Raw genomic sequence first — 127,118 nt, forward strand, 5'->3', positions numbered from 1 at the left:
GAGAGGTATTTATGTATTGTTTTTTTATTTTAGTGCATTGTCTCCCCCTACTGCTCCTGAGTGTAATTCACTTTAACTGTTCCATTTAAATGCCAGTCCCAGTTTAGCTCTTCCTCATAACTGCAATTGTGCGTTTTTTTTAAAAGCTGAAGATTTTACTAAACCGACAAATTACATTTTTTTAACATTATTTTATGTCTTTACACACTCTGCATAGTTTTATTTATCATTTCATCAAAAAGTAATACTAGCAGCAACGCAACAGTGACCCTATGATGTGGGATGTAATGTGCCTACTAACCACAAAAAGAACTCAGTAGTGTTAAAATCAAGTTTTATCATAAAATAAATAATCAACTCAAAGCTAAACCTCAAAAGCCAGGCTTCCCGTTTGTGGCTTCTTACTAGACAGATTATCAAGAAATTAATAGGTAAAAATTGCTGCAAAAATTAACAGTTCAGATTCAGTCTAAAGCACAGATATTTGATAACTTGTTAACCTCATACCGGTTGAGCAGGTAGGCAGAGGTGGAACGATGTCTGTGGTTTGGGTATGTTTTAAGGTAAATCAGGATTATAACCTAAAGCTGATTGCAGGCTCTGTTAGACTAAAGACATATTTGCTAACAGTCATTCTCTTATTCCTAGGATTAATTTAAACATGTTTCATATTTACAACTGAAATCAGCGACGACTGAGGGTTATCTAAATTAACTAGAACTTTACCCGACGTTTGCTTTTTTCTTAGTTATTTTACCACCATATTCCTGTGTAGACTCTACAGTTTGTTTTGTCCAGGATCTCAGCCAAAGTTAATGCTTTTCCTTTTTTCTTTTTAGTTTTTTAATATCAGTGAAAGTTGTTCACCTTTTAAACGCTGGTCAATGCCTTATCTGTTTTAGGAAAAGAACATGCAATAATTTTTGTTCTTGCAAGATTTGTGGATTTGTTTACCTCAAAACATTCAATCATTGTGTGTGTGCTGTTTCCAGATGTCAGTTTATCAGAGGCTAGAAATCTGTGAGAATCTGGTGGAAAAAGTGTTTAAGTGTGAACTATCCAATCTTTAAAAGTCGTAGGTAGTTTCAGATGTGTCCTCACTACTGTTTGGTCCACTTGTGTCTGCCAGTGTCTCTCACCAGCCTAACTGTGCAGTGGATTCGTGAGGAATTTAATGTCCAGCAAGTCCTACTACAAGCACAACATAAAGTAAAAAGTAGTAACAAGAAATTCCTACATTTTACTAATTTACTAATCAAGCACAAATAATCGTTCCCAAAACAGTAATTAATCTCTTATTGGTTAGAAGGACAAACCTCTTTTAGAAATAAATATCCCTGCAGTGGTGCCAGTGTGTTCACAGTACTCTCTAGCTCCTCACTAGCACAGTACTCACAGCACCTCTTCTTTTCCTTTCGGCTGCTCCCTTTCAGGGGTCGCCACAGCGAATCATGTGCCTCCATCTAACTCTGTCCTCTGCATCCTCTTCACTCACACCAACTAACTTCATGTCCTCCCTCACTAAATCCATAAATCTCCTCTTTGGTCTTCCTCTAGACCTCCTGCCTGGCAGCTCCAACCTCAGCATCCTTCTACCGATATATTCACAGTTTCTCCTCTGAACATGTCCAAACCACCTCAATCTGGCCTCTCTGACTTTATCTCCAAAACATCTAACATGAGCTGTCCCTCTGATGTACTCATTCCTGATCCTGTCCATCCTCGTCACTCCCAAAGAGAACCTCAACATCTTAAGCTCTGCAACCTCCAGCTCTGCCTCCTGTCTTTTCTTCAGTGCAACAGTCTCTAAGCCGAACAACATTGCTGGTCTCACCACCGTCTTGAACACCTTTCCTTTCATTCTCGCTGATACTCTTTTATCACACAACACACCTGACACTTTTCTCCACCCGTTCCAACCTGCCTGCACTCGCCTCTTCACCTCTTTTCCACACTCACCGTTGCTCTGAACCGTTGACCCTAAATACTTAAAGTCCTGCACCTTCTTCACCTCTGCTCCCTGTAACCTCACCGTTCCACCTGGGTCCCTCTCATTCACACACATGTATTCTGTCTTGCTGCGGCTAAGCTTCATTCCTCTGTTTTCCAGAGCAGACCTCCACTTCTCTAGATTTTCCTCCACCTGCTCCCTGCTCTCACTACAAATAACAATGTCATCTGCAAACATCATAGTCCAGGGAGATTCTTGTCTAACCTCATCTGTCAGTCTGTCCATCACCAGAGCAAACAAGAAGGGGCTCAAAGCCGATCCTTGATGCAGACCCACCTCCACCTTGAACTCCTCTGTCACACCTACAGCACACCTCACCACTGTCTTACAGCTCTCATACATGTCCTGCACCACTCTAACATACTTCTCTGCCACTCCAGACGTCCTCATACAATACCACAGCTCCTCTCTCGGCACCCTGTCATACGCTTTTTCTAAATCTACGAAGACACAATGCAACTCCCTATGACCCTCTCTGTACTTCTCCATCAGCGTCCTCAAAGCAAATACTGCATCTGTTGTACTCTTTCTAGGCATGAAACCATATTGCTGCTCACAAATGTTCACCTCTGCCCTTAGCCGAGCTTCCACTACTCTTTCCCACAACTTCATTGTGTGACTCATCAGCTTTATTCCTCTGTAGTTGCCACAGCTCTGCGCATCTCCCTTGTTCTTAAAAATTGGTACCAGTACACTTTTCCTCCAGTCCTCTGGCATCCTCTCACTCTCCAAGATCTTGTTAAACAAACTAGTCAAAAACTCTACTGCCACCTCTCCTAGACACTTCCATACCTCCACAGGTATGTCATCAGGACCAACTGCCTTTCCACTCTTCATCCTCTTCAATGTCCTCCTCACTTCACTCTTACTAATCTTTGCTACTTCCTGCTTCACAACAGTCACCTCTTCTACTCTTCGTTCCCTTTCATTTTCCTCGTTCATCAACTCTTCAAAGTACTCCTTCCATCTTCCCATCACACTACTGGCACCTGTCAATACATTTCCATCCTTATCTTTAATCACCCTAACCTGCTGCACATCCTTTCCATCTCTATCTCTTTGTCTGGCCAACCTGTACAAATCCACCTCTCCCTCTTTAGTGTCCAACCTAGCATACAAGTCCTCATATGCTCTTTGTTTGGCCTTTGCCACCTCTATCTTCACCTTACGCTGTATCTCCCTGTACTCCTGTCTACTCTCTTCAGTCCTCTCAGTGTCCCACTTCTTCTTAGCTAACGTCTTTCTCTGTATACACTCCTGAACTGCCTCGTTCCACCACCAAGTCTCCTTGTCCGCTTTCCTCTTTCCAGATGACACACCGAGTACCCTCCTACCTGTCTCCCTGATCAAATTAGCTGTAGTAGTCCAGTCATCTGGAAGCACCTCCAAACCACCCAGAGTCTGTCTCAGCTCCTCCCTGAAAACTAAACGACATTCTTCCTTTTTCAACTTCCACCACTTCGTCCTCTGCTCTGGCTTAGTCCTCCTTATCTTCCTCACCACCAGCATCATTTTGCACACCACCATCCTGTGTTGTCTGGCTACACTCTCCCCTACCAATGCTTTACAGTCACTGATCTCTTTCAGATTACAACGTCTACATAAGATGTAGTCTACCTGAGTGCTTCTCCCTCCGCTCTTGTACGTCACCCTATGTTCCTGCCTCTTCTGAAAGAAAGTGTTTACTACAGCCATTTCCATTCTCTTTGCAAAGTCAACCACCATCTGACCTTCTGCGTTCCTGTCCTGAACACCAAACCTGCCCATAACAGTCTCATCACCTCTGTTCCCTTCACCTACATGCCCATTGAAATCTGCACCAATGACAACTCTCTCACCTCTGGGGATGCTCTGCATCACTTCATCTAACTCACTCCAGAATTTCTCCTTCTCTTCTAACTCACATCCTACCTGTGGGGCATAACCACTCACAACATTGAACATCACCCCTTCAACTTCCAGCTTCAGGCTCATCAACCTGTCTGATACTCTTTTCACCTCTAGAACATTCCTCACAAAATCCTCTTTCAATATAACTCCTACTCCATTTCTCTTCCTATCTGACCCATGGTAAAACAACTTGAACCCTGCTCCTAAGCTTCTAGCCTTGCTACCTTTCCACCTGGTCTCCTGGACACACAGTATGTCCACCTTCCTTCTCTGCATCATGTCGATCAACTCCCTAGCCTTCCCTGTCATAGTACCAACATTCAAAGTCCCTACTGTCAGTCCTACATTCTTAGCTTTCCTCTTCTCTCTCTGCCTACGAACACACCTTCCTCCTCTTCTTCTTCGTCTTCGACCAACAGTAGTCCAATTTCCACCGGTACCCTGTAGGTCAACAGCACCGGTGGCGGTCGTTGTTAACCCGGGCCCCGACCGATCCGGTATGGAAGCCTTTGTCACGATTCGCATGTTTGATTTGGCATGTGTTTTACGTCGGATGCCCTTCCTGCCACAACCCTCTGCATTTATCCAGACTTGGGACTGGCACAAGAAGACACTGGCTTGTGCCCCCTTGCGGTTGCATTACTCACAGCACCTCTCTACATTAAAATATATTTTGTGAAAATGTTACATACATTTTTTTTTTTTTTTTACCGGGAAATATGAAAGAATGATGAATCAGTAAAGGTGCTCACTAATAAACATGTTTGCCTACAGAGAATAAAACCATTGAAATCAGATAATCTCTTCTTGTTTTTTCCTAGGATTATTCTGCAATTGAAGGTACATTATTATTCTTTATTTATTCAGTACTTATTCAGTACCTTCAGCAAAATCTGATAATGAAAATATAGTATTGAAACTCCCAGTTACTAGACTGTGTCTATTTAAATGAGCCCTGAAATACAGTAGAGGGATAAGCCTGTTTGTTTTGCAGCAGCTGTGTGGCAGCTGCTCTTCAAACAGAAACACACATCCTAAGCCCTTAACTCTACATTACAGGATACACATGCAAACACACAAGTGTATCTAATGTCCTGTAGATAAACAGTCAATGTAAAGTGTCTTTTTTTTAAATGTTTGTAGCTGTGCCTTTGTTTAATGAACATGTGCACACATGTACACAGAGACTATATGCAGTCACTCACCACAGCTTTGTAGGTACTCAAAGGGCAGTCAGTCTGTCTGAGGCAGAATAAAGCTTTTAGGCCTGTGCCATTAGCTGCCTTTTAGTGACCGAAGGGGTTTTCATCTACTTACTCATGTGTATTTTCATTCTCCATCTCCTACATAAACAAGGACTCCCCCAGAAAGCTTGTTGCATCAAGGGTCAGGGTGACACATGTTTTAGGGTAATTAATACAGATCAAGGAAGAGTATAGTTCCTTGAATAATAATGTATTTAAAGCTGTTTAATGCATTATACTTCAGTACTAATAACTAAATGAATAACTCATAACGTTGTATCATTGTTTTATTTTTTTCAACAGCCAATTGCAGCAACAAAAAAAAAAAAATACATTAGCTATTTTCAAAAGACACACTAACATGTTGACCACTTCACTAACTAAACCACAAATCTGACAGCAGTTTTTTTTGTCATGGTTTTGTTTTGATTGTAAAATATGCACAATGAGCACTGTCATTTGAAATTATAGAAGATGGACAGCCATTCAATTAATTTATCACACAAACTGTGTTTCTCATCTTGTTAAAGTTAAATAACACTTTGGGAATATTGACCTTTACATATCTACTAATCAAACATAACCATTTTACCTGACTATATAACATATACAGAGAGTGTTTCATAACACAGTGTTGTAATACAGAGCCCTACATTTTAGGTTTGAATCCCAGACAAAGAGCTAGCTCATTTTTCTGGATTTTTCCATCCTTGTTGACGTCACAGTGGCGCAGTAGAACAGCTCGCAGTTTGTCCAGTTCGGGACCTGTAATACTGGGCTGGGGAGGAGAGATAAGAGAGAAGGAGTTTGCGAGATATTTTACATTATGCTGGCATTTATATGACACACAACATACTCTGTTAACCATGTCAAAGCAGCAAATAGTGGTAGGCATTCATGATTATATCATGATCTGAAAGTTACTGTCCATCTCAGATTTAAAAAAAAAAAAAAAACTTCCCAATGTAGATCTGCTGTGTGTGTGTTTGTGATATAATATGTGTACATATAATATTTCATGAATTTATTTTTTGTTGTAGAAGAGGTGATTCCAATGTTTTGGGAACCTCATTCATTTTAAATAGGGTTGCCAAAACATAACCACCTCTTATTATAATGCACTACATGATAATGATAACATGATAATGTTAAGCACATTTAAAGTGAATTGAAATCTAAATTAATCTTAAAGTGAATATTTGGTTTGTCAAATTATTAAAACTGCTGCTTGTCGTATTTTAATTGTTTTCCTGGGCAGGAGAGTTTCCCAAAGAAAAACACTTGGATTGATGGGGATGGCCTCTGTTATATATTATTTTACTGTTATATATATTTTATGCAATTGCAAACACTCCTTTTGTCATCAAAAGGCTTGGTTATTACACAGTACAGCAGCAAAGACTCTTACTCTGACCAGCCCCATCATGTCTTTGACAAAGCCATCCACTTCGGGACCCTCCAGCGCTCCTGTCTTACTCTAAAAAAGAAAAAAGAAAAAAAAAATAGAAAAAAACAAAAGGTCAAGCCAAATATAAAAGAAAGACAGAAATTGCTAATTTCCTCTCAGAATTTACATCCCACTCACATAATTCCAATAGCTTTTATTACCTAGCTTTCCTTAGTGTCTTTTGAGTGCCTATATGGTAAATGGTGGCTTACAGTATATAGCACTTTTATCCATGTGCTTCACAATGTTGCTTATCATTCATTTTCATTCTCATTCACACCCACATTCACACACCTATGGCGGTGCTCACCTGACCCACCGGGAACAACCCCTAGCCAGGAGGGATCGGGTATCGAACCACTAACCCTGTGGGCCGTGGACGACTGCCTTACCAACTGGCAGCCTTATAGGCTTTTTGTTTATAAACACTGACAGGTGACTGAACAAATATGTAAGACTCTATGTAAAAAAAGATATACAGCTGATATTTAAAGGTGCTGTTGATGTACAGTATTCTGTAGTAGTTCAGTGTATAATGGGAATAGATGAGCATGTTGAGCTTTGGGTGATGGTGACAGCCGTTAAAGAAGTCTAAAAGTTTTTGAGGTCTATTTTGGAAGTGTATTAGGGAGTATCTTTACAGCTGTTCTGTATAGCATTAGAATGTGCTTCACATTTAGGTCACAGTGTCTGACTGGCTGTCTTTTTGGCTGCTCACATTAGAATTTACAGTATGTGAAATATCAACGTGATGTATATGTCACTGTTTTACTAAGAACTCTAAATCATTGCCTAAATGCAGTTTTCTATTGGGCTAATTAAATCTCCTCCCATAATATTAAGTCTTCCCATAATAAAAAATCTCCTCCCATAATATTAATCTGTAAATCCTATTTTCACTCATAATATATCATATTGGAGTATGCTGCTAACTTAAAACCTAAATAGCATATGTTATATTTAAGTGCTTTAAATTATTGACTGTGTTTTACTGTAACGCTCTGTCAATCCAGGATATGTGGGATCTGACAGAGTGATAAAAATTTTAAATAGTGCTTAGTCACCAAGCATGTTAAAAGTGGAACTGGCATAAGTGACCACAGAACATTTCACTAAGCTCCTGAACATTTCAAATAAGTGCAGGCAAATAGCTTGTAGACCACAATAATTTTCTGTGGTCATAAAAATGATGGCACAGAATAGAAGGAGAATTCTTGAACTGTGTTGTGAAGAATTCTGACGTGATGATTTGACTTTATGGTTGTTTAATTTCCATATGTTACATTCCAATTAATATACCTCATTGGATTCACTGTTGCCACTGTTCTTCCAGTTGCCAGTCTTCTTTGTTTTCAAATTATGAATGGATTATGATTATTATTATTTTTTTAAATCTGGAATATTAAATGTTTATTGACAGTAATACAGTCTTCCTTGAAAAGGTCTAGTTTTCAGGTCTACGGTATAGTACAAAGAATTACTCCGGTTACTCTGGGATTTTTAATAAACAAAAAGAAAAGAATACAATGTGATTTACCACATGGAAACTTCAGTAATATCCACAAGCAGTAATACTTGTATTAAATCTGGCTACTTGGCAGCTTTGTTGGCAGCAGAAAGTGCTTATAGGTTTCATTTTTAGATGGGTATATTGAGGATGTGCATGTTTCTGTAGGCTGTTCTCTATCACAACAAAGAAAACTGAGAATTTAAACCTGCACTCTTTTGGTCACAAGCTTGCTTTGTCTAAATTTTTAGATATATTTCCTTTCCTAAACAAAACTACCTACAGACCACATTCTCACATACATTCCTGCAGGACACGTCATGCCAATAACGAGTTTAGATAAAATTAAATTATAAAGTAATAGTTCTCTTACTCCCAGCACATTATTTTACTTACCACATCATAATGGGTAAATATTTTCTCAAAATCTCTCTTCCTCTCCTCTTTACTGCAGGCCTAGTAAAAAGAAGAGATTACAAGAAAATTTGATAAACATATTCAAACTGAATTTATAAAATTGTGAAAACATGATTAAGCTTGTGATTTCATGTGACAAAATGTTATAACCAATACACTTACATCCATCTGGAACTGGAGCAGGAAATTCTCATCCAAAGCTAAGATTCTGATTAAGAAAGAAACATAGTTTACTACAAGTATTTGATTTAAGAGATAAAAAAAATTAAAATGAAAAAAGAGATAAAAAAATATTCTTATATCTAATAAGACTTTTTAAACAAAGCTCTAATTCTACAAACATGTTTTATGACCATTTCTTTTAAATATTGTAAAAAAAAAAGAACCGTTTGTGGGTTGTTATTACTATCAAAACATTGTTTTAGTCATAGCCTAGGAATGGGGTTCTACTGTAATATCAAGAAGGGGATGGAGTGTTGTACAATAACATAGCAGTGTGGAAGTCCTCATTCAGTCATTGCTTATTGGCCTTCTAAGCTGGTTAAGTAGTTTCTGTTATCATCATGCAGCTAGCTCCATCCACTTACACCGACAACGATGTTAGTATTTAGATAACATCCCCAAAAATACTTATGGCATTCACGAATGATAACGTGTGATGCTATAGACATTCACACACTACATAGATTTTATTGCTTTTTGAGAAGTACCTGGCCAAGTCGTTTAAATCCAAACGACCATCCTTGTTTTTGTCGAAGATTTTCATCTGCAAGTAAGAGGAGCTACTGAGAAGCATGAAAATGTGACTGTTCTGTAGCTTTTTGTCTCCTGACACCACCCATACACCTCTTGCATGATTATGTGCATATTTTGGTTTTACCTACTGTAAGTTTTACTATTTTTGTGTGCATTTGAATTGAGTTTTCACCATTGTGTCAGTATACTCTTCCAATTTCTCAGATGACACTTCCTTTTGGTGCTGCTTGAACAGGTCTTTCAGAAAGGCCTGAAAGACAAAAGTCAATCACATAATCAGGAGGAAAATACAGCAGCGCATTGAATTCACAAAAATAAATAATTAAATTATCCTCATCTCATAGTTAAATAGAAAAATAACTCTTAAATACGAGATCCGTACTTCTGTAAGTCATAGTTAAGAGATAAAGTTTCTCTCTCTTTTTTTTCTTTGGTGAATGCAATACAGCATCATTGTTATATTTAAAAATAAGTGGATTGGACAATAAAATTAAAAATTGTCCATATCATTAAATGCCTTAACAATGTTGTCAAATGAAACTCTCTCTAGTATTTCTCCTCCAAACCATGCATGACATTATTTAAGTCTCGTCAGAAACTGAAAATGGACAAACATCTCATCATGTAAAAGAACTGAACATACTGGCAGAAGGTTACTTCTTCTCTGCCACTACCACAACTCACGTTGAACAGAAGGGATGTGGTGTGAGAGCGTGTATATTTTGATTGTGCTGACAACCTCACCTTGAGCTCCTGTGCGGATATGTAGCCACTGCAGTCAACATCATACTTTCTCCATATCTACAGTGGGTAGGAGAGGCAGATTATTTTGTGGCTATTGATTTTAAATTAGTTGGAATACAGCTGACTTTTTAAGTGGCAGTCAGACAATTCAGATTATAACTACTGGTCATTCTCTTGTTATAGTGATATTTAGTTGTTAACATACTAGACTTAACAAAGTTACGTTAGATCAGTAGTTGCAAAACTGCAGAGATCGATTTCAACTTAAGCTCTCTGGATAAATATATTTTCATTTTATTGCATTTACATTTAGGCATTTGGAAGATGCTTTTATCAAAAGTTACATACAAATGAGGTACAAAGGAAGCTAAGACAAAGCTGTTGGCCTGCTTTTTAGAAGAAAATATTTGTCTTGTAGCTTACTCACTAGCAATTTTCTTATCAGTAATTCAGTCTTAATATTTCTAATTTCCATTCCCAATTAAACAACTATTAAAAATTGTTAACCTGTCATGTATGGAGATTTTAAATTTAAAGTCCTGGAAAATTATTCTGTCTGGTTTTGATATACAATGACAATCCCGAGTTAACTGTGAACACTGCAATACAAACGGGAAGCCACTGGTTTTGTTTCTTTAAGTGCAGCTGTATCAGTTATTTCGAGACATATTGTGATCAGTGATCTTACCTTCATGAAATCAACACTGTTGTCCAAAGGAGCTTCTCTGCGAAAAATTAACAGGAAGTTCTCATCTTCAGGAAGGATCATATTGGCCAACTGAAAAACAACACAGAGGGCAGAGCAGAGAGCAGCTATTAGATCATAATATTCTATGAGGCCCCTCATAGTATATTAGTGACAAATCAAGTTTGCATCAGTTATACAAACTCCAGACCAGCTCAGTCTAATTGCGTCTAGCATCACAACCTTGATCAGATCAGATAAATGACTGTGATCTGAAACAATTCTGGTTTTCATCTTGCCTATATGGCAGACTAGTGAAATGTGTCTAAAACTTGGAAAACAACCTAATTTTAGGAACACTGCTTTTTAACTTGTTTATGTTTATGTTTATGACGTTATGGAATTTTAAAGCTTGTGCTTAAGTCAGGACTTGGGAAGCAGAAGGCAACCAGAAGGAGAGAACACTTTACATCTATTTTACAGTCCTTACACTGGTTGCCTGTCAGTTTCCATATTGATTTTAAAATTCTTTAACTTGTTTCTAAAGCAATTCATGGTCTTGCACCAGCCTTCTTGTCTAAAACCAGTTGCCATCATATTTGTTTTTGCAGAAGAATGTTCAGGAAGTAGCGTTCCTGCAGGATTTGCTTAACTGCAATGAGGTATTTACTGTACATCAGCTCATTCAACACTTAAGTGCTTTTAACGGTACTCTTGGTATTGGTGAGTGGTCAAATTTAAGTACTTGTACTTTTACTATGTCTGGGGGGAAAAACTAGGATTGCGAAATCCTTACTTTTAGTGTTTATGCTTCAAGCAGTTGGAACAGTCTGCCTGAGGATCTCAGCACAACAGAAAGTCTTGATGTTTTTAAAAGCAAACTTAAAACTTACCTTTTTAGTCTGGATTTTGGTTTAAATATGTGTGTGCTATAATAATAGACATAACAATGTCCTGCCCAATAATCACTTACGTGCAAAATGTAGCTTTATTTCAAAGGACCTGTAGGTTTTTAGATGCTAAAAACTAGTCGTGGGTTAAGTTTCTTTGAAACACAAAGTTACTCAAATTAAAACTGATGCACCTAAATGTCTTATCCATTATTGGAATCAATTTAAATGCGCTGAAGAAGCAGAGACTCAAAAACAAATACTGTAAATACTTAAAGTCTGGATGTTAATTAAGGTCTAGATGGCTAAACATCTGCAAACCTACATGGCTGGTCACTGGTATTTTATTGTCATTTGTTTGAACTGTCCTGACACCAGCTCATCTTGGCTCCTTTCCCTTTCATATTGCTCCATTCTCCTTTGCTGTTCTTTAACAATATCAGCACTCTATTGCTCCATTCTCCTTTGCTGTTCTTTAACAATATCAGCACTCTATTAACATATTGAACTGTTCTTGATCATCAGTCTTATTATAATACAAGATTATACTGCAACCATTTGAATTAAAAGCACCATCCACTAAAGTGTCCTTGTGCCTTTGCCATTTGGTCTTTGGACATTTTCAAAGGGCACAAAAGCCACTTGACCTGTTAGTCATAAACTAAGTACAACACATGCATAGTACAGGCAATTGTAAGTAGGTTACAAATTGCATTTCTTGTCTGAAGTGAGCACAATGTCTTAACAGATCAGGCATGATACTAAACTAGAGGAACCCTATGTGCAATAATCACACAGGAAGTTGTGGTTTTTAGACAGACTAGCTATCTTTTTTACTCATGCTCTTCATTTAGCAGAAGCAGCGGTCTACGAGGTAATCGTATTAGAAGATAATCTGGTGAAAGAGAGCCGAGAAGAGACATATTTGGCATTTACACAGTCACAATTCATTTTAAAATAGATTGGGCTCTCTAAAGGTGGCAGCCTTACTTGATCTTTTGTTTTTTCCTTTCCATGTTACAGTCTAACTTGCAGTTGCATACAGCAATGCAGCCAAGCCAATGTAGTGTTGCATGAGATATCTTGCCATTCAAAGTTGCTTTTGGTTCATGTCCCTAGCAAAGAGATGTCTCTGGATTGTCTCAATGTTTTGATCTATTTCTTTCTTTTTTTTTTTTTTTTGTTGCCTCTCAGTGTTTTTAAATGGTAAATGTATATAGGACTTTTATCCAAAGCGCTTTACAATGTTGAGTCCCATTTGCCCATTCACACACACCGTTGGTGGTGGCTGTCATGCAAGACCATGCAATGACCCACCGGGAGCATATTGAGATTCAGCGGAGGACACTTTGACAAAGCAATGACCCTGTGGTCCGTGGATGACTGCCTTACCAACTAGCCACCCCAATGTGTTGCTGGCATCAAATTGTGTATGTTTGATCAAAGCACTGACCCTGTGGTCCGTGGATGACTGCCTTGCCAACTAACCCACCCCAATGTGTTGCTGGCATCAAATTCAAAATTAGTTCCTTTTTTTTATAACAACTTCTCCTTTGATGTTTACTTTTAACTATTTACAAAAACGTATACAGTGCCTGAAAGTTTATGGAAGTGGGGTTTCATATATTGTATATAAAATGCATATACAGCAGACTCTTCTTAAATTAATTTATTTGAGTGTTGCTGTCCTCTGGCTGCCACTTTGCTACAGGAAGATGGCTTATTGTAAACCCCTAGCAAAACCTGAAATAATTTTTTGTTCTTCTTGAATACAGTAGAAGCATTGTCATGAAAAAACAAAAGTTGAAGAGTGCAGTGGAAAAAGTGGAAGCAGCATTTTTATTAAAAAGCTGATCTGATCCCCACAGATGCTTGCTTATTCTTTCTCTCCCTCTTTCCCTCTTCACACGCACCTACTCATGTACAACAGATGTTGTTGTGAATGCTATCATCCTGGATCATCATACCATCATGGAGATCAACCCCTTAAAGTTATTAGAACGCATGTGAGGAGCCTTGCTGTTTAAGGACAGCTAAATTAAGGTTGGAATACAGCTAGTGTGTACGTAGCTGCTATTCATCTACAGGTAAATATATATATCATCATTAACTATGATGCAGAAAGCTTCTTCCATAGTGCAGATAAATATTAAAAAAATATGTTTCCAAGTCTCAAAAGGGCTCATCCAGAGGAGACAACTGTCTGGTTAGTAACAAATGAAAACACATATCTAAAAAGCTAGTCAGTCCCACCAGTTTGACTGGGCTTACAACTGATATTACAGTTATACTGAGAAACCAGTAAAAAAGGTTTACATTGTGTAGATTGACAGAAAGAGAGCTAAGCATTGGTGTGAATTAATATTTCATAATAAAATCTCTGGTATATGAAGGAAAATGCATAGAAAAGCACTTTAGAACATAATTATACTGATTAATAGTAGATGATGGAATGAGTGCATCTTAGTCATGTGTTTTTTTTCTTTTGATCAGCACAAAACAAGAGAACACAAACATACATGTAAAAAGACAAAATATGTAAATATCATGTATCATACCCTACATTAGTAGAACTAAAGCAGTGATTTCAAATGCAGAAATTGTATTATACCTCTTGAATCTGTAGTTTCCCATCAGCAGTGACATCATAAGCGGACATAAATCTCTGCTTCAGTTTGTGAACTCTTTCTTCAGTCACCTTCTCCTGTAGAGACACAATAGATCAAATGCAGCCTTTTTGTTGCCCCAAATCCATCATTAGAAATCCACTTTGCACAAACTGAACTGATGCAATTTAGCTTTTCAGAAAGTAACATTTTGACATAAATAAAACTTTATATTTTGTTGAATATCCCTTGTTTTCAATAACTGCAAAGCGGTGTCTTATTGACACCACCAAATTGTTTTCTTCTTTTGATGTGGTTTTCCAGGCTAAATGTACACAATGTACACTAAATCATTTCAGAAAATAGCATTAATTAGCCATTTTAATAGTTTGTATAGTATATTGTAAATGGCATTAAACATATTGTATAACACCAGTTTGTTTAAATCAAACATTTAATGTACTTGAAGATTTTAGAAAAAGCTGTTATTGAAAGACAAATAATTCACTTGTTGAGTCACAGTTATTTTAGGAAATGTCACCATGGATACTTACTTGATATCCCACTTTCTCCACTCAAGGCCTAGTTTCATGATAATCAGAGGCTAAATGTGCATGAAGTGTGTTTATGTAGCTCCATCTACATGTCACTCATCAATTTGTAAATATGGTGCTTTACAGACATGTGCATCAGCTGTCACTGAGGAAACATTGAGAGCTTTTTAATGGTATTGTTTTTTCCGCATTTATCTATAGTTTGTTTATGACTTACCTATGTTTGACTGCAAATGCCTCAGTGTAAAGTATAAACCTAATCTGTTGTGTAACTTGGTAGCCTAATCTACATTACTGTTTTATAGATAATGAAGAAGCAGGAACTACTTTTGATCTTGATACATAATGCATGTAAGGATGCAGAGAACAGATTACCAGATTATAACCAAACATACATTTTGAAAAAGGAATACAGAATACATTTTGTCGCATGCACATCTGAATCAGTTTCTTCATTGTAAAGCAAGTTTTTTTCCAAACCAGAGCTCAAACAAATAAAAATAACTTTTGCTAAGGATTTCCAGCTGTTAGTTATTTTAAAATAGCAGATTATCTTCAGTCACTCTACTGTAACTATAGAAACCTGTCAGTCTAAAGTCTGAATCATAATTTTTTGTGCTGCAGAGTACACAGTCTGCAGACTTTAAGGTGCCAGATCATTGCTCATTACAGGCAAGTATTGGTCTTTGCATCACCTTTCTATTAGGCACTTGTGGCACTAGCAATTTCCTGTTGCTTATCAACAGTTTTAAAAAAAACATGTATTAAATTTGGACATCATGAACACTTATGAATATCATTCAAAGAACATGTTGTTTAGTCACTACTTAAGTTATATATCTTCTAGGTTTGGCTGATAGCTTCAACTTTGAGTGTCAAATGACAGTTGATAGACCTAGATAGTAATTAAAATTTTACTAGTTCCTGCAGGAAGGAAGCATCTGAGAAAATAGAACAATAGTATGTTAATGTTACTAAATTATACTGTATGCTGAATAGAAAAAGAAGTACTGTGGAGTGTTTGTAGCTGCATAGAAATACATCATACAGTACTTATCCTGGGGACATTTATTGGAAAACAAATATCAGAGATTAAGTAACATGTGGCCAGTGGTCTGTTTGTTTAAGTACAACCCCATTAGTATCCAAGGAAGTAGAAACTCACTCACTCACTCACTCACTCAAACATACACACACACACACACACACACACACACACACACACACACACACACACACACACACACACACACACACAATGCCTACACATTTAGTTTTCCATCATAAGTGGTCAGGGAGAGGGTTCAAATTTTATCTGGCATAACAGCATTATACATTGTTCATTAGCATGCAAACACACACACACACACTTTTTGTTTTCCCCAAAATCAGTTTTTAACCAAATCAAGGCTTCTCCTTCGACCGTGACCAGAGCTCTTTAATTGTGTTTAACAGCCTTACAGTCACCCCACCCATCCAGATAACTTTGTAGAGTTCAGCTGGACACACAGCAGAGATCCAGAACCATTTGTTCTCCCTAAAAGCTAATTCTAGCTTTATTTTCAGACAAATTGTACCACAAAAACATCATTGTAAGCATAACAACCGTAATATATAGGAAACTGTAATAGTAGTGGCACATTTGTTAGAAAAAAATGTTTTACTTGTAGGAGAAAAGTAATTAAAACATGTATACTAAGCTTTATACAGTTCGGACAGCAGTTTTAATTTGAGTAATTTAATTTGCGATAGAAGGAGCAGGGTTTTCATTTGTCCAGGAAAATCCTTGACTTGTGAATTCCTGCTAAACAACAGAAGAAAGACAGAGAAACCCTTAAAACAAAAATGAGCTAAAGGTAGCTGCCTTTAAACCAAGAAAGATACTAAACATCTAATGATGTTAAACACTTCTGGCTGCCTTTTTCCCTCCCACAATATATTATATATTATAATTTTGGTTGATTTTGCTATGCATATCTGGTCATTTACTTGTCACCCACTGGGTGCTTTGATTCCCCACACTTCTCTGTCTATATATATGTATATATATGTGTGTGTGTGTGTGTGTGTGTGTGTGTGTGTATGTGTATGTGTGTGTATATATACACACACACACACACACACACACATAAAAATCTGTTCGAAAACCTACAGTCTATATTATAGTATATAGTGCTATATTATATAGTGCAGAACTTAACTAACAAATATGTTGTTGTGGAAAGACTAATTAACTTAAGATTTCTTATGGTAGTCTTACTGATGTGTGGTATTAGGATCGACAAAGTATCGTATACATTTACTGTTATCAGATGGAAATGATGTTGCAATCTCTGGCTTTGTGCCCAGGCAGACACAGTTGACAAGCACTGCGAACGGGTGTCAAAATTTTCTTAAAAAGCTATGGATAAATTAATCCAAGCATATTACAGTAACATACCTGTGAGCCCAGTGTCTTCATCATGTGGCGGAAAAAGTCATCAAGCTCTTTCCCCTCGATATAGCCATTATCTGTCTCAATACATGAAACATGTCATGGTGTTGTAAATCCAGCGGTGCAAGTTTGGATTTTCTTCAAAATTCTGATATGGCAATTCATTGCTTTTAGTTAAAAATATTAAACAATATACAGATATAGCAATTTCTCCCTACAATCAATTTTTACAAATGTCATCAGTAATAAGAATTATTCTACGTTCCATTTACAGTAAATTAAGTTCTGTACCTACTTGATATACATTGGGTATGTTTATATAGAAAAAAAACGTGAACATACTATTATCTGCTCTTACCATCTGCATCAAAATGTTGCCAGATTTCCAGGAAACCAGCTGCATCCAGGTTGTCAAAAGAAAAATCCATTATTCTAGAAAAGCAGTCAGTTGCCAACCTTTACACGTAAATACAGTGCCAACTGAGTTGAAACTGTTTAGTAGTCTGCTTGCTTGACATATGTTCTTTCTGACTTAGCAAAAAACAAAACCACACCTCCTGTGTGTGTGAGTGTGTGTGTGTGTGTGAGAGAGAGAGAGAGAGGGAGAGACACGCATCCGCCTAGCCACATATTTGCCATCTGGTGGCTGTATTGATAAACTGTAAACAGATTTTCAACAAATGTTATAAGAAAAGAGACTATGCAAACATTAAAGACAGTAAAATTATTTTAATCAGTATTAATATTGGCATGAATAAACATTCAACACCACCACAAAGACTTAGTGAAAACATAGATCCTGGGAACAATGGAACAGGAAATGTATAAAGACTGATAAATTGAGGGAACATGTCATTTGTTTTTAAATTTTCCAGCTCTAGGAAAAAAATTGTTTTGCATCTCTTTTCTAAATTATGGTGAAACTAACATTAAATAGATTAAATGAAATCTATCCATACATACCAAGATTTTATTTCTACATTCATGAACAAAATGTACAAGTGAGGAAAAGCAATGAAGTTCAAGACATCACTGGTCACATTTTTATTTCAAATAAGTTAAAAAAAAATCCCCTAGTATAGTAGTGTACTTGGTACGAAAAACAATGTAGCATTTACTGTGTTCACGTGTGTGACTGTACCACAGTGTGTATTTTACATGTGCAGTTATCACACGCATATACCTACATGTATGAAAGCACATATACATACATACAGTACAACTCACAGCCACATCATGCAGTCATACACACATTTTTATGTTCTCCACTCCATGCACCAAAAAATGTTGCGAATGCTAATTTGTGAACAGGAAATTATTGTCAGCCTTTTACATAACTTAACAGAAACCCAGGCAGCTGCTTCTGAAATCCCACACAGGAAGCAAAACAAAAAAATATTGATTACTTCCTTCTATGAGAAAATACTTAATTATAAAGAGCGAAGAGAATACAGCACAGACGCACATTTGCTTTAAACATATTGGAACATAATGGTATTTTCTTTCAGTGTCCTGGAACTGAACATTAAACTGTTACTAACATCAGGTACAAATTAACTATATACAGAGACAAGAGTGTTATTTTCACGCTGTGATTAGTGACAAAGAAGAAGAACCTAATCATAACCTTATACAAGACATTGATAGACACCATAGGAAAAGGTGCATTACTAAGACCTTTGGCCTGACTTGAATTTCACTGTTGTACCCCTTACACAATGATTGTAAAGAACTGAGGTTCACTTCACTGGGTGTGTAGCGCATCTGCCATTCATCTTGACCCACAACTAAACAGTAACAAGAAGAAGTGGTAGTAGTGTGTAGAAATGTGGCAATAATAATTACACTGGAGTCATTTGGAGATCTGTAGAATATGCTCTTTATACTTTTCAGTTTTTCCTAAATTGAATATGAAGTATTATTTAAACTGCCAGATTGTATATCAAAGGAGAATCCATACATTTTTAAAAAAGTAAGTTTCCATGATACTTCTAGTTGTAGACTGTGTAGCAGTAAGAAAAGTGCACCATCCTGAGACTTGTCTTATTGTCATTGTTAAAACTTCAGACCCAGAATAGGATATAGTCAAAATACAGCTAACCTCATTAATCTTCTCTTTAGGCACTGCAGGGCAGTGGGTTTATGATGGCAAGAGTTTGAAGAAACGTCTTAGCTTGCACATAAAAAGTGAAATTGAGCTAAATTTGAAAATCCTGAAGGAAAGAAATCTCTAGAAAATGCCAAGGAAGCAAGTGTTGTTGGTGAAGGCTGGAATGTCCTCATTGTCCTGCTTTTACATAAACACCACGCTAAAGTTACTGTAAAAGTGTTATTTAAATACTGACACAAATTTCCTTCTCCTTTGTTACCTACAAGCAGATTCTTTTGCCATTAGTTTTTTTGAGTAAGTTCTTTGCTTCTATGTGATGATCAGCACCTCAGGTGTTCAGAGTATGAGTAACTGTGACAAACACTTCCACAAATCTTTAGTGCCCACTGGTTTCATTTGATCTAAGGAATACCAGTAACAAATAATGCTATTTAAAATGTGGTTTAGGTTATTTTTGCCAAAATAACCTTGGAGAAATGCAAGCCAAAATGTTTAAGATGGCACTCTGTATTGCACTTCAATGACAAACACAATATATTCCACATTAACGTTAAATAAAAAAAGAAAAAAAAAGACACTTACATATAAAAATAAGTATAAACACTATTTCTTCCACAGTGTTTAGTGTTAACAGTGCTGAAGCCTTATTGATTAGTTACTGAAGTTAAAGTTTACTACAGTCCTTTCAATGCACTCCAACTCTCCCACAGCTGGGATATTTGATATAGTCTTATAGCTGTGTTTTAGTCCTTCAGTGAAGAGTCCATTTAATTTCCTCTGATTACCTCACAGGTTAACTGTAAGGCAAGCTACATCAAATGTGTATTTCTGATTTATGCTTGTGCTGAGATTTTCAGCTGAACCTGTATTGTCCTGTAAAAAAACAAAACAAACAACAACAAAAAAAACTATTTGCATAATGGTTTTAGTCACATCTAAAGGCTGGGGATAATCTCATACTAAAAACAACATCTAGACAGATTTATATAAATACAACAAAGGAAAAAAATGCCACTCAGTCTTAAGTTGGGAGTTAAAGTACAGTACAGCGGTAGTGGTATTGTTGCTGTATAGCCTGTTTTAGATAAGAACTCTGGACAATGTCAGGAGAACTCAGCCTGGATAGTGCCAGGAGTTGCTTTTCACACATGTAATATACGGCGGGAGATAGTCCGAGTGAAAAACGTCCTCATGTATGAAACACGAGGAGCTGTGCATCTAATTTAAAAAAGCTCTGTAAATCAACTACAACGGCATTTGATTGATACAAACGTCATCAACGCTCGCTTTGAATTCTTCCATGTCCATGTCGGGAGTGCTTCACTCGCACATTTGCATTCACACATGCGTCCCCTCCGGACAAAGTCAGGTGAAATTCAGAATTCCGGGTCTGAAAGCGGCTTATGTTTGGTCACTGGGAGACAAGATTTTTATTTTTATTTTTTCAGTAGTTTGCCATATCATACTCAAAATTTAAAGTGTCATTAACCATTGTCTGCGTAAGCTTGATCATCTCCAATCGTGAAATGTTGATTCATGTGAAGACAAGATTTTCACCTGACAGCAGAGTAGGTTGATACCAGATCTGGAGGAAAGGCTGTGTGATAGAAGGAAGCTCTTAGGAGGTTTAGCACAGTTTGGTTTAAGAGGAGACATCATGTGACCAAAAAAACAAATACATTTAGGAGATTCTCCTGTAGTATGTATGATCAACTTGATCATAGACAAACTGAACTGGAAACTGTGCATTACCTGATACTGCAGCTGCATATTTTCTAAAACAAGATTTATGTATTGAAGTCGGAGATGACATAAAAACATTTTAGTTAAATTTTCTGAAGAAATTGTAAGGCTCATATTAAAATAAAATCTTTTTCTGCCTCCTCTCCAGAGTCTGAAGACTTTTTGCCCATTGCCTTGTCCAGGTTTGGAGATTGATCCTTTGTCTTGAAGAGGCCGTGATCCTCAGAGTTGGTGCGAAGGGGACTGGGTCGCTGGGAGTCTGATGCTGCCCTCACTGACAACAGAGAAATTAGCTTAAAATGACAGTGACAGTATAGGGAAGAAAATATACCTGATATAGACAGCAATCACAGGAAACTATTGTTTTATAACAAATTAATAGATTTCATATTTATAAAACAAGAAGCTTTCAATCCGTAATGTGCACAGTAATAAATGTAAACTCAAACAGGAGAAGCTAAAGAGCAGTTTACTGAGAATATGAGGTATTATGAAATTCTTGGCTTTGACGATTAGAATCGACAATGTTTAGGATTTACACTCCAAAAGGTATAGATACTACTAAAAAGGGATTCGGCTCCTAACAGTTTTGAGTCAGAACAATAATCTATCATCAACATCTGTAAAGGGATATAAACATTGCCTTGCATATACTGCTACCTCATGGCTCTTTCGTTATTCTTAAAAACACATTGGCACAGAAGATGTGTGGTAAATTAGAATGAATGTACTCAGTAGACAGACTATTATAAATGGCTTACACGATCAGTCAGTTAGTAGGTTATTGAACTGTTAGTTCTGTAGTATAGATAAAAAAACAAAATGCTAGTAAATAATGACTTGACAGCCGAGTCTTGGTCATTACATTGGTTTTATCTCCCACACTGTGCCATTATTTTTGTCAGGGCACAAAATGCTTGAATTTTCCAATTATTTACCTTGAAGAGTACAGCAACCTATTTTGTCTGAGACATTCTTAAAACCTTTGTTTCTGTTGCTTCATATTTTACTTGGGTTTAGATAAAACTGTTTTTAATTCTACTATCCAGTTCTCCTTAACCCACAGTCTCTCATAGAACTATTTTTGGACCTACCTTCCTGAGTGGTTTTGTTAACAGAGCCTCCTGACTGCAAACTGGTCTGGCCTTCCTTGTCTTTCTCTGACAGTGCCCTCTTCAGTGTGGGAGGTAGATGTGTGACCTTAGGGGAGCCACTGCTGGTAGAATCTGGGCTCTCTTCTATTTGAAAGTGTAACAAGAAAATGCACTTGAGCAAACTGTGATAAGATCACTCTGGTATGGCATTTACTTTCAAATCCAGAGCTAATAATAATAATCTTTTTTTTATGTATTAGGCTTTGTCTATAGCACCTTTCAGGTACATGCATCTCAAAGGGGTGTTAATCAATAACAATGTGTACTAAAGCAATAAAAAAACAAAACAAAAAAAACAAAACAATAAAAACCTATGTTACCTATGCTCCTGTTGCTACTGGTGGTCCTCGGCTTCTGGGGGATGCTTGGTCGGGCAGCCAGGGCAGGCTTTGCTCCTTGCGGCACTGGTGGTTTGGGACTTCCTGGTCCTCCAGGGGAACTTGAGGAAGATGTAGCTCTGAGACGAGGAACTCGTTCAGGTTTGGTCTTTTCTGGTGAACCAGGTTCAGGTTTATTAACTGATCCAGTGGGTGACCGACCTTCTGGAATTGTGGACTGAGGCTTGGCTGCTGAAAAAAAAAACAAAAGTAATATTATAGATGGATGGATGGATGGATAGATGGATAGATGCATAATAAATCAATAAATGAAACAATGAATGAAAAGAAAACAGCCAAAGCATAACCCGAATGTTAATCCAAACAATTGAAACAGATTGTTCAGCTGAAAGAGTGCTCATTTTTATTTTAAATTGCTTCTTTGTTGAACTGCAAAGAAAAAAAAAAAATCAAGGGAAACAGCTCACCCGTTGCATTGCTGTCAGGCCTGTCGGGGCTGGAAGACTGAAAGGAAAACAAGGACAGAATGGATCACTACATAAACAATGACATGTTCACGCATGTAAGAATTCATCCTTGCTTGGAGATGTAAAACCTTGTATTAAAAAATACCCTTTTTGTACCCTCTTTTATACTGGTAAATTTTACACACTGCATTATTAAATTTTATATACGGTGTCATGTAGCCTTTGTTAAAGTAGTGATCAGAGAAGTCCAAATGTAACATCAACCAATACAGTATAGTCATTGGCCACATTATTTGATACACTTTTACAATCTAATGAAATGTAATACAGCAGCTCTGCCATGAATTGCAGTGCATTATACACTGAGGTTGTTCTAAAGCTTAGGCCACCCTATTTAAAATGAATAAGGGGGCCAAAACTTTAGAACCACCTCTACTACCCACTATGACCTTAATAATAAACAGAGACTAGAATTATCACCTTTCTGACAGTTTTGACCTAAAAACTGACAAATTATGACATGGTTAAAGTAGAATACATAGCAGAGCTGCTGTAATGGATTGCATTTGATTGTACAGCTGTACCTAATAAAGTAGCCAGTGAGTGTATATTACATTCACACTGGACTTCTGTAATCAGAAGGGGGCGCCTTTGCTCACACAAGCTTTGTGTTAACAGCCTTTTAAATGGTGCTTTGTTTTACCTGCGGGTGAGCGAGTCAGAAAAAACATATGGCAGGAGAAGCTATGGTGCTTCTGATAAAAGGTCAGAAAATAAATCCAATGAATCCAATAAATCCAATGCATATAAATCCAATATGCACAAAAGCACTCATTCACTTTAGTGACAAGTTAGAGATGTGATATACATCTACTGAACACACACACCCACTCCTATATTGAATATTGATGCAGAAAAGGACAGTACACAAAATGTTATTGCCTTTATTAAAACTTGTGATGTGGGTTTGGGATGGGATTCTTTTTTATATGCTATGTAGGAACTGCGAGCACTTAGAGTTGAAGGCATATTGGTGAATTTGAGAATTTAAAGTACATGAAATCTTCCCTAATACATTTATGTCCTGATATGAATAGCTAGAGAATTTGAGAATATGTTTATATGTCAATATGATGGTTGGCACAATAGCCAGGCTGAAGACACAATTCTAAACAGTGTTTTTTCTTTTTTATGTATTCTCCCTGTCAGAAGCCTCAGTTTGTCAACCAAAACAGTGGAGACTCTTCCTTTTTCCCCAAAACAAGTTTCATGTGTCCCTATTTAAATAAGCCTATTGCTACATAATTTACTCATTTCGTTTTCATATTACTAAAACAATAAGTAAAAATCATAACGTAGGCAATTTCAGTTTTTTTTACCAGGAAAAGGTCTTCAGTGCCTTTTCGACCACATGTGACAATCAATGCTGGTGGTTTTGCATGTTTGTAAACATGTTTGAATGGCATTTGTTTATTGGATATAAATCCTGGAATTTATTTAGCGTATTTGTCTATGCCATTGAGCTCCATGGTTGTCCAAAAACATAAAAACACATCAGTAATCCACATAGTTCTTGATTAAGAAACATAATGATGGCAAGACATGATTAGATGTTGGTTTCAGTCCTTGTGTGGGATGGAGAACAAGTGGAAATTAACCGGCCTTATCATCTAAGCCTAATTAAATGTATTAAATTTTGTTAATTTGGCATCATCAGCATCATCACATTTGCCTTGCAGTTTGAAATGTTGCTAACTCATTTTCCCCCTGTTTGCTTTAACCTGTAACCCCAATGTTTTGTGTGTTTCCTGTTTCCTCCTCATCTTACCTTGTGTGCTCTCCTCTCCTGCTTGGCCTTCATCTCTGCCAGGAGGCCGCTGCCCATCATTTGCACCCCTGGATAACGCCTGCCTCCCTGAGGACTGCCTCTGCCATCTGAGCCCTCCCAGGGCTCATCTATAGAGTCTGGTGTCCTCAACTCTTCTGACCTGTCTGAGCTGCTGCTGTAGTCTGTGGCCTGTGAGCGACTCGAGGTGTCTCTGCATTGAGGACAGAAAATCTGTCAGATGGAGTAGAATCGTACTTGGTAATTGACCAACTTGGTGAGTAAAATATTCTGTTTTTGTTCATCTATACCTGGACTTTGGCTCAGGTGCAGGGCTCTTTATTGCCATCTTTGGTGAAGAGGGCTCCTCAAGGATGGTGGAAACGGGCGCAGAGCTTATTGGGGCAGATGAACCTGAGGGTGGAGCAGTTCCCTGGTTTTTCTCAGATTTGTCCAATTTATCAGACTTTGAGGATCGTTTAATGAGGTTGAGGAATCCTCCTTTACTTTTTTTCTTCTCTCCATCCTGAGATTCTGAACTCTTTAAGGAACGTCTGAGTGGTGGAGGACAGAAACAAAAGAGTTTAATGTAAATAAAACTCAAGATGTGAACACATTAGGAACTATATATTATGTCTCTAATACGGCTGGATATAGGCACTGATCTCTCGATTTAATTTTTGATTCAAAAAGTCCAACAGCAATTAATTTTGACTGATTATATTTTAATTAATGCAGTATTGATATTTATCTGATTTAAGTGCTTCTCAAAAACTAGAAATGTTAGTGAATAAATCTATAGACTAGTAAGACTCTTCAACATAAAACTGTTACATGACAGACTAATCTGAACATGTTATGCTTACAAACCTGGGGAACAAGGATTTGCCCAAGTTAGTGCGGAAATCACTGAAATAGTGCGTTACTATGTTTTTGGTCCTACACATGGAAAACAGCTGAGCAGGAATAATGAAAACACTTATGTGATTTAAATGCTGTCCCACACACAGACTGTCAACAGCAGATAAGTCACGACAGGTCTGTAAACTGCTACCACCAATCACGTCACTGTTTACAGAACTGTCCTGACTCAAAATGGCAATTATAGCCAGCTCACATCTATGTTAATTTCACCTCAAAAATGGTTTTGTGGACTTTGTAATAGCTTGTTTCTCACAAAATCATAATTTTACACACTGTGCAGCCCTAACGGAACTGCATATAAGATGCAACAACTGTATGCACATAATAATCACATTCAACATGTTGCTACTGAGAACAGACACAGCAAAGGTTAATCTCTGGATTTTATGACAGTCCTTACTTGGACCCCATCTTGGTGACTTTTTTAGAGAAGAACTCATCTACGCCTTCATCTACTCTTCCCATGAGTCCATTTTGCTCCCCATCCTGAGATGGAGTAGAATTAATTTGCTGAAAGAAAAAGATGAAAACATCTGGTAACATGTTTGGACCATCTCTTAAAAATGTTTTCAAAACTGTCTTAAAGCTTTACTCACAGGGACTTTGGTGGAATGGGTTTTTTTGTTTCTCCGGGGTCGTAGTTTGGTAAAGTGCTGCAGCTTTTTTTCTTCCTCAGATGGCAGCTCCACCATTGCTCCTGACGGTTGCTCCAGTTTTGGCAAGACCTGAGACGGCGTAGGTGGAGTTTGAGATGTGTCCTCCACGTGTATAGGCACATCCTCCAGGGCCTTATCCAGGTCAAACTCCATCTCTGAATTTTTTTTGTGTCAGATGTACTTTGAATATTCAACTATACTAATCTACTAGTTATAATTATTATTGATTTAAGTAAAAAAACAATACAAAATGATAAATAACTACCCAAACCCATTTTAACCTTTTTAATAGTATGAAGCTGAAAGGCAACAGCTCAATTTCACATAATGTAACCAACAACAACAAAAAAGAATATGCTTACCAAAGGCACGCGACACTGGTCGAAGCATTCTGCTGTGGATGCTTTTCCTCTTGGATTTAGGAGTCATCTGAAGAGAGCAACAACTTATCAGGCAACTGTTAATTACTATGGGCATTTATAGCAATGATTCTCCATGTAAACACATGAATTAAAAAAAAAAAGTAAGCAGTCCTGTTAGTCATAGCATCAATATTTAGAATATTGGAAAAATAGAAAAAAAAAATAGTTTTTTTCAGCCATTTACATTTAAAAATATGGAGGTTTTTTGCTGAGGCATTATAAAATGTGGTCCGGTGCATCCAGTTCACTTTAATTAGGTTTAAGCTGTGTGTAGAACTGATTAAAGTCATTAAAAAAAAATCTTCTAATTTTTAGGGGTTGACTGACCTCATTATTTGTTAAATGTAAGAATATCAGAGTAACCAGAACACTTCATAGAGCTCACCATCCAGCCAAACTGAACCAGACAACTAAACATACAAGAAGGGCCTTGGCCAGGAAGCTGACCAAGAACCTAACAGTAACACTTCAGAAGTGGTTCTGCATACATTGGAGAACCTGCCCAGAAGGACAGCCTGTTCAGGAACACTCAGACATGTAATGTAGGGTGGCTAAATGGAACCCACTGCAGAGTAAAAGGAAAGAGGCTTTTAAGGAAAACATGCTCTAGTGCCTGTGCTGAGACTGTGATGATGGTTAATCTTTCAGTGTGACAATGATTCAAAGTAAACACCCAAGGCCACTCTGGAGTCTGGACAAGTCTGTAACTGTCCTTGACTAGTCCAAGCTACTCTTAGACTACGCTACAGAACATCTGTACAGAGACCAAGAGATGGCCGTTCACAGAAACATCCTAAGTAATCAATGAAGCCTGAGAAGATTTGTCAGGCATAATGGGGACTGGCCAAAGTTAGTTAATGGTTTCAAAATCCTTTCATTTATGAAAGTTAAGTTTAATAAAGTTTAATACATTTGCATAAAAAATTGGAAACCTTGTTTTCATGCTATAATTAGTGGCTAGAGTATATAAGCATTGACAAACAAGGAAAATTATATAAAATTAAAAGAATAAAAATTGAAGTTTGATGCCAATAAAATGTGAGCTGTCTCTAGGGCACTGCAAATTCCTCTCCATACATTGTTATATAGTAAACACATTAGCACCCTAATAAAATACTTGTTGAATATTACAGTTTACAGTGAACCACATAGGGTGGTGGCACACATTTACAAGGTGATGATGACAAAAATAGTGGAGGAAAGCAATGCAGAGTGGCTTGATGCATTGGGCAAATAAAGACATTTACCAGCATTCACCAGTGTAAAGTATAATTTGGAGTGGCTGAGGGAGTGACTAATGCACCCTTAGGTATACTGTAATTTTGACCAAATTCTGGATGTTTTCTGCACTACAAAAAAAAGCTACACTACAGCAGGTGAAAAGGCACAAAATAAAAAGAGTGAGAAAAAAATAAGAAGAAAACTGTAGAAGGATAGTCCAGTACTTACACTGGTGCAGCACAGAGTCTCCATGGAGCAAAGGTAGAAAGAGAAGTTGGAAAAGAGGTAAAGATTGAAGAGAGAGAAGGTTGACAAAACAGTAAGGCCGAAGACAAAAAAGGGGGGAAAAAAAAGGACGGCCAAGAACAAAGGGGACAAAAGATGAGACCTGGGAACTGCAGGTGTGTAAGACCCCAAGTAAACAGATGGGACAGATGGGAAATGTATGCAGTTTGCTGCCAGCTGCAATCTGTTCAGTCACATGATTAAACATGGTATTTCTTTTCTGTGGTGATACACCTAATTACATTTTTGTTCATCAAACAAGAGGCTTGGTTTATGAACACAAAAAACCTCTTCAGAACCTGCCTAGTAAAGACTAGTAAAATTCATAGTTAATACTTTGACCTCACTAGTCACTAGTCACTAGTCACCAACCCAAACTTACCATGCATGTCTCTAGATCCTCCAGCCTTTCTGCCTCCAGGATCTCCGCAGATGCACGTTTAGGAATCTTCTCCTCTGGGACATCCAGATCCAGTGACTCCTGCTGCACCAAGGGTCGACCACGACGTACCAGATGGTCTGCCTGTAAGAGGATGAGTAATGAGAGGTGATGTGTTTTATTTTTTCTTTCTCATACCTTTGATTGTTGAGAATTCAATCAGTTCTGTCTAGGTCAATTCTGTGGTTTGTGTGTAAATAAATCAGAATAAAAATATGATAATTATGCCACAAATGTCTATTATTATTATTTTCAGTGAAATTGCATGTTGCTGAAAATAAGCTTAGCAGCCATGAAGGAAAGTCTTACCAGAGTGTGTTGTGAAGTGGAAAGAGCTTCCAAAATCTCATCAACAATGCGATCAGACAAAAAGGATGCTAGACTCAGCTTCACCTCACTGACATAGGAAAAAGAGTTATGGTCAGCAATTGTCTCTACTGACACCTAATATTTAATGTTCATATAATGCAACGTACAGACACACACCTAATTTTGTTGATTATATCCACCCCAGACTGCTCTAGTAGGGTTTTAGTGACAAAGCTCTTGGGCACAATCATTTTGGCTGAGCTGGCCTTTATCAGCTCTGTGCGAAGATTGCTCCTCTTCATCACATGGGGGCACAGAGACTCTGCTGTATCCATCATAGACTCCAACAGAGTCTGAAAGGAAAGCAAAGAGTAGGAGACTAACCTGAATTTCAAAAGAACACCCACAAAACACGCATATGAAATGTACTGTTTAGATTCAGAAATGTTATAAAACATAAAATATAGTTGTTACATTTTTTATGTAACTTTGTGTGATATTTTTACCTTGAAATCCAAGGTTTATCTGCTTAACTTTTATTTCTATGGTCACAAATAAATCATGACTTGCAATAACATTTGAAATCTTACCTGTAGTTGTTGTTCCATGACAGTTATCACTTCCCCTGCCATAGACTCCAGTTTCTCCTGGATTGGTCCTACTGACAAGCTGTTCACCTCCTCTCTGGAAGCTGATCCAAGGTGGTAGAGGTTAGGAAGCAGCTAAGGAGGACAAGGAGACAATCATAATCAATGGTATAAAAAACAAAATAACAAAAAATAGGCAATGTAATGATTGAATGAGGTTGAGATTTAACAAAAAAAAAAAAACACATTGTAACAGTACATTCAGGAAGTTTTCAGACCCCCTTCACTTTTTTAATTTTATGTTGCAGCTTGATACTATATTTATTTAAATTCTTTCTGTAAATTCTCTGTAAATTTAGTAATAAGAAAAAAACTATTAGCACATCTTGGTTTCTTGTTCCTCACAGTCTGAGAGTCCTTTAGAGGCTTTCATGTGCTCCAAATCCGCTTTCATGTGTTTGGGTTGAGGAGAGGCTTCCGTCTAGCCCAGATTGGTGGAAGGCTGCAGAGATAGGCGTGCTTCTTGAACTTCGTCCAATTTCTAATCTCTTTGCAATAATCCTGTCCTGAGCTCTGCAGGCAGTTCCTTTGACCTCATGGCTTTTTGCTCCGATTCATGATGCACTCTCAGCTGTGAGGCCTTCTATAGAGAAATCAGGTCCAATCAATTTAATTTTACCACAGGTGGACTCCAGTCAAGGTGTAAAAACATCTCAGCAATGGTCAAGAGAGGTTAGAGGCATCTGAGCAAAACCTCAAGTATTGAAACGCTGTAGCTCAGTTAGTAAGATTTCCACTGTCAGTGTCCTTGGGTAAGACGCTGAACCCCAAAGCTGTTCCTTGTGGGTCAGGTGAGCACCTTGCATGGCAGCCACACACCATCGGAGTGTGAGTGTGTGTAAATGCAATATTGTAATATTGTAAATCGCTTTGGATAAAAGCGCTATATAAGTGGCCATTTACCATTGTTGCAAAGGGTCTGAATACTATTTCAGTTTTTCCATTTTAATTAATTTACTGAAATTACATGCTAAATTTCTGCTTTTATAGGGATATGCATTTAGATTAAAGAGGAAAAAAATAATTTACATAATTGTTATATTAGGCTGCAACATAACAAAACTGAAAAAAAGGAAGGCGTTCTGGAAACTTTTTGAATGCACTGTGTATATACGGATGCATTATCTTATGTGTCTCCGCACTGTTTTAGAGTTCCTGGCATCTCTGAGGAGGTTCTCTGCTGACTTGACATCCTCTGAGATGGCATCTTTCTCAGAGTTCCTCAGGGAGTTTAGGTGGTCCTGCACCTTCACACAGATTCTGTCAATCATCTGTAAGACGAAAATAAGACAAAGATCTGTAAATGTCTTCAGTAGTCAGTCTTCAGTTTGGAGGTTTTCTTGACTAAAGTTGTTATTAAATATACTAAATATTCTACAAGTGTGAAAGCATGTTTACAAAGAATTTTACTCTGTGTTAATGTCTCTAGCTAAATTTGGTTCACAAACCTTTCTGAGCATTTAAACTCAAATCTAATAAATGTTGCTTTTGTCTGTGTTTATGTACACACCTGCTGTGTGGTTGTGGTAACAATCCCCTGCTGAAGCCGATAGGCCTGCTCCTGTAGGTATTTTCTGGTCTCGTGGTTTCTGTACAGATAATTCTCAATCTGGGGGGAAGCACAAAGCTAAAGTTATCATAAAAAAGTATAATGAAAATGATTTTAAAGTTGTGGCCACTGATAAGGAGTATAGTATGTTTTAAACACAGTAACGCTGTCATAGATAAATTGAGGCTGGACGAGTCAATAGGAACTGTCACATACCTTTAGTAAAGCATCCTCTGTTTTCTCAGGATTGGCCTTCAGAGCCTGGGAGGCATCGATGATGGGGATGGGCATGAAACGAATGGTGAAATTTCTAATGGACAAATAAAGAGGACATTATTCTAAAGGCTGTGTAGGTAGTTCAAAATCTGTTTCATCTGTTAAGTATAGGTAATTTGTTTTATTTTTTAGAAAATGCCTTTAATCAACCCAAGATTGCTCTTTGTGTATAAATGTCTATAGGTGTAAGCGTGTAGTGACAAGCCTGAAACTGTATTGGATGAGGCCCAACCACTCAGCTGCTCTTACGCTGGTCTGTTAGACCTGAACTAACACCATTAGAGAAGGTACTGATCTTAAAAACCACACATTTTTTATGAAGCAGTCTGTGCTCTACCCTTATCTTTTGAACTGATCCGCTGTAGACATGACCACATCTTTCAAACTATCACTCACGTAATTATCTTTAAACAACAGTTCTTTGAATTTAGTCTAAAGTGCATTATATTAAGAGGTGGTACTAATGTTTTGTCCCATTTATTTATAATAACAAACATGTATGTTGTTAAAATGTATAAATCAAAAAAATCTAAATTTGGATCAATATCTAAATTCTGACAGGAAACATATGAGGCATGAAGAAATTGACTCAAGGTAACCAAAGTGCCAACATACAGAGATCAGATCATGGTACTGCTGAATAGAACACAGATCAGGAGCAAGAAAAACGAAAATTGTTATTTCAATAATGCAACAGAGACTCAGATGATACACAGAAAGGTGTGCTGCTGGGAGAATATGGGCGAGACAGAAGAGACAGGAGTGTGTACAGATGTGTTCCAGGTGTAATAAAATATAGATATGTGAATATTGAACATTCAGGTACACAGACAGAAGATACTGTAGACAAGAATTGGATTTATTAAGTGATTATTTAATTTTTTTTTTTAAATTTCTTCTTGCTGGTGTCGGTTTTCTGTTGTATACCTTGTGTTTGTCACTTTTTTCCCTATCAGCCTTCCTTCCCCTTCTAAACACACCTCAGCCTTTCCACCTGCTCAGCACTAAGCAGGAAGACATGGGTGCAACTGCCCCAATTAGGAATTAGAAGGGTTCTAACCTTTCAGTATCAGCAGAACTAAACTCCACAACCAGATAATCATTTACAAACACACACACACTTAAAACTTTATGGACAATGCTACTTACTTCTCCAGAGCAGCTGCCACATCTTGAAGGCCCTGAGGGCTGGTGTTGTTCTTATCCCAGATCACAGTCCTGCACAGAAAGCCCCAATGTACCACAAGCACACAAGTAATTCATTACCCAAACAGGGCATTTACAACTCTGAAACTGCAATTAACACAACCAGATGCCATTATGGATATGTTTATCCCCTTTCAACAAGACTTTTACAGAATCTAAAATCATTTTACTAAGGTTTTCAAAATAGTTGTTAAAAATTGCTTTTGAATAGGTTCAAAACTATATAGGGCCAAATGGCAATGGCATTAACTTTAAGCTACATGTAAATGAAGAAAAACTTGTTACCACACAATAAGGCGTTTTAACCATGCGCTGTAACCACACTATAATTGTCTGAAAGGTGCTATATAAATATAGTTCTTTTCCCTCGCAGGAGTTAGCTGCAGCCACAGGATACACTGTAAAGTATCAAGACTCGATAAAAGAGACTTTAAAAGTTATAACAAGTCCAAACTCAAAATCCAAGCCCTTCACCTGAGTTTGGAGTTGATCTGCAGAGCTTTGGCCAGCATCTTGGCTCCCATGTCCCCCATTGCATTGCCACTGATGTCGAGCCTGGTTAGTGAGGAATTGCTGCCGAGGGCGTTCAAAACGATGGTCAGATCACTCTTTAGTCTGGAGTCTGCTAGTGATAGGGAGGTGAGGGGCTGGGGAGGGATGGATCAAGGATAGGTTGAGGTAATATAAATTTACACTGTAAAAACAAAGTGTGAATCATATCTGGTGTATCTGTGTTATAAGGAAAGTGAGACAGTCTGTGTAACCCCATCCTACAGCCATCAAACAGAATATGAACTGATAAGCTGCCCATGTGTTTATTCAGCTTGAGCACCGCCAGTAAACCATTGAAAAGGAGCTCTGAAGGCCTTTATTGTATATCACTGCCAACCTTAACCAAAGTGTAATTTATGTCACAGAGTGCTGTGTTCCTTTAGCCAGCTTGTTTACCTGTTAATCTCCTTTAATTTATCCTTAGACAGGGATGTTTGGTCTCCTTATATGTTCTATTTATTTGCTTAATGATGATGTTTCTTTCACTCACCTTAGTGGTGATTACTTTTATGGCTTACAGTCACTTTCCAACTGTCTAAAGCTTTTTAAATGTACTGTATGATAGACTTTTATTTCTATTACAAAGACAAAAAGCACCTTCTATGATATATTTTTGGCAAGAGGATAGTAGCAGCAATTATAAAACTGTTCTATCAGAAGATCAAATCAACTTGCAAGACTCTTCTCTTAAATGTCAGCGATATCGTGTTTCAATACTCCATGGGGCAAAATAAAACATTCAGCACTGGATAAAGTGCATTTCTTTGTGATTATGAGGGCTTGCAAATCTCCCACAGTGTTCGTATGTTCAGTAGATTAAATGTGCTCTACGATGCATTTACACAGCACGAGACTGCTGTAATCTGCTTCCAATAGGCCAGTCATTTTCATTCACCTGGTTGAGCCACACCATTTTTTGAGGGGATATTACAGCATTGACCAAGAGGTATCAGCTTAGTCTCTTAAGGCCTTAGAGCTTAAAAAAGAAAAACTCATTGTGCAAATTGTGCACTGCAATACTGCTTTAGTGTATTTCTTTAATGAAGCTTAGTATTTTATAGGCAGATTAAAGTGGCAAGAAATGTGTGTTTAGTGAATGCATTAAAGTTAAGCATCTACATGGTTGTCAAGGCAGAAAATTAAGTTTTTACGTGTCATTTGAGGATGGAGAGAGAATTATTTACTGCCAACATGCGCTCCTGTGGAGCCCAGACAGATATTAAACATGCAAATTTAAATAGGTACACGCTCCTGCACCAGTAGCCACAACTGCTTTTTCTTTCTCCAGTGCTGTAAAATATCAAACTGGATCCACATCACTGTTTTCTCTGGTAGACAAAATCTTGGAATGATATGTTCACTTGCATAGAAAACAACTAATGATGACATCTGGTTGTAGCACTAAATGTAGAAGGAGCCCAGGTCTTCCAAGTCCTATTTCTCCTTATGGGTAAAGCAGATGACTTTGAGCAGTGACCAAAGATAATAATTTTCAGCCCTTATTGATCACAAAAGAAGTCTCTTATTAACCTATGCCAAATAAGAGGCACCATACCAAATTACCCATTTGGTCATCAAAATGATTAACCGTGCTTAATATTGGGATAAGACTCATTTTTTCCTAAGTGTGTTCAGCAATAGATTATCCTATTTCTACACTACAGTCCATAGAGTTATACTTATTGATTATTCTTTTTCAAAAACTAAAGAATTGTTATTAACATTGGCCTTCAGAAGATCCTCCCACTTTTAAAGCTATTAAATGAATTAAAAGGCATCTAAATTTGATTTAACAAAAAGTGAGGATCCAAAGATTAAAATCATCTTTCCACATGTAACACAGTTACCTCTAACCCTGCACTGCAGGGGTTAGAGGTTAGCTGTAGAGCAGCCGGTGGATGTTCATGATTGGCTTCACCTGGGTCGATGCTTGTTGATTTGAGCCTTTGGCCACTGTTTGGAGGACATTATGTCACCAACAAGCTACAGTCCTCCACAAAACAAAGAGACAGAAAAGCAAGTTAAAAACTCACCGACTCCTCTTCCTGTATCATATGGACCAGACTGTCCAACACTGGAGCAAGGTTTCTAAAAGGCAAAAAAAAGAAGACAAACAGGAACATTTCATGAGTGTGTGGAGTATAGAAAAATGTATTATACAGTTACTACATTAATATTTTCAGATTTTCTGTGAGCTTCCCTCTCAAATACAAAACTCTGTACACTTCTGGTCAGTCTAACACTTTTAATAGGTATGGAGGGTCATGTAGCATTTCTATAACTAAGTCTGGTTTCTTTGATGCAAGTATCAGAAGTAAGAATCTGTTCTTCCGTGACAGATATGTAGTGCTACGTTATAACGAAACCCAGACCAGGTCTTAGCAGTAGCATTCCTATTATTGCTTAATGCTGTGCATGTCAGGTGTGAGGTGCACACCATCCTCTGGCTCGGTCTTACTTGGATTTGATACTGGTGAAGTTCTTGCCCAGGGAAAGGTGTCTAATGGACCGGTTCTTGGCTAACCAAACCAGCAGAGTAGACAGGTCAGAGTCCAGGCCTGAGGAAAAAGTATGGAAATTGCATTATATGTAATAACAGAGGAAGGCTGACTGATATCTACTAATGTTGATTTAGATCCTTTTTACTTCACCGGGGGTTGAAAAGTAAACAATTTGGCCCTGGAAGCTGCTGCCTCACCGTTGTCAGATATGTCGAGGCTGGAGATGTTGGGAATCTCAGCAATGCAACCTTCAAGGATCTGAGAACCTCCAGACCGCAGCTGTAGGGACAGGGGAACATCTTTTTAACACAGCGATACAAAGATATGTACAAAGCATATGGTATATACGAGACTTTGCAAAACAACCTCCCCTTGTCCGACCCACTATAACCACTGTAAAACTGTGATTCCTCAACTACTGGCTGATACTGCGTTCAAGCATCTACTATGTATGAATCTGTCTACACCTCTAAAGACCATAGAGCAGGTAGTATCAGACTAGAAGATGCAGATAATTAAAACATTAAACCAGACTAACAAAATGAATAAGACATCGGCATTTTATGTGATCAACTTGTCCTGGTAATTCAAAATTACACATAATGTCAAATACCAGAAGAACTGCATTTGGATGTGGCTTCTAGTTTAAATCATTTCATGTCATGTGAAATGTTGATAAATGGAAAATAAAAGCCGAGAACAATATGATTAGAAAAGTAAGAATCTGGTAAAACAGACGTGCAAATAAAAATGAGATGTTGATTATTAGGAATGAGCACGTTGCTACTTACACAATGGCCAAGCTTACAGAGGCGTTAGGGGGAGAGAACAGCATGTCAGAGCCAAGCCAACAATTACAGAATACAAAACACACAGATGCTTAATGATCATTCTGCAAACACACTCATCGCAGACACACACATTCAAAAGGGAGTTACACACAGTTCTTATTTTGTGCACTGTCAACCTACTCGAAGTACAGTTCTAGACTGCCTCCACCAAATGGTTCATTAAGGCTTCGAAAAAGAAAAGAATGAATCATTTTCCATTACAGCTTCAGCTTAGAAAGATTTCTATGGGGATCTGGAATTGGATTTCCTGTGTAATTTGCATTCATGCATTATCTTTAGAAGTCCCATTGAATATGCAGCAAGCTGTCTTTATCTGTTGAAAAAAGGGAGGAGATGCTGTGTAAATGTGTGTGTATGTGGGTGAGAGTTGTGATGAAACAATTAAGATGGGGAAACTGAACACCCAGTCAACCCCCCTCCCTCCCTTCCGTCAGCTTCACCCCCTTCGCCCACGCCTATCCTTTGCCAGCTATTCCATTATACAGCCACTTAGTCGTCCACTGGCCTGTCAAAGGGTTTGGAGTGGATCCTAAAAAGCTGATTTCACTGGATGAGTATTACATTAAAACTATTAAAAGCCACACTCAAACTCAACCTGATAAAAGGCAATTACTGTGTACATACTACTAATGCTCGAAACTGTAAAAATAAAGGCATCCTTTGCATTTTTTCAAGGGATGAAACTTATTGCCAATGTATCTAGTATTTTAGTGTTTTAGTAAATATTCACATGTTTCAAGAATCACTGTATATGCAGTAAGGAAATGAACATGTAGTTTAAATAATACAATTGGGATGTGTATATACTGAAAATTAACACCTTAATTTAAAATAACTTATGTGCAGTGCATCTCTGTAGGTCTTACCTCACAGCAACTGAGGTCTAACGACACGTCCTTCACATTCAGGTTACTGGCCAGGCCAAGCAGAAGCGCTCTGAAACAATAGCATTAAATTCAGTTTAAATCTAAAAATGTTGATGAAATATAACCCTGACCTTTAAAAACTAAATGTTAGTAACCCATGACTTGTTTTTGTGAGTCTGGATTTCCCTGGACGGGCACCTTTTTCTTTGCTTCACTTTGTTGTGTTTAACTTTTTACCTGAGGATACTTTTCCCCCCATGTTTAAATATCCCAACTCAATCTCCCAGTTGCAGCTGTTCGCTAATGTTACCCCTCACTGTGATATAAGCTGACAGTTTTTATTTTTACCTGAAAGTCCAAAAATGTACAGCTTTAAATGCATATATAAAGGAAAAAAGTATGAAGTCACAGAATGCAGGAGAGAAGGAGCTGGTCCTTAGACACATTCAGTGTGAATGACTCACTTGAGGGCCTCTGGTGGCAGCTTGGTTCCTGACATGTTAATGGAGCTGAGAGACATGGCACTGCTGAAGAAGTGCTTGAATGATGGTGTCACATCTTTGCCTTTCCTACAGAAACAGAGGAGAAAATCAAATAATGCCACATCAGTGACAGTAATATTTAAGATCACCAACACACAGTTTCTAAAATTTTGACCCAGTACTATAAAATGTGAAAGCCCCCTGTAGCTGGCCTGAGATTGAGGCCAACTTTAAGGTTTTAGACTTTTACCAGGTCCTAAAAGCCAGTAACCCACTTTGCCTACAGTTTAAGAGACACCAACAAACAAAGGATACCAAAGGAATTTTGAAACAACAGAAACACTGTAAGGCCCAGATACATGTAAACAGTAACCTTGTCTCCCACCTCTGCTGCTATCTGTACACTCATTTGGTCACCACCTACATAATATTCTACCCCCATCCCAAATCCATTTCCCCTATTCCCTTGATGAAGTCCTCAACTCCCTGGGGAGACACTGGAGAGAGAGATAAGAAAGGGAGGAAAAGCCCACCCCTCACCCATCTGTTTCACAGATCATCAATCTGTTTAAAACAAATGAGAGGCCCAGAACATTAGAACCACCTCTTCATGTCATGCACTCCAGTACAATTCCACTACCCACTATGACCCATAATAAACACAGGTGACTTATCACCTTTCTGAGAGTTTCAACTCAATCTGGAACTTGTGGCAGAGCTGCTATATTGGGTTGAATTAGATTGTACAGCTGTACCTAATGTAGTTTTTACTGAGTGTTCACACCCACACTCCTCAACGTGTGTTACTGTAACAACTCCTGGCTAATCCCAGCCTATTTAAACAGTTGCAATGTTCTGTCTTTGTCTTTTGTTACACTATTTGACGTTTACACTGATGATCCTCTGTTGTACCCTTAAATGCAGCATGTACACTACAGTACTTCCAGTGTTTCTGCATTTGGACAACATGGAATCTTACCTGTGGGGGAAGGTACTCTTTGACACGTTGAGAACAGAGAGGTGTTGGACTGAGCCTCTCAGAAGAGCAGAGCAAACCTGGAGTACACACAGCATGTTGGCTTCTATTAAGTTTTGGAATTTAAGTTTAAAAACAAACAGCCACAAAAAACATTTAGGATTTGTGACCACTAAACACTTTGCACTTTTCAACCCTGTTGTAGGTGTATTTATATTTGTATGTGTATTTATAGTTGCCTGTACGTGACGGAACATGATTTAGGAGCTAATCAATATCTTCAGCAAAAGCATGAAAGCTGGCAACATCTCAGACTAATCAATAAAGTGTATTTGGCTTCAGGATCCACATCAATATATCACATACAGCATTCAAAGCTCTACACAAGCAGCAGACAGCTACACAGATTGACTAAGTGTATACATTGGATTACAATCCTGTATAATGAGGAGCAACTCTAAATTATTTTAGAGTTGCAGATTTTATTTATATTAAACTCATTCAGTACCTTTTGATTTGAACAAGTTTTATTTCAATGTGGCTCCTGACTTACCTGGTCCAATGAGCAGTCAGTGTTGGAGAGGTCAAGGGTTGCCAGGCTGTTGTGTTGACCAAGGAAGTGATAGAAATGCTATAAACAAAGCATAAAACAAAATACAGTAGATGGTATTAAAATGTGAGACAGGATATTGTAAATGTAGATTCGACCAATCATCAGCAGATGTTAAACTAATGCGGTGATGACCAGTGGAAAGTGACTTAGACTCCAGTAGGTCAAGATTTTAAAATCTTTGGTTACATTTTCTCATTTCTTTGTTTGTTTTAACTATTATACAGTTTATTTTTCATAATACTTTTTCTGCTCGCCTTCTCGCCTTCTTACTGTGACATTTCATGTCACATCGTTGTTGGATACTAAAAAAAAGTACAGCATCATTAAATTTTGTCTTCTGCTCTTCAGACCAAATGCTTAGTTTTGAAACTAAAATCAAAATTGTCACTATTAAAAATTCTGTTTGCTGAAAGTCCCTCTCTATTCATATTTTAAATGGGCTCATTTCTGCATCTAATTGAATTTTGCTCTGTACATACTATATGCATTAAGACTTGTCCAGTTACAAATACAGTAAATCAGTCTTGTCTGTTAAATGAATTCCAATGTGCAGCCACACAGCAGAGTGTATCATGTCTGTATCTTTCCTTTGAACAGATGTCAAACCTCCAAGCATCAATACTCTCCAGCAGAGTGACATGCCAACTGATTTACAAGCGCCTGAAACTGCAGCGCCGAACTGTTTCAGTCAATTAAGTGCTATTGATACCAGCTTAAAAACAGATTAGATACTGTGTGTATTTGTGTGTGTTTACCTGCATGTCATCTCCTCGGAGGATATTCCCTGAGAGGTCCAGATGGACGAGGCTGCTGGGGATGGATGGGTTGGCACTCAGTGACTGGCAAAGGCTGTTCACCCCTAAAACACACACACACACACGCACATGAAATTCTGTTGTTGTTCTGTGATATTGAGACACTAAACATGAAACTGCTGACCTGTCTATCACATGGCTGACACACAAAAAAAGGCACTGTTATAAAGTCCTCACTCTGCCTGCCAGTGAATCAAGGCATGATACACACAACTATACAGATGAGAAGATATGACAGAGAATATGATAAAGGGGAATGAAGTGACAAACAGGAAATTCAAGAGACCAAAATACAGATCTGCTAAATTTTGAGCAGCATCGACAAAATCAATGAAGGAAAAAAAGCCTCAAGCCTCTCCGTTTTCCATGAGCAGTGAGGGCTTTTGGGTGTTTGGATTATAGATTCGGCCTTTAGCTAGATGAGCAGGCCTCAGTTTAGGCAGCAGTCTTCTCACTAACCCTACACTCTTTATTCATCGCCTGAGAGCAGAGCTTATTTACAATGGGTCCCTAGAGATGATGACAGGTGTCATAGCTTTAACTTTGGATGAAAACCAAGAAGAAATCTACCCCAAAGTAACTGTTGACACCAGCTATATTTATTTAAAAATTATGCAGAGAATAACTTTATAGAACTACACAATCAGACTTATAACTACTTTTCATTAAAGGCCATAACTGTTATTTTTTCATAATGAAGAGAAGTTATGGCTTTAGTGACTGAAGGAAGGTGATCTGGAGAGGAGCATTCATGCCAATTAAATCGAGCATGGATTGTGCGCAGACTGTCATGGTAATCTCACGTATCACAAACACATATTTGTCATTTCTTCCTTCTGTAAATCAGTGTTAACAGTGGCCATGGAAGATGTGAAATGCATGAGATAATTAAAGAGCACTGACATTAAAGCCAACATATAAAGCAATACTTGAAACCAACCCTCTCTATTTCATAACTGTGAATGTTTCCACTATACTTCAACTCATTTTAGCATCTTCAGTTTATGTACATAAAAGTGCCAGGGATACAATACTGTACAGTACATACCTTTGGGTGATAGTGAGGTTTTGGAGAAGTTTAAATGCTTAAGCCCCATATTGAGTTTGGCAAACTGAGCACCCAGGGAGGAGACACCTGCAGCAAAAACCAAAGGAAACAAAACAGCATTTGTTCTTTTGAGTTCTCTTTTGCGAGGCTGATTTGGAGTTGCTCACTCATACACAGACTTTGCATATTTTACACCTTTAGTCAAAATTTTACAGGCGCAGCATCAGAACAGCCATCATAAAAGTTCCTTCTTTATGCTACATTTAAAGAGACTGGCTACAGAGTGGCTCAACACTGACAATCCCTGCAGAAAAAATGACAACAGACACACTACAGGCAATTCTGAGAAGGAAACAAAAGTGTAGCAGAACTTAAAGAGACACTCTTAAATGTTGTAATAATTGAATCAGTCCGAACAACTAGTAAACATGAAAAAGCCTAATTTTACATAACAGCATCAACAACTCATTTATAAATGTTTACCAAAGTAAACTTACCTAGAGCCTAAATGTCAATTAAAGTACTTACTGTCAAACCTGGCCCTTAGTACTTGCTACTGTAGTTTTTAAATAAGAGGACATCCAACAACTTCTCATGGTACATGAGAAGGCATTATGAATAATTGATAAGCCCCTGAAATCTGTAGAGCGTTTACATTAGCTGCCTAATATTTAGTTAAATGCCAAATAATTACTAGTTAAATGCATTATTGGGACTGTTACTGAGAGGCCTCAGGATAGAGGCCTTTGAGTCTCAGTCCCATTGACTAAACCCACCTGAGCTACAGTAGGCACTCAGCAGTGGTCATTCCTGGTTTGCATGGAAAACGAGAACCAGTGGTTTAATCTACACTGCCTGGCCATAAACGTCATCACTTATATTATCACTTATTTATAAGTAAATCTGACCCTGGATTTTTAATGCAGTGATACTTATGTTTCAGCTAGCAATAATTCTTTCAACCTTCTCTGATGCAATAAGTCCTTATGGCATAGGCATATTTTAAGATGGCAATGCCACGATTCATCAGGGTCAAATTGTAAAGAGTGGTTCAGGGAGCATGAGACATAAATTAACATCAACTAAATTAACATGGACTGGCCACCTAAATCCTGACAAGGATCTTTGGTATCTCCTGGAGAAGAATATGTAGTAATTTAACTTCCTTATCATTAGTACAAGATCTTAGTGAAAATTTAATGCAACTCTAGATGGAAACAAATGTTGGGACATTGCATAAGCTCACTGGAACAACACCTCAGGGACTGTGTGGGGTAATCAAGCCTAAAGGTCGTCCAACTAAATATCAAATGTGTGGCATTGTGTGGAAGTGTACATATATCATAGAAGATATTATATACACATTGAAAATGAAAAAAAAAAAAATCGATTCATTAGGAGAGTTACCTATTAAACTTGATTTGTCTCTTGTTCACATTATTAGTAACCAATCAAATGTTGCCTGATATTGGGACAGTTTTATTTAGATTGTAAAATATTTACAGTGCTGTACCTAGTGGGAAGCTGTGAAGAAAATATGATATGAATACAAAATAGAATAGAAAACACGTTTAGAATAGGGAATTGTGGACGGAGTGTATTAAGGTAGATTAGAGCAGATATCGTACCTCTGTCCTCCAGTGGGTTGTTGGCAAGATTAATGGTGGTGAGTCCTGAGCTGGGGTTGTGGGCCAGGGCTGCAGCTAGCTTCTGGGCAAAATCACTGCGGAGTGTGAAAGAGTGTATCCATTATGTGTGGATGACCAATGTACTGTTTAGATTCAACCAATCAAAAGGCTTTACTGACATGAATATCTCGCCGACCTGGCTGTACCCAAAGGCAGGTCTGAACAGCAACATTATCATAAAAATGGTAGAAATTTTACAATCCCTTCAGGAAGCTGTGGACCATTTTTTAAGGAAACCTAAAATGTCAGATTTTCCAACACTTTTTCTTAAATTAAAAAAAAAAAAAAGGCACATTTTGCAGTGTTTTTCTGATGTGTTATGGGGGATCCGTTAAATAATTATTGCAATTGAAACTTCCTATAGAGACTGAATTTAATAACTGAGGAATCACTTTCTTTTAGATAAATGAAGCACTGCACTAAATGACAAGACTGATGCCAGAAGAGTGAAATGGAACAATTTCTATCACAAAGATGAAAATAGCAGAAATCCAGCAAATATTAATATGCACTTTTTAAATATATCCACTGTATAGTACACTGAAAACTTCCACAATGGAAAAACTAGTGTACGCGGCATGTATTGCTAACAACCCCACAATACTGGATTAAACCACTGACCCTGCAGCTTGGAGACGACCTCTACCTCCCATGTGTCACATCCATACCAGAACTTCTAGGATAGATTGCCAGAACCTGACATTTAAACTAGTTCTGTTTAAAATTTCTTACGTTTTGAGTCCTGCGTTGTCCAGAACCAACTCCTCAAGTCGACTGGAGCGAGACACCACTCTAAGAATCTGCTCACACACATCTGTAGACTGCAGATACACACAGACACACACACGTTAACACTTGTGTTATACATAATTTACAGACAGGTTACTTTAAACAGTATATATACTTCAGTCGTTGTGATGTGTTCTATAAACACCTGACAGTAATATGAAAGCAGTAAATAATATAACATAATATGCTGTTACATATTATCAGTCTCACACAAAGAAAAGCCCAGCAGATCTTAGCTCACTGATCCATACAGGGCTTTACTTTATAATTTTTAATTAAAAGCACAAAGGAAAATACACTAATTAACTGAATCGGCTCCGAGGCTTAAGATGCTATTTTAAGACGGACTACAAAGCTTGTGCTAAAATATTCAAGGTCATGGGAATAACACAGAAATTTACTTTTGGGACACATGATTCCCACAAGCAAAGCTCCTGTACATGTGATGAAACTACTGAAGAAATCTGTTCATTTACGCTAATTAAAGCTGCACCATCGAAAGTACAGAAGTAGTTAAATCTTTCTCTTCCACCCAAAGACTATTCATGCGTGACAACGGGAGACTGGGGACACAAGGCATACTTTAGACATTTAAGAAGAGAGAATGTTGTCTTGCTTCTGTGCTCTGAACACCACAGGAGAAGAGGGACTGAAAGCACTCATATTTAGATCAAATTAAAAATTCAACAGTTGGATGTCCATGTCCTACCTATTCACTGACCCAGTTCACTGTGTGCTGTGTCATAGCCATACACAAAAACACACAGTTTCACTTCTCAAAGTTTCAAATAGATATCCAATTATCTGTGCTAGTTCAAAACAGATTGTACTATATAGGACCATTGTACTATTCTGCTACAATGGACACTGAAAACACTGAAAACATTGTCACAGACTGTTATCTACAGCAAGGGGGTGAGAAAGAGGAGAGAAAATGACCGAGGGATAGGGGAGCGAGGAAGAGACAGTGAGAGGGAGAGACAGAAAGACTGCTGTTCACATGTTTACAGTGAGTGCTGCAGAGGCAGCATAAGAATAATGTAGAGCAGCAAACAATGATACATTAAAAAAAAATAGAGAAAATGAGCTGAGAGTGGAGCATTGCAAGGAGGCAGAGAGGACACAAAGAGACCAACCCAACAGTTGGAGACAGCACTGTGATACTGTAGGCATGTGTGTTAAACCGTTTGCCGCTTATTAAATAACAGCTTTGTCATGCTGTGCAATCTCACACACCTTCACACATGTACATAAACACACACTGTGTAATCATTAGCCATCAAAAGACCTCTTATCACTTGGTGTCCTCTCCTCTTCTTCCCCTCCTTTCTCATTTTCAGCTCAGCATCTTGATTAGGCCACAGAACAAACAGCGTGACTGAACTGAAGATGAGCAGCATAACCCCACGCTGTGGTAGCAGGCTGTGCGTGTGTGTGTTTTATTACTAGTCAAATTCACTAAGATTTTCCTTATCAGTTTGTGGATGGTTCGACTGTTTTTACGCCTGAGGGTTGTGCATTTAATTTTTTCACATTTTTAGAAAGCTTTCAGAATTTCATAGTAACTATGTGTTTTTACAGCACAGACTCAGTGGTTGATGGCCAGTGTTGAACTTGAAGTGCACTTTTGCATGTAAGGACATCTACTGACTTGTTTGTTGAGAAATTTGTTGTTGAGATATGTTGAGTTCCTGATCAGTCAGCCTTTCATTCAGGTGTCTTTGAATCTTATCTCTCTTTACGAATACCTTCTGACTCATTTCCGTTTTAATTTCGGACTTATTCCCTTTCACTTTTTCCACTTTGTTCTTCTGTTTCACTGCTCAGTTTGCTGCCAGGACTCCCTCTCTGTCACTTTCTGTTCCACTCTGCTTTCTAACTTGTTATCGTTTCCATTGGCACAGGATCACAAACAATTCAAAATCATCCTCCAGAATGCCTCCTTGCATGTCTTATTTCCCCACTTTATCCATTATCACTTTCCACAAGACACATACACAGGAAAATGGGGAAAAAAAAGGCATATTTTTCCTGAAACACCTAGAGGAGTTCAGCTGTATTAAATAGTAGCCAGATAAACACATAAAACCTGGCTCTTTGTAAGACAAACACAAAATAAGCTATGTTCAAAACAACACCAAAATACTGTACTAATACACTGTAAAAAATTGGAAGAATTACATTTTTTTTTTTTTACATAAATGTCTTAGTTAAGACAGATAAATGTTTGCGGAGTAGGCCGCACGTGGTAATAGGTAAAACTGAGCAAAGGTTTACATTGGAGAGTTGTTGATGGGGTGCTGCAGGGGGGGCACCAGGCTGAGACATTGAGCCCCTTTGTATTGTCCGGATTAAGAGTCTTATCACACGAGAACAGTGGACTGATCCTCAGTCAACAGACTGGAGGGAAGACTGAGGAAACAAAAGGGGGAAATAGTCTTTATGCCAGACACGTACACATAGTTACACCGTGGAAAGGGAAGATGTACAGTATTCATGGAAGGAAAATTATAATTATTTTAATAATTAATTCACGCTTTTAGCAATTTTGGGGCAAAAATGACTATATTTCAACTTGTGCCATGGGAAATATGGTCATATAGGTACAAGATATATCGTTTCAGCATCGACAATTCAATGTGCTCATTCAATATCGTCACATCACAGGATGTCGACAATACTTTCCTGCTGAGTTAACAAATGTATTAAGCCACTTTATTCCTTCGTCCAAACTTTAATCAGAAGACCAGTCACAGCGAAAAGTGAATTGCTTCCTTGTGACCAAAGAAAGTAAAAGCAAATGTTGTTAACAGACATAGTGAATGTGAGTGGCAAGTAATTTGTTTACTTGAGGTGTAAAAAATTAGTCCCACAGGTCTCACTCATCAGTCTTTGCTATAGGCAGGTAATGACCATTCAGAGCATAGGTCAGTTGGGTTTTAACTGCAAACATCAGTTTTTTAAATTGAGCCATGTAAAACCTAAATAAAAACAGAATGCAATGAATTGCAAATCTCCTCAAACTGTATTTTATTCACAATAGAACATAAACAACATATCAAATTTTATTTTGAATTTGAATCAAAAAAGTTGCTAGAGGGGCAAAAAAGGCTGGAAAAATTATTGCTGCAAATAAACAACCAATGGAGGAGCATTTGAGAACTATATCAGGTTAACTGGCAACAGATCAGTAACATGGCTGGGTATAAAAGGAGCATTTCAGAGAGGCAGAGCCCCTGAAATGTAAAAATGGGCAGAGGTTCACCAATTTCACAAATTGTGTCAAGACGTTGTGGAACAATTTCATAAAAATGTTCCTCTACATACAATTGCAATGCGCAAAGGACAAGGCAAAAATTTGAAGTTTGTTTTGGACACCATGGATGCCCTGTTGTGCAGACTAAAGAGGAGAAGGACCATCCAGCTTGTAATCAGAGGTCAGTTCAAAAGCCTGCATCTCTGATGGTGTGGGGGCGCATTAGCTTACACACCTGGAAAGACACCATCAATGCTGAAAAGTACATAGAGATTTTAGAGCAACATATGCTCCCATCCAGACAACATCTCTTTCAGGGAAGACCTTGCATATTTCAGCAAGACAATGCTAAACCACATGCTGCATCCATCACAACAGCATGGCTTCACAGGAGAAGAGTCCGGGTGCTGAACTCGCCTTCCTGCAGTCCAGACTTTTTACCAATAGAAAACATTTGGTGAATCAAAAAATGAAAAATCTGGTAACGAAGGCCCAGGACTGTCGAGCAGCTGGAATCCTGCATCAGACAAGAATGGGACAACATTCCTCTACTAAATTTCAGCAACTGGTCTCCTTACTTCCCAGATATTTACAGACTGTTGTTAAAAGAAAAGGGGATACTACACAATGGTAAACATCACACTGTTCCAACTTTTTGACATGTATTGCTGCCATCAAATTCAAAATTTTTCCATGAAATGGTAAAATGTCTCTTTTAGCATCTGATATGTTGTTTATGTTATATTGTGAATAAAGTATGGGTTGATGAGATTTACAAATCATTGCATTCTGTTTTTATTTATGATTTACATATTGTACATTTTTGGGATTGGGGTTGTAGGTTTCATATAGCAATATATGTCGCAGAAATTAAAAATAAGACAATGTAAGTTTTTTCCAAAATTGAGCAGCCTTATCATGTTGTTTATTGAGAAAAGACAACCATAGAATGAATGAGATTGGGGGACAGTGACCAGTATGAGAAGAGATGGTGTAAAAATAAACTGACCAGTTTATAGTCCTTAGTGGAGAGTTTGTTGAACCACTGGTTAAACTCAAGTACAGCTATTATGGCCACCAGATCCCTGAGTTGGAGAGAAAATTTCAGATTTGCAATTAATTATTTCTGACTGCGTTTTTATATAACAAAATAAATCATGTTACACGTACAGTCCATTCACAAAGTTTTCAGACCCTCAGACAATGAAAAATGTAAAACTGGCCTATGTATTCAGACCCTTTACAGTAACACTTGGAATTTATCTCGGGTGTCTTCCATTTAACCTACAACTTGACCGAAGTCCATCTGTGGTAAACAAAATTGATTGGACAGGATTTGAGCTTGGTGTTTTTTGGCAGAGTGGCTAGAGGCAAGCATCTCCTCAGTCCAAACATATGAAAGCCTCTTTAGAGTTAGCAAAAAAGCACCTGAAGGACTCTCAGACTGTGAAGACCAAGATTCTTTGTTCTGATCAAACCAAGCTGTAGCTTTTTGACCTCAATTCTAAATGTTATGTTTGGAGGAAACCAGGCGCTACTCATCACCTGCCCAATGCCCTGTGCGCAAGAATGGCAGAAAATCCTCCAATCCAGGTGTGCAAAGCTTGCGACATCACACCCAAAAGACTCAAAGCTGTATTTACTGTCAAAGGTGCTGGGGGTCTGAATATTATCTGAATGCACTCTACAATATTTCTTCTTTGTTGTGTGCCACACTGACTCCATTTGAATTTTTACATTTTACATTTTAGTGTACTACAGTAATTCAGTTTCTGTGCCAACACATACCTGTTCTCTAAATGGCTGAAATCCTGCAGGTTAAGTTCTCTGGTGTCTTGTGTCAAATAGATGGTGTCAACATCCTGGGAAGAAATTTTTTTTATTATATATATATATATATATATATATATATATATATATATATATATATATATATATATATATATATATATATATTGCACAAAGCATTAAAAGCAGAGAAGGCTGTTGCACTTTAGACAGAAATAAGCATAACCCTGAATAAGGATCTGTTAATTTTAAAAAATGCAAAAAATAAGAAAATACTGACCCACTGCACCTCTTCTCTGTAAGGCAGCCCCAACCAGTCACACACACATCTGTACATCTGAGAAAACCCACCTACAAAACAGAGCAAAAGAAATAATTTAGGTGGCACTTACATCATCACTTAACCATAACTGCTTTAATTCACCTTGTATACAGTATACCACTGCTGTTAAATCCCTATATAAGTGACTGGCACACGATACATCATTACAGCAACGTGATGTACTGTAGAGGCACATGGTAATTCACATACTGTACGGGTAAAGTCACTGCTTCCTACCACAGGGTCCAGGCTCAGCAATCTTGCTGTTCTCCCACAGAGTCTGCAGTGAAGTCAGCCTGTCTGGAGGCTCCATGCAGAGCTTTTTCATCACTTTGCTGAAAACGGAAGATACATGTAAACATTATTTACTCATCCTGTTTCTACACTGTAGCAAGTAAAATTTCAAACCGAGCAGCACCAGGTCACTCTCCGAATGCCTTACTCATCAATGGACATTGTCCAGGTAAGCAGCCTGGAGGGTGCTGTATTGCTGAGTACTGCAGTTATTTGAAATGACATTAGCCGATTAGAACTCCTACACACTTGTGTATTTTTATAACCTTTTTTTGGTTTTACTCAAATGATAGTAAATGATGATAAAACACAAAAAATGAATGCCAATTATTTTTTAACTATACAATCCAAATTGTATGTTAAGCTTTACTTTCATCAATCAATCAATCAATCCATCCATCAATCGATAATTACCTTTTGAAAAAAATGATTAGCAGAATGCCATGGATTTGTAAAGCAGTTATTTTTGCCTAAGTCTTCTACTCCTAGTGTCTGCGCACACTGGTTTCTCTCTGTTTTATTCAACGACGCAGCCAATTCAGGAGCATTAAGGAGTCTGATTTTTAAAGTGCAGTACTTGTCTTCTCGGGCCTGCACTACGTCTTCTGTCCTGATTGGATCCAGTAGCAGCATGTCTCTGAAGACTATAGTGCGCACCTTTTAAAAAAATATCTAATTTCTTGGCTTTATCTCACAGAGAATAACCTTCCTTTTTCAAGACCAGTATATACTGATGAGTTTCTTAGGGAAGCTGTTTTTGTTTGGCCATTTTTAGTTCTAATTTAGACTGAAAATGACACTCTCCTCCTCCTATTATTTTGTGCTCAAATATACTTCAAATGAATTGTTTTTCCAACAAAATATGAGAGAAATACAAAAGTGTTAAGGTGTTTTCAAACTGAAGTTCAAAAAGCCGAACAATGAAATGAAATAATGGTCCCAGAAATTAGGCGGATCGGTTTGCATCTGTACACATGAGTGATACAAACTGTTGTGCAACACACAGACACAGAGGCTGAACTCACCTAGGTGGTAGACCTGGACATATCCTCAGCAGACAATTTCCTATGTGAGCTACCACCTCATTAACCTCCTCTGTGGAGAGCAGCTTTAGAGAGAAGGAGCCACGCTCATACTCAATCCCCAGCTGAAAGGACACATGAGTGATTAGTGATTTACACAGCATGAGTGGTTCTACCCCCGCCTGCTTCAGCCTCAGTCATTCATGTTTTACTTTCTCCATATCATCCACCAATACAGTCCGCATTTAAAATCAAATATAGAAGAATATACAGTGAAAGGATTAGACATGAATACATCATGCGTCTACATGTACACGTGTTCTATCAGCCTCCCTTTCTTTCCATTTCAAATTTCACTCCTCTGTCTATTTCCTCTGATCTAACCACTGAAACACATAAGTAACAATTGTAAAACTATCACCATCTATCCACTCAACCCCAGCCCACATCTTTGTATTACTGTATGCAAAAGTAAAGCTTTAATGACATTTATCAAGACTTGCTGTCCATTTCAGTGTACACCACAATCTTGCAAATGCGGATGTAAGGTCATACATGCCTCCTCTATAGGCCACAATTTGAATAATCCATGCTGGTTCTTATTAAACACAGAAGACCATCTGTCAAGCTATTAAGAGGGCAGACATCTCTTAAATTGAGTGGGAGAGAGGTTCAGCTGCAGGAAGAGTGTGGTTAGTGATGGATTATCATATTTTGAAGGTAGATCCTGCTGACTGACAGTTAGCCAGCTCTGGTCAAAAAGCCAAATGGAAGCTCTCTCCAGATGGGAAACATCCAACCCACATCTATCAGTTTGGGGACTTGAAACAGATTGTCATGTCTCATATATTAATGGGTTTTCAGGATTATACTAGCATTCAAGAAATTTTGCCTGCATCATGTCAGTTTTGCATCTCTTACTCACGAAAGCATCTGCTGTGATTACAGGCACAGTTTAGTCCATAAGTCCCCTTATCAGCCAACATACATTCCGTTAAAGATTCTCTCAATAACACACTGACTGCAGAGCATCTGTCCTTTAGCTGACCCTGACCTGTAGCTATCAATGCTTAAGTGCTGTACCTGGGTGGGTTTGTTACAAGCAATCCCCTGGATCTCCAGATAATTGAAGGAGTGTTCCACCTGAAAAAAGAAAATCACAAAAAATAGATGGTGTCATATTATGCTACATTAGAAAAAGACAAGGAGACAGGAAGTGGACAGAAACTATCCCCCAAAATATTGTTTACAAAACCATTTTAAGAAAAATCATACAAAATGTTCAGGGAAAGAAAAGTTACAATTATTTGTGTGTCAAGTGTGAGTGTGCTTTTAATGACAATTATGACAAGAGTGTCAGCAATGGCAGAGAAACGTATGTAAAAATATGTCCCTTCTGTGATTAATAGATTGGGATGCAGTAATTTCTCCTGTTCAGACGCCTACATTATTTTTATTTGCATTTTTACAGCAGCTTTAAATACATTTGTAGCTTCAAAAAATGGGATACAGTCAATTAACTGTTGAACCTAATCAGCTCCTTTCTCCCACTTATTCTAGCATTTACACTCTGGATCTGTTCTGAATTATTAGAAGTTACACATACTGTAAAGCCTCTTTTGCATGTTTTAAATTTCATGGTTTAGAACTTGGTTTAGAATCTATGGATATCTAAAAGACAGGCTTTTAGAAGTCAACCAGAGTTTTATTATTTCTATTTCAAGGGGACATTTGGAGGAAAAAACAAAGAAAAGCAGCAGCTAGCTGTTCCACTCCTAAAAAGGGAAGAAAGAGAGATTCTCTTATGTGAGAGGGGGAGCCTTGAATACAAATTCCTACTACTGTATACAGAGCACAGTTCTTCTGCGCTCTCTCTTTATCGCCGTCTCTCTCACACACATACACACAATACAGTGCCTGAGGCCAGGCCAGGAAGCAAGGCCAGACTATTCCAGGTGGGCGCTGTGTTCCTGAGGCTTGATGCAGACATGAGAGGAGGGAGAGGATAAGCAGACTGCCTGTCTACTGTCTGACCATAGTATGCTGTGTCTGTGTGTGTTTATTTCAGTGCTGCCTGTGGATACTCAGTCTACCAGCTGGAAATAATTCCACAATATATTGAAAATAACAATTTGGGTATTTAGGGTTCAGTGTCAAGACACGTCGCAAAAAAAAGGCCTGTTTATCACATTATTTTTCTTTCATTTGTATTTTTGATCACTAGCTAATTAGTTAAACTGCAGATGATTACTGCAAAGTAATTATTTTACTAGGTACTAGGAGTTAATAACTAATACATACACAATTATGAAAGGAAAAATACTGAGTTGAGCACCAGTGAGTGCACTGACAAATATAAGCTCTAGCCACTGGTGAGCACCATGCTGAGTGTTGTGGGGTGAAACCAAATTGCATTGATCGCTCATTCGTTCACTATCCGTCTGTCACTTTAACAGCTCTCATCCTCTTTTTTTAATTGCATCTTCATGAAAAAAACTCACCACTGAATGTGGTTATGTTCAAAGGATAATATAATGCAAAGGGGTTTGGTGAATTATGAATATTAGGAAGACATCCTAAAATAAATTGCAAGAAGTGGCTATAAAAATAAACAAAGAAAAATGAAATTGTGTGCGTTTGTGTGTGAGAGAGTGAATGTGCAATGTTTTGGGGGGAGACACCGACAGACTGTAAAGGCCCTGCAGCTGTTGAGGAGGAGCCAAACCATCGACTGGACACACACACAAAGAAGAAACCCCACCAAGATGTGAAGGAGAGAGCTATAGGGAAATCTCAGCCACACCTGAGAGAAGAGAAACTCACAGTTCATGTTTAACTGAGGTTTTACTGCTACAAAACAACAATACTTCCATTTAAAGGCCTTTGGGCTCCACTTGAAAGATAAGTAGTGACGAAATCTCCACCTACTGCTTGCTCCCATCTGTGTTTTAGATGCATCATTGAAACTCCACTTTCACAAACACACAGATTAAAAGCATTCAGGTTCCCAGAAGCATTAATAAAATGCTCATGGCTTTGATTCAACAAAAATGGATTCCAGCAGAAAACGGGAAAACTGAACCTACTTAGTCAATAGCTCATGTGAGAGCAGAGGCTAAATTTTGTAGCTGACTCATCTCCACTGTAAAAGAGATTTCACATCTGAAGAATCAATAAGGGGGGGATGCTGTAACAGTCAGCTTTTTTATGGATGTTGGCAGTCTTCATCTTTTAATAACGGAAGTATGCAGCAATTCTTCACTTAAAACATGCACCGTACTACGGACACCATTTTCAAATGTGGACAAAAAAGATTATTAAAACTGCTCATAGAAAATTAGGCAGGCAATAAACAATTCAATGTTAACTAGTGCCAAAAAACTAACGGTAATCACTGATTTAGCACTTGAATATTAATTACAGTCCCTGGTTGTATCTTCTTAAAGGTTTGCTGTTTCCTACCCTGTAACAGGATTAATTGAATTTATATTTAATTATCTGCTGCTGTTTTTGCACAAGAAATTAAATAAACATGTTTGGAAACACATAACGTTGTGTGAAACCAGTTCAGCTTTCCCATTAAACAACTGTTAAGCATTTATGCAACCTGGGGTTAAGATTTGAGGTTATGTGAACTCATAAGTTGCTAAGAATAATGTTCGGAGCTTCTCTCTCTCTCCTTGTGTCTCCTCTCTCATACTGTACAAATGGATTACACTGGGTACAGTCACAGCACTGCTTATGTTTGTGAAAGTTTCATGCAACTACAATAAGAGATATCCAATATCGGGTTACTATGTTTGTGCAACCATAGCATTTTATCATTTTGCATGAGTACTGCAGGGCTGCTTTCCTAATTTAGACAATGATTGCACTGATTTGAGTATCTAGTTGGTGAAAAAACAACTAGCAAAGTTGACACAACTTTCTTATTGCACTGTTTATTTACCAGCTGCTCTGCGGTTTGTAGACTGTAGAATGTAGAATTGCAGCTTTTGAATGTTGGCATTTTAAATACCGTAACCATAGCATTCGAACACGTGCAGTTTAATGGAAGCCAAATCCATGTGCCGCTGATGATATAATCCAAAAGCTCCAAAAAATACTAAATCTAAATTGGAATCTCCAGTTGAATAAATGAACCTAAAATGCTTTAATAAAGTGAGTTGTACACCAACTACTGAGATACATGCTGACGCGCCCACAAATAGATACTATTACATGAATATCTATTGATAAAGATTTAGTTTTTCTGCTCACTTATACAAGTTTAGGGACAAATGGTAGTACAAAAAGTTAGAGCAATAGATGCATTTGGTATTAACACATGTTTACAAAATGATTTACATGTGTTGTAAGCCCTCCAAGAGCAGGCCAGACTCAGTCCAATGGGTCATAATTCAGTACTGTAAATTTGTTTGATAGTTTAATAATGGCAATAGACATAGTAACAGCTGTGCGACTGGCACTATTGGAAGTTCAAGTGAACATCTGCTTTGTGTTACTACATTGATGGTTTTTTATGTGGTAGTGGTGACGATGATGCTGGTGAAGATGATGACAGATGTTTCATCGCTGGTGATAGTGCTAAGCGTTGCCATCTGCACTGCATTATGCCACCACTGCTTCATGTTAGGAAAAGCTCGTCAACCAGCTGTGTAACTGCACTATAACAAGAAGCACACACACTGAACTATTAATTGAACCGTAATCTGCTGTTAGAAGACTAAGATTATTGCTAACAATTGCCCATACACACAACTCACAGGAACTTTTAGAAGTGCTAAGTGTATAAAATTCATATTGTTGCTGATAAGTAACACATTCTGAGTTTTGAGTTTGTCCTTTTTGAGATGAAACTGTGATTTGAAGGATTTGTTTTAACACAGATGTTACACGTTTTGACTCTCGCAGAAGGAAATCACAGGCTGTGATGGGGTTACAGGAAGTCATCCCCAAACTAATTTACATCCTAACAGGTAATCCAAAAGTGTGCTATGATAAGGTGGTTTTCACTTGGCAGAATTCCACCTGAGTTGTTGCTATTACCTTGGTGGGAATGCGTGCTGTCAAGAGGTAAGCTCGGTGAGATGCCAGAGCCTGAAAGAGAAACAGAATAGAGGGGATGATGAGTATTTGGCTGTAAAAACACACTCTGAATGAAAAATAAATGACAGAGTTTTCCTGTTGATCCATCAACATGAAAAGGCCTGTGACTCTGAAACATCTTTGTCCATGAGAAAATAAAGAGGAATGTCAAGTAGGGGGTAAGATTCCAGACAATAATTCCCAACCCAATTACTGAAAGGCTTGGCTTTCACTAGCACAACACACAGAGATGTTCATTACTGTATATGTAGCTGAGACAGTTTCTTTTTACTGGAACATCCCTTGTTTGAGGTCATCACAGTGTTTTTTGGATTTCTCATTTGTGCGGCTCTTCCTGGCGAGCCAACTGGACACCAACTACCACAGTTTGTCCGAGTGCATGGTGAGGACTGAGTTTGTGATCTGCACAAAGAAGTCAAGGTTCGAGGAGGGAAAACTGGAGCACATAAACTTGACATTCCCGTACAGACAAGCAGTGTTAAAAGGATGCTTTATTGAGATGGCTGCGACAGAATGGGATATTGTTATAGCAATGATTTGCACAACTCATGTAAGTGAAAATGTGTTAAGGCTGACAATGAGACCAGTGCAGCACTCATGAACCAACGCAATACTCTTTGCTCCATGAAAATTGTTACATCTAAACAATTTTCATAAAAGAACACAAAAGAAGCTGCTGCTTTTTTTTTTATAGACATAATAACACCAACTCTACAGATCCTTCTTTTACCTTCGTGTGTCATGACACTGGATTTTCTCCTTGTCACATAACATCAGAAAAACAACCAAGTTGACCTATAAACAAATTAAAAGGACACTGCCATCCATTCTTGGGTTTTTATTTGAGCATGCTGAAAAACACAAACATATTTTTTGGGAGCTCAAATGGCTACAACTTAAAAATGAAGCATAATGCCCATGCAAGAAGAGAAAATACCAGTTTATAGAACAAAGATTGCAAGGATAAAATGAAGATGGAAAAAGCTGTGGTAGTGAAAACTAGAGAAAGCAAAGGAGCAGAAAAGAAGAGACAGCACAGAATACTAACAAGTCCCAAACAAACAATGATTGGCCTGAAGGGTAGGGTGGAAAAGAGAGATCACACCCGAACATGATTATGACAAGCCAACGAACTGTCACAATTATTTTAAAAGATGGTAAAAATGAAATGAAGGGATGAGAGGTTAGGATGACGATATCTCCCAGCCTGCTGTGGCTCAGCTCTGCAGGCAGGGTCAGTGAGATCTGATGTGATGGAGACAGACAGGTAGGCCTGGGTGATCAAGGATAACCTCTCCTAAAGAACACTAGTCACTACTGCTATGCTTAACTCACCCTCTGTTCTTCACAGATTCTGTTGTCTATGGAAACTCAAATACATCCTGTGTGTGGCTGCAAGTAGTGGAAGCCTCATTTCCACTTCGAAAGAGACCTTACAGCATGATCTTTCTGCTTTATTGTACCGTGGCTTAAATTTCCAGAGGTTTGGCTACTGTTTCTACTGCAACATTGCTAAAAAGAAGTTTGAGTGTTTTTGTTCTAATGAGTGATGCATAGCTCCTGTTCACACTGAGTGGAGCCAAGGTTTTAACTGAAGATTCAGCTTTTCTCTCCAGTCAAGAGGGCAGTCAATTAATCAACACTAGATATCAATTAAAGCATTAAAACAAAGACTAGGATATAAGGTCTTTTAAACTCTGATTAATGCTGCCACAGACTCATGCCTTTTCTTTTGCTTTTACATTCATTGTCTTCTGTAAATCCATGACCTCCGGTCTGCACTTTCCCAGTGAAGCGTTCTGTCCATCTGCCCTTTTCAGTGGACAGGGCCATAACACCTCCTGTTCCCCCTCATCTATCTGTCCCTGTATCTGCTCTCTGTTTAAAGTGGACCTACAGCCTTAGGCGTCCCCATCAGCCAATTATTTTGGAGCAACCATGATCCCCGCCTTTAGCTCTTTTCAGCCAACCAGATGGCAGCAGCATTGGAGCATGTCCACAAGACCAGAGAGAGCATCTGCTATCACTCCCTCTGTCTGTCTCTGTAATAAACACAGAAACTGGTCACATACATGATAACTGCCACTGGCTCTAAAGCACCATTTGTCTCCTTAGCCTGCACACAGCACACAATCACCGCATGCACACACACACACACACACACACACACACACACACACACACACACACACACACACACAGAAAGTTGAGAAGAGATTGAACCTCATTTAAGGGTCAGCAATAGATTCACAGATCGGTAAGGTGTATATTTCTCTGTGTGTGCGTGTGTGTGTGTGTGTGTGTGTGTGTGGCCCGTTCACAGTAATACCATTCCCAGAGTATCTTTTTTCTTGACAATGTGTCAACCCTGCTCCCATTTACCCACCCCATGTGTGCACTTACACACGCACACATGGTGTTACTATGGCAACGGCTAGCACATACTGCAGACACACATTTGTGAAAGCACACACACACACACACAAACAGAGTGATAGACAGACTCTCACATGAAAGTAGCACGCTGCAGTGCCAAGCCTTGCTTGGGAATGTCAATGAGTTTTCACCCCCTTCAAAGACGTTCAAGCTGTCCTACAGTTGCTGGAACTCTGTAGGAACTAAAGCCATACAAAAGCAACATTTCATTTGTAACCATTCAGCTGTGGCAGCACTCAGCCACAGGAAAAGTACCCCCACAGAAATTGCTTTTATTCATCCATCATGTCTTGGGGTGCATCCACACTGTTTTAGATTCGTTCACACTATTGCTTGGGTAAGAGGAATGTCAAAAAACGTATCAAAAAAAGCTAACTGAATGTGGACTTCGGACTAATATTTAAAAAACGTCACATTTTGATTTCATGAGTTTTGCCATTTTTTTTTAAACAAGCAATTATCAAAATTTCTCCCAATTACCAATCGTAAGTATCAACAAATTGGCTTTAAATCCTTGCAGCTGGAGGAAACAAACCACCCTTACATTTACCCCGACATCACGGCTGACTATTGCGTAACTAATGCCAGCACGCACGTGTGTCTCGCTGTAACATTAATGAGTCATGATGTGCTGCCTGCAAACTAAAACTGTCAATGCAGCACAGTGGAAATGAGAGTTTTTTTTAGGAAGAAAAAGAAAGACCCTAGAGAGAAAGGAAGAGGGAGAGACAGATCAGCCAGTGAGACAAGCTGAGTGCATACCAGAGAGACAGACAGGAGGTGGAAGGCCAAAGCAAATGAAATGACCTAATTGATTCTAAGTGCTATGTTGCTGATAAGGAGCCAAGATTTGAATCCAATTAGTGGGTAAGATTTTTAATGAAGGGAAGTGTTTAAAAGCTGTTTCATCTCTGTCAGAACCAAACCAGCTGTGATGACCATATCTCAGCTTTTGTCAGACTAGAATCAATCATCTCTCCGTGAGACCAATGCTAAAGATTTCTCTCCTTCTCTTATACTGCACTTCTTTACTGTTCACTCGCACTATTTTCTTCCTTAATGTCCTCATCCTTCTTCAGACCCATCCTAGCCCACAGACATAATTACAATAGATGATCAAAAAAAGGCTCCAAATGAGAAAAAAAGTCTCATGACACATATTTTACACCTCTGAAAGTATATGCACTAAATTTAAGACTTGATGCTCCTGATGCATCACTGCAGAGTAAACTCCACTCTGTATTCTTGCACTCTCCATCTTCCTTATCTCAAATTGGATGTCAGGTGGACCGAACCACGCATAGGGACAGATTACACAAGATACCATCATTACACAACCTGATAACAATTATACAGTATGACCTAAAATAGCTTTAAATAGTGTCTTGTTACCCTTTTTTCTACACATACTATGAATATGCATAGTTAGCATGTGTGTGCAGTGAGTGGGTGAATGTATTGAAACAAAACTCCAAAACTTGTGTAGCTCACCACACTCCTCTTCTTTTATCTCTGAATAATCGGGATGGTGTAACATGTTGTAATAAAAGAGCAAGACCCTAGGAGCTGCTGTTCGATAGGCAGCAGCAAATACACAAGAATAAAAACAGTGGAGATCTAGCTGCAGGACAGAGGTCTTAAACGGTGAATGGTCCGCACTTATATACTGAATTTCTACCTTATCTGTACCAAAAGCATTTTACAACGTTGCTTCTCATTCATTCATTCAGATGTGCCACATGTTCAACTCGAAATAACACTGTCTAATCGAGCTGGGTACTTTTACTGCCACTGGTCTGGGGAGCACATGTACTGTATGCAGCAATATATTCAATAGCTGAGTGGATCTAGAAGGAGCCTAGTGTAAAACTGTATCAGCTCTGATCCTGTGGTACATCATCACCACCTCAGGAGAAAATCATTTAGGAAATCAGTAGTCTATATAAAAGTATGCTATTAAAACCCACTTTTATTTAGTATTTGTTTCACACACACTAAGTTATTAAGTTAGAAAACTATCTTATGTCAGTCTTCCAAAATTTATTAATTGTATTAATTGATTTTATTACTTATTGTAAAATGTATATTATTTTATATATGCTAGGGGAGAATGGGAAACAAACACATTTAGCTTTTCATCTACATTCACGTTCATCAGACAATCTTCTACTGTGAGAAAAACTAATTCATGTAATTTGAGTTTAACTGGGATTTTCATCTCCCTTACAAAACAGGTGAAACTCTTAGACCAGTAAAGACTTCCACAGAAAGTTTAGTTTACACCTAATCATAGAGGTTAGTTAAACCTGGTTTAATGCAGTTTAATATTGTACCTCACACATAGCCATCAAATCTGTCAAAACATCCTGAGAAAAGCCCTGAGCACATAATTTAAAGCTGGTTAATCCCCTCGACAGTCTTCTGTTTTCACGCCTGCAGTGGGAATTGGCTGCAAAGGCAAAGAAAACCCCTTATCTGTATTGAAAGAGTGGGAATAGTGATAAAGACCCCCAATAAGTCTAACACAGGAGAGCACATGATGCCCAGAGCAGATGTAAAGGACAACTCAAACTTAATATAATTCCAGTGGAGCCTCCTAACAACTTTGAACTCATTCTAGGTAGCCATTTGGTTTACAATATATAGATTATCTCCTGCCAAGGCAAACTGCTGACAGTGCAGCAGAGGTCTTGTCCTGTAATGTCTGCAGAGTCACACTGCACCAAACCTAAAGCATAATGTTGGTGTGTAGCGTTACTTTATAGAACAGCATGGCTTAGTGAAAAAAAACAGTCTGCTCCCCATTGAGCAGTCACAGACAAGACAAAAGTGACACAACTGTCTGGACCCTAAACAGTATCATACTATCAAATACAAAAGAAATGTCATCACCGTGCTCAAAAAAATTATAGAATGATGTATGGAGAGAGTTTATGGAGCATATTACATGCACTAATAACAACATAAATAAATAAAACATCATAATAAATGGACACATTTTTTAGTCAACACAAGTGCCTAAAAATGCCCAATTTTCTAACAAAAAAAGGCCAAGCCTACAATCACTTTGTCAGGATACATTCCCCATTCAAATTAAGGATACAACCAGTCCCTGCAGTGCATATTCTCCCCACACTGCGCTTGAAGCCGAGAAGAGCATTAACAGAGAGACATCAATTTTGTTTTATCACTTCCCTGCTCATCATAATGTGTTTTACTGCTGAGGAGATGTGCATGGTGAGGAACAAAGGCGTCTAACAGCGGTACTTCCTAAACAGATTGGATTGGCTAGTCTTGTCAGACCACAGCTGCAGCGAGCTGACACATGAGTTTATGTGGTGTCTGATTATGTTACATTTCATGGTTTTGTACATTTTTGTAAAATTTCCACAGCTGCTGGTTTCAGTTCCTGTCAGAATATGTACAGTGTGTTAAATAATAAATGAGACATATACAAGCTGAAAACAATGATAATTAATAATTCTGTGTAGCACGGACAATTTGTCTTTGGCAGCTACAATAAGCAATTTTTTATATATATATATATATATATATAAATAAATAAAATTGCTTGAGCAGGGAAGTGATAAAACAAAATTGATGTCTCTCTGTTAATGCTCTTCTCGGCTTCTATATATCATACCAGATGCATTATCTCTGAATGCTGACTATGTATCATTGCCTCATTAAGAAGCTTAAATATTTAGACAACCTCCCAAATTACACAGCATCCAAAGTGGGATTAAAGTGTTGTGCTTTGAGATTAGGATTATAATCCAGATTGGCAAAATGCTTCTGATTTTATAGAGGGGGTTCATCTTAGAACAGCCTGCAGGGTGTCCTCCAAGAACCCGGTGTGTGTTTAGGTTACAGAGATAGGGAGTAATCACAAGGGTTCATTCATTCATCAGCATGCCAGCCAGACACAATAGAGAGGAGGATTCTGTGTGTGTGTGTGTGTGTGTGTGTGTGTGTGTGTGTGTGTGTGTGTGTGTGTGTATGTGTGTGTGTGTGTGTGTGTGTGTGTGTGTGTGTGCAGAGCTATGTAATGCTGAGCCAAGGTTTCTGGTAAAGAGGATAACGCTACAGACCACAAGCATGAAAGAATGAGAAAGAGAAAAATAGAGACACAAAAAGAGACAGCACAGGTGGAAAGCCTGTTATTTTTTTTTTTTTTTACAATTGAAGTAACAAAGGAAGCTTCTGTGAGGAGACCCAGACAGGTATGAGTGAGAGTGAGAGAAAGCGAAGGGGAAGAAAGGGCTGGCAGAGACAAAGGCAAAGCAAGGAGAGGGGAGGGAGTATAGGGTCGGGGCTGGTGTTGGCATTATCCATGTCTTCCCTCTGGAGTGGGTAAATACCATCAGTTGGCACTAAACACACAAACACACAAGTACACAGATCTGAACACTGACTTAAATGAACTACACTGCCCTGCAATTAATCAAAGGTCCATCAAGAGTTTGTTTATGTTACCAAAGACAAAGTCCCTAAAAAGGGGTTTGTGCATTTTAAAAGACAATGACAAGAAGCTAAAAAAAAGTTAATTCATAAAAATGGGAAGAAGAAGAATTATAAGGGGAAAAAACTTAAGCTTAAGATGAAGATAACATTAACATATTGCTAGATAGATGCAAGATTGCGATGAATTTTCTCATCCAATTCTCTGGACAAAATAAACAAACATTTCCCAAAAAGTCACACACTCTTAATTTAGGAGAATGAAAATCACTAATTGTTATACAAAACATAGAGATAAAAAAAAAAAAAAAACTGTAGAGGAAGCTTCACAAAACATCAATATCATAATGCTGATCGGTCACAATCCACATTAACGATGAGCACACGGACACACTTGTAGACCTACAATAGACAGTGATAAAGGAGGATAAAGGTTTGGAAGTTCCTCTGTAATGCTGTATGCATTTCAAACCCACTATCTGAACTGTGCACTGTGTGTAAGAATTAAGAAATTACTATAATGTAACAAACAACAAACAAAATGGAAAAAAACACACACATGGAAACAGTAATGCAACATATACTGGAAGGACACCATAAAAACCACCAACGGAAGAAAAGCAAAGCACTGGTGAAAAGTCAGAGATTTACTGACAATGGCGGCTTATGTGCCGGTAAACAACTGTGATGCCGCCCTCGAGGCAGAGTGGCCGATGTGGCCAGTGTCATACACATGCTTCCAGTCTGCTCTGATCTGTGTTGGTGGGTGAACCATCTCTATGATTTAGATATGACAAACTAAGGTCAACCAGACAATGTCAATGTCAGTCAGACTTCTGGAAGAGGCGCTGGTTGCTGTTTCACTCATGCTTCAGTGTTTTGACAGAAAACATCACATTGATCGTAGTTGTTTTACGATGACATGCACAAATTATTGTCATCCAGTCAATGCTGACTGCTGCTGTGACCTACAAACCTCATTCCATGCACAGTGACACTGTGCTGTAGCAACCAGCCTGTTGCATTATTTGAAAAAAGAAATCACGACTGAGTAGACAGAATCCTTCGAATCAGTTCAACATCTTCATATATAGTAAAGGCATTAACTGCATGGTGGAAATGGGAAATAAAAAAAAAAGGCTCCATAATGAAACAAGAACTCATTTGAAAATTAAAGCCATTCTGGAAGTCAATCGTGTGAGATTATAAAATCAAATTCATCAACCCTGTGACCTAAAGCACGGCAATTATATTACCAATACCATCTGAGTGACAATGACCGTGACCTCTGGGGTAAAAAAGATGAATGACCATGGGCACGATTTGAATGGCTGGTTAATATTTGTCAAGGGAGGTTTTTGTTAGCTATTGTGGGCTAAAAACATGCTAAGTCTTACTATAACAAAACCCCCATTCAGCCGTGTGGGGCATCATATAACACAGAGACTGATAAATACTCCAGCAGATAAAATATGACAGACTACAGAATAAAATTAGCATGTTCAACCTTAGTTTGACCACAGTGAGAAAGTGAGAAAGAAGTATTTAATTTAGTTTCTGATGTTTTTTAAGACTGGGTTTGTTAGTTTCAGTTTTTTTAATGAAATGATCTTCTCCATCGTATGGTCCACCTGAATGCATTGAACTCTGCGGTAAAACAGTTATGGCCCAAAGTCTGTCATTGCAAAAGAAAACAACACAATAATCCGAACATCAGAATAATAACACTGCAGTAGAAAAAAACAAAACCAAATACCCGACAGTTAAATAAATGAATCCAGACATAACTAAATCACCACTGCAAACATTGTTACAAAGGCAGGTCATGTCATGCAATACAATTAGCAGTACTGAACAAAACCCTGCATCATCTGCAGTGAGACTGTCCTCTATAAAGAACAGGCAAAGAGGTCACTTGTGCAAGCAACAAATTTTGACGTGTCATAGTAATTTATTGGCAAGCAACATACATTTTTTCAGTAAATGTCCAACAAGTATGAAAGCTTTAGTGTTAAGTATTGTAGGCCAAAGTCAAATAACCCAGTTTTTGTGCTGAGACTTAACCAGGCATTTCTGGCTGGTGTAGCAGTAGATGTAGCAGTAGAGGGCAGGCAGAAAGCATCGGACATGCAACAAAGGTCCCGAACCGGACCCAAACCCAGGATGCTGCGGTATGTGGCGTGGCAGGCATGGCTATCAGGATGCTACTTAGCAAGGATTTTAAGTTTATGTTCTGCCACTGTAGGGTTTCTACTTCACCAGAGGCCCATATGGGTCAGAACTTTAACTGTCATTTCAATCCATGTCTGTCTTTCAATCTAATATATTCTGTAATCACAGGAAAATACACAATAAAACCAGTCCCATGTCAAAATACCTTACACTGGTACCACATTTATTTCAGAAGTCCTTTTCAACAGCTAAAAGCAAAGACAGGTCACTGTGGGGTGTCATCAGAGGGAATCTAAAATATGCAACACACCAGCTCTCCAGCCTGTAAGCATGTCGGTTTAATACCTCTATCAGAAGTTACTAGAAGACTCAGTGTCCCAGTTAGAAGATACTACAGGTGACTATCCACGAGTACTGAATTGGGTCACTTCCATGTCCTCACTGCTCTAATGACAGGTTAAGACGAGATGGACAAAATTCTTGGCTCATCTAAAATGTAAAAAAAAAATCCATGTGTTTAGTTTGGAAATAATTACACTCTAATTTCTCCAAATGTTTAGTAGAAGTTAAAGATTCACACAGCTGTGGTGTAAAATTAGTACGGTGGATTATTGTCTACAGAGACAAAAACACATAAACAGTATAGATACACTAAACAGGATTATAACTGGGACCATGTTTCATCATGAATCTGTACTATATTATAAATAAGTACAGTCAAGTTTCCCACTGTCAATTTCAATTTCATCAGATAATTTGTGCTGAAGAGCTTCCAGTATGTGTGGGACGTGGGACCTGTTTTGAGTACATGAAACTACACTCTTCATTTTACTGAAAGCTTCAAACAAACCCTGAAGATTTGGCTGATCTGTATCTTGTGAGTGGAGCTGCTGCGTCAGGGCACAGTACAATACGATTAAGATCTATGTTGCCCTAAATGTAATTGTGTTGATGTGTAGCAGCTTGGTTTCACACTGTTTCCTCTGTGCTGGGTTGGGGCCACTCCTACAAATTGTACAAAACAAACAATGAGATGTACTAAACTAATGGAGACAGTCTCTGGCTTGGACACAGACACACACCCATGCATGTTCCTTTGTTTGCATATGAAGATCAGGGGGGAATGGGACAAGCCTCAAGTAGACTAGTTTTAACTAAAACATACAAGACTAATAGTTCATGTGTAATCAGATTACAAAATTTTGAATTACCTTAATTATTAAATAGCCATGTTCTAAACTTTGTACTTTCTACAATATTTGTACATGGATGCTTTGGCATTTTTTGTAGCATAATCTACTACATACAATGAAAAAAAATGTACATAGAATACTTTATAAAACCACTGTACTTCCAGACTGGAAGTTCCAGTTTTACATAATGTCACTGATCTAGTGATCTGTCTGTCAGGCTGCTACAGTTTTACAGTCAGCAGCTGTTTTTGATGTCATTCTCCTTTCCTCCATCCTCTCTGCCCCATGCAGGTCTTCTCATTGCCCATTTTACTCTCCCACCTTCCCTGGGCTATGTTTGATGGACTGATGATATTATCTCAACCGTCTTAAAAGGAGGGAGATGAATCTATGTGTATCTATCAAGCTTTAGTGTGCTTAAGAGACGCCTCAGGCACTGTAGTGCTCCACTCCCATTCTGAGTAAAGCTTGGCAGGAAAAAGGGGGGAAAGCCTTGTGTGTATTTGACACACAAAAATACAAATTGATAGTGGAAATAACCATAACCCTTACACCCCCACCCCTCACCTTCATTATCTGTGCACTTTACACTGTAGATTCTGTAGATGTCCTGCTTTGTCTGAACTCAAGCTCTGTAGTGTGTGGCTGCACTAAGCTGACAAGAGACGTTAAATAAATAAGTAGGGATGGGCATTAGAATTATTTTTTGAAGTCAAATAATTCAAGCAATTAAGGATGATTATTCTAATAATAGTGATGTAAATCCTGATGGTAGAACCATAGCGAGATAACTTCATCCTGCATAATGAGCACTCATGAGGGCACTCTTGATGCTGAATTAACACTTAAGGGTTTTAAATATATATTTTGTCACATTAAAATTTAGTTGCAGTTACAACCATAGGTTTTACTTTGTTGGACTACAAAGAGTTAAATATAGTGAACTACATCAGATACACAAGTTTCATTTCATAAGGTTTTTAATTTTAGTTTAAAACCTTTCAAATTATTTTCCAAATGTGCTACACTACTAGCATGTGCCCCATTTGAGCCACCCCAACAAAAGATTTCTGAATCTGCCCTGAGATATGAACACTGTCATTTCCAGCTTTATAGATCAAAAAAGATTTTGATCTAAAAAAAATTTTTTTAAGCAAATACAGATTTACTCTATGGTTCGAACTGTGTTAACATAATATTATTACTGTAATATGTGTGACAGTATATGTAATAGTCTGAGGCTTAGTATTCCATGTAACACCGACAGCTGTCGTGTGGGAAACATAGTTTATTATAATTAATGAATCAATTAAAAACAGTCAGTTGTCTATTAGTGTCTCACACAAACACACTCTCAAAAAGGTCAACTGCTCTGAAATTTGACATTTGTGCCGCTGACACTACTTTAAAAGGGGCATCACTGTTATAATAAAGATTTGACAAACATTGTCTCTCCTCTTAAACATGTACGACACACACTTACTGTGTATAACATTACATTTACGCTTAACGCTAAACTGCAATCTTCTTATGTGTATTGTTCTCCTTTTCATTTCCCCTGTCATTTCTGAGGGTCTGGTCATTCTAACCCACTTGACCTGATTATTTCTTTGAGATTCTGTTATCCAAACACTTTGTTCTGAGGTCATGGGGGTTTTGTACATGTTCTGTATAGTGTTTATATTGTTCAATTGAGAACACATCATTTGGTTTAACTTCTGAAGTGGACATACCTCCAGAAACTTTTTTTTTTCAAACATATAATTTAATTGCAGCATGTGATCTTACAACAGTCTGTAAATGTATAGTTCACTCACCATGTCCTTAGCTACTACAACATTCACATGCTACAGTTGCGTGAAATGTTTATTTTCTTGCTGGGCTATATCCTCCATAATCTGCAGCTCTTTTTCTGCAGAACAACAAACAGTGGTTTATTTGTTCAGTCCAGTCATGCAGAAGGTTGACACTAACTCAGAGTCATTCTCATGCTTTGCAACTGGATGAAATACCATCCAGCTCCCACACACTGACATTGTTGTCATAGCCACGTCAAGAAAATGAGCCCCAAACCCACAAGCACTTGACTGCATTATAACAGCTGACAGGTGAATAGTTTTCCAGCACTAAGGATGTGCCTTCAATTAATGATCACATTTCATACAGTGACAGATTCAATTTTCCTTCAGATTCTCACTCTCTCCTGTTGCATTCCATCTCATCGTGGTCCCAGATAATTTAGCAAGTGCAGGAGATATGAAAGTAAAGCACACTCTCACCTCTCTCTCTGCCTATATTCCTACCATACTGACTAACCTACAGTAGCTACAAGTGTCTGGATATTTATTCATTCCAGGAATTTGCAATGTTGCAATCACAGAACTTAATTCAGCCCATGCCCTATCCATGCTGCCCGACATTGCAAATGAAAACATCATAAAAATAGTGCAACATGCATCAACATTCCTTTAGAAAAGCTGACATGTGGAAATATGGTATTTCAGGCTGCAACAATGAAGGACTGTGAACTCCAGAGGGGAATGATGAAGTGTTTAAAAGTTTGAACAGCCAGAGAGTCTGGCCACTGGTTGAGTTAACATGTGACTCATTGTGACGATATTACATCTTAAAGCCTACAACTTATTCTTCCCAGCTTCTCTATTTCACACAGAGCTGGATAACTGAAAGCTTCTCACTCCAACAGGAAGTATGACTAAAAGGCGTCTTGCATTTCCATCCGCAGCCACACATATTAAACGTGAGAATTAACGCACAGTAACTGAAAGCTTTCTGATTCAAACATCAAACTTCATGGGAACTACTCAAACACTGATTTACTGAGGGAACTGTTCTGTCTTAGCTATCTTTCTTTTAAAGGCAGAATGTGCATTTTTAATGATCTACCAGGTATTAAAATATTTAGCATTCAGTGGATTTACTGCTACGTGGCCAAAAGTTAATGGTCTGATCCAGTACTTCCAGTTAGAGACGCAGTGTGAGCTAGTGTGGATTCTCAGTACGAGGTGCCACTGAACAAATGAATTACATCAGTATGGAGTCTGGGGTTTACCTTTAGCTGCTTCTTTTATTGTTTTAGGACATTCCACTGGGTCCAAATAAAGAACTACACTTTCTGAGAACATAAATACCTCTAAAGTATAAAAAGAATAAACGTCCATAAATCTGCTCAAAAGTTACAAAAGATTCAGGTTCTATAATTTTCAAGTACTACAGTGATGCCCCCTGTACATCCAGACAAGAAACACTATGAACTAATGTTTTTAATAGTGCTGATTTACCACAAGGCACTATTAAAACTAGACAGAAAACGGCGCTCCGGTCTTTTATCTTCACAGTAAGAGTCGGGATCATCAGACTGTGACGTTCTGTATCATTAGGGACTCGCATTTTGTGCTACACTTTCTCCTGCAATTTGCTCAGGAACCCTAACACCAGATCACACATATGGACTACAGTGAAATCCCCATGACCCAGATACAGAGGCATACAACCAATAAAACCTTTGCATGACGATACATTCATTTCCCCCCCCCCCCAGCACGAGATAACCACTATCCTAGCAGTCTTCAGATTGAGACAGGTGGTGTTCAGGGAGATGCTTGGTTGGATTGTTTCTCTCAATTTCTCCAAAATCAAAGTGAAATGAAGAGTGACAGCACTATACATTGATGTTCACCGTGAAAGTGAATATGAGGATCTTTCAAATACTGAATACAAGAGAGTGAAAACTGTACATTTTAATATCAGAGAAGTGATAGAGAAAGATGTTACTCCTTTTAATGAAGAAGCAGCTTGAAAGCAGCAGGGGCTGACTTACCAAGACTCTGTTCTCCGTCTTGTCTCCTTTGATCTCCAGTTTGACTCTTTTCCTCAGCGACAGCTTCACCTTCCTCCCCACTGCATCCCTCACACTCTCTACACAGAGAGGAGAAACAATGAAGAGAACAGGAAATGTGGAGGCACTTCTGTGCATTGGATTAAATTGTATTTTTGACAGTAATTAAAATGAGAAGAAAAAATTGATTAATTGTGATGTGTCATGCATTACTAAATATGTATTTACTTTGTGAGCTCTTTGGCACAAAGTCTTAACACAGATCAAAAGCTGAAGTTGAAGTTTCAACATTTTGATCTTCTCAGCAGATCACATATCAGGGCATTTCCCCTAAACAGAAATTACAACTATTTGATAAAAAATCTAACATACCATGGGAGGAATGTTCTGTCTTCTACTTTTCATTTGCTTATCACAGTTCTCTATTCTATTCTATTTATTTGTGTGAGCGTTGGTTTTGGGATGTCATATGAAAAACTAACAGCAAATATGCACAAAACTATATATACACAAATACTTGCTGACACAGTTACATACACATGATATTAGGCAACAACTATTTTAATCCTTGATTATTTATTAAGGTTTATCAGGCAAAACAAAACTGAAACTTTAGGTGCTTCCACCACCAAACATGAGGATTTGTTGCTTTTATTAGGTTTGTTTTTTTTTTTATGGCAAATTTAAAAAATACACTCAGTTGGCACTTTATTTAAATAACTAAAACTAATGTAGTCTAATACAATGGCACTGGATTTTCCCTTTGTAACAATAAAACTAACACTGCTAAACCGAGAGTACGTATAGATTACTTACCATCCCAAACTATGAATGATTTGAAGACTGCATCTCGGCTTGTGATGAGTATTTTTAGGTGATGTACAGTATTTGGTTCCAGCATGTTGGCACACTAAACCAAGATGATGACTATAGTAACCATGATACCTGCTTAACATCAGCATGGTGACACTGTCACTCTGTGTACCTTTGAAATTTAAGAAAATAGCATTTACTTGAAAATTTGTACCAAGTACGCTTTCACATAGCCACTAGCAGAGTTTTAGACATGTTCCTTAATTGTAAATAAACAATAATAATAATAATTAATCGTTGAAATCTGATTTATAAATACACTATGCTCAAATACACAGATTAAAAAATACCATCACACACAGAGCTTTAAGCCGAGTGTGTGTTCCGCTGTTCAGATTGATTGTTCACACCCAGCAGAAGTGTTCACAGCTAGGGAACTGCCTTATAGAGTAGAATTGGGTCAGCCGCCTCTACACACTCCTAACTCACCCGCCACACACCAGCTGATGTGGTCTGTGTGCACGTGGGTGTAAGACAGAGGGGAACTGTGTTTGCACACATCTGTGCTGGCATGCGTGTACCCTCGCCTACAGGACTCCTGAAACAGTCATCAGATCAAAGTGAAGCTAATAATTAAATGGTTCATCTGCCAGCTTTGAGCTCGCTTAATAATCTCCACGGAAAATGTTCACCATCCACAGTGTCACCAGTGGATCTCATACAAAATGAGACCTTGTATGTTTTAATGAGAAGAGCAAGACAGGAAAAGCTCCTGACAGACTCTCATAAATCACTTTTCTGCTAATTCAGTTCTTCTGCTACTGTAATTTATTAAAGCTGTGCCCAGAGTGAACATTTTACTAGCGGGCTGCCCTGTGGCTCACATTCAGCCTCACCAATCAATATTCCTCTGTGTGTAGTGTCTTCAATATCAATTTGGTCCTTGAATTTAAGGCGTTTCTCCAGCTTTAACACAACTCAGATGCAAACTAGCTCACATCCACGATTAAACGTACACACAAACAGTCCCAGGTGACGGTATGTAAGCTCACTTAACTCGGCGCTGAACAACACAGCCTTATCATTGCCTTGTCACCCACAGGAAAGGTTTCCCAGACACCATGTTGTGTCTGCGTCTTTCCTTTATCTTCTCTATACATTGTTTCTGAACATGTGCACCTTAAGTTGGATCCTCAAAAGCTGATATGTGAAGGGATTTAGTTCTGTGGAGGTCCTGCTTTTCTGACAAAAAGGAGGTAATGCCAAACAAGTTATCTGAAGGAAGAAGCCTTATTTGCATTTTCAGTAAAAGCCGATTTTATCCGGATCACGCTGATCTTTCTTGTTGCTGCAGGAATCTTGCACTGATACTGCATGGTGGTGAATCACTGGCACAATGTTTTGAACAATGGCTAGTTATACACACATCCAGACAACACCGCATGGCAACGGAGCCATGCTGAAACAAATTTCTTACTCTAAGGGTGCAGCGTTAAGAACCAGTCTAATCAAGAAGAGAATGAATAAAGATGGAAAACTTGAGGCACAAGTGTAAGTTGGACCTTAAGAAGGACCATTGCATTGAAGGCCTGTATAAAGCTGTGACAAAATGTCTACATCCAAAATACTTTTCAGAGGACAGGCTAGTTTTAATGAATTCACTTCTAAAAACCCATTGGTCCAAACTAAATTGCAGTTCAGGGAAATAAGTAGAAAAGAATGTACAAACATTCAGAATAATTAAAAAAACGCTACAGCTTCAATGAAGAACTTATTAAAAACAAGATGGAATAGCACAATGTTAACCACCCTAAAGCTACACAAGTGTGAACAAACAATGAAAGGCAGTGAAAGGATAATAAAACATTAACATGAAGGACCTAAAAATCCCACTGAACAGACCAGAGGAACATGCAGTATGTTTGTCCTCTCTTAACTGTAAGAAGAGCTAAAACAACAGGACAAGGAGCTGAGTGACTCAGTGAATACATGCGTGCCTGACCACATGAGTACATGACCGAGCAACATTTTCCTACCAGACCCAGGTTCTTCATCGCTCTTATGAGGAAGAAACTGAGCCAGAAGAATATACCTACATGTTTGTGTCAGAGAGTCAAGGGAAGAGACGGAGCTTGTGCTTGTCAAATATTACACCTAAGTGTCAAAACACTGAGCTAGTTTCCCAAACAAAGACAGGCTGCAGGTCTGTTAGGTTTGTCCACAATCCACAATCGAGTACAAATAAGTCAAGGGAAGCATGACAGACCTTAATCAGCAGGGCTTCTGAGCAAGTCTCCAGGGTGGGGATGGGGAGAGTGGACAGAGGTTACTGTGGGGACAGGCTGACATCATATTTAGAGTTTATTCCTAACATGGGCTCTTGCTGTCCACAGTAAAAAGCTGCAAGCTTCATTGCTGTTGAAGCACTGTCCACTGCGGTGACTTTCAGCATGTTGTGTAGTACAGTACCAATTATGACAACAGAAATTGTCCCTACATGCATAACGATTGGACATTACTGTTACCATTGTGTCTCAGCTGGTTAAAACCCTGTGGCTTTTATATTGTATTGTCACAGGAATATAATACCCTACTGTATTTGTATGGATACAATCGGTTAGTAAAAACTTAGGGGAGTGCATAGAGGTCCTCTAAGGAACATGACTGAGACAGAACCAGGGATTGTTCCTGTCTGGATACATGGCCACAAATGATCCGTGTCTCTTCTTACCTAGAAGCTCTTTGGGGACCTCTGACACGTCCTCGCTCATTTTGCTGGAGGTTATATCCAAAAGAGCCAGAACAATTCAGTCAGCACATCGAGAAACCTTAAATACCGAGGAAATGAGCGAGGGAGCGAAGTGTCAGGTGCCGATCCTCCCGGTTACATGCTCCTCTCCTCCTCTCGCGGTGCCCGGACAATGTGTCCACGTTTCTCTGGGCGCATCTCGTTTTGGTTGCAACACTGCGGTGATCAGAGCTCATTCGTGCTGAAGGAAAGACAACTGCAACAACCGCAACAAAAACCCGCTATGGTCCTTTAAAACTCACGTTGAAATCCCAGCGGATACGAAAAGAGCACCGCTCACGAACATCCTCTCCGCCCGTGGTCCTGCCGTAAAGCTGTCGGTGAGACGCTACCAGCCAATGGTGGAAACCGGGGCCCCTCCCCGCTCGGTGATGCCACAGCCAGAGAGCCGATACGATGCCGAGCGGCGTGGCGTGGCTGGGGTGGGCGGTGGTGGTACTGATATTAATGAGCAGGCTCCATCACTGCTTCCCAAACAGGGAACTAGGGACCTCTAGTGGTTGTTATGGGGGACCCACGGGGGGGCTGCTAAGACAACTCCCAAAGGATACCAGACGTACTAAGGGCCCCAGTAAGGTCACTATACACGTACACCAGGTCTTACACTAAATTCACAAGAGGATATTGGGAATGATGCTCATAGAAAACAAGTCTCTGCAAAAAGTTCTATGCTCTACATAAAATAATATAAAATGATCATAACCTGCTGTAATAACAATAAAGATGCACAATTTTAGGTAGTTTGAAGAAAGGCAATTTATGTAAAATGTGTGAATGGGTACAAAATGTAAAAGAAAACAGGTCTATTTCACTAAATGACCTCACTGTGGTGAAGGCCTAAATCTGAACGTAACCAAAGTGAAATTGGCTGCAGTGAGCTGAGAAAAAGAGGAGCAGGGCGACACCGTGTGGTGATTTGTTTACATTACAGTCAGGGCCATAGGTTACAACATGGTCTTTATTTCAGCTGCTCCACTTGACAGATAAACGTTTTTAGTTTGACATGACACAATTTTACAAAATATTCTACATTTATTTTACGCATAACATCATTTCAGAATAGTTTATACATATTATGTTACACCAGACTGCATATATGACCTTTAATTGTGAGGTTGCACCCAAGTTAAGACACTGACCTATATCTCCTGTATTTGTATCCAAATCCCTCTGCAAATGTATGTACTTATCCCACTTCAAACGAAAGTTGCTGCTGTACCTCAATAAAATGTCTTGAGAAAGAGGTATGTTATTGACCTAGGCTCCCCATGACTGTTTCAGTCCTTTGGAGTACGTCACAAATTTAAGACGCAGTTCGGGCTCTGCTGCTCAATCCAGCGGAGCCTCTTGTCTAGTTTGTGTGCCATGGAGTCGAGCTGTGAGGTCTCCAGCATCTGTGGTAATTTCCCCAGCTGCTCCACTGAAGCAAGAGCCAGCCAAGCGCTGATCTCATTCCTGAGAAGATCTCTCTCTTTGCGGACCGACTTGTGAATGTGTCTGTGGATGAACATGATGGAGATGATTATTTATTAGGTTGATTGACGTCTGAGTGAAAGGAGTTGAAAAGATACAGGTTAGTGACAGGAGAGGTGATCAGAGTGTACTCTCACCGGGTGACAAATTTCCTCATCTTTCCCACACGCATCCTGTGCACACTAAAAAATCCCGAAAGGAACGTCCTGAGGGCCTCACCTGCGGAATGAAATTGAACCAAGTGAGTTTGGAATTGATCCAAGAGTGAACCCTAAATATTTAGATTAAGCGCTGGGTAGTTGACAAAGTACTCACCGTCTTTTGCAAGATCCTCGCAGGAGCCACACAGTGTGTCGCCGTAAACGGAGCCCTGGAGGAGCGCGATCTGCCCGCTGGGACATTCCTGGTGTTTTACGCACGTTTCCAGCGCAGAGGATGAGTTAGAGAAGTAGCCCTCAGCACACCGGTGACAAACCGTGTTCGTGTGCGACGTACCTGAAACAGAACAATAATTCATTTGGGGTTATTACAATCTCTACAGCTAACATGGTGGATCATGAGGTCCACAGTAATCGTGCGTCTTTCAGCTCCTGTAAAACAGTAGCCGGGGGTAGATTTGCTGCATTGTGTTTTATATTTTGTACCTGTTTTGTATCCGTTTTGAAATGTGTATCTTTCTAACAGTAAACTCCAAGTGAAACACAGAACAAACACAAAACTGTTTTCCCCTTGTACCTCTCAATTCCACGCCGTGTCCGGGCCCGCACTCGGAGTGTCTGGCACAGAAGTCTTCGGCCCAGTAAAAGCCCTCTTTGCAACGACAGACCCTGTCGTTGACCGGTGAACACTCCGTCTCCACCTCCTGGTTCTCGGTACAGAACGTGCTGCAGTACAGACACCTGGGCAGGTAGTTCCACAGCGCCGTGAACTGGTCACTTTTGCACGGTGCGCACTGAGTAGGCGTGGTGCCGGTGCAGTGCGCGGTCCAGTGGGTTCCTGGTGGACACTTGTCGCAGATGAGGGTTTCTCTACTGATAGGGTTTGTGTACTTGTAGGTGGGGACGGAGTCCATCGCCAAGGCTCCGCGAATGACACCAGAGAGGACGAACAGCAGAGGTAAGCAGAGCTGAGGAAAAGAAAATTGTTACTATTTGCAATACCACTACCGAACTACCTCCATTACTACATTTACCGTTAGCTACTGTAACTAGATACTGGGTAGTGGATACTGAATCAAATATTCAGTATAATGGTACTTTAAATGACAACAATATAGGAAGTATAGTTAGATGGCACTACACTGTAAGATTAGATCATGGTACAGCACTGCCAGCAGATGTAATTTAGGTCAGACTTTCTTTTTCCAGCAGGACATGTTACAGTACACAATTCACACACTTTTTGTGTTAACAAAAGCCTTGTAATGTAAAGATGGAATAACTCTGTTGAAATAGCTGAAGTTTCCATCACACTAATACAAACCGAATTTGACAAGAGCTGATAAATGATGCTGTGACTATTTATTTTAAACACAGGTTATGCTGGCATCATAAGAAAAATACACACACGGATGTTTGCCTCTAAGTCCCTGATTGGTGAAATAAAGTTGTAGTCAAGATTCAATAGACACATTCTAATCAGACAAAATACACAGATTGTTTAACTATTTTCTTATTATTTGTAAGTATTTAAAATATGTTGGTTTACAGTTTTACCTTTTAAGTAAATATACACAAAACGGATTTTGATCAAATTATTTTCTTTCATCCCTGTTTCTATCATTGCTAAATGTGCAGAGTATTGTTATACACTCACCATTCTGATGATCTGTTGATCAATGAGGGTTAGACAACAGAATGATGTTCATATTTATAAGAATTAGAATCCATGAAGGAACTGGGTTTTTTTTCTTTTGCGTAGGTGTGTGTGGTTTTTAGAACTTGTCAAAGGTCAAAGAACTAACCAACTTCCTCACGCATATCACACAGTTTTTCAATTCATTGATTAATGCCTGCTGTTTTTCAGTTGTGTCTGGCCTTTGAGAAAAAAAATATATTTCCAATCCACATGAACAGCTTGTCATTTACTGGATGTGAATTTAGAGCCGACACACTAATTTTCTGCTGGCCTTAGGGTTATACAATGGAAACTTTTGCCAAATATCCTTGCTCTCATTCCTGATATTTTCCATCTCACCCCACTAAGATCTGTCAAGGGGAATTTAAAAAATTGTAACACAAAAGATCAAAAAGGGTATAGGGGCCAAAATCATCAGCATAGTATAAGGTCTGTTAACTTTAGCAGTTTTCTACTGATCATTTTCCCATGCCCACACTAAGCATTTGTAAATAAATGGTTTGTTCAACTTAAAATATTCAATTGTTGAATCCATCCACATGGATTTCTTATTAATGCTCGAGTATTGCATTAGAGTTCATAATTAAGGTTTTGGAAACAGCTAAACGTACAAAAAACCTCTAGGAAAACGCCTGATTTTGCACAACAGCAGAAACTTGAAGAGTCTGTCATTCTGAAATTTCCATCGAGCCCCTTCTTACTGTCATTTGTATGTCTTATTGAAAATAGTTGTATTTGAAAAAAGCCCAAAGTAGGTTTTTGTACTTTTTTCCACCAAACGAACTAAAATATGCGTCATTTTGCCTATTTGTCACTTCTTTCCTTTGAGTCATTTAGTGGAATTTGCAGTTTGATAATGTGCCGCATAAGCAACTTGAGCAGAATATTTGAATGAGTCAAACAAAATTCTACATGTCACTCATCATCTTTTTCTCAGAGCGTAAGAATATAACCACGTCAGCAAGTTTCTATGTCACTTATTGTTTGAAACATTTCATCATTGGGTTCAACAATGCAAAACCTAAGTAAAGCAAAACCTTCAGACTTCACATTAAGTATAAACAGGTTTTTCTACAACTCCTCTTTACCTAATGCACCCAACCTTTATTATTATTATTTTATAAGTATCAATGTTTTGTTTCTCCTTAGTACAAAGCAGCTGCACAAGAACTTTGAATTAAATACAGTGCAAATTCTGCAAAATTATGAATATATATTTTTTTATATTTGATGCTGGAAATACACATGAGTTGCTACTAAAATTTAATACCAAGCTCAAACAATGGTACAATTTCTCCTGAAACATTTACTTCCTTCATGTGAGGCGTAAAGTTGTTCCATGGAAATCAACTAGACTAGTTATTCTGTAAACCTATGGTCTGACTCAATCATTTACAGCACTTCTGCTCCTGGTGAGATTCACATATTGTGCGAGATGAAAAGTCATTGACATATTGGTTAATTGTGTCCGCATGACTCAGCTCCACAGATCCATAGAAGGCTGGATGTCTCGATGTCCACAATGGAAGAACAGAACCCAGTTACCCCATAGATTTGGATAAATGTAATGTCAGGACTGTATGACTCCTTAAGAGGAAAATACAGTAGAGCCTTGCATCCTCACATGTGTAATATGCTGCAAATGCATTTGCAGGTGAGATATGTAACAGGGATACAAGGAAAAGTAATAGCAATTTCAAAATGTGATTGAATCTTCACAAATATCAGCAAACACAATATTTCTAAACTCCTTCTGAGCTTCAGCCTGTGATCTGCCACCCTGACATTATCCTGTAAGATGATCTGAGTTCATTTTTCCCCTTCACATTAGAAAGTGGTCCAGGTTCAGAGGCAGCAAAGCAGATTGACTTTAGGCACACGGTTGACTTATGAACAGAGATGTTAACCAACTCCAGTGAATCCTTCAAGTCTTTAGATATTACTTTAGGTTTTTATTATTCACCTCAGTGAGCTTTCTGCTTGTTAGGGTTACACAGCACTTCTATGGACAATGAATCACAGTGAATGACTTCTAGGAAAAGAGGTGGTGCCCGGGTGTCCAATGATACTGTCCTAAAAGTTCCTACTCGCTTAACTGACCATGGTATTCTTAAACTGTGTATAAACTGTGGATTTATCATTTTGAGATAGCAACAGAAAAAAGAAACATGATATAAGTCTTACCAATAATGGTTCAATCCCTTTACTGATACACTTTAGGACTGCAAATCGAATATTTAATGCTTTTAGTTCTTTTGTCTTACACGAGGAGGACAACTTCAGTGAAACCAACTAACTATTGTGTTTTGAATAAGAGCATTTTAATCAAAGAAAGGAAATTTAACCTGGTTCTATTTTTACATACTGACTTTAATCAGTTCATTTGACATTAGTGTTCACAAGTTACACAAGCATAAAGAGGAACAGTCAGGCATATATACAATACAGATCGTACATTTCATAATATAAAAGTGATAAAACAAAATATAACACAAATATCACTTCATGAACTTGCAGCATTTTGAATCCAGTATTTGTTATAAAGTAATACAAACAAGCCTTTACATATTTGGAAAGTAAAATTACTTTTTAAATAGAAAATAATTGCACTCCTTTGTACATTCATAAAGCTGACAACTTAAAAAAAAATCAGATGAGCTTTACTTGCCAGCAGTCCAGAACAAACCAACAAACAAAGGAAATCTGTAGAAAATACGTGTATTTCATTATGAAACCAAATTCTTCCTCTCAACAGCGAGAAAGCAACAATAATAAAAACGCATCTGCCAGCCCAACTTCCGTAAAAAAGTTTGCTATTTACATCTTAAATAGTTTTTCGCTTTTCACAGACTCCGGTCAAAATGTTCCCAGGAGACATTTGTTTTGCTTTTTTATTCAGGTCTGCCTGGAGTGCACAGATGTGTTATAGGGTTTTTAGACTAACCACAATTGATAACTGCAGACACATACAGTCTTGGGTTAAGTAATTAGTATCCCTTATTACCTCATATAATCAAATCCCCATTTTCAAATAAGATTTGAAATAGAGAATCAGAGACAGACATCTTGCGTGTATGTCAAAGTGTCCCTATGTGCATAGCTTGATATTATGTGATGATAAAAAGACCCTTGTCTGTTACACTTTCACATACCTTTATCACCCCTGCTCACTGTGTGTCTTTGTGTGTTTATGTGCTCATATTTGACAATGCATTAGTGTCCGTTATGCTTTACATTTGATATTTTACTGTTTGCAGCTCGCGCTTTCCTATTCATTTAATGGCTTATGATCTTTAAAACACGATGCATCCTGAAGCATGGTAACAAACATTTTCTCATACATCTTGTGTGTGGAAGTGGTTCCTATAATGCGACTGATCTTCTTCAGGCCTCTCAGCAGGTAGCGTGGTGCCCCCTGGCTACGCAGCACCCTCAGACTGTGAGAGAGAGCTTTGGCGAGATCCATGTCGTAGTTTGCCACCTTCCAGATGTGAAGAAGCTGTAGGATGTACTGCCTGGGAAGGCAGCTAGAGACGACAGCCTGGATATCCTCCTGCTGAACTTTGACCCCCGGTAGGCTTTTAGTGATCGTCAGGAGGTCATTTAAGGTCAGGTTCCTCAGGATGTTGCATCGGGAGACTTTCCTCTCACAGTGGTTCACACCTGGAGGCACATCGTTTTAACATTAGTACACAAATGCAGATCCTGAATGAGAACTAGCTAAAAGGATTTTTTTCTTCCTACCTTGTATGATGCCATACAGCTTGTCCTGATCTTTATTCTGCTCCCTCCACAGTCGCAGCAGCTGGAGGACCTGCTGCTGGGGAGAGCAGGTCTTCTTCAGCTTCTCCAGGCTCTTACGATCCACCTTCCGCCCCGGGAGACTTTCCAACAGCCGCTCCAGAGGCACCGAGGACAGTCGCAGCGAGGCTAAAGACTGAAAGATTGCCTCCTCACAAAGAGTCACATCTGGGAACAAGAGTAAAGGGGAAAACATGAGGGATGACAGGAACAGTAAACATATAATTCAATTCAAATATTCTATAAAAAGAGTAAGAGGAAGGAATTTTCTTTATCTTCAAAATAAAAAAATAATTCACAACTTGCAATTAAATTTCAATATTAAGACACAGGTGATTTATAGATTTTGTTACATGGTCCCATCAGGCCGTGTACGCTATGTCTGGACATTATTAAACCATGGTTTTCTCTATTTCTATTATCCATTGACAGAACTGAACCACTATTGACATCAGTCTGATGAGAATAATAAAACTGACTGGGTCTACTGTTTTTCTCTGAGCCACAGCATTAAGAGCTACATAGTGAAAACGAAACACATCTACATTAGCTGTTGTGAAACGTGCTGCGCTTTTTCTGCTGAGTCGTGCTGCGAGACATCCGTGACAGCCAACAGTATTCATCATCACTTATCAAGTGATGCATCGTTTTCATAACCATTTTTTAAAATGAATTAAACCTCTTCATACTTTATCTCATTACACGTAATTCCAATTTTAAAGAGTTGAAAACTGTCCTTATACTGGACAAATAGAACCCAGTTAAACTCAGGAGAGATAATGAAAACAGTGATCCAATCCAAACTAGTGGGGCAAAAGTATTTCAACAAATGCCTTCAGTAACTGGTCTAACCCATATTCCAGGAACAACTTTAACTAATTGTTAATGGTAACTGTTTAAAAGCCCTGCACGTCAGCTTGGGGGAACCATAGGATTTAGGGTCCAGACATGGTCGGCCATGCCTTGCTGCGTAATCAGTTTTTTAACATGGTGCAGTATTATAATGGCATGCAGTGTTGAAGCTCACTTTAGCAGTTTTAGAACTTATGGGAAAATCAGATTGCTATTAACATTTATGCAGATGAAAGGAAAATTCACGAGCGTTAAAGTACCACTGCATGTGCGTGCAAAGCACAGTCAAAGCCAAGGATCATGTGAAACTCCTGAAATGAAATTGCAACTAAAATACAATTATGAAACATTTCCATATACATGCATTTATAAAAATGCTTTGTAATGCAAGAAAGCATGATAGATATGGTTGCCCTATCTTTGACACTTACAGCCTTTTGGTTTCTACAAATTTTGCAGCAACTTTGGGAATCCCAAATGCTAATAATTTCATATTTCTATTAAGAAGTTCTTTATACTGTTTCAGGACTTGCTGCAGTTAGTCTGTGGTTTTGTAGCCAGTAAGAAATCAATTTGTGAATGAATGTTTGAGGAAAGATCCACCCCCCACCCGCCAGGGTCAAAAGCTTTGTCTTTTTTCTTCTAAGGGTGACACACAGTGTGTGTTTACTAAGATCTGTCCATTAGTATTGTATATGTGTGTTCTTGCGGTTTCTCTGGCTCCGGGGATGTTATATTTGAGGTTTCTTTTCTTAATAATTGTCAGTATCTGCCATTGTTAACATCTGAGTAACAAAGGTTAACGGGCTTGTGTCTCGGCTCAGTGGTTTGACTCAGCTGCCTCTGTTATTGTAGTTTGAGGATGTGACAGTTAAACAAGTAATTGATTCTTCATGGGTCATTATGACAATAGTGCTACAAACATCCGATGAGAGCCTTTGCTTTTCTCTCGTGTCGGTTTTCGGGCACACAAGAATTTGGAAAAGAATGGAATTTGGAAAAGACCTGACCGAGGAAATCCCCTGCTTTCAGGAATGAAAACGGCCACATGTCTAAAATAATTCAGTTCTGACTGAGTTTAAGTTGTTGACAATTGAGGTTTACTCAGAAACACAAATACAAGTGTATTTGCTGTACAAAGGACCTCTGATGCTTCACTCCTGAAACCTTCCACATGAGTCCTTTTAAATGTAGCAGTGACTTGTAGTGCAGTGTATGTTCTCACCGGTTTGGCACAGCGTTTGGTGATGAGAACACTCCACTGCTGCTGTCTTGTCCTGAGTGCCACAGAGGCTGTCTGAAGTGGCCGTGCCCCATTTCAGGGTCTTCAAGCCCAAATCTGAGCAGTTTCTGTGAGGGTGACATGGCTCTGTGGAGGAGCCGCCGGTGGTGAAATGACCAGCAGGACAACGCTCGCACACAGTGTCACTCACCGGCGTCCCTGGAGGTGAGATACACGTGATGTTATTTGAATTTTAAGAACAGAATTTCACTTCTGACACTAGCTGCACAATGTAACATTTTGTGTCAAAATTTAAACAATTAGAAAACATCTAATCATGCAGATTTTTTTTATGTGTCTTTTTACACATCCTTTCACATTTCATGCACCATTAACCTCAAAGGTGATGATGTGATTCCAAGAATCGCAACCACAGTGACATGTGACAATCCATCAGTACAACAGATGACAGTGATTCTGAGAATGATTCATATCAAGCTTACTCACTAACACGCCTACTTAATTTCTATGTCTAATTTTCAAAACCGCATAAACTACGCCGCATAAGTACTATTACTAAAAGGACATGTGACTTATACCACACTGTACGTGTCGGTGCTTGTCGGGTCGAGTTCTCGGACTGACTGATGGGGAAATCACCTTTAGATTAAAAATAAAAATCTTTTTAATTAAATTCTGTGCAGTACAGTAAACAAGTCTATCCCAAATATTAGCTAAATTATTAAGTGCAATAATGCCTAACACACAGTTGCTTCAGAAGGTTTTCAGACACTTTTATACAAGTGTGTTGTAGGTTTGACCCATGAAACTACCTTTTATATGGAGTTTCAATGGAAAAACATCTCGAATGACTGTGTAACAATATCACATTGTATTACTTTTAGTTCGTGTGATGCGACTGACAAACACTGAAACAAATAAGAGGAATTGTCTATTGTTATCTTTCGCTGTTATTTTCTGTTATTGCTTTACTGCAACGAGAAAATGTTGCCCTTCTGAGGCAATAAGGGCTTTTTATGTGATAGTGTGACACGAGAAGCTTAGTAATTTATCATATCTTACAACATTTTAACAGTGATACTATTTTATAGTATCAGTTTCCCTTTTAAATTAGGGCCAGTATTCCATTGGCGGTATTGTCATGGTAACAGTTCAGTAAACCTTAACAGCTTCTGGTACATGAACTGTAGCACACATGACAATATGAAGACTGATGTAGTGGAACTAGGTGTAGAATCACATCCTCATTTAATTTTTATGTATAAAGCCTAGAAGTGAAAGCATGTGGGAGGACGAGCCGCACACTTATCACATCTAACCTTTAATCTTGCTAACATGGCACAGTGCATCCTTTCCTGAAAACATGTCACCATTTAGCAGTAAAACCTGAAACCACTTACTCAAGTGAATACATCGAATTTTCCTGCAGCCCTGATGACAAAGCACCTACTGTACAGGCTTTTCAAATTGTCAGCTTAACTGTAATGTGGTTTCATATGCAGAATTCCCCTGTCGGTGCAAAATCAGCACTTAGCACTTTGTTAATTTAGAGCAGAGGTGTTACCTGTCGATTAGTGTAGATGCTTACAGTAGATAAAATATGTATTTAAAAATGGCTGAAATGCATTGCTATTATTATATTTTTTTGTCATTTAACCAGACATTTCCTCAATGACCATTAAATTGTGGTAATTGTCAAGCAAAAATAATAAAACCATTTAGTTTCAATGTTTTCCCTTTTTTTTGTTTTGGATAATATTACCAGTTGTAAGCATTTGGTACCTATCCTTTAAATTATATTGTTTAACAGATTCATTTGTTTGTTGTTTTTATAGTAAATTAAGTTCCAGTCTTTCATATAGCTGAAATTGAATAAAATTATAAAATCAATAGATTTTCTAAACCACAAATAAACCAGCTTAATATATTGTTCTCTTGCATTTAGAGGAGAAAAAGGTCGAACTGTCGAATAGTCAGGAGATCAAGAGGAAAAGGAAAGGAATCAAAAACGCACAGAGGGAACCATGGATTTTTGAACATCCTGTGGTTCAAAGATCTAAACCACAACTCAAGGCATTACATAATAAGTCCTTCAGTCTCAGGGGAATCCCATGAATTGCTGCCTCATGTCTGTTTTATCAAGCTTTTAAGTCAGATTGCAGATTCATGTTAGTGGAATTTATGGAAAATGTTGTCTCATGTTTGAGCAGTGTCAGCGCTGCAGGAGTCAAATAGTAACCAGATAGGATGGAAAATATTGTTTCATTTTGCGGCAACTCATTCATGACATGGTCTCAGCTCTAAGATGAAGTCATGAGAAGTACTACCAGTTAGTTCTGTGGTTTTCAGTAGACATATTAGATTCTGTTCAGTGGAATTTTCATTTATCAGCAGCCTCTGGTTTTGTTGCTCAGAATGTGGTAAGGAAAAACAGGTCAGATATCCACCATGATAATGACACCTTCAGCTGCATCCATAGAGTGTACAGTGCCTCTGTAGGGGAATTCTAATGGCTGATGCTGTTGTTGACACCACAGCAGAAAACCTGTGAATCCAGTTTTAGAGGCAGTAGCCTCTAACTGTAACCTGTTAAAATGAAATTTCTCTCATTTCATTTAGAATTGAAAATGATTCAGAACAAAAAAAAAAACACAAGAAAGGTTCGAGGTGTGATAGAGAGCAACTTTGACTTATTAAAAAGAGAAATTTTGCTATTCACAAGAAACATCTGTTGATGTGAACCACACCTCACAAGAAAGTTCTCAGAAGACTAACAATAAAAGATCAATTGGTGTAAAAGGGCACTGCACTGACGTGAGGGGAGATCAGAGTTTAAGTTTGCCCAAAATGCGCCAACAACAACATCCTCATGGTTTAGTGAAATACAAGCAAAAGCACAGTTTTAGTTTTGTATTAAGAGGGAAAAGTGTGATGATGGAGGAAGAGGAAGAGGTGGTTAAGCGCTTTGCAGAAAGGTCATCCTCTACTAATTTTAAATCTGGGAAAACAGATACACTACACGTGCAGTAAAATTCATCCAATATCATACAGTCACGATCGATGAAACCAACTCTAGCTCACACTCCTACTCAGACCAACCGAAAATTCAAGGGACTGAGCTTGATTTTAAAAGTGCTTTTAGACTTTTAGGAATAAATTGACATTGGTTTCAGGTTGTACAGCAACATCTGCTGTAGAACGTGTAGAAAGTACTAATACAGTAAGTTAGTGTTATCTCAGGTATAACCTACATTGAATAAGTTATGCAATATTTGGGTCAACACCATTTTTGGGTCACACAAAAAATGTGAATGTCACTCATTGCTAATACAAAAATTATGAAAGCTCCCTTGAAAATAAAACAAATGTATTAGTCAACGCCGTTCATTGCAGTTATGTAACAGCAGCAAGCTGTACTTGAAAATATTACAGTTCATGGTGAATAAGTGATCCTGTATCACTTATTTATTTTCATTTCCATGACTGTAAACTAATGTAGTGATGCTCAAATGTAAAATTGTTTCTTTGGACCAAAGCCCATTGAGATCTGCATTTAAATTCCCTCACTGAATAATTCTGACATCATTATTTTGCAAATATAGTAATGAATTGAATCACTTGCTAAAACTATAGAAGTGGAAATCATGGAACTGAAAATGTTCTGGTAGCTGCGCTTCAGTTTTTAATCTTGATAAATGTGTGTACTCTGTGTACTTGGCTAAAACTGGCAAGTGCAGACTATGTCACATTGTGTTATTTTCTGAGGTTTTAGCAACATTGCCTTATAGCAGTGAATTCATCTAAAATTGAGTCAGTTTAGAAAGAGTTTAGATAAAAAGGTGGTTCTGCAAGCACACATCTACATCTGGAACAGACTTGACTGACATGATGAGAGTAGGACTAAAGAAAAACGGCTTCTAGGGATTCGAGGGACAGGACATCTGTAACCGATGTGCGTCTTTGTTTTGGCAGCATAAGGGTCCTTCTGGACACGCCAGTAAAGCATATTTGGAAGCAGTCGATGAGCAAAGCAGATGAGAAGATTAAAGGAAAAATAAAATATATAGAAATCTGTTTAAAATACTAAAAACACAGTAGCTGTGTACACATAGTAACAATTATCCACATACAGTACACACATTATACACATATGTAACTCTTATACTAAAAAAGCTGGGACTTCATGTAATATCTAAATAAAAAGACAATGATTTGTAAATCAAGTAAAACCTATGTCTGATTGAAATGTGTAGATAGACAGTGGTACTGTATCCAATGTTTAAACTGAGAAAGTTTTGGAAAAAGATATTTTCAATCTGATGCCAGGTGCCCTAATGTCATGATCTGGCCCTCACAGTCACTTCCTGCCCTGGACTTTTATTTTGTCGCCCTTTTTCTCCACTTTTTCTCCAGCTTACCAGTCATCAACACTCTCATTTGTCTTCACCTGTTCCCCTACCTTTTAAAAACCCAGCTCTCTGCCTAATTCCCTGTCAGGTCATTGTCATCTGTGCAACACCCTGTTTCCAAGTTTACCCGCCTTTCTTTCACCCTGGTTATACATGCAACGCCTCCTGGCTCATCTGTCTCATGGTTTTTGGAGTGTCTAGTTAAGATGTTACGTTCATGTTTAGCTCTCCCAGTATTTGTTATTTCCTGGTGTCTTTGTTTTAGTTCTCGCTAACTCCCTCTTTTTTCTGTTTTTTCTGAGATTATGTTAGTTGTTTTTCTTGTCTTTTTGTTATAATTATAAATAAAGCTTCTTCTCACTGAACCCCTCTCGCCTTGTTGCTCTTGGGTCCACCCTAAATACCAAACTTGACCCCTAAATTTCAAAAATGCTGGGACAACTTAGAATGCATGAGACTTTTAAAATGCAGTAAAAATAAGACATGATTCTGTACTAAAAACCAGTACAGGAGCTCAGGAACACGCCTGAAACCCATTGTGACTGAACACAGCACTGTATGTCGCCATATCCGAAAATGAAAGTTAAACCTTTACCATCTCTGAAACAATGTCCTGTGGTCTGAAAAGCTGAAATTTGTAATACATTTTGGAAAGCTACATCATCGTGAATACAGATTAAAGGGACCATTTGGCTTGTAATCAGTGAACATTTAAAAATTCAGCATCTGTGATGCTTCGGTGAAAATCCAAAGATTTAATGATTTTTGTATAACATGTAACATGAATGCAGCCTGGCAGCACAGTTGATTTTAGCTAATTAATCTAAGAATAATCTTATCTTCATTCAGTCTTACCTAAAGCCGTCACTCCATGGCCAGGTAAACAGGTACTGTGTGTGATGCAGAACTCCACCACTAGGTGGAAACCTGGAGCACACTCACACAGCTGGTCATGAGTGCTGTTGCATTGCTGCTTCACAAGCTGTTTCTCCTTGCACACCTAAACACAACATCCACAGAAGAGCACTGTCACTCTACAGACTTATAAAAACTGTTATACATACACAGTACAGTAACATAGAGTATAGCAGACACACACATATACAGATTTGTAATACAAAACTAGGTCACGGAGACTAATATGATGCTGGTTCACAAGCTGTCTTCCCTTAACATAGGACAGCATTAAAATAATTACATAAAATGCTAGAATAGCAGTAACAAGAACAGAACACTACATAGACCCTGCCACTGGTCATATTACATAATTTATCCAGAGTGGAAAGGAGGAAAACATCTAAACTCTGGGGGAAGATCATTCTACCATAATGAGCACATTCAGACTTTCATTTTTAGTAACAACAACTGAAGTGGAAACACTGGTTTCACTGGTTTAAAATGACATATTCTGTGCCAAAATGTAAACAAACAGTATGATCATGCATCTACTGAAAAGACAGCAGGAAAACCGCAAAAGAGTAACATAAGGGAAAAGCCATAGCAAAAAAACATTAGAGGGGTATTGAACTTTAACAGAATTGTTGACAATGCTACATAGCTAGTTCGGATTTAGTTGATTCATTCAAAGGTTAGTAGATTAGGACCTATCCTAATCTACACACATGTTTCTCATGAAAAACAATCACAACCGTTAATAGTCAATGATGAGAAATATGCCAGAAGTAAAAAAAGCTGAAGCTTAGGGGGTCTTTTAAGAGGAAAACTAAGGATAACTAAATACTGAAAATAGAAATTGGAGGGGTGTTTTATGCATACGGAACCAGCTGGTCGTCGGTAAAACTACCTGCTTTTCACAGTATCTATACCTCCCCCCCCCCAAAAAAACACAACTACACTATAAGAAATGAGGGAGAAAAGGGAGAAAAGAGACTTTAAAGTTCACCTAAGACTCCTGTCAAATTCAATTTGACTGTAAGGCAAATTGAATTTGTCTGTAAGGCAAACTGAATTGGCATCTGTCAAAGTTACGGCACCTCAAAGCAAAATTTCACTCTCTTCGCTGCCCGATAGTCCCTTGACTGCAATGGAGCAAAAACACTAAAGTTGAGATTTGGTTTGTTGTTGTTCCAGCTTCCTTCACAAATTATTAATATGAGTATGAGTAAGTTATGAGTATTTAATTTGGAAGCATATTTGCACTTTGCAGACTTAACAGCTGGAGTATTTTTGCATTTTGAGTTTTGGAAAACAAATAATATTATATTATAAATCTTGCTCCATCTGAGTTTGGATTATATTTGTGCGTGATTCACAGCAGTTGTCATTTCTTCAGTTGCCATGCAGGCAACGTGAATAATGTTTGTGCTTATCTACGTTGTTTTGACAGAAACAATCAAAATGGACATAAATACACTGTTTGCAGACTGTTACATGTATGTGGATACTACTTCTCAGGGGAGGGTACTGTGAGGAAAAAGTCAGATGGCTGAAACATCACCAACAACAGCTTATGTGGGATAGAAAAAAGACTAGTGTTAGACAGCTGTGCGCATATTAGGGTTACTAAGATAAACTGGGATTTTTGGTACGTGTTAGTGTTGCTAAATTTTCCTTTATCTTCTCTTTCCAATGTGAAATCCTCCTAAAATTCAAGGTGTTTTTCTGACTCACTCAAACACAAGTAAAATGTCTTTAGATGATTCTGATTCAGAATCGATGTATTCCAGCATGAGCGCTGAAATTGTGTTCGAGTATCAGGTGAGCTTCAAAGACACCATTTGGTTCCGTATGCACACAGTAACTATTGCTTGTTTCTGTTGAAGTCAGTTTGAAAAATCCCCAACTATTCCTTTAAAATGCTGTGTTAACCTTTTGCACTGATACATACGGAGGTGCAGTATTGGCACGTATCCCCCCAGTGCCAGTTTTCAGCAAAATGCCGCTCAGGACAGGGCTGGCACTCTGTGGGCATGTCAGCGGTGCAGTGTCGCTTCACAGCAGTGCCAGGAGGGCACTGGTCACACAGTCGGATGTCACCTGTCACAGGATCGCGGTGCTGGTAATTGGGTGGTACAGCCTGCTGCTGCAAGGCCCAGGAAAGAGAAGCTGTGAAGAGCTGCAAGAGAAGTAAAGTAGGTTTAGTATTGACTTAACAACCATGACACAGTCCCTAATGAAACCCATCTCCTGCACAGCTCCTCTTTGGCTAAAGGTCGAAATATTTTTATATTTTAGAGCACAAGCCAAGCCAAAGCTTCCAGTAAGTTAGAGTTGAAAGAGAGGTCAGAGCTGTAAAGCTGAAGCTCCTGGTGGACATGCAGTCCTAAAGCGATTTTTCCTGCCTGTTAAGGGAGGAGACATTTCATGGACACACACCAGAACACTGCACAGGGCCAACTTTGTAAACAATAATAACAGCACATTTTCAATATTTGTGTGATAGCAGGAGGTAATAATGTCCCTTTATATTGCCTCAAATCATGGCCATTATTTTCCTCAGTGCTGTGAGAATAATTGTATGCTATTAGTTGTGTTTTACAGTTTTTTACTGCAGTTTTAACAATGTGACATAATGTAGCTTTTAAATAGGTTCAGATGTTTAATTTGTGCCAACACTCTGAACATATCAACTTTAAAAAGTGTACAATACAGGATTACAGACATCAATTGTTAAGCCCTGTCATCTCTGGCCTCACCAGTAATCGCCTGCTGATGGCAGAAGTTCTGTAAGATGGGCTGCTTTGTAGTGAAAAGCATTGGGTATGACGTGATGATGATCTACAGCTCTTTAATAAATGCCCTCGAGGCAGAGCACACCACACCCATATATCTTTTCCACTCAAAAGCAACCCATCCACATGGACACACTGTGAGGTTGGTGTCTGCTGGTAACTCTGTAAGATGGACATATGTAGCTATTCCCTCAAAAACAAGCCTACGTATCATCGACTGTGCAGGAACTGAAAAGCCTTGGCTAGACCTAAAATCCAAGATATCAGTTGGTGAGGATGTTTGACATGCAGCTGGTCGAGGCCACATGCAGACCAGATGTCACACAACAGCCTCCTTCCAGCTCCAAAGGCTCTCAGCCATTGGCTCTGTGGACTTTCCCGTTGGCCAGGATACATCCTCAGTGCTTGGACAAACTAACAATAGGCTGGCCTTGCATTGTGCATGTGTGTGTGTGTGTGATTGCATGTGGTTTTCTGATTTCCACCACATTTGTGTGTGCATCAAACATGAATGAATTCATACAACTAGCTACAAAGCATTCATGCATGTACGTGCAGTAATGGGTGTCCTGTGGAATAAGTGTGTGTGTGTGCATGTTTGTCAGTGTCCAATTACTGTGTTGCTCAGTGTTGGTCTGTGTGCACTGTGGTCTTCTCTCCTGGCTGCTGTTCATAAAGAGAACTGTTGGAGGTTACTGGGCTTTCCCCATTCACCACCAGAATACAAAACACTCGCTCACTTTGTTGTACACCATTGGTCTCTTTCGTGCTTGTGTGTATTTGTGCTTATCTCATTTGCCTTTAAGTGCATAACTTGCAACCACAAAGCACTACATACTGCAGTATGTGAATGAGTGTGTGATGCAAACAAACAATAAGTGGAGAACAGTGTTATTTTCATTTGTGTTCATGCGTATGTGAGCTTGTGCATCTTTCATTCACAATGACATTTGAAAATATTCTGCTGCAGAAATCTTTTCATCAAAAATGTTTTGCATATTCATTCCAATCTGACATATTGATTTGATCACATATATGAGGAACTAGTTTTCCTTCTCCCCTCATGATGTATGACAGTGTGCACAGGGAGTCCTCAATTTGAAAGCACAGAAAAGAAAACAATCTGTAGGTTTACTTCATGCTCATCTATTTTTGTCTCCTTTTGCAATAAAGGTAATTGAAAGAATCGTAAAAATAGATAAAATGGTTTTACACACCATAATAGAAACCGAAGCTTCAAACAGCCAGAGGAGTGCAGTGGTTTTCCCAGCTAAACCTATCAACCCCTGAGTACAACATTTGGTGGAAGGCTTTCATCCACAGCGACTTGCTAAGCAGTACCATGACAGCATGTGTTTGTTTGTAACATGGGTGGCCCCAGCAGGAATCCAAACCATAATCATAGTCTTGCTTTTGAAATTAAGAAATGTATATACACCCTATTAAGCCCTAAGACTACATCCAATCAATTCAGAAACATCAGGAGGGGGGAGTGTATCGAGGGTCACCTGGGTTTCTGCAATCTAAGTATGGTTACACGGTTACACTATGGTTGCCTCAACTTTAATCTTTGGTTTGAGTCAGAGCGAGTTTACTGGCAGAACTGGACTATCCTCTGTCATCAGTGCTGATGTCTAAGCACATGTGGAAGTGGCCGGGTTTGTGTTGTTTTTTTAAAACCTTCAAACACTACAGTAGTACGGCTAGACTCCAGCCCCAGTAAACAGTATAAGGGTGAGAAATTACCAAAAGAGTGATATAAGTTAACTTAAAGCATCTTCAGAGATGAAAATATGTGAGTAGCTATATTAAAATGATAAAAAAATGGATCCATGGTTCTCAAGCATTACACATTATGTGTCCAGTGAACTATACCTGCTGCTTATTATTGACTTTTCTTTCTAAGTTGCATGTGGCTCTAACCCTGTACATCAAAGCAAATGCTATTGTACTATAAAGATAAAATTAATTTTACACTTCACTTTGAGGAGGCTGGTACATCTAGTGAACAATCACCCTTTTATCATCAACATATACATGTAGCTTTTTTGTAATATCTTCAGATCTGCTATCCACAGTCGTCACTCAAGTCAAACCCGGATATTATACCTATGATTATGTGACATACATGAAGATTTCTGTGATAAAGAACTAAGACAATATTTATTGTTTTCAATCAAACTCATTCTGTTATAGGGACATTTCAAACTTCAGGCAGAGCCATGCATTTACAGACCAACCAGTGCAGTAGCTTCCTGCTACTGAAGCACAAAAACACTTTTTAAGAATTAATTTTTGGGAAGATGTCCTGCGGTGAGTCCATCTATCAGCAGCTAAAAAAGATACTGAACTTTTCACCCTCCTCGTCACCCTAAAAGCTACAATCTGACGACATCACGGACGACTGCTGAAAACCGAAATTACACAGCAGCCAGGGGCTACTGACAGCCATAATTATACTGTCAGCATCATCAGAGTGAAGCTCAGCAAGAGCACAGCCAACTGAAAGGGAAGGATGGATGAAGGTATAAAAGTAATGATGATGTTCGACTTTTCTTAGTAACAACTGTAAGCAAAACAGGGCAGCTTCTTTGCAAGTGATTGTAACTGGTGATGTGTAAAGCTGCTCCTTGGAAAAGGCAACTCACTACTGTAAGTCACCTTTTGTCACCTTCTATAAATTTATACCACTGGCTAAAGTGACTTCATCTGATACAGTGTTATCTTCAAGAATCAGTGCTAGGAAATTCCGTTTGAAAGCTGAGAGACAATCTTATATTTATGTGCAGCAGCAACAAAATTGACCAGTTCTTTAACAGAAAACATGTGTAATTTAACAGATGTTGTCCTCTTGAATGCCACAAGCAACAGCACAAGTGTATTTTAGTCTGTAAGTTTAGTGATTCTCACGCTTCCCACAACAGGAAACACAAGGCACATTGAGAAATCCAGTCAGAAGTTTACTGGCAGTGAATGTTGTACTGGCCTTTTCGTTCAGCTCCAACAGTGTGTGTCATTTTCTACAGTAGGCAATGACATTTAATTCCTCTGAATTATTTAAATTAAGTTATTCCACAATTATTTTTCAATGCACTGCTCGGGCAGAGCTTCAAAGATTTAAGCAGTTTTCTGTTTGTTGTCTGTTATCAGAATAATATAGTAATGTGTACTAATGAAAAAGTACTTTGGTGAAACAGGATCAACTACGTTTGAGCAGTTGCATGACAGATGGGCTGTAGCAGCATAACAATTTATACACCTGACATGAAGTGGCATTCGAATGATGATTTCCAGATGAGCTGGTAAAGAGAGCCACATCTGAAGACAGCCACGAGCTAAGTACATTTTTACTTGGGTAGAAATCTAAAACGACCAGGCAGCTTCATCACGCACAACCCAGGCTCTTAACATCGTTTAACAAACGCACATGCATCAAAGCTAAATTTCGTCTGCGTGTCACCTTAACACTAAAAAGAGGCTAAAGTTGACCCCATCTGCAACTGCTTAAAACGACCTCCTGTCCGGTAAATATGTAGCTGAACATGTCTCTATACACAGATAGTCTTCATTCAGAGAATGCAGGACAGAAACAGCTCTTTTCTTCCTCCTGTGTAACATGTAGCCAGTGGACGCCATGTTCATTTACGGCCGAGGTCAAGAAAATGGTTGAAGTGCTCATTAGTCAACATCGCGTGTGCAATGAGCTGGATGACCTCTATGGGTGTGTAAGAGCACATATTACGAAATTTCCCTATGAGATCAATAAAGTTCTTTGAATCTTGAATCTTAAATGTTGAGGATGTTCACCAAGGACGCACGTCGTTGCCTGCTGAGCCTGCATCCATTTACTTATGTGAACCATGTTTGGGGCCTAAATGGGATTCACCAAGTCATAACAAGCCTTCTCTTGTGTTGTTAGTGAAAATTAGCCACACCGTTTCCAAAGCTTAAAAATGACATGCTTAAGGTTACATTGAAATGCAAAGAAAGAGGAGAATGAGGTGAGTCTGAGTTCAGCTTTAAATCTGCGGCATCAAGAGAAGAGTCATGGCACAAACGGACCAAACCACACTCGACCAGCTTATCCACCAGGCACATGGCTTCAGTTAACTGTAGAACGCAGGTGGTCTGAGGGGAGATTCCAGCTCTTGGGTGTGTGTGTGCACACATGTGTGTGTGCACGTGTGTGCTATAAAGCCTACAGCTAAAGCAGCTCATTTATATCCAATGTGATGATCCACTAATTGAGCCTTTGTTAAGCAGAAATGACAATATTTCCATTTTTCCTATGTTGCACTTGCTAGTTTTGTTGGTGACATTTGCTTTAGGAAATTAATGTCTTTCTTTTTTATTTTTACATTTACCTCTCATTACAGACACTAGATGATCAATCATTAAATCCAGGAAATATTGGGCAGAATATTGATTAATGAAAATAGGTGCAACACTAATGCCCATTGTTGTAGATTTTTTTGTTAGTTTTATTGACTCTTTGAAAACAAATGTCTATTATAATTAGATTTACTAAAGTACTGTGATTATTTTTTGAACTTTAAACCTTTGGTCCACTGCACTTAACTTGAATGTTTTCCACTATTTCTGCATTTGATTGACAGCTATATTAACTAGTTGCTTTACAGATGTTTGTACATAAAAAAAACATATTATAAGCTTATTATGTATTAAACTTTATGGCCTACTGTATGATTAAGATGATAAGATGATAAGACGTCAAGAGAGCAGTGTTGGTTTGGGCTTCTGGTCACATATCATATTAGATGTTTATGAGTTATAAGCAGTTAATACAGTGAATTTAATTAAAACAAAATTAAAATTAAAATTAAAACATTTATCCAATGTTAGAGAGATGAGCAGAGAAATCCAAAGATTAAGCTAAAAAATAAATACAATACTTTATGCAGCAGAATGTTCTTCTCTTCTTAGCTTCTGAATTCCCTAACAAGTGTTCACCTTTATCTTTTGACACGCTAGGGCAGTCCAAAGCCCTGGTCATATAAAGTTAACTGTATTTAAACTCAGCTGCAGTTAGATAATACATTTACTTAAGGAAAGCAGTTTCAAAACTTCTAAAACCTGATAAGGATTAAGAAATAAGCTACAGCTGAATTTGCTGAGTACTTTATGTATTTAAATATGAGAAACTGCTGAACGTGCAGAATTCCATGGAAAGTAAATCAAACTCTCTTCATGATCTACCATCTCTCATCTCAGATAAAATTTCACTACAGAAATTTACATCAGGTGGGTAACGTTGTTTTGAATATGACTCATGGAGTAGTAAGATAAAACAAAAAGGAAAGTGTGTGTGTGTGAGTATGACATTAACACAAAAGCTCTTTTGCCTAGCGCTCTTGTGTCTCCCTCAGCCTTACACACGCACACAAACACTTACACTGGATTAATGACACATAAACACTCCCACACACTTCTGCTATCAGTACTACTGTTGATGGAAAAGAGGAAGTTAGGTGTGGGGAAGCAGCTTCCAGAGGTAATTGCTGCTTTCTGAAACGTTCGTATTAGTTTGTTCAAAACATGTTGATCTTGTAAAGTTACACAGCCTGTATTTGTCTCCTTCCCCCACCACAATCACTTCCCCACCTTTTGTCTGGGAAAAAAAAAGAAAAGAAAAAAGAAATCACGTTGAGTCCGTTTGGTCAAGTGGCCTCTGTAGTACATGTCTATGTGTGAGCCTGCTGCTGGTTTAGGGAAGTTAGTGGCTGATACCAACGGCCACAAGAGAGATGAAAGAAAGTAGGAGTCGAGCTAAAGAGAGCCCAGATAATAAATAATAGTGGGGGAACAGAGGATTAGTGGCTGGATTATATGATAGATGGGTGGACAAATGACAGGTGGGCTAGCTACATGTCAGATTGGCTGGGAACTACAAATACAGAGACAAATACAAAGCATAAGATTTCTTGAACATCACTTTTCCACAAAAGCTCACGTCAAGTTGTTTTCTCAGTAACAACTCGACAGTCGACATTCAGTATAGACATTTGTTCCACTGCCATCAGAGAACAACCACAAATCATGCAGGGCAACGGGAAGATCTGCTGGAGGTGCATTTTCAGTTCTAAACAATATTCTGAAAAAGACTTGCAGAGGATTTCTTTTACCGTGGAACAAGTAGCTGTTGAGCAGATAAAGAGGTATGAGGCATCCAGAGGGGTGCAGACTGACTTGTTAGAAGGCTGAATACACATATGTCTGGTGAGATAGACAATTCATATTTCATTCATAATTATAATGAATGACTAACTGAATAACTGAATGATGGGCACAAGAACACTGCATCAGAAAGGCAAAATAACTGCCTTTTTTAGGTCAACTGCAGAGTGCATACTACACAGAGTGTAACTTATGGGGGCTTAAGTTACATGTGCACATACATTAATTTAAGTACCTTTTACATGGAATTTATACACAAAACATCTTGCATACAAAATTTTTAAGTGCCCATAGATAGATAGAAAGATAGATACTGCATCCAGGGTTTTGTAGCTATAGTATGTGATCTCTTTCTGCCCAGATCCATATCTCTACATGACCATATGCAAAAAGGCCCTAACACTGCACGACATGCAAAACACACCAAAGTAAACAACTACTCTTAGTCTAGAGGCTCACATTTAAATCCCCTTAAGAATCTTGTTTGGAAAACAAATGAGTGTAACTCTGACATATAGTGAACACCACCTGCTGGCAACATGCCACATGACTGTTTTGAGAGTGTTAAGTGTTGTACGTTTAAAACATGCTGTAGCGATCACAGGTCTTGTTTTTGACCCATTCTGTGTAGAGGGAATAAAGAGGTGGGCTAAGCATCATCGTAGTCAAACAAACACAGATGTAAAAGGAGAATTTATTTCTAAAAAGTGAATAATTCACTGCAATCTGCAATTTGCACGGTAAACCTACAGAAGCTGCAGACAAACACATTACAATATGAAACTTCATGCAACAGCTGGAAATGTTACAACTTCTGCTAATCAGGTCTGAACAGGCGCTACATAAACTCAGTATTACCTGTACAAGCTTATAGTATGTTAAAGGTCCACTCTGTGTGACTGCAGTATTCTCAGGTGTGCCTGTTACTTTTGTCCACGCCCTTTACAGGATGATTATTTATGTCAGCCTTGACAAACTGGGATTAGGTGTATTTACCCTCAACTATGCCTGCTGATATCGACCGGTGTAAGCAAAAATACTGAAAATATCATGCAAATAAGCATGAGAAAGACAGCCATCCAAAATGTATTTTTATGACCTGGTAAATGCTATAAACACACACACACACATTGCTATAGGGTTAAACAGGTGCCATGCAAGAAATATGAACATACGCCCCTAGTGGTATTAAACGACATGTGCAAACATATAATGGATCATTCCTGCCTTCAAAACCTGCGATGATGTAAAACGAGAGCAATTTTGATGTGAACTACAACTGACCGTATTTCAGGTGACTGTGGCGCACAAATCAAACCAACTAGACAGACACTCGTTGTAAAGAGGGAATATGACCAGCAAGTATGTGGCCTTTTCTCTGCTATTCTTATAATAATTATCTGGAAAAAGGCAAGTGAACTGCAAAAAGCCTGTTCCTATCCTATTTATCTGGAGCGTAGCGCAACAAGGATCCCTGTCGCGCAATGATCCCGATTAAATAAAGAAAGAAAGCAAATGAATATTCCCTCAGCGAGATGTGTCGCTCTGTTAAAGACACTCGTATCGGGTCTCAAGGAAAAGAGCTGCAGAAACTCTGGGTACTCACCACGATAAGTTTCATGGCCGGGCTGGATTTTGCTATCTCCACCGCGTAAAAGTGAACTGCGGTGTGATGGGGTCTCCATCACAGATATGTACTTATAGAGAGAGAGAGAGAGAGAGAGAGGGAGAGAGGGAGACACACACACACAGAGAGAGAGAGAGAGAGACAGAGAGAGAGAGGGACACACACACACACACACACAGAGAGAGAGAGAGAGAGGGAGAGAGGTAGACACACACAGAAAGAGGCAGTATGTGCCCACCCACCTTGTTGTTATAACAAGCTGTTTCTCCACTGAGTCCTGAGGAAGCACGTTTGTGCATCCCCACGTGTTGTGCTGAGATATAACAAAGCAGTAAATGGTGTAGGCGACATCAATGGAATCAAAGTGGGGTCTGAACAGCAGCATGCACTGACTGTGGTGAAATGTGGATTCATTCATGAAATATAGTGATAGGTCCGACTTTTTAAGTCGTGTTCGCCTAAATGTCCCAATAAGAATGGTACATTTCAGAGAGAATAGCTATTCAAACACGACTGTGCCACGACGTTCCCTAGGGATGGGAGAAAAACGCCTGTCACAAGTTTTAGGCTGCTATTTGAGTGCTGTAGAGCTAAGAGTTGTCTTTAATCAGACATCATTGCTTTATATTTTCTTCACTACTGAAGTACTATAATGCAGTGAAGAGAAGCTGCTTTCACCATGTGCCTACATAAATTCAAAAATGTCAAGAGATTTATCTGAATTTTACAATGAATTTCCTATACACTGCATATGTCATAGTAAATCAAAAATAAAAAAGCTTTTAATCAGAGTGGATACTCGGGTTCAGACACCTGCATTCAGTCAGAATCATTTAGTAAAAAGGATCATGTTTGTTTGAACATCTGCTGAGGAAGGCTTGAATTAAAAGCCTGAGCCACCCCAGCTTGTATTTTGTGTTAGAATTGACAGAGCGTTTAGGGAAACTACTACACTGAGTTTATGGCAAATTTTATTCAGTAGTAAGGCTTTGTTGACAACAAATTTAAACATTTTTCATGGTGTGTTTACAGATTTTTGCTCTACATGTTTTTTTAGCTTCTCTGTGCTGAGTTTACATGTTTCAGCTGTGCTTTTGTGGGCACTCTGGCTTCTTTGTCCAAAGGCCTGTATAGGTTCATTAGTACCTCTAAATTGCCTGTACTGTAGGTGTGAATGGTTATCTGACCTATTTGTTTTTCTATATGTCAGCTCTGAGATAAACTCAGTGGTGGACTTTCACTCTTTAACACCTGGAACAGGCTTCAGCCCCTCATGACCCTTAACAGGACATGTGCTTTTTTCGAGTTTTGTAAAACTATGTAGTATGTAGTATGACCCCAAATCCAAAGCAAACTATCTGTAATAAAGGTTTGTCCATTACATTTCTCATTGTCCTTTTGGTTGAAATGAGTGTCAGTAATGCTTGCTGTTTCCAGGGAATTTCTTAAAACTGTAGCCAACCAAACTGGAAAAACATTTGCTCTCTGGGTATAAACCATTTATTCAAAAAATAAAATCCATTTCATGAAACACACACACATACCAATTTATGTATGCTACTGGCCAATGATAAAGTAAGTTCACGGGCCGATCTACTGGCATTTGCAGTGTCTTTGACATTTTGGCTCCAAAGCTTGTCCAAACATTTTTCTCTCCAGTCATCTGTTAAATACCTTAATTATAAGTGTTTCAAAAACATTTAAATGCATTATGTACCATGCATCAGACTTATTTCATTGAGGTTTTAACCAAACAGAAAACTACCACATAGACAAGACATAGACAAGTCATGTGCTGTAGTAATCCTAAAAGGGCACTCCCACACTGTGATGTGAATGCATGACGATACAAGACCTCTGATGTCAAAAGACCTAAAAATGTTTGCTTCTCCCTGCTTTTCCTTTGGTCTTTGTGAAGCTGCTCAGTTTCCAGCCCATACAGAGGTCTGACAAAGGGCTGACGTAGAAGAACTAAGTCTCAACGTAATCACAGAGAGAAAATACACACACACACCACCTACGAGTCATATATATATATTCAAGAGAAATTGTAGCGGTGAGGTCACAGCTGGCCACAGGATGGCTGAACAGACATATGGGCACAAACACACACACTGAGGTCAGGGTGAACCACAACAATACTGGGACAGAACCATTAAAACACACACTCACAACAAGCTTTCCTGACGTGTTGCTGGTGAACATTTGAGCAGAGAAAACGTGGGTGTTAGGAGGTGAACCAAATGCTGCTGCACACGCACGCAAACACACACACACACACACACACACACACACAAGTATTTAAATCAAAATATAGCAACTTGCTGACTTTGTGCGGCTATATGGTTTAATTTGAATATCCTGTCAAAAACGTCTAAGCACAATATGCCACTAATTTCATAGATTTCATACAGAATGGTCACAGTATAGACATTAAAAGGTAGACATTAAAGGTAGCTGTAAACATATTAATACTGATTTAAATTCAGCTGCAAAGATGATAAGAATAATGTCTTTGTAATGCTTTTGTCATCTTTTTTGCATGTAGGCAAATAGCGGAGCTCCCACTCTAATAGCCTTTTACTGTTCAGATCTATGCATGTATGTGTGTACAGGGTTGTCTGGCTCTGTAATTGCGTGTGCATGCCCTCACTGTATCACATCTGTGTGAGTGCATGGATTAAGCCTCATAAACAAATGAATAAAAAGGGGAACTTTAACTGTTGGGTTGATGGTAACCTCAGAGGTAAGTTTTTGAAATTTGCAACAACGGCTTTTACCCCTTCAGGCAAAAAAGGCATGTTAGTAGGTAAACATCAGAGTGAACAAGACAGATCAGGACAAAAGAGACCAGACTGCCTCAATACAGGCCCATAAAAAGCATGCAACATAAAAAGAAATTAACATTTAACTATTTCTGATTTAAGGTTCATTTGCCATTTGCACTGTTTACTGAGTAAAATTAAATCTTTAAAAAAGATGAATATAGGGCACATCTGTTCACCCTGGCTACATTATGTTGTTGTAATTTTTCTTATCCCCTGCTTGTGGTTAAATTCATTATGCGTATTAAGAATGTCAAGGGTAACTTTTGTAATTTTATAAGTAATCTTTTTTTAACAATCCCTGTACAAACACACAAACCAACAATATGCCTGTAATCTAGGTTAGCTGTGCAGTAGACCTCTGTTGCACCTCTGGGTGATATGTTTTTTCATGGATAGTTGAGAGTTTAAAAAAATCCCCAAATGCTCTGAATTGTCATAATTTTACTGAAGATCTTGTGCATTTGCAGCTGATGCAAAGTCACGGTGACTCAAAGCATGTGGGGAAACATTTGTAAAAAAATTTCTAAATCCAGAGTGGGTTTTCAATCATTTCTCGACAAGGGACAAGTCTGAATGACAGAAATTAGTATGTGTTTAAGTCACCGGTTTAAGTATTCATATGGGGAATATGAAATATAGGGAATATTTTGAAAATGACTAAACTTATTCCTTAGGATACAGAATTTTTAGATATTTTAGATCATGTCTATATTTAACTAAAAGCAGCTTAGTTAAAACTTGAAGGCATTGAAACAGCAAGATCTCCTCTGTTTTCTCCCCTTTCCATTACAAAACAGTAACACAGTCAACGTCATTATTTCATGGTTGCAACTTTGTCAGACAATATTAGAATAAATATTGTACAGTGCTTCTCGGTCTCCTCTTGCTCTCTGTGGCCACTCACAGTGGTTTAATAAAGCAGAATTCATAGTATAGTTTTCATTTACATATTTTCTTTTTCTGTGGTCAGACAATGTTGCAACCGTAGAGATTTGGAGAAGCCATTTAGGCTGTCTGTCTTCCTCCTTCCTACATGTTGGCTGTAATAGACAGTTTTGTTGTTTGCCAACTGAAAATAGGGCGAAACAGGAGCTTCGCCACTGTTGTGTTTTTCAGTTGTTTCAAGGTGGAAAGAGGTCTCTACAAAAAAGCCAAGAATTCCAAGTATGGACACAAATTATTTTTACATGAAAATGCCAGGGCAGCTCAGTGGTGGAGTGGTTAGCGCTGCTGCCTCACAGCTAGAAGGTGCCCAGTTTGAATCCCCAGCCAGCTGCGGCCTTTCTGTTTCTCTTTCTGATACTCCGGTTTTCTTTCCACAGTCCAAAGACAAGCATTGTCCTGAACTGACTGTCAAACTGTACATCATAGACATTATTCCCTGACATTTCCAACTTTTACCTGAACAGTTATAACTGAACAGTTAACTGAGCATAACTGAACATAACTGAGCATAACTGAACAGTTATGCACACACCGATGCTGATACAGACCTCCACCACCCCAGCCTCCTCCTTACTTGATATCTCTTGTTGATAGTTGAGATTCATATAAAGACAGGACATTAGCTCTCTGAGCAGACTTTTCCATCAAATCGAACTGTAAAGCCATTTGCTAAAATATCAGTGTCTTGGCTTGAGTGTGTCCGACTGGACTGGATTGATTCGGTGGTTGAAGTGATTTATCTCTGCAATTCTACGCAGCACACAATCATACAAACTGCATGATGGCATAATTCGTCACTAACAATAAATTAAGCATAATTACTGTAAGGTTTTTTATGCTTTATTAGTCAAAGGGCCAGACCTGCCTCTTTAAATGTGAACTGCCTGGAAATGAGCTTTTCTCATGTTTGTGGCAATGATGAAATTGTGATTTTGGGAAATGCAGCAGACATCATCTATAAAATTTCTGCACTTCACATGTTTTTAATTTTACTGTACATTAGTGAGGTAAGATGACCCTAGTGCAAAAAGTTTTCCGGAAACCCATGCTACACCACTTTAGCCTGTGTTTTACAGAGACAAGTAGCATATTGCCTTGTTAAGGTTCTTGACCTTCTCATATTCTCCTCTCCGCCTTCCTGCGGTCCACCTCAGAGTTATTGTTTCAGGATATTTTTCACTACTCGGGCCCCTCAAGTGGAAATTACAGTGGACAAACTTTATTTTACAAACTGAATGAAAAAAACACTAGACAGGATAGTGAAATGATCAATATGAGGCAAAGATGTCTGGAGGCAATGTGAATACATGGAGAAGGGAGGGAGATTAGAATGAACATGGAGAAGAAGATGGAGTGAGGTTGACTTTGAGCAATACACTAAGAGACTGTGTAGGGGGGTCAAGGGAAGCAGTACAGAAACAGTGAAACAGTCATAGGCATGAAAAAAGGATGAGGGTTCTAGCAGACCATGTGCCCAGCGTTGGAAGTCTTGCCAATCAAAGCAGTGAGTCACTTGTGTCTTTGAGAGAAGAAATAACAGCAGAGGGATCCCTGGACTTCCACAGCAGCTGATGTGGTCACTTTGTTTTTTCTGGTGAGGTTTCTGAAAATGATTTAGGGGAAACTCTTCTGGGCTAATGAACTGCACTGTGTTGAGAGTGACGCATTCAGCAAGGTTCATTCTCAGGAGATGTTTGCATGCCTGTCTAATTGAGAAGATCTCCGAGCACTTTTAACATCTCAGAGGTAATTTCCTTTCAAAGCCCTTTATCATTTCCATAACATATTTCCATATTTAAGAGCAAGCAGGACACAAATAAAGTATGCACTCTTTTAAACCATACCCGAGCCATGCTGGTCTACCACCTTAATCCAGGCTAATCGATAGAGATAAATTAACTTTTGCACAGTGGATGACTCCTAGTGATCCCAGCGTCATCTTTGTGTCACAGTTTTCACTGATCCCTAGCTCAAGGAATTAGTGCTACCTGTTTAATATGATTAACATTACACTTGCTTAGCATGTGCATGTCTCTAAATGAATCTAAATACCTAGAATTACAGCTTCTGGAAAATGTATCACTCTTTGTGGCTATTTATGTCATTCAGCAGCACATTCTGACTTAACTGCTACCTAGAAAAATCCCACATGGAAAAATGTAGACAGTTTTATTGGTTATTTTAATGTTAGAAAACACTACTGTACCATACGTAGAAACAAAACGACCTGCCATTTTCAGTTAACCTTTTCTGACAGACTGCCTTACTGAAGTATGCACTACTTCACATTCCTACGGCTGGTAAGAAAAGTTGGCAGTACAAAAATAATTTAAGTTCCAATATTCTGTTTCATAATCAAGTCTTATCAAGCAAAAGAGCCAAGATACAGTGAGGTAGCATAATTAAATGGGACTGATGATGTTGCTAAAACAACAAACGTATTGTTTTAAATGAGAAATTTGATATTTGCCGTCTCTGCCACTCTAAACATTGCTGTGAACTAGACCGTGGACTATGCACCAGTGGGGATTTAGATTCAGGTAAAAAACAGTGATATTTACTGCACAAATTCCATAATGTCAGGACTATAGTAGATTGTCTTTAAGAATAAATGGGCTATTTTACTGAAATGTCTTTGCTGGGAAACTGCTGGACACTTTAAAATAAACCCCAAACAAGCTCACAGTTGAATTACAAGGATGCATTTTACAGCATTTTAATTATTTTGCCGCGAGCCGGGAAAAGTAAGGGTCAGGGAAAGTCAACAGGCAAGAGGCAGCAGCCTGCTTCCCTGTTTGTTTAATCTGTTTGATGTGAGCTGTTCTGTATGTGTGTATGTGCTCTGTTTACTGTCCAAAACGAGCATGTGGCAAACGACATCTTACAATCTACAGTGGCGCACAACCAAAGTAAAGATGGCTTACTGTGCAGCTATTCAACTCACACTGTACGCTGCAAGGCCTCAACCCTGGCGACCTGTGACACCTCCATAAAATAAAAAGAAATCACATGCCATTAAAAAAAGGGGAAATAGATGTTGGCTGCAGGCCTCTAATCTCACACACAGTATTTCTGTTTCATTAAGAAATATTTATTTCTCTCTAAAACCAAACAAGAAATTCCCAAGGGCAAACAAATAGCTGTGTATGTACAGGATTTTTAGAGCTCTTTGTGCAATGGCTGTTCACAGTTTTACAGTAAGTGAGCGATAAGTGACAAGACCTTATAAAGTAACAGCTTTCCTGACACCTTTACAAGAGGCTGAACAAGTAGAAAAAAAAGAGGTATTCAAGACAACCACAAGTAGATGCATAAAATGAATCTACTTGATGCATCAATAAAAAACTGAATGTGCAAATACATAAAATAATTCACTGTGTACATTAGAAGCTCCATGAGGCCAGGCCAAAGTAGTGGATTAACCAACTCATGAAAAAAGGCAAGACATCTCTAAAGACACGCTGTCACAATTTTGTATAAGGACAGACCCAAATGAAGAGACGGAGTAAACTGATAACCAGGTTTATTAATCGAGAATACTAAGGAATAACATAAATTCACTCCTGAGAGGAGGACATGACCAAAGCACAACAGGTAGCTAAACATTAAACTCAAGGCTGAGATAACAAAACAGAATGAAAAACATAAGAAAACCAAACCTCAGACCGGAAACAGAAAACAGAGTTCCAAATAAGAGAATCAGAAATCACATGTCAGCTAAGTCAGCTAAGTCAGCTAAGTCAGCTAAGTCAGCTAAGTCAGCTAAGTCAGGTCCACTGTCCAGGAGTTAGACATAGGATCTGGCAGTGGACTGTGGGAAGAACTGGGTATAAATGAACCAGGGAACAGGTGAAAACGATAAAAATGATTAACAACACATGAGGCAGGAAGTGGGTAAAAGGGGCTACAAAATAAAAGTCCTGGGCAGGAAGTGGAAACGAGGTCCAGATCCTGACACATGCTGCCAGCAGTGTTAGAGACTGTACAAAAGCAAATAAGTTTTCAGTTATTTTCAAATAATATTTTCAGTTAAATCCCTTTTTGGTAAAGAACAAATGTTTCCAAAAGAGATTACTAAGCCGATTTACAGCTAAGCTGAGATCTTCTGACAAGCTACTGCATTACAAAAATCTGGAGTTCCAGTTAAGCCAAAGCTTTGGGCCTAATTATATATGGAAAATGCTTTAAAATCGCTATATAATTGCATTTTGAAGCCTCACATTGTAAAATTTCAAGTGCAATTAAAGTTCGCTAACCTATTTCTAAAAATGCCAATGCTACCTAAAAATTACCTGGAGTCTGTCTTCTTCCTTTCTGTGGTTTCTTTTTCTGTCCATGTGAGACCTCCTGTTATCCCATTATGTGAAATGTGCTTATTCAAAAATGACATAATCAAGCTTTGACAATGGGGTTTTCACTTGACTTTAGATTTTCACTTTGTTGTCTTTTTCCATCATTATCTCTGTATTTTCCAACAGTCAGATCTCCTGGAGTGTCTGGTTACCTTGGAAAAGATGACAAACAGTCCGGTAGCCTCCGAAAAGAGCAACATATTTTCCTGCTTTCTCACCAATATGCCACTGGCATGCAGGCCACTAGGCTTTCCCAGCATTGAGCTCGGCTCAAAGGAATAGTCTGCTTGCATGCAGTCAGTGGGTAAGGGGTGATAAATATAGCTCTACAGAAGGTAAGTGTGTGGATGTAATCCTGTGTCTGGAGTAGAAATGGGCAACATTTATTTATGTAAATTTTCATTTTGACAGATGTTGAACTTTTGCCCCACATTTGTAACCTTCCACTTTGTTGTTGTGTGACATAATATGTACAGGTACAGCATAGATATAAAATTAAGAGGCCACATATTTCTGCATTTCTGTAAATCATTTTACTATGCCTAAATAAACATTAGAGTATAGTGACATTTTGCTTTGCTATCAGTAAAACCAGGCTTAATATTCCTGCAGCTATGTTGGATATGAACAAAACACGATGCAGGACAGCTGGGTAGAGATAGACAGTACCAACACTTAGAAAATCATTGCCAGAAGAAAAAAACAAGGCAACACAAAAAGCAACAAAAACATTTATACAGAAATTTAATTTTTTACTGGAAAAAAAAGTTATACTAAAGTGTAAGACTTCTAAAACTATTCCACACGCTATAATAAACCTGTAATTGTCTCATGACAATGCAGTCAGAATTTTCCAAGCTACTGAAACATTTAATGGAAAAAAGTAGGTGTCAGATATTGCAACAGGAATTCCAACAAGAGCAAACACTACATGCACAGCTTGATTTAGGTGAGTCACACACCTTATTAAAAAGACTGTGGAAAATTAAATGACTTTTAAATAATCCCGTTGGCTTCATACAACAGGAGTCACCTTACTCTTAATAAATCCCCATATTTGTAAAAATCATGATCATACATGATTATTTACCAAACAATCACATAGAGAAATAGATAGGAGAAGGAAAATTGTTGGCATGCTGGAGACAGGCTCTTTTCTTGAGATCATGATGTACAATGAGTAATGAAATAAAAAATAATTCACAATTTGTCCAGCATGACCTGTACAAGGCAATAACCAAGTCCAATCAGGCTACTAAGAAATAGTAAATCAAATTTGAGATGAGATTGCTGTGGATAACATTTACAGTGGGCAATAAGCCGACTTTGTTTTCTCCCCAAAATAGGCAGCACAAGGGGTAATTTATAGCCTGTTTGATTGTCTGACCGCTTGTGCTGCTTGTGTTGTTGGACTCTTGTAATGATGTCATCACCTTACTCAAATCTCAGCAGTGAAGTCAGCAAGTAAAACATTATTAAAACCGTAACACAAATAAAACCCCGGTTGTTAAACAAATGTTAAAATGCTGTGACCTTCTTGATTTCATATGCTTATTTCTGCCCCTATGCATATTCACAGTAGCACGCCTTGGGGGGTGACACAGGACTTCCAGTCAACCTCACTTCATTTACAACCAATTACACTTTTCTGACAAGACGTAAATATGTGCAGACTAATTTTATGGTGCTGGTGACTTATGGCAGCGTGAACACAGAACATTATTAGATTATACTGACATGCACATACAGACAAAGATAGACTTTCCTTCTTTTTTTTAAAGTGCTAAATTAAGGGTCAGCACAGAGTGTGAGCTAAATCCACTGATGGGGCCACTGCCTGTAAAAGAGTGTTAAAAACTATATATATCTGAGCGGGGGTCTGACTGACTGGAAATGGCACAGAGAAAAATGTTAAAACCTTTTGAAGAGAGACATTGATAGGTAGGGAGAGAGGGGAAAGAAAGACAGCAATGAAATTTAAGAAGGGAAAAAAACACAAGTAAAAGTTAATCTGATATATAGATCTCAAAGTTGATAAACACAAAAAAGAGAAAAGTTGAGACAGCAAATGAATAAATATTAATGAATATGTTCCTTCAGGCTTTCACCACACCGTGCTATATTTGTTTAACAGAGGTTGTCAGGAGGACCTTTTCAGCAAGGTCTCCCCCTCTGACCACAGCAGTGGTCTGCTGACGGTCACGCTGCAGCCCAACTCTCGGGCTGCTCCACTTTTTGGAAGCGTCATCACAACCACATGAAGAGAAGGAGGGAATATCATATCACTGTGTTAAAGATGAGGAGGATCAGTGTGAGGCATGTGTGCAAGGCCGACAGGCAGGGAAACTTTACACACAGAAAACCTGAGCGAACAGATGACCTCTTACGCCAGCAGAAAGAGGTAGGATGGGAATCATCACCAGAACAGCTGCCTGCTAGGAATAGTTTCACCACTGTGCGTACATGTGTGAAAGAGAGGAAGGAAGAAAAATGATGACGAGGACCTGTGTGGTTTTGTATCATGATGGTAATTTTGTCAGTTATTTGTTAGATTGCTGTTATTAAAATTGTATTGAGTGTCTCTGCTAATGGGTTTCATTGATATCCGATGTAAACTCCACCTGTTTTCATGTGCATCTCTTGAAAGGAGAAATGAGGAAATGAGTCGCAAGTTCATGAACAAAGTTAACAAAAACAGGTGGTCGATTATTTCTACCCTAAAACGCCATACCAAATGTTTTCGTATACGCATTTCCCTTTCAGCTCTCAGTGGATGAAGTCAGTTCTGACTTCATCTTCACCAGGCCATCAGATTCTTTTTTATGTCTAAAAATGACATTGTGGGAAGATGTTATGGGTGGTAAACCTGTCTTTGATGTTGTGACAAACGGAGAAAACTGCACTTCAGCCTCTGACGGTCAACACTTTGAATAAAGTTCTTTGGGTTGCAAACTTTGCTATGTTGTGTTTCGAATTGAAGAGTGGTGTAATGTGACAGCTGTAATAGCTGGAATGCATTTTTAATTTATTTTAAAACATGTGTTTCAGATTATTGGCACATACTTAATACTAGCAGTAATCTGAAATGCATGTCTGAAGTGAATGAAGACAATATTGTTGTACAGCACTGTATCTTGCATCTGAATAATCATTTATCTCAGTATTAAACAACCAGGTCAACATACATTTATTTGCCTTGCTGACATAAACTACCAGTCGCTGACATCACAACTAATTATACTTACTTAGCAAGTTAACTTAATAAAGTTAGCAATTTAGTTGCTACAGTTTCAGGGTTTTTGTGGATTCTGGATTACTGTCAGAGTAGAGGATGAAAAAAAATTAATAAATACTGACTGCTTTCATTCAGGAAAATTAAAGTGTCTTTAGTTTTGGTTGACTGAAATGAGAATAAACATAATCAAACATCTAAAATGTGACTACAAGTAATAAATAAAAGTATTTCAAAAGAAAGAGGCTGAAACTAAACCAAAACCATTTGTCAAACTGAATGCTGCTCTTTAGCAGCTTGCACCCTCAAAATATGTATTTTGGACAGTTTGAAAACCAAACTTGTGCAGTATAACGTGGAGCCACTGCTGTCAAAAACAGTTTTTTATTTTGCTGACAGTTTGCTAAAACAAGTCTCCATGCATTGAAGACACTTTGTATTCAGTTTTGAAATAAACAAATCATACGTTTTTATGTCTCAAGTCATCCACTATGAATATTGTATCTTGTAAGTATCTCCAAAAAATATTCCACAAAGTATTACAACCACATTAGTCCAATGGCTGGTCATTTGTCTCTAGGTTGGGATAATTATCAAGGTCTTGAGCTACAGAAAGTCATTTTGGGTATTTCCCTAAACTTGCTTCTCTGGTCTTAGAAAATATTACCAGCTTGACTGTGAGCACAAAAGTAAAACTCCAACCTTTCTCAACATACAGTCAGACATATTATAGAGTTCAGGGATAATTTGAGGTTGCATTCCATTTGTGGTAATCAGCGTAATCCCATTGTTTGACCATGTATCCCATTGTCTGCCTTTACTGGACACAGAGTTCGAATGATGCTGTGAAAATACGTACTATTACATCTACAGTAGTTGTAGATGTGTACATGTATTATGAAAATGACCTCTTTGTTGCCCAGAAGTGATGTCCAGACAGGACCAGTAAACAATGTGCAAGGATTGAGTTTCCATCCAGGTTCATTATACTGGAAAATTCTGTCAAAGAGAGCGCTATAAATTCCTATTTTGTTTTTTTTGTCCCGGGTAAATGCAGTCTTATAGGCGATAATCAGCTCTGGTGATGCCTGTCTGGAGGGAAACAATTTATTTCCATGTTCAAGGGCAATGGGAAGCATAAATGAGTGTTACCCAGTGAAATCACAAAGTGGCTCGGTTCTGGGAAACCAGTGTGGACCAGCCAGGAGAACAGACTGGTCCTGAGTTGGTGTGTGGGCCAGCCAGTGGCTATGCTGGTAATGCTAAGCAGTGGGTGGTAGAGTGGTGCAGACCACTTAATGTGTCAGGGGTGAATAAACGGTATGGTCTGCTGCTGTAATGGTTGGCAGAGCTTCTCACAGTTAAAATCACCTTTATTAGCTGAAATGCATCACATGTAAGAACAAGAGGTGACTAACCACAATTTGCAGCTACAATTTATTATCTGGTAGCAAAGCACTAGATTTTACCAGCACAGACAATTTCCAGCTCTAAAATAATATACACTATGTACTGTACTCTTTGAAAACACTGTTTTTTATAGCCCAATTAAGTGAGGTCCAATCTTCTGTCAGCATATCTTTTTATTTTGTTTTATTCACATCATTTCTGTGGTATGTTTTCAGCTTGGGGATTTCTTTTCTGTGAGTCAGTCAGTTAGTTAAAAAGTGAACTACATTACGAACTAGGATGGGTTATGATAAAAGTTGGTATGTAATTATTGTTAACTGTTGTTATTCCCTTTTGTATCATTTTACACTGTCAGCAAAAAACAATTCCTAACAACCCTTTAACCTCAGCTGTTATGTTGTCCTTTATATTGTGCCGTGCTATTTAGTTATTTACAGTAAATAATTGTCTCTATTATAATTGTTATGTCAAGGATGTTAACATAGTGACATTTTCCAGCATGGATGGATTGTACCTCTCAGGAAAACCAAATATACAGTATGACACTTCAACAAATCAGTTTTTTGCATTTCTGTTTCAGCAAACATTTTTTAATTTGCCCATAGAAATGACTAATTCAGGCATTTTTTAAATATACAAAAAAAGCACATTATTATATGAAGTAAAATTGTACCTTGCTGATGCTGATCTGGCCCTAAAATAATACTCGAGTCAAATACCATGGTCTTAATAATCAGCAGTTTAGAGTGGGCCCATAAAGCACTCTGTGGGCACGAATTGGCTCGTATAACTTCTGTTAATTGTGGCAGAGGTAGCTTGTGTAATAGGTGATTAAACAAGGGTTTGCCACTGTAACTGGCAGAGCTGTGTGGCCTGAATCATAATGGCTGCTGGCTGTGTTAGGCAGTACTACAAACCTATAAAATGCATCACAGAGCACTAGTTTTAACCCCAACACAATGTTTCCCAGGAATGTGTAAAGTGTTTTTTTTTTTCAAAATGTTCTGCAGAGTCCTGTAAGTTTGATTAAAGTGAGGTTGGGATTTGCAGGATTCAGGTCCCTGTGGACAGATTCAACAGATGGAGAACAGTATTTGGCATGGCTAACTGGGTGGTGACTCTACCATTAACAGATCTAATCTCAGTACTGAATGAAACATCTGAAAAAGTTAAATAAACAAGGGTCTCTGTTCCCCGAAGAACAAACGTCAAACTTCTCCAACCAAGAAGATTTGTGTAAGTATTTCAATGCTGAGGAAGAGCACACATGTACTCACAGGACAAAGGTTAAAGAGAGGTCAAGTGATGAAAAATTATGAAAAATGACACATTTCTTGTGCAAGTCATGTTTAACAAAGATAAACTGCAGTGACACTACAGTGCAGGGTAATAATACTTTCCCTATCTGATCACCACAGTTGCACAGACACCACCTGTCTGCATACAATTTCAAACTATGTATAATGATTTTAGCTGAGTTGAGCTCTGTCTCTAGATGTCTCTGATGTTTTCTAATTTCACAGTCAATGTTCAAATGCATTCAATATGCATAACATTCTTATCTGTCACATTCGAGTTTAATCCAAATGATATCTATCTCTTATGAAATTGTTGATAAATGATTCAGTGTGTGATCACACTGTGGTCTCATGCAATGACTTGCTTTGAAATAGCTGCGGTACTTCTCACTCCTACCAAGCAACCATCCACCCAGCTTTCTGTTCCTAACACAATCCTACTCTGTAAGGCCTCAAAATCTGAGTCATTGCAGTTCTTTTCGCATTATTTCAGTAACTGGCATGTTTGTATACTGTATGATTTTAGGCTTTGGGTAAAGAAAACACTCACAATTTTCCATGCTATTTGTTGTACACATGGCAGAGTACATTCTGCTAATTTTAACAGGCATGTTTATGAGCCTAATTCCAGCAAACAAGGGTAATGTTTTCATTTAGTATAATGAAGATGGTGAATGTTGCCACACATGATCCCTCTACAGCTTACCTCCAGCCAAGGGAAGCCTGACTCAAAGGATGACAACATGAATACTATGGCAGAACTGCTGCATAGTATAGTGCTGTCTTTCATCTGAGGGACATTTGGATCCAAGGCTGCTGTATGTTCCTTATTTACAACTCAATATAACAAGAACAGATATGAACATATGGTATAATTGAATTGTGCAATTTTGTGTTGAACATGCAAGCCTGAATACTGACAGTAATACTGTCAGGCTTGACTGTTTACTCTGACTATGACATAACACGCACTTTAAATTTCTCTGACTACGTGGAAATCTTGTGTTTTCACATAACAGGTGATGTAGACATTAAATGTGGGTCTTACAGGTAAAACATGACACTACTGTAGGCTGATATAAGATTTTAGTGAGGAGCACCTCCTCTGTCTGTGAACTAAGATGGCTCTAACAGGAGAGTGAAAAAACATTACTTATAAAAATACCTACAACTGCACAAAAGACATTTATAACATTTATAATACTAGGCATTTCTAAAATAGAGATAAAGTACAGAGGAAGAAGTATTATTTACACCTGGAGATGACTAACCAGGTAGAGGTGCAGACTCTCAGCTGACTTTGATAATTATGACTCGAGGAAAGCTCAAGTCTACAGTACACACACATGTACATTCAGCAGATATTGGTTTAATAATGTGCTAATCCAGTGGTGGCTAAAGTTTTGAAAAGTAAGTTGATTGGGCAGAAGGTTGTCAGATCAATCCCGGACTGGAAAGCTGTAAATCTGGTTGAGGCGAGAAGCAGCGCTTCTCCAATCCGTCATCAACCTCACTGTGGTGATCTGATGTGATTAGGAAGCTCCTGTGAAAGGACAGCACAGCACAGCCGGGACTGTTCATGTGTTTATAATGGTAGTAACTTTAAAATTAAAGGTTTAGGACTCATTCTGTGAGGGTTGCTACTCCAGGAGATGCTAAAACAAGACTGAGTGGGGTTTTTTGTAACACAGTATGTACAGTACAACTCACACAGCATTGGATTGGTAAATCTTAAACAATTTAGATAAAAAGGTTAGATTAAGGTTTAGATTAAAGGATGGGTTCTGAAAAACAATTTTAGTTTGGATCCTGTGCCAACAAGGTAAAGTACATGAATTTAATTTTTAATTTGGAGCCAACAAATGCCTTATGAAATGTTCAGTTCACATTCTCTATTTAGTTGTCTGTCTATTTTGTCATTCTACAACACTAGAAACATCAATAAAAGAAAAAAAAAGATGGTTTTTGTATATCATTGAGTGACAAGTCAGCAGTGTTGGCATACTGGCTGACATATCCCACAGTCAACAAAACAACTAAGAATTGCCAAGTCCTTTGTTTAAATATCTCCTGTTCCTCATGATGAGCCTGTGGAAGTTTTGATAACTTGAGAAGGATACTGTAAGTGCTATGCCTCACATTACCACCACTGTATACGACCCATAGGTGTGCAGCAACAAAAACTATCTTGAGGGATAATTTAGTGCATTGTGCAACACATCAGAGATTAATTTAACTGATATTCACTAAATCTGGTAATTAGTCTTTACATCACAATTAAAATCACCAACTGTGCTATTAATGTGTTTAGGATAAGTTAGATTCATAAGTTACTCAATCTAGCTGGAGTTTGTTTGGTAAACCGCTTAAAAAGAGTCAGAAGAATCTGACCTCAATAAGGAGATATCAAACGGGATTAACAATGACCCAAATGTTATCAACATGGACCACAGAGCATATTTTTACAGATATTTATTACAACTATCACTACGGGCTGACTCGTCTGCTGCTGGTTTCTAGTACTTGTCCCCCCAGGTCAATAGAGTGTCCACTTGTGAGCTTTTCATGTTATGGATATACACATTGGTTATCTCACTTTCCCACAGCCTAAGTTTGAAAATTATGATGTACTTGTTTAACTTAAAAACATATTGTCTTCAAGATGTTGTCTTCAGACCTATCTATTGATGGGGTCAGCTCGCCGTATGATTTTCCTGTAAGTGCTGACAAATATTCACACGTTTGTCTTCACACTACAGAATTAGCAACACATTAGGCCTTCTGTTCCTGAACACCTACATTCAAATTATGACTCAAAGGTCACAGCAACTGCAGCTACTATAGAGCCAAAGAGAAACAGAGTGAGTTGCAGCTTCCACTGAGGTGGAAGAACACACATCTCTTTAGCCTTAAAGGACAAGTGTATTTATATCTTGCCAAGCTTTAACAAGACCATCACTGCTGTGAAAAACACAAGAGTCACGATTGAAATATTTACTGAAGGTTATGAAATGAAAGGGAGTGGTAGGTCTTCCAAATGAAACCAAAATGATTGTAGTATTACAGTTCAGAACAGCTTTCGGCGTATGTGTTAGGGTGGGGATCTGTCCGGGTGTTAATGCTGGAGCTAACTCATTGGCATGATTCACTAACCCAAACTCACTGATACGAAAGTGTCCTATTCTGGATGTCACTTGTGTATGACTGGACTGAGGCACATTTTTATTGTGTGATTCATGGGTTTCTCTGTGGCTGAGCATTTTCACACTGTGATGTTAATTGATCCCTGGTCTTGTTGCATTTCCCAGACCCTCTGAGCTGGGCTCATCTTGATTCAGTTATTTTTAGTTTTCTTCAGCAAAGTTTGATTCAACTCAGCTCGTTTTAACCTAGTTTAACCAATCCCAATAAAAGAAATAGGCTTACATGTTGGAAAATGTATTTGTTTGCCTTCATTTCCAGTCACAAAACAATTAGTTTGTCTACTTCAGCATGAAGGCTAAAAAAGGGCGCATAGTATTGCTGACCTGCTAAAAAGCTCACTCACCTGCCTACCAGCCTTATTCACTCACTTGTTTACACACTGAATCTCATTTTTGTACATTTTCTGATTAAGATAGGCTAGCTCCCTCATGGCTTCATGGTTATTGCCCAGACAGGAGAGTGGTTATTGATTATCTAACTGTCTGGAAATAGGCTTTCCCGAATATTTTGGGCAATAAGCAGGAAACAACCTGGACATCGTCCCAGTCTATCACTACATTTAAAGTGAAATACTATAACACATATAAGCACTTTAAAGTGACAGTATGGACAACTCATAGAAATGTGGAGAAAAATGCAGAAGTACAGCATTTGGTGGGTGATTGATCATCCTCTCAATTTCATCCTGCAAAAGACAAAAGCATGGATATTTGGGTTGATCATAGCTAAAAAACACCTATGCCATGAAACTTTAATGACATTGCAACAACTTCCAAACCCTCTTTTTCAGTGAACCACAGTTCCTTCATTTACGTTCTGACCATTTCGATTTCTAGATAAGAAATAAAATTCGGGGGGGCATGAATCCAGTGGAGGGGCATTCCCTGCTTTTTTGCAACCTGCCACACTACAAAGAGCACTGCTCAGCCAAGCCTCGACCATCAGACAGCTGCACTGGGCCTCTGAAGGCAACATCAGAGAATAATGTGTGGTCACTAGTGGCTAACCAGTAACCATATTATGAGCTGAGCTCCTAAGTCTCATTCTAAACCTTTGGGAGGTTCAAAGGAGCTGTGAGGTTTGGGGAGAAGGCCGCTCCATAATACTCCTATTCAGATGATGGAGTATTGTGGTCCAGCGTGAGTGGATTGGGCATTTTGAGTCCATAGTTTATCAATGAACATCTGGAAAGTGGGCCTGCATCTGGATGTGGGTTCAAATGGTCAGTGACAATAACCAATCAGTGCTTGTGCTCTATGACAGAATTCAGTGAGACTGAAATAATGGAACCAATTAGAGCTGAGATTACATACAGAATGGAGACTTAAGGTTTAAAATATATTTTCCGTATTGTAAACAAAAATGCATTTAAGCCAGAACCTGCAATTGAACTAAGGTCACAAACCTACTAGTATTTCAGTATTGTCATTAAATAAAAAAAGAAAATACTACTTTTATGACAGCAACATTCCCAGAAAATACAGAGAGACACTAGTCTCTGTGTGTGTCTCGTATAATTTCAGGCTTGTCTTTAAAGATCAAAAATACTTAAAATTTTACAGACAGTTTTTAAAACCTTTCAAGGTCATCCAGAACTCCTCCCTGAGCCTTTTTATGTCATTTTCCTTCTGACCACCACAGCCCTTTCTTCATGTTAAACTCACTCTCTCTCTGGCCAAGACACTAATAATCAGCATTTTAAGATTTCTTATTGTTAATACACTTTCTGGTAAATGTAGGACACACACATACTGGAACATGTTAATGCCCCTATGATGATATACTCTAAGGGTAGATATTCTAGGCTCCCATTTGCCATGTCATGCCATGTGCCATGTGTGTTTCTTTGGGGTTTTCTGCAAATGGTATGGTCTCCATGTGTGTTTCTGGGTATGTATGTGGGCTTCTGTGGATCTGCTTTGCACTAGATCACTGTCCCTCCTAAAATTGTGGTTTAGATGTTCCTGATTCCTGCAACTGGGTAGTTTCCTTCCAAGTTTCTGTTTAAGTAATTGACTCTGTTCCTCCGCAGCAGTGTAATATGATTGAAATAGCTTAAGAAAAGACAGAAATATTTTATATTCTGGGAAGTTAATATGGTTGATGTGGCTTTCTGATCTGTCACGTTAATTACTTGTCATGGTCATGCCTGTTTATTTTAAAATGTCACAGTAGGCCAGCGTAGCTTTGTGGCAAATCTGGCATATTAAACAGTCACCTTATTATTGTTACCACCTTGTTACAGCTCAAATGTTTACATTTTATAATTATTATTACTGAGGATGGAGGAAATTATAAGCCTTAACGTATAGGCTATAAGCTAGGTGGACTGGTAAATGCCGGAAGCCTCTGCATGTGATCATAGTGATTTGGTAGTAGCAGAACCATTTAAAAAAATGTAACAATAGTCATTCTTTAAATTCCAGAAGAAAGGCTCTCATGCTTAGACAACACAAAAAACAGACCCAGAGACTTGGAAAGGGAAAGTAGATGGAAAGGAAGAAAGAGGAAAGTGAGTGGGAAATCACATTCCTGCAGCCTCCATGTGTATTAAACACTCCACCCACCCTGCACCATGCCTGAGCAGCTGGCCAGGTTGCTTACAAAAGAAGCACTGCCGAAAACCCCTTTTGTTTTTCTGGCTTTTCCCTTCTTTTTAGTGGGGCGCATTAAAACTGTCTCTGGCCTTTCTGTGGTCACACAATGTTCCAATTTCCTCCTCTTGACTTTGAGTCCTCCTCTCCTCTCGTTTGCTCTCACTGCCTTTAATCTGTCATCACATCAAGGAGCCGCCAAATTAGATGTCCGAAGTCGAATCTCTAATCATACAAGTCTTGTCCAGTTTCATTTAGTCCATTGAAGGACCAATGTAGTTGTTTTTCTTAAGACAATTTTACGGGAAATTTGGAGAACATATACTGTAAGGTCATGCTGTCCTAGTAATTGCCTTTGTCACAAATGTGATAAAGGCATATGAATGTCTGTGTAATAGCCAGTTAAGATTATGACTGTGCATCTTGTTTTTTTGAGGGTTTGAAATATTGTACAAAAAAAAAGAAAAGCATATTTGAGATTGTGATTTGCCATCGTGACAATAATGACGTAATGATAGCATATGGTAATAATAATGGCCTGTCCCTATTTACTTCTTACTTCTGTGGTTAAAACAAAACTGCCAGCAGCACAATGAAAGAGCCAATCCACTATTTACATTTATTTAAATGCATGTTCTTTTATCACTGTTTAATTTAACATATTTACTTCATGGTATTCTTGGTTCTTTAAGCAGAATGAATAGAAGGAAAGTGTCAAAAACAATTTCTTATTAAGGGCTGAGGAGAAATATGCAAAGACCAGAGGTTCCCACTGCCATTGCTTTTTGCCTTCCAACTTCCCAAGTCTAAAACTGCAGCAGCACTTTGGAGGCCAAAATGAAACTCTGTTGTTCAGTAGTATGAGATAATTGCAAATGACCTTTTCCTGAGGCGTAGACATGACAACACTTGTAATCCCTGAGTAATGAGTAATTAAGAACAAAAACAATACCTTTGTAGTCGGTCACTGACTGGTCTTGAATGGTCACTTTCCACCTTTCTATTTCCACTGCTGGTTTATTATGTATTCCTTTTGAAATAATTCTTAACTTTTCCTAACAAAAGCATACCACACCCTTGAATAAATCAAATTCAGCCAAAAATACAAAAACTTTCAACATTACAATCAGCTAGAGCAGTCCCAGGCCTCTGTGATTTAGATGGCGTGAAAACAGATATATAATATTATATGAAGCTTTGCATGTTAGACAAGATAAACAGATTAACAGAAGTTGCAAATTTCTTTTTGTATTTGAAATGTGACAGACAAATTTAGCAATCCAAGTGTTTATGTGTTTCTCACAGTGTTTCTGCATATACTGTGTGTGTGTGTGTGTTTGTGTCTCTCTCTCTCTGTGTTTGGCTGTGACAGGGGAGTTTCCAGACTCCACAGATCCTGATGAATGGGTCACTGTGTGTCCGTATGTATGCATACATGTGGTCAACTCTAACATCTGCACTCTTGTTTTCTCATCAATGCAAAATACACTGCCGCTGTAAATACTGATCCTTTCATTCGTCACAGTACCATCCAACAAACACACATTAGCAGAAACTCAAACACACAACATGTTCTATGTTCGATGTCAAACTAACACAACCTCCACATTCGTTTCGTGTGAACTTTGTGATTCCTCAGAACACGCTTACTGCACCTGCCAGACATCCCTGCTCCTGTCATGCCATGGATCATTTCTGACCCAGAACATCATCAACCCACGGTTCATTTGGTGACTCACACCCACCAACAAGTGGCAATCTGCTTAACCTCCAGACACGCGACCGTGACTAAATATTAGCAGCGTTCCAAGCTACTGTGGCTAGCCAGATTAACAGACTAAGACAGGCAGAAACCCTCAAACCCCAGTCAAATATGATGTATTGGGGCTAAATATTCCCACTGTGATTTCTACCCTGAAGGGATGGTGCTTGCTCTAAAGGGAGAGCATAAATCTATGTGAGGACAGGCATTGATCTTGACACAGATGACCAAAATCAGGTCTGGTTGTTGCACTCCAACATTTTATTTGTTCCAGTAATGTAGCGAGGGTTACTTTTTGCAGCACTTCTGAATTTGTCCATTCCACTAATTGCTAAGTCTAAATTATTTTGTCAAGGCTTTGCAGCCATAGTCATAATCAGGTGATTGTAGGCTCTCCAAATAATTTCAACAAATACTACCATGCATGACAGATAGAGAGAGACAATGGTTGGGTTCAAAATCACAGTGCAACGTTAACTTTCTCATCTCTCAAATTAGGAGCATTGCATTGTGGGATTGTTACCAAAAAGTAGGGCACATGCTGTGAATTCTACTTTTAGTGTTGCATTGTGGGATACTTTAAGTGCATTGTATAGTGGATAGATTTATGCACTCAACATTCAGACACTACTATAAAATGGTGAACACACTACATAGTGGACTATTCCTAGTCGAGTGAGAGGTCTTACATCAAACTGTATACGGTTATGATGTCAGAGGCACCTGATGGAAATTGACAAGTTTTAGATTCCTGTCACTGGTTTCCTGGATGAACATTTTTTTTTATCTTCAGTGACTTCTCTGGTCTGCTTTGACAAGTTAATGTTTTCTTCCTAAAGGTCCCTTTCTCCCAGACAACGTCACTGTAGTGCTGCCAGCGCTCAGTCTGTTCCTCTCATCAGAACCACTGAGACCAGAACACAGTCGCTCTCTGTCCTCCTGCTTTTACTTTGGCGCTCTGTTTATTTCTCAAACAGGACACTGACATATTTAGCCCATCAGACAAGAAGAGAAGGAGAGACTGACTGGCAGGAGAAGTGAAAATAAGTTCCCATGTGCTGCAGGAAGAAAGTGGGGAGATGGTAGCTACAACTATAAAGAAAGAAATAAACAGAGGGAAACAAGAAAGTTATTGTGGCTTCTAGGTCCAAACCTTTTTAAATGTTTAACTTGTAGATAAAAAAATAAAATAAAATGAGAGCAAAACTGTCAGTAAAGCAATAGAAACATTATAAACTATATATAACTTAAGTATTTCAACTTGGATGATGAAAATTTTAGTCAGTCAAATGAAATAAGCATACAGTGTATATAGAAAGTACTCAACTCCCCTGGAAGTTTTCACTTTTTGTTTTGTTGCAACACTGAATAATGATTGATTTCATTGGCTTCTTTTTGGTTGATCTGCAGGAAACAACTCTTTTGTATTAAAAAGGAAAACAGAGCTCTACAAGTCATGTAATTTGATTAACAATTTTCTGTAAACACTGAACACAAGGTGTTGCATAGGAATTAACCCACTCAAGTAAAACATTATTAGTGTTGTCAACGGGTTTAAGAAATTGTTAGTTCGGGTTAATTATCTGAGTGCAGTTAATGTGTTTAACTGTGCAATGTCCCGATACCACTTTTCCCAGACTGAGTACAAGTACAGTACTTTGAGTAAATCTGACATTTAATAGTTCACTATTAGCATCACCACAGGCAGTAAGCTGGCTGGGAGATGGAAGTGCCTACATTCAGCGGCTGTAAATATTCCCATTACTTTGAGTTTGTGTGGACTAAAGGTGTTTACTGAAAATCACTGTAGCTTGATGGCAGGTAGTGTGAAAAACACAACTTCAAACTCCTTGAAACACTTAAAACACAATATGAAGTTGACTGAGATACATCCCAAAAAAGGTAGCCCCACTGCGGCTGCGGAGGACGGCTGCAGGGCATTGTTGCACTGCACTCAGGTGATCTCCATTTCACCAGTTGTGTGACTCCTAAAACAAGTTGGATGTAACAGTGATGATTTAGGTGAGTAACTTTAAATGGGTAAATACAGCAACTATGTTTTATATTTTAATAACTCAGATTAGTTTGTAGAGATTGGTTGTCAGATTCACATGAAAAAACATTTTTTTGTAATTTGTTCTCAAAAAAGCAAAACTGAATCGACCATCATTCAGTGTGGTAATAAAACTAAAAGTGGAAACTTCCAAAGGCGATGAATAGTATTATTGGCAGTTTACATTTTATTCAGTTAAATTTCAGGCTCTCTTTTCCACCTCTGACTCATGTATTTATCAAAATTTCAACAGATTCATGACTTCTCTGCCATGAACAAAGAGAAGCCTGTTGTTCAACAATCTAATTAAATCGAATGTAAATGTAATCTTAGCAAAAACCAGTTGTGTGAAACATTTCCAAAGACATCTTGGCTCAGCTTTTCAACCTGGACCGATTTTCTGCAGGTGGTGAGAGCCTTCAATACAACATGTGATGAAATTTTAGATACGAAAATCACATTACCACATACAGTATAGTGGTGAGAAGTATTTCAAGATGTTTCAATGCCAAACAGCACACGCCTATGTGTAAAACATGACACATCCATTTGAGGACAGAAAATCTCTTCAAAAGTGTAGATGTTACAGTTTTTTTATCGTTGTCAATAGGAAAAAATCTTCACAATGGGGATAATTAATCACATTTCAAGAAAATTTCATGATTTGTCTAACCAAGTTTTGATTTCTTGTAACCAAAAAAACTGGTGCCCAGACAAATAAGGTGACTACTATGCTGTTTTTAAACAATCATTTAAGAGGGGTGTAGTATTCCACGGGATAAAAATTGTCCAGGATCCTAAAAGACAGCAGCACAACTCCAAACCCAGAGCTGACAGCATGAATTAACATTTATATGACGGCTCCAATGTTCCATAAAATCAATCATCCATCTTAATCCCCTTTTTGTCTTTCCTGCTTTACCCCTCCCTTCCTGCTATTCGCCGTATCACATGTTTCACCATATGCCTTGGGGAGAGAGAATATACGCAAAGTTTCATGCGGTAAGTGACATGCTGTCATCACTGTTTGGGTGGATGAAAAGGGAGGGAATAAGGATGACAGAAAGATGGAAAGAGAGTGAAAATGAAGTGTAATGTAGAATGTCACCTCTGTTTAAATGTGATGGCAAACACAGGTATTAAAATACGCAGAGGTAGACAGAACGGTCTGGTAGTGGCGTGTGATTTTTAAATTTATTTAAAATGTAATCGCTACTTGTTATATGCACTCCCTTTATTAATGGGTAAATAAGTATGGATAGAAGACATCCTGCAAGACGGATTTTTTCTTGTGGTTTTAGGTATTGGTGGGTGGGTGCTGTGGGCTCTGGAAAGAGCTGGCCTTCACGGTGTTGCGGTAACACATTTTAAAACTGCGGAAGGCAAGTCCAGGAGGAGGAATCTGAAATCTGAGCCAGCTGGATGATGGAAAGGAGACAGTGGAGAACGCTGATGAGATGAGCACATCATGATAATTACTCAAGCTGTCTGTGATGACCTACCAAACCCATTAAAACTCTGGAGAAATGTTATTTAACCAGCATAACCCTGAGCCAGGGGATAGGAACTATAGCCAGGCACTCTCAGATGAAGCACTGGAGCAGGGAACACAAAGACAGTAGTTCCATCTGTACAGAAAGTCAAGAAAACTGTTTTAGTGTGACTGTTAGACACAGTAGACTTAATGACACGATGATTCCTTTCGTCCGTTTTGGCTTGAAAAACTGTGAAAGCCACTTTCACTTGCCTGTCATGAGGAAAGGTTGGTAAAAATTCAGATACATTTGCTTGAGGTTGAGGTTTTCATCATGACTAAATAAGAAACACTTCAACTAAAAAGTAAACATTTATTCACAGTAGAAAGACCCTTTTTAGTATGAGTTTGGCAGTGAACCGCCTGATGTTCAAGCAGAATTCATATGCACACTTAGAGTACTGTGGAGAACTTATCATTGCAATGTTTGAAACTACAGCTGGTTTTAGTTGTGTCAGATAATCCTTAAGTGCCTGGAATGTTTCTTCTCACTTCATGTGAATAAAGCATTTATTTTCTTGTAATTAGGCTTATTTTGTGAAATTTTAGTGAAGCAGTAATAGGAAACAGTGGGAATACAGACATGGCACATGTGGAGGAAAGAGTCATTGGAAAACATGATGAGTTAGTGGATGCTCATCACATGATGTGTGCAGATGATCTTCCCTTTAATTGGTTTTGTCAAGTACCTACACTTCTTCAAAGCAAGCTATGTTTTAACTGTCACTTAAATCATTTGGAAAAGTTCTCTGTGGGTAGATCTAAACCATTTGAATAAATTTCACGTATAGTATAATTGTTTTTACATCCCCACACATAAATGCCTGCAAAGCTGCGTGTGAATGTTCACATGTATGTGTGTCAGTATGGGAGGCTGGTTTTCTTTTCTGACACATGGGAAAACTTAATGCTAATTTATGCCCATTTTTTTGTCATCAAGTATTCAAGAGAGGGATTCCCTTTCCTTTCTTTCAGAGAGAAATTAGAGACAAAAGGAAAACAGTGAAAGTGATAAAGTGAAAGATACAGTGAAATATTAGGCAAAGGACAAAATATGCTTCGGAACAACAAAAATAATAATAATGTGGTAAAGTAATAGCTCTTTTTTGAGGGGATCATTTGCTTCATGATTTCTCAAAATTGCAGTTCCGTTTTGGGAAATGTAAAGCCGACGTAAGCATGTCATGGAATACTGACCACAAACACACTTTTGAATAAAAAAACTTTTAGACAAATGTTTGCACATTTTTATACACGTGTGCAAGCTGTGGAGCACTGATGCTTTTCTAGCTATTGGTACTTAGAGCGCTTTACACTGCTTCTTATTCACCCATTAACACAAACACACAAACCGACGGGGGAGCTGTTGTGCTGCTGGCCAACACTCAATTGGTGAGTGCGGTTCAGTGTCTTGCTCAACGACACTTTTACATGTGACCTGGAAGAGACTGCAGCATTGGTGAAGGACTGCTCTACCTTCAATGAAAATAAATGCATTTACACACACACACACACACACACACACACAGCATGCTATTTCTTCTCTGAAAACTGACCTTGGTCTCTGTTTTGGTAAACTTTTCTGAAAAGAACAAACTCAAGTGAAAAGATATTAGGTGACAGCCAAACATCGAAACAACAATTCCATGGCTCCAACAATCTAGTTAAAAAAACAAATTTAACTTCTCTTACCAAATTAACATTGTGTCTCTCAAATTTGCGAAAAAACAGTGGCAATCAACTTCGTAGCTTGAAGCCCTTTAGTGAGTTTTTGATTTACCAGTGTCAGACACAAGTTAGTAACATGACCAGTATACTGTGCCCATCAGTAAACACATCGAACAAAAAATCTTTACTGGAATTGATCTGTTTCAACTACACACCATCCCAGCTTTGCCTCTCCACCCTTCCTCTTGTCACAGTTTAACAATCCAACCATGGGTAAGATTTATAGGGTGAATGTGAGAGCAAAGAGCAAACTAGGACTCTCTTGCAAACCTTCGAAGATCTGGACCCAGATTTCAAGCAGCCTTTTAAAATCACAGTTTCAACCGACACGTAATAATCTCAGCCCACACATCATGGTACAATTGATAACACAGTCTGCTGCTTGCCCAGCCTGTGCAAAAACTCCCGTGTAATTAATTTTGATACAGCAAACTCTATCAGCAAACTGATGCTGTCAATAAATAGGAAAATGTTGTTTATTCCTGTGATTACACAGCAGTGAGGAGAACAAATTTGTGATTATAATTGAAATTTTAATGACATTTTTTTTATTATGGCTTCTGTTTTATCTCTGGATCCAAACAGACAATATAAAAAAATCCATGCTAAATGCACACACACACACACACACACACACACACACACACACACACTCATATAAAATCCTGCCTAAAGCAACACTAGTGGTTCCAACCTCAGACTTCAAACTGTGCTTCGGTTTTCTGTTGTCATTCCATAAGTCATTCACCACAAAATAAATTTTCTTTGTCTGTTATTTATGCTGTGAAGAAAAAGCCATAAGAAATAAAGTCCGAGGACTTGTAGTAATCTATTTTTACATTAGTTGCCAAACATCCAGAAGTGGATTTTCATTATCTTGAAAATTGGTAGTAGTAAAAATGTTGAATTGAAATAAAATTTAAAAACTGGACTTTGTTATTGGTTTCCACGTATGTCAATTATTAATAAGGACCAGCAAGCTACCGTACATAAAGCCTCATTGTCCCTGTTGCAAAAGCAGCCATAAACAATTAAATATAGAAATACACTGTTGTTGGTCTAAGAAACAACTACTTCCAAAACAGATACTGTAGACAGTTGTGACACTGTAAAATGCTAGGAGAAGCAAAACGTACACATTGCAATGAAATCATTCATAAAATTAAGTTATTGTTCACATCAGATACCAAATATTTATTCAGGAAATCCGGAAATATATACTCTTAAAAATATATATATTTTTTTGTCAACTAGTCATACAACAGGTGCATTCTGCATCACAATTTTTAACCCTAGCATAAAAAAATAAAAATGTATGGCTATACAAAATATCTTGTCCTTCTTTGACAAAATAGTGTGTAAATGCAAGCTTAAAGGCGAGCTGAAGTCTTTTTGCACTAAGACTGTGAGAACAGCTTATACATATGTGTACGTGTGTATGTGTATGTGAGACACTGATGTCAAAATCAGTCATTCAGTCACCCTCCAAAAGACAAACAGGCCACGCTGCCAAGACACTGATGTCGAAGGCCGAGAAGCTTTTAAATTGCAACCAAACCAC

At 38.4% G+C, this 127,118-nt stretch overlaps 4 protein-coding genes across 15 annotated transcripts; all 4 read right to left on the reverse strand.

Moving 5' to 3' along the window:
• Positions 1–5,423: 5,423 nt before the first annotated feature.
• On the reverse strand, positions 5,424–17,742 carry LOC137130500 (secretagogin-like). Its single transcript, XM_067510738.1, has 11 exons — positions 17,544–17,742; positions 17,192–17,262; positions 14,203–14,295; positions 10,705–10,794; positions 10,017–10,073; positions 9,445–9,522; positions 9,227–9,282; positions 8,679–8,724; positions 8,496–8,555; positions 6,554–6,622; positions 5,424–5,923 (listed from the first exon to the last, which is right to left on the reverse strand). The coding sequence occupies exons 1-11, from the start codon at positions 17,611–17,613 to the stop codon at positions 5,795–5,797; spliced, it is 819 nt and encodes a 272-aa protein (XP_067366839.1). The 5' UTR covers positions 17,614–17,742; the 3' UTR covers positions 5,424–5,794.
• A 152-nt stretch (positions 17,743–17,894) lies between these two features.
• Positions 17,895–73,887, reverse strand: LOC137130501 (F-actin-uncapping protein LRRC16A-like). Of its 12 annotated transcripts, none has more exons than XM_067510744.1 (40): positions 73,391–73,887; positions 69,829–69,926; positions 55,669–55,719; positions 51,703–51,762; positions 50,623–50,744; positions 49,541–49,638; positions 49,262–49,332; positions 48,982–49,055; positions 48,203–48,278; positions 43,881–43,969; positions 43,089–43,183; positions 41,461–41,547; positions 40,353–40,456; positions 39,538–39,615; positions 38,988–39,064; positions 37,991–38,095; positions 37,527–37,596; positions 36,601–36,612; positions 36,007–36,088; positions 35,767–35,866; positions 35,342–35,396; positions 33,231–33,403; positions 32,700–32,768; positions 31,491–31,584; positions 31,236–31,334; positions 30,868–30,996; positions 29,669–29,800; positions 29,256–29,431; positions 29,079–29,166; positions 28,713–28,853; positions 28,274–28,291; positions 26,765–26,831; positions 26,343–26,557; positions 26,147–26,256; positions 25,134–25,376; positions 24,826–25,036; positions 22,998–23,034; positions 22,513–22,758; positions 22,133–22,276; positions 17,895–21,312 (listed from the first exon to the last, which is right to left on the reverse strand). In XM_067510744.1, exons 1-40 carry the CDS (start codon positions 73,428–73,430, stop codon positions 21,149–21,151), a joined length of 4,200 nt encoding a protein of 1,399 aa, XP_067366845.1. In that variant the 5' UTR covers positions 73,431–73,887; the 3' UTR covers positions 17,895–21,148. The 12 variants fall into 12 exon arrangements, with proteins under 12 accessions (XP_067366845.1, XP_067366844.1, XP_067366841.1 ...); XM_067510743.1 differs by having other exon boundaries at positions 22,513–22,761; positions 73,391–73,868; XM_067510740.1 differs by lacking the exon at positions 73,391–73,887 and adding an exon at positions 70,663–70,846.
• Positions 73,888–74,206: 319 nt separating this feature from the next.
• On the reverse strand, positions 74,207–76,846 carry LOC137130503 (tumor necrosis factor receptor superfamily member 11B-like). The gene is made up of 5 exons (XM_067510752.1): positions 76,757–76,846; positions 75,677–76,067; positions 75,257–75,436; positions 75,079–75,160; positions 74,207–74,965 (listed from the first exon to the last, which is right to left on the reverse strand). Exons 1-5 carry the CDS (start codon positions 76,757–76,759, stop codon positions 74,764–74,766), a joined length of 858 nt encoding a protein of 285 aa, XP_067366853.1. The 5' UTR covers positions 76,760–76,846; the 3' UTR covers positions 74,207–74,763.
• A 2,280-nt stretch (positions 76,847–79,126) lies between these two features.
• LOC137130905 (tumor necrosis factor receptor superfamily member 11B-like) lies at positions 79,127–98,753 on the reverse strand. Its single transcript, XM_067511577.1, has 6 exons — positions 98,597–98,753; positions 89,952–90,179; positions 87,959–88,103; positions 82,677–82,892; positions 80,543–80,767; positions 79,127–80,461 (listed from the first exon to the last, which is right to left on the reverse strand). The coding sequence occupies exons 1-6, from the start codon at positions 98,609–98,611 to the stop codon at positions 80,067–80,069; spliced, it is 1,224 nt and encodes a 407-aa protein (XP_067367678.1). The 5' UTR covers positions 98,612–98,753; the 3' UTR covers positions 79,127–80,066.
• Positions 98,754–127,118: the final 28,365 nt, after the last annotated feature.

Source organism: Channa argus, chromosome 7 (assembly GCF_033026475.1).
Source record: "Channa argus isolate prfri chromosome 7, Channa argus male v1.0, whole genome shotgun sequence".
NCBI classification, from domain to species: Eukaryota; Metazoa; Chordata; class Actinopteri; order Anabantiformes; family Channidae; genus Channa; species Channa argus.

Bases quoted from the DNA above. Each gene is read 5' to 3' on its own strand.
- LOC137130500 (XM_067510738.1), bottom strand. From the start codon at position 17,613: ATGGATTTTTCTTTTGACAACCTGGATGCAGCTGGTTTCCTGGAAATC. The intron at 9,283-9,444 runs GTGAAAACTCAA...TCTTACTTGCAG, and splicing joins AAGAGTATACTGACACAATG to ATGAAAATCTTCGACAAAAA. The intron at 8,725-9,226 runs GTACTTCTCAAA...TTTCTTAATCAG, and splicing joins GATTTAAACGACTTGGCCAG to AATCTTAGCTTTGGATGAGA.
- LOC137130501 (XM_067510739.1), bottom strand. From the start codon at position 70,747: ATGCTGGAACCAAATACTGTACATCACCTAAAAATACTCATCACAAGC. The intron at 33,404-35,341 runs GTGAGTTTTTAA...ATCCCTCCCCAG, and splicing joins TGATACAGGAAGAGGAGTCG to CCCCTCACCTCCCTATCACT. The intron at 29,167-29,255 runs GTGTGTGTCTGT...TTCCTATGTCAG, and splicing joins GATATAATCAACAAAATTAG to TGAGGTGAAGCTGAGTCTAG.
- LOC137130503 (XM_067510752.1), bottom strand. The intron at 75,161-75,256 runs GTGAGTACTTTG...TTCATTCCGCAG, and splicing joins CGAGGATCTTGCAAAAGACG to GTGAGGCCCTCAGGACGTTC. The intron at 74,966-75,078 runs GTGAGAGTACAC...GTTCATCCACAG, and splicing joins ATGAGGAAATTTGTCACCCG to ACACATTCACAAGTCGGTCC.
- LOC137130905 (XM_067511577.1), bottom strand. The intron at 88,104-89,951 runs GTATGTATCAGT...TGTTGTGTTTAG, and splicing joins CGTGCCAATACTGCACCTCC to GTGTGCAAGGAGAAACAGCT. The intron at 80,768-82,676 runs GTGAGAACATAC...TCTTGTTCCCAG, and splicing joins CCAAACGCTGTGCCAAACCG to ATGTGACTCTTTGTGAGGAG.